The sequence below is a fragment of the Chiloscyllium plagiosum genome, unplaced genomic scaffold (genome assembly GCF_037043375.1).
Source record: "Chiloscyllium plagiosum isolate Xiang-an unplaced genomic scaffold, Cpla_swu_hap1 HiC_scaffold_7, whole genome shotgun sequence".
Taxonomy (NCBI): Eukaryota; Metazoa; Chordata; class Chondrichthyes; order Orectolobiformes; family Hemiscylliidae; genus Chiloscyllium; species Chiloscyllium plagiosum.
Window position 1 is genome coordinate 56,658,869 of NW_028270145.1, and position 112,106 is coordinate 56,770,974.

Below are 112,106 nucleotides of genomic sequence, written 5' to 3' on the forward strand. Positions count from 1 at the left end.
CAACAACCTCCATATACATCGTATCATCTGTTGTCATTTCCGCCACCTCCAAACGGACCCCACCACCAGGGATATATTTCCCTCCCCTCCCCTATCAGTGTTCCGAAAAGACCACTCCCTCCGTGACTCCCTCGTCAGGTCCACACCCCCCACCAACCCAACCTCCACTCCCGGCACCTTCCCCTGCAACCGCAAGAAATGCAAAACGTACGGCCACACCTCCCCCTTACTTCCCTCCAAGACCCCAAGGGATCCTTCCATATCCGCCACAAGTTCATCTGCACCTCCACACACATCATTTACTGCATCCGCTCACCCGATGTGGCCTCCTCTATATTGGGGAGACAGGCCGCCTACTTGCGGAACATTTCAGAGAACACCTCTGGGACACCCAGACCAACCAACCCAACCACCCCGTGGCTAACACTTCAACTCCCCCTCCCACTCCACCTAGGACTTGCAGGTTCTTGGACTCCTCCATCGCCAGACCATAGCGACACGACGGCTGGAGGAAGAGCGCCTCATCTTCCGCCTAGCAATCCTCCAACCACAAGGGATGAACTCAGACTTCTCCAGTTTCCTCATTTCCCCTCCCCCCACCTTGTCTCAGTCCCAACCCTTGAACTCAGCACTATATTCCTAACCTGCAATCTTCTTCCTGACCTCTCTGCCCCCACCCCCACTCCAGCCTATCACCCTCACCTTAACCTCCTTCCACCTATCGCATTTCCAACGCCCCTCCCCCAAGTCCCTCCTTCCTACCTTTTATCTTAGCCTGCTTGGCACACTTTCCTCATTCCTGAAGAAGGGCTCATGCCCGAAACGTCGATTCTCCTGCTCCTTGGATGCTGCCTGACCTGCTGCGCATTTCCAGCAACACATTTTCAGCTCTGATCTCCAGCATCTGCAGTCCTCACTTTCTCCTAGATAGAGGGACAGGCAGTATTGAGTAGGCAGAGATGTTGCAGAAGGACTTAGGTTAGGAGGGGGGGCAAAAAAGTGGCAGTTGGAATACAACATGGGAAAGAGTGAGGATATACACTTTGGTGGGAAGAATAGAAGCATAGACATTTCCAAATAGGGAGAAAATTCAGAAATCTGAAGTGCAAAGTAACTTGGGAGTCCTAGTTAAGGACTCTCTTAAGGGAAACTTGCAGGTTGTGTCAGTAGTTGGGAAGGCATATACAATATGAGCATTTGTTTTGAGAAGACTAGAATATACAAGCAGGGATGTAGTCTGAGGTGTAATAAGGCTCTGGTCAGACCACATTAAGAGTTTTGTGAGCAATTTTGGGTCCTATACCTCAGGAAGGATGTATTGGCCCTGCAGTGGGTCCAAAGAACATTCACGAGAATGATCCCAGGAATAAAATGCTTAACATATGAGGAACATTTGAGGACTTTGATACTCGATGGAATTTAGAAGGATGGGCAGGGATCGAATTCAATCTTACAGAATACTGAATGGTCAGGACAGTGATGTTGTAAAGACATTTCTATTAGCAGGAGAGTCTAGGACCTGAGGGCACAGCTTTAGAATAAAGGGAAGACACTTCAGAACAAAAATTAGGAAAAATTTCTTCAGCAAGAGTGGTGAATCTTTGAAACTCCTTGCCACAGAAGGCTGTGGAGGCCAGGTCACTGAGTATATTTAAGACAAAAATAGATAGGGTCTTGATTGTCAAGGGGATCTAAGGTTACAAGGGGAAAGCAGGACAATGGGGTGGAGAAACTTATCAGCCATGATCGAATGGCGGAGCAGACTCAATGGACCGAATGGGCCAATTTCTGCTCCAATGTCTTATAGTCTTGCGATGAATGAAGAGCACCAAGTGACTCTGAGTGAATGTTCATATTAGAGTGATCATATCATAAGGTTTAGATTAGCATTGGAGAAGAGTGAGGAACAATCCAATTTGAACTAGGGCTAATTTCAGTGCAACAGAAAGGGATCTAACCTCGGTGAAATGCAACCAAACAATCTCAGCAAATGTTTTAACAGAACAATGGGTGATCATTAAGAAGACGTTTCAGGTTCAGGATAGGTACATTCAAATAGGTTGAAAAAGAAAGTGAACGAAAGTCAGGGCTTCTTAGATGATGAAAGGTTTGATGGAAATAAATATGCAAATAAAGCCTTCATGCAAGAATCTCAGGGGAACGTAGCACGAACAGCCAAGTTTCTGGTATTGAGACTGGCTCTAATGCAATGAGGAGTACGTCGGCTTCCAAGAGATCAACTGTGTTAGGGGAGGTGCAGAGAGACGTTTCAGTGGCCAGCAGCGAAAAATCAGAATGGTGTGTTGCTTCCCTGGTGCCAGGATCAAGGATGTCTCAGAGAGGGTGCAGAATGTTCTCAAGGGGGAGACGGGCCAGCAAGAGGTCATTGTCCACATCGGAACCAACGACATATGAAGAGAAAAGGTTGAGATTCTGAAGGGAGGTTACAGAGAGTTAGGCAGGAATTTAAAAAGGAGGTCCTCGAGAGTAGTAATATCTGGATTACTCCCGGTGCCATGAGCTAGTGAGGGCAGGAATAGGAGGATAGAGTAGATGAATGCATGGCTGAGGAGCTGGTGTATGGGAGAAGGATTCACATTTTTGGATCACTGGAATCTCTTTAGGAGTAGAAGTGACCTGTACAAGAAGGACAGATTGCACCTAAATTGGAAGGGGATTAATATACTGGCAGGGAGATTGGCTAGAGCTGCTCGGGAGGATTTAAACTAGTAAGATGGGGACCCAGGGAGTCAAACAGTCAGGGCAGGCAGGGACAAGGTAGGACTAATAAATTAAACTGCATTTATTTAAATGCAAGGGAAGGCAGATGAACTCAGGACATGGTTAGGAATATGGGACTGGGATATCATAGCAATTACAGGAACATGGCTCAGGGATGGGCAGGACTAGCAGCTTAATCTTCCAGGATACAAATGCTACAGGAAGGATAGAAAGGGAGGCAAGAGAGAAGGGGAGATGGCGTTTTTGATAAGGGATAGCATTACAGCTGTACTGAGGGAGGATACTCCCAGAAATACATCCAGGCAAGTTATTTGGGTGGAACTGAGAAATAAGAAAGGGATAATCACCTTATTTGGATTGTATTATAGAGGCCCTAATAGTGTGCAGGAAATTGAGAAACAAATTTGTAAGAAGATTGCAGTTATCTGTAAGAATAATAAGGTGGTTATGGTAGGGGATTTTAATTTTCCAAACATAGACATAAATGTTAAGGGTTTGGATGGAGAGGAATTTGTTAAGTGTGTACAAGAAATTTTTCTGATTCAGTAGGTGGATGTACCTACCAGAAAAGGTGCAAAACTTGACCTACACTTGGAAAATAAGGCAGGATAGGTGACTGAGGTGTCAGTGGGGGAGCACTTTGGGGGCCAGCGACCATAATTCTATTAGATTTAAAATAATGATGGAAAACGATAGACCAGATTCAGAAGTTGAAGTTCTAAATTGGAGGAAGGCTAATTTTGACAAGATTAGGCAAGAACTTTCAAAAGCTGATTGGGGGCAAATGTTCGCAGGTAAAGGGACTGTTGGAAAATGGGAAGCCTTCAGAAATGAGATAACGAGAATCCAGAGAAAGTATATTCCTGTTCGGGTGAAAGGAAAGGCGAAGAAATTACCTCAGATTACAACAGGATCTTGATCAGATGGATTAATGGGCTAAGAAGTGGCAGATGGAGTTTAATTCAGATAAATGCAAGGTGCTACATTTTGGGAAAGCAAATCTTAGCAGGACTTATACACTTAATGGTAAGGTCCTAGGGAGTGTTGCTGAAGAAAGAGACCTTGGAGTGCAGGTTCATAGCTCCTTGAAAGTGGAATCGCAGGTAGATAGGATAGTGAAGAAGGTATTTGGTATGCTTTCCTTTATTGGTTGGGAGGTCATGTTGCAGCTATACAGGACGTTGGTTAGACCACTATTGGAATATTGCATGCAGTTCTGGTCTCCTTCGTATTAGAAAGATGTTGTGAAACTTGAAAGGGTTCAGAAAAGATTTACAAGGATGTTTCCAGGGTTGGAGCATTTGAGCTAGAGGGAGAGGCTGAACAGGCTGAGGTTTTTTTCCCCTGGAGTGTTAGAGGCTGAGGGGTGACCTTATAGAGGTTTACCAAAATTATGAGGGGCATGCTTAGGATAAATAGACAAAATCTTTTCCCTGGGGTCAGGGAGTCCAGAACTAGAGGGCATAGGTTTAAGGTGAGAGGGGAATGATATAAGAGAGACCTAAGGGGCAACTTTTTCATGCAGAGGGTGGTACGTGTATAGAATGAGCTGCCATTAGAACTGGTGGAGGCTGGGACAATTGCAACATTTAAGAGGCATTGAATAGGTATTTGAATAGGAAGGGTTTGGAGGGATGTGGGCTGGGCGCTGGCAGGTGGGACTAAATTGGATTGGGATATCTGGTCGGCATGGACACATTGGACCGAAAGGTCTGTTTCCGTGCTGTACATCTCTATGACTCTATAATCAAGTGCAAAGGATTGAGATATATAGTGAAGAAGAAAATATGACTGGTAAAAAGAGAATTAGAATAGAATGGCAGCTAATGTGAAAGGGAGCTCCAAATTATTTTGGGGGAAGGAAGCAATAAGAGGTCAGAAAGAGCCTACTAGGGTTTTAAGAGGATGATATATGATTGGCAGCATAGCGTGACGTTGTAAAATTTGAGAAATTTGTATCAGCGTATACTAAGGAAAAAGATATTGACAGCAAAGTTCCCAGCAAAAATTTTCAATAAAAAGTGTTTATCTGCATTCTATTTCTTCTATGGAAGTCTGTGCACTAAGACTTCAGCAGTCAGTTTGTTTCCTCCGTACCAACACATATCGTGGTGAATCTGGTAATGTTGCGGAGCTGTGCCAAAAGAGAAAATTGGGACTATATTAGTTTTCACACATCACAATCCAACTCAATCCTACACAAACCCATGTCTAAATTGTCGTTGGATCCTCTGAAAATGTTATAAAAGAAATTTACAATGACTTTCCTCTTGAAATGATAAAGAAAAACTTGCTGCCCCACTCTCAGAACATTAGAATTAACCAACCAGGGAGCAATCATTAGTTCAAGAGAATCTTTGGCTCAGTTCAATGAGAAAGTAATTAACAATTTCAAGAACTGAGTATTGCATTCCACAGACAGCAGCCTCAGGTCTGGTAGCTTGCTATTCTTGCGCTCTCAGACTATTATAAACCGTGCCGTTTTCTGGCAACCGCAGGCAAGCCGTCTGTCAACGTTAGTTCTCCCATGAAATGGGATCCTCTGCACTCTCACTAAAATTATTCACATTAGACATGTATTGAAATCCGGTCCGGTCCTCATGACGGGATTATGCCCGAAACGTCGATTCTCCTGCTCCTCGGATGCTGCCTGACCTGCTGTACTTTTCCAGCACCACACTCTCCACTCTGATCTCCAGCATCTGCAGACCTCACTTTCTACCGGTTATCCTGATATCAGCTTAAGAAATACAATCTTATTGAAGATAACAATGGACATGATAGACTGGCAGATTATTGTTAAATAAATTAGAGTTGCGAAACATTTGAAATTTCAATGAATTGGTATCTATTGAGATACACTGCAATATCTTTACAACTTTAGGGATTGTAATGTAGTCCAACAATTACACTGCTCCTTCAAAATGTAGGTAAAGTGCTAAAGGCCTACAAGTTACCAATGCATAAATATTGCTAGACATTGATACTCATGTACTGGTATTTAAAACAGCTTTGAACTGATAACCTCGATTTGATAAGTGATTAAAATTTCATTCCAGGTTTGCAGAGTGTAATGATGGGCGATACAAGTAGCTCCCTTAGTTGGGCGAGCGCAATTGGTTTAACCGGAATACCAATTCCATCAAAAATGCTTTTGTAATTATCAATAATATTTTCAAACTATAGTTAGCAATACACACACTACTGTTTGCAATAGCAAAGGTCGCAGTATTGTCTGTAGTTGATGAAATGTAATTAAAATGCGAGACGATTCGCTATCAAAATTTATTATTCCATTGAATGTAAGGACTAATGTATTAAAATTGAATTACAATCTCCACTTCAGTGTTGTCTATGTACCATATTGTTTAAAATACTGCAAGAGTATTTTTCTATATTAATTTACTCCTCCCCAATGCCCAACACTCGTGAGTTCCAGCGTCTCAATTTCTTATGTTTAATTTTCCGATATCAGTTTGTTCCCGTTTCAATGCATCAACGATGGTTTACATTCTGTGTAAAGCGACAAATCTGTTAGAATTTCCCGAACTTCCCAATTTCCTCAATTAAAATTTATATACTTAAATATTTTCTCATTTGTTTTCTGCCAGTGAATTCCATAGTCTTTGCTTCAGTGTCTCGCCGCGAGATAATTGTAATAGTTGTGCAGCGAAACATGTAAATATAGCATTTGTGTAATGGAATTGTTCATTTGCAAATTCAAAGTTTGCATCATGGACCTATCCGATTCTATTTCTTGAAATCTGAGTGGTGTGGCAATTTACTCCTTATCTGATTATTATTTTCCTGTTAATTTCAATTTGAAAAAGTCAACATGAAATAATAATTATATTCCTCAGTAAAACAAACATAGACTGGCAATACCATGTTGCGAAGTCTTTGTATAAATTTGGGATAATAACAGGTGTCACGACTGGAACTTTCGCTATCCATCTTGTCTTGGTTTATTCCTTTGTCACATGGTCATTAATCCTGCCTTTTCATGCCTCTTCAATCATGTAGGTGTGTGGGATGGAGTGTTGTTAATGGCGGGAGGAAGGGGGATTGTAATAGTCTGTATGTAGTCATACAGCCTGCTTTTCGTTTGCTGCCGATTTGGGAAACATTTTCTTATGTCTGCTACAACGTATTACACCATGTCTTGCGCAAATCGTCGAATGAAATTGTATTTCTCATCTAACTCATCTTGGTAACAGTTTCTATTGCGGCCTTCTATACCAGTGTGCCACATGCTTCCCATTATAACTGAGTTCGAAATCCACTGTTAGACAGCCCCTCCCGCTACTAGCCATTGCCGCCTTTCTCATTTCTTCCCAATGTCACCCTCTCACTCTGCTATTCGCGCTCGATTCTTCGTCACTTCATTGCAATTGAAATTCTGACGAAATTATTCTTACCACTCTAATTTTTCCTTCGTGTCTAAGCCCGCCCCTCCTTTCACGCTGTTTAAAACATAACGCCCTGCTTTAAAAAGTCGTAATTTGCCGTCAACAAGTTCACAACTCAGAATGTGTCCTTACATTTTTTTGTCCTTAAGCTGAAAGTGGAAAGAAGTCGAATAAAGAGACTCCAGCAGACCTGGACTGTAGGTGTCTTTTCATGAGGCACCTCACTATCGGTTTGACGAGCTGCGACGCCCTCTGCTGCTCAGTCTTGCTCACTGTTTACTACAGTTCCCGAAAACAATGGTCACAAAGCAATTGCAAACCAACCTACAATGTCCGGCATTTAATTTTTAATGACACCTCAAATGGACATGGACATGGGTGGGGGGGAATGTAAAAAAGACTTACTTTATTTTTAACTCTAACTGGTTATGTGTGAAATGGAGTGGATGTACGTTGATCGAGAGCTTCCTTAAGAAGTAAGATTCGCGCCTCCAACAAAGAATCGATTTAACAGAATCATAGTTTGAAATCTGTGTTGTAAAGTCTGCCATTTAGGTTCCTTTCGTGTCAGAAATTCTGGAATCCGCAGCTAAAAAGTAAATCTATTGTTAGATACTCCAACCTTGCTGAGTTGCACCTGCTCTCCATGATCAGAATTCAGAAACAAGGACTGAAACCCTGAAGGCACCAAGCGGTACCTGCTGAAAAGTCACGTCACTCCAGAAGAACGGTAGCGGGCGGTAGGTTTCTGCAGACAAAGCAACCTGGTCAATCTTGTCATGAGACATTTTGGAGTAGAGGAGGTGATGTGTGAGTCATTCGCGCGTCGTGTCAGAGAAACGGACGATTCACACTTTTAAAACAGCAAATCAAACGTACTTCTGAAAAAAAAAGGTCATGCTGAACGGAATTTTTGTACTCTATTTATATTCAGACGTCGTTTCCCTTGGAGTATTAAAAGCGCCCTTCATGCTGACAAAAACTTGCATGTAAGGATCTAATTTAGTTGTCGGGAGTCAGATGGTCGAGTCTGCTACCTGGGCGTCTACACAAGACGGTAAGGTCCTCGTCATCGTTCACCTGAAACATACCATTTTATTAGAGATTACCTTCTTCTGTACCAGTCATTTTGATCATGTTCACTGCCAACTTTCCCGTGCCCCTGTGCATTCATGGAATTATAGTTTTAGAAGTTTAAAATCCCAGCGGGTAAGTGAAACCGGTCTTAGAAAAAAAATGGAAACGTCCGACAGCATTGAACTTGAATGTGAAGCACATTGTGTCCCGATGCCATCGAGTGGTCCAAACATTGTCAGTGTGAATTACATCTTAAGTAATCACTGTATGGAAGCTCGCTTGTACTAAGAATTTTGCTCTATTTCTGGATGGATTGTTGCAATTTTAATTATATATAATTGTGTTATCAAAGGGGATTTGTGCTTTGCGTCATATCAGTTCTTTTCATTTAATGATTTCCAACCCAAAGGCTCTCACTGACTAGTACACTCCTTATTTTGTAGTTTGGTCAAATCGTTTTGGACAATATAAGAATCACACTCAGTGTAACAATGCTGTCTGGTCCTGGGCACTGCGGCTGGTTAATTCATCAATATTTTTTGCATAAACTGATAAAAATTGACAATGACCATTACTCCATTGTTGACTGACAATTGTTGTAATCTATGTGGGGGAGATGGCACTGCCCTACTGAAACGCTTACCGTTCAAATGCATATTGTAGGTTGCCTAGCGGTGAAGCAAAGGCAACAGAAATTATTCCAGTCGATGCAGTTCATGTGATCTTTGGTCTGCGTTAGAACTGGTAAACAGGTTGTTTGATATCTTTCCACCTTTACCCATTGCTGTTTGCGATTACGCGAGACATGCCGGTGCCAGCGCGATCCACCTTCCATCAGAGCACGACAGCGCCCTGAATGCTAATAAAGTGAAATGTTTGAAAACGCACGACCGTCCTCAAAGCCCACTGTTCTCACACACGCAAGCACACAGACACGCGGGCTTAAAGCATAACTAACAAGGCTGTCTTGTTATTCTTTTCCTTACAGAAGCCAGTGTCCTTACGTTGAAAAGACAGGATTCGAAGGAAGACGTCAGCCCCAGTTAATCGAGGACCTCGCGTCTGTCAGAACCGATGGCATCTTCTGCTCCTTCATCTTCGAGCGCGAGTCAAGACTCCAACTCAACAAATTTACGGCCGGCGGACAGAAGCACAAGTAAGCGATTGCCGCCTCATTTTTTAGACAACAAACGACGATGACTGTACAAGCTAATGGTTATTCTGCGGACAGAAAGTACTCCAAGGAAAATAATAGATGAATTAAAGTGCACGCTAACTACTGCTAAGCGGTGTTAAATCACCAGTGCCGTTACCTAGTTAAAACGTATCACAATGGGGTCCTTTAGCGTGCCAGACCTGTTAAAGTGCTGATAGTTTACTCAATTGTATTTTTTTCTTTGTTTACAACAGCTGGAAGCTGCAATTCTTTTCACACCCGTGGAAATAAGCCTACAGCTGTATGTAAAATAAGTCTTTTAAGCAATAATTTCATCGCGGTTTAGCAATTTATGAAATGCACTTCGCTCATTATCGCAACAAACACTTTTAGTGCAGAGGCTGAGTGCACATGTAATTATAGGAGAAAGCGAAGGCGCCTGATGCCGCTAATTGTAGCTCTTATGAACTCGCTAATAGCTGCGACGGTACAGAGCGAACCAAAGAGAGCTATTTAACTGGCACGGATGAGAATGGCGCTGATGGATCTAATCAGCTTACTACACTGCCTCAACAATTTTGACATCAGGTACAAAAAAAATAGTCGAAGACATAATCGACACTGACAAAGAAAAACTTATCAGAAATAAAGACGGGCATTCCGATCATTACACGTGTAATGTCTCTGCCCTCAAGGCGTTCAGACGCTTCCAGGCGCAATTATTCTTTCCATCTGCCAAGACGGACAGGCTAACCGAGAATGCGTTTTTATTTCTGACAGTCCATTTTCAAACTTTAGAATCATGAAATTGATACTGCCCCACTTTGATTACTTCAATGTCTTAATGCTTTCTTACACATACATGTATATGTTGATGTGTGTATATTACGCATATAACATATACATGCATTAAAATGATGTAGTCGTGAAATTCACACGTTCGTGCTTGTCCTTGGGAAAACGATTGTGTAGGAATAACTCCGGCACACGGTTTATGATTTAGCCCAATTTAATTCGACTTGGCAAAGCCAGATTTGAAAGGGAATGTACAATGTAAAGCATATAAATGTGTTTTACAACTCAATTAATAGGGAAGTAAGTTAATAAATGCTCATTTTGATGTAGCAAATTTAATAGTCAGTAAATATGAGCGTACACGGCGTGTATTTTTGTGCTTTCGCCTGTAATTGTGTTTCATATTTGTCCGAGCCCTACATCATTAGTTCATGGCGTGTTTGATCTCCTAGTCACTGACCTGAGGCGCATTTGTCTGTCAGTTTTTTTTTGCGCGTAAGTGTCATAAAGAGGCTTTACCCAGACTCAAAAATCGACAAAAAGGACAGAGATTGGGTATGCAGCTGTCCTTACCTCGCTAAAAAAGAAACAATGACGGAAAATCAGCTGCACAGCTTCGACTTTTGCACTGCCCAGAATATCAAAAATAACATTTTTTCGTAACTAATCCCAGATTTGGAACATGAATCGTAATGATTAGTCAACATAGATAAAGGGATAACCTTCTCTCGAGGATATACTCACGACGTCTAAGGGTGTAACCAACTGAAATTTGTAATTAGCATTTTTCTTTGGATAATACGATCTAAATATACCTTCCACCAAATTAAATCCTTATTTTCAAAGATTCTTCCCATTCCAATCTCTAAAAAGTTGACAAGTACCTTAACATACTGTAAATTTCTCCAAGAATGATTTCTATAATATATCTACCTCACGTGCCTTGGAATTTTAACATTTCAAACATTTAAAAAATTCTCCTTTTTTTGAATAGGAGGCTATTGCACAGGCTTTATGACGCTATTAGTGTTTATTCGAACCACAAACCGGGCTGTAGATCTGTCAGACCAGGCAGAGACGTCCAAATTGCTGTTTCATTCAACCGTTAAGATTAAGCAAAACATATACCCTTGTACTGCACTTTCGATATTATTAATTAACATAAACGATACGAACGTGTGCTTACTGTAGGCAAACCACATGGACGACATTTTGTGTAGGAATTGAAGTGTCTCGTGTTTATAAAGGTCGTCACTCAATATATTTCATTCTCGAGTGTATAATGGACACAATGATCCCTGTAATTCACGACGCAGAACTGATCAGAAGCCTAATTGCCGTATGAATTGGTTAGATTACGAAATAAACAGTTGCAGAAATCATTAATATGCAAAAATGAGTGCAATCCTGCTTTAATATATAAATATGGATGGATATTTGTAAAAACGATTGATGTGAAATGCTGAGACTCGTGTAAACCAGTACAATATTTACTGGTTGACTTCCAGCCAAGCAGATCCGAGCTTAGTCAAATACCATTTTTCAGCTAATTAATTTCTGGGACACTCTTCCGACCTCATTTCACGCCAGTTTGTTTTAAGCTTCCAATTTCCCAAAAGTGTGCCAACATTTATTAGGTATTCAATCTTCGGACGAACTGATTATTCTATTTGGAATTTAAAGAAGCATTCAAAAAGGAGAATAAACAGAATACCAGAGAATACTTGCACTGTATTAATACTAGAGCCACCGTCATTAAGTATTCAAGTGTGTCAATCCCTGGCTGCAATAGTGCAGGAATTTCTGACTGCTTCATGTGGAGTTTGGATTTTCATCTATTAGAAAACATTATCAGGTCTCCCGCGTAATATTAATTACTGCATTTCAGGAAGATGTTGCGTTTCGGAGGACACCTCGGATACTATGCAAATACACTGTTCAAATTTCCTTTCCTTGGGTTTTAGAAGTTTTATGAGCGCGATTTATTATTTTATGTGTATAGTTATCTGAATAGAAGTGTAATGCAGTCACGGAACGTACTTAAATGGTTAGATATAGAGACTCTACAAGAGGATACACTCTGTGGGTGTGTGTTCACCGTTTTTTCATTGTTCCCGTTCCAGCTTATGACACTTGGTGTGGAGTTGCTCACGGATGTACAAGAAAACTTGGTCTGAAGATCTGCGGTATGTTCTTCCATATTTTAGATTAAAATGTACCGGTCTATAAAACGTAATTGATTAATCTAGAAATCTATCGGGACAAGCCGATACACGTGCAAAGCAACCTGATTCCGCCCAGCATGGGTCAATCCCCTAACTTGCTTCAATGGTCATCTTTAATGTTACACCAATGTCTTTATTATAAAAATAATTCATTATAAAATCAGCGGATCGCCAATGTTTCTCACTTTTTAAAAGTATATAATACAATGGCATAACTGGTGAATTCTTTAAGATGTATTATAGATAGAATACGCGATGAGGAATATCTAATGCAGCAACTAACTTGTCCTAACTTTGCTCTAGTTTTCAATATTATATACGTATCGTATAAGGAAGCCACCAACACGAAATGACATGGAGAGCTGATAATTATTTTACATGCATGTATTGGTGGGCAACGGCGTTGTCTACGGTAGATTAGAATGGAAATGCTAAAATAACTTTTTGAGCAAATGTCATTGGAAACAGAGGCAGTTCTTTACACGGCTGATTCAATGCAACAATTTATTTCGCGCTTTTCACACTCTGTGGGCGTTCCAAAAGGCATGGCAACCGATGGGGTTTTTTAGTGACTTAACTGTAAATATACTCATTTGTGGCTTATAGACAAATACCTCAAGAGTTAGTCCTGATGAAGGGCTTTTGACCGAAATGTCGATTTTCCTGCTCCTCAGATGCTGTCTGACCTGCTGTGCTTTTCCAGCTCCACTCTAACCTAGACCCTAATTTCCACTGCAGTCCTCACTTTTGTTTTCCATGAAAACATGTTTGGTGGTGCTGGTTACAGACAAAAATCCCTGCTTTTTAAAAGAATTTGGTTTGGGATCTTTTCGGATCAACTTGCACTCCTTTTAATGTCTGATCATGGGGGGGGGGGGGGGGGGGAATGAGGGAATGTAGCACTTTCTAGGTACTGCACTCAAATGTCTGCTAAGGCTATCGAGTCCCGGGTCAAATATGCTAGTTAATACTGCAACCGATTTAATAGGTTTGTCAAGAATTTAAAAGCATGATCATATACAATAGAAATTTCGGAAAAATGGGTAAAATACCTTTAACAAGACAAAGCTGAGCAGCGAGATGAATGATAACTTTGGTCATCTCACATTGATAACTTTGTGAGTCAAACGCCTTTCGTTTTAAGATTCACTTACTTTTTCTTGCTGCACCAAGTGAAATACCGAAAAAATATAGTTTTAGGTGAAATGTGGGTTGACTTCTGCCCCTGAATGATATGAACGAGATTCTCTTCATTCATTCTATTTGTTTTTTTATTACAGAGATCTGGTTCAAAGAGGAATAGGTTTATTAACTAATTAGGTCTGACGCCATAAATAATCATGTCTTCTGTCTTACATTGCAATCCAGTTGCTTTGTGGTGGACTGCGAAGACATGGATTAATGCTTTTGAATCCCCTTCCGTAAAAAAAACTCAGGTGGTTTTAAAAAGTCACTTCAGTCGCTCGTTGGCTCCTCCTACTGGATGGGACAAGTTTAAAACTTGCAACTTGAGGAAGTTTTGGAACTTAGGTATCAGCTAAAGGTTAAAAAAAAACTCAAAATGGTGCGATTTAAAACACTGGTTATTAAAATAAAGCCTTACTGAACTTTGTAATAAGTGCTATGAATCCCGTAGAGTTCGCATTCCGACCCGGAGCAAGTGTTACTTTACGGAGTGAGCATTTAAGAATTTCTTAAATCACTGTAACTGCTAGATAATTCCAAATTACCAATTCCACGCATTCCTATTTTTTCACAGAAAACAACAGTATTTTACAACAATTATATACGAGACATATGCGACTATGCTGCTTTCGTAATCCAACTGTCTCCACTGACAAAAGACTCAGTTTTCGATCTAAACACTATTGGATTAGATACTCCTGTCAATTTGAAAACATTTCATCCGCCTCGATTTCGGAGCTTTGCTAAGTGTGACTTTGTGCTAACCAATGACGATAGTTTTACAGTGGGAAGGAGATGTTGTTTTAACCATGAACAAATCTCAACAAACCCGAAAATGAATTGTAAACACCTTGATGAATCTCGTGCAATTAATTCCTAAGCAGTAAATTTAACCATGATCTGACTATGGGGAAATCGGATTGCTTTCACTGGTAACAATTAAACTCGATCTAGATTGCGTTTCCTTATATTATTTCTTTAACAACTCAAGGTCTGGGGTATCGGCTATCTGTTGAACCCTGGGAAATTCTCCCAATTAAACGTCACAGATCTTAGCCCCCGCTCAGTTCTGAACGTTTCTTTGCTGGCATCATTCCATTATCCTGCGTGCGATGTTATTGAGCTATCTATTTGGAATTTCAATTTTCCTGACCAGGTTTTCAGATTTAACTGTTGCTGTTCCACCCCAAAATCACAGGTGTAATTCCAGGGGTACTTATCGCCCAATCTTCCATGATAACTACACATTCTTAATGGCTCCAGATTCTAGAAACACAGACAGAAGAGGGTCCTTTGGCCCATCGCGTCTGCACCGGTAAAACTGACTCTGAATCTACACTATTCCCACTCCCCAGCACTTGGCCTATTGCTTTGAATCGTATGACACTCAATTTCTCATCTAAGCACTTTGTAAAAGGTGTGAGGGTTCCCTCCCAGGCAGTACATTCCAGATCCGCCCCCACCCACACCCGGTCCGTGACTCTATTACCCTCACATCCCCTGTTGACCTGTCTTTCACCTTAGAGTTATACCCCCTCATTATTGACCCATCATCTAGGGGGAACAGCTACTTTCTACTCACCCTGTCCATGCCCCTCATATTCTGACACATCTCTATCAGGTTGCTCCTCAACCTTCTTTGCTCCAAAGAGAACAATCTGAGTTTATCCAGCTTCATAACTGAAATGTTCAATCCCAGGCAACATCCTGCTGAATCTCCTCTACATCCTCTCCAATGCAGTCATGTCCTTCTTATAATGTGGTGACCAGAAATGCACACAGTACTACAGCTGTGGCCTAACTAAAGTTTTGTACAGCTCCCACATGACCTCCCGACTCTTTTATAATCGATGCCCCACTGATATCGGCAAGGGTCCCATGTGCATTCTTAACCGGCCTATTAACGTATCCTGCTGCCCTCAGGGATCTATGGACAATCGTCCCAAGACCCCTTTGTTCCACTGAGCCTCTTAGAGACTTGTCATTCATCATTCTTAATATTTATGGTACAATCGGCGTGAAAACATAATTAATTCTTCGGTATCCCTTAATTGCAAAAACAAAGCGTTGACCGTTTTGGGCTGATGCATGAAATCTATTTTGTTGATCCCACAATTTCCCTTGACACTCCATTTCAGCGGCACCAAATGCACTATTACTTTATTGTGTAAAATTTGCACCCGAGAACGAAACATTTTACTCATGAGCAAAATGAATTCGGCCACTAAACGGCTTACTGATGGCACAGAATAACGGTGAAGGGGGTCTGGCTCTGGGAGTAAGGACTGTGAAAGGAACCTCACAGACTGCTCCATCTGGCGGCAGGATATGGCGTTACTTCAGCAGTTTCGAACTACAGGTAAATAACAAGTTGGATCTCCACCAGCTCCAAACTTTGCATTGCAAGTCTGGAATATACACGTGAGCAGATCACTCAGTATGTTTTGAGTGAGTTAATCCAGTCGCTGCGGAAGGGAAGTAGATTTTTGTTGTTTTGTGGCCCACATCCAATGATGCCAGTTCAGAAAATAATTTTGTATCCTCTCGGACATTAAATTGCGAAAAGGAGCTGCTGGTTTTTAATGCGCTGCCTTGGATCAGGTTCTTACAAAGGCCATGTAGACAGAGTTAAGGTTTCACAAGATGCCCCCGTTATGCTGTTAAATGGCGAAAACTCTTATAAATATTTAAATGTGAAATATTCTATTTACTGAGATAATCACTCTTCCAGATCAGTGATCACTGTTTCGGGGACGGGATGCATTAAATGTTACGAACAGAAATGAAATGTTATTGCCGAGAAGAATGAAAAAAGGTGCTTTTATTCGGTATCGTGGGTTTGCAGCCCCTCACTTCTTATCTGGCCAAGCACCGCCTTCCCCCAGGGAACAGATTAATGGAAAGCTTATTAAAAATCTATTCGTCACCTTGCTGTTTTCTGAGATAGCGCCATCAGCAAGCACGACCTCTGCAAATTACTACATAAATGCAGTCTAGCCTGGACAACCTACGAAGAGCAGCAATGGTTCGCGTAGGGTTACTTGTTAGGTTAATATTTCTCAACAAAAGGCTGGCACCTTTAAGTCAAATGATTTCTATAAAATATGGCCTTTCTTTAAAAAAAACACAGAAAAATAGCCAAGGCTGGTGAACGCTGTGTGAATCGTTACATGTGGGAAACATACAGCTCACATAAACGACATTTGAAATTCTGCACGCATGTTCCAAAGGATTGACTTGCAATTACCTCGCGAACATTATTAGCCCTCACCAGCAGAGAAAAGGCGAGCATGTTTACAAAGGAAACAATTCTCCTTGCTCGTCAGCCGAACGTTTCACACGAGAAATACTTTATTCACGTTGGTGACTGGTCAAATGCCAGCGGTTCAAAGCCGAATAGCTTCTGCCGGACTCGCTGAATACGAGCCCGGGGTTGAGTGAGAACAGCACTCATTCTGATTCAGCGAGGTCTGATCAAAACCGGGCCAGAGGCAAAGATGGAACCAAAAAAAATTTCCTGGCGATAGCCCGGCATTCCCACCGTTTTGACAACGGTTGAAGTTGCCCAATTTGAAATAATTTTGATACAATGTTAATCACTCTTGAAGTTCAGATTAAAGACTTTATTTGAGCAGGGCTAAGACTGTAATGATCTTTGTGGCTGGAACTAGTAATTGTAGCGAAAATTATCTCTAACTCTAATGGAACTATATCAGCTATTCAGTCGTGCAATGATCTAGATAGGAAATGAATCTCGAGATGTCGAGATTTACATTAGATATAGTTAGCACGTTTCAGTAAGCTTTCATCCATCATTACTCCCTTCATTTTGATAGATTGGAAACTTTAGCCGGAGGCTTTTTCCGACTCGTGTATTTCTTTCTTCCAGAGACTGCTTCTGGCCGTCCAATGTGTCGGGTTTACTTAGCAAGAATTTACCAGTACACTAAATAACGAATATTTGTTTTTGCATGGTTGGTTTTGTGCTGACGACATCGTGACCGCACCCTCCCACAGGCAAATACTCATAAATTCTCTGTTGGGGGTCACAGCGCATCTCTAATAAGCAAAATCTTCTCACTTGCTACACATTATCCGACTAGCATTCCTTGTAAACGACACGACAACAACACAATATGTTTGGAAGCGGAAAGAGACCATTTCTGACCGGTCTTTCTTGCAACAACATAGGTTTTTTGCAAAGGACCAACAGCATCGAGGATAAAAGCAGGAGCGTAAATTCTATGAAAGACCGTCAGTCCTCCAGGAATCTGAATACCAGCGAAAACAGCGAAAGGGACTCGATATTCAGGCGCACGGAGACGGATTTTTCCAATCTCTACGCCAGAGGTAAGTTCTGAATAATAGAGAATGACTTTGGCGAAAGCTTGCAAAAGAATCGTGTACAATGGAAACGGACTATTATTCAATCCCTGGGGCAGCATGCTTACATTGCTCAATGTATTCTATGAATCTCTAGTTATTTGACATGTTACCATATTTGTAGAAAAAGGTAAGAAAAGGATGCTGCCAAACCTGCTGAGTCAATCCAGCAGTTTCTGTGTGTTTTATTTCAGATCTTCAGCATCCGCAGTTCTTTGTTTTATTGTTCCGAAAATCTAGTTCCGTTGAGAGCTATTTCTGAAATTTGTGTTTGTTGAGTGCGTTACTCTTTAACACTGGATGGCGTCACTGCATTTTAAAATGTTTGTACTTTTAACAGTGGAATGGATTTTGTTCTTGAATGAACGGTACAGTGTGCAGCACTCCGCCGGTTTGTATGTTTCATTGAACCAATGAACATCGCAATGTTGCTTTCATGCTGTATATCGTAAACTACGTGTAACATCTGTTCGTTCTCAGACTTGTTACCAGCAAAAAATGGAGAAGAGCAGACCACCCAATTCCTTTTGGAAGTGGTCGACATTCTCCTCAATTACATCAAGAAAACTTTCGATAGGTCCACGAAAGTACTTGACTTCCATCATCCCCATCAGCTCCTGGAGGGAATAGAAGGTTTCAACCTGGAGCTTTCAGACAATCCTGAATCTCTAGAGCAGATTTTGGTGGACTGCAGGGACACACTCAAATATGGCGTTCGTACAGGTAAAGTTCACAATCTCACTTACAACATCCTTCAAGGTTAAAACCACGTTTTTGTTCACAAGTTGCCAAAAATCTCAATTTCTTTATATCAGTTTTTTTTTTGCCTTTTCCTGGTTGAATAGAAAATGCCCACTGTTTCTTACAAAATGTAGAATAAGAGGTTTATGGCTGTGCTGTATGGACCATTTTGAATTCCTCATGGGCCGGCGTTGCTATTGACTGGTATTTCACATATCGTGTTCTGGGTGATGGGAGTGAGGTTTATTCTATTCCAGACATAGATCTTAACATAGTTCCATCATCTGAAAATGCAACCTATACATCTACGTTGTCAAATGGATGAACATACAATGTGTGCAAATTGGGAACTGTTAGGGTGTTCTGTTTCAATTCCAGTAGCTCTTAATTTATCGCAAATCGGTGGAACAGAAAGGTTATAGCCTGGGTGTCAGTGAGATAAGTACCTTGCTGCTGAAGTTTGCCATAACTTACTGACCTACTTAGCTCCAAGGAGCAGAGTCAATCTCGTGTGTCGAGACGTGATTAATTTCTAGTTGTTGACTACGGCATGACTTTTTTTATACCACCAGATCTAAAGACAGTAGGAACAATAAAACTGGCTAGAATATAATACGATACTTTATTTCCTACCGACTGAATAGAAGTCATTTGTGAAATCAGGACTGAATAGCAGAAATCATTGTAATCCTTTCCATAAGCAGCCTTGGTCAAATTAGATACGGCCATGCACGATATTCATATCAAACATTTCACCTTCATTTTCATCTAATTTTGGGCGACGATCGTGATCAAATCGAAAGGCAATTATTTTTCTCTGAGTGTCTGCTCTAGATGTTGTCAATTCATTTAAAACATGAACTTATGGAGAACACGTTCAAATCTGGCCATTCCGCCTACTCGCAGCCAGTAGTGAGTGTCCCCTCAGCTTCTGGCTTTATTGTATTTTCGGGCAGTTCTCAGTCACCGTTCTTCGGCTGGTGAATAATTGGTTATTCACAGATCCCCGTTGACATAATCCCGTACAGTTGCATCCTCCTCATTCCGGAACTCATCTCGTTGTAATTAATTTAACGCAGTCAACCGTTTGACTGATCATAACAGGGAGGTGATGCACACATGCCGTTGCCAGGATCCTGGTCTAAAAGATGCCGTAAAGAAGGTACCATCGAGCTCGGTGGGGTTCTCGATGTCTAACCAGGTCGGATAAGATCTTACGGCCAAATTTCGATTTCAGTTTTCAGCTAGTCGCTTCTGAAAGCGGCATCTAATGCAACTCTGACAGTAGCTGCCACCGGAATTGAAGTGCTACCGCTTAAAAAAAACATAAAATTCCTGTTCTGCACACAACCAGGGCCACAGTCATGATACAGGACCTATTAGTTACTACTGCGAATATAAATACATGCATAACATTGAGTAGTTACCCAGACGGAAGATGCAAACATCGGATGCCATAGTGTGTGAGATCCTCAAACTGACGGTGTGCCTCATCTTGTGGAATATTACACCCCTCCCCCCATTTCTACACACTTAAGGAGAGCAATGTCGATATTGATTTGGATTAAAATGAGGCTCCTACACAAAGTGTATTCCTGTGTCCCTGATCCTGGAAGATTTGGTGCTGTCATTCAGAGCTAGTGACAGAAAGGAATGATATTGTGTGCTGGCCCTGTTTCATGCGCCGTGCTATTGTTTCCTGACAATTCCCCATCTCCAATCCAGCATTTCCAAATTATCTGAAGAAAGGAAAACGCTGTTCTCGTCGGTCTTCACAAGACTGGCTACTAAATAGATCCCTCCCTCGGTTTATCATTTTTACGTAGAGCATAAACACAGTCAGTGCATTTCACCCCTTCTGATCAAGGGTCAGTGGACGCTGTTTTCTCTCCTCAGATGCTGCTAGACTTGCTGAGTTTTTTTTCGGCAATTTTTGATCTTGTTTCTGATTTCCAACATCCGCAGTTCTTTGTTTGCTCGGTGTGTTTCAAACTGCGAATAGTTCCCGTCACTTTCCCCCCACATACTACAAGTCCCCGTTGCACATTAGCTCCAACACATAACACTCCAACAAACGCAATCCGTCCAGTATCAACCGAACGGACCGAATTAATTCTTTATAACCATCATTTGTGCTAAACGATTATGCTACAAATGAAGCTTCATGTATATTGGCAGGAAAACCACGATTTTTACCCTCGTTTCCCCATACTTGATATTGATAAATACTGCAAGAACTGTATTTTAAAGTGAAACGTTATCATTTAATCTTGAGTTGGAGAGGGCTGACGTATTGCCAGTGCATTGAAATTTATACTTTTCAAGTTCTTAATGTGTATTTATATTTCTAAGCAAATGCGATCAGTCTCAGAGCTGAATAGTTGTTTTTACAGATTGTTTAACGAGGACTTTGTCAACATTGTGTCCCAGTCCAGGTTTCTCGGTGAAACTCGGAGCTGGCTGCCGTAGTCTGTTGATTCGTGTAATTAAAGCCCAATGAACGAAATGTGCGTTTAATGAAAAGCCATCTTCGAAAATAATTTAATGCAAAAACAGATGTTTTCATTGTACACTGAGCCATTGACCTAGAAATGCAGGAGTCCTGTCAATCAAAATAGAAAGAGCTAATGGGAAGGTTCAGAATTTGACTTTGTCCACACCTTTTCCTTTCTGCTGGAATGTGGATTCTCACTCAGCACAGCGCTGATTTGATCAGTTATTCTGTTTGAACAAACCTTTCACCAACGCACTCTTAAGTAAAGCGCAAGATTGAACGTGAATGTGACAGGCACAATGGTTTGCAGTGACCATTTCCCAGTAATCGCGAGTGGCTGAGTTTCTGACTATCCGCTCGAGTTTTCAATACTTTGTAGGCTGTCCTGGATTCGAGACTCAGCCGTCGTCTTCGCCAGGTCCCCTTGTTCGGACAAAGAAAGACCGAGCTTGATTCCAGATTCTTAAAACATTTCATTAGCGTGTAACGTTCACCAAACACGACATGCTGCTAGTGTAACGGAGTGGCTAATTGCCGGAAATACTTTTTAAATCAATTAATGTTTTATTCCTGAACGGATTTCAAAAGTATACCTTTCATTTAGCATATTGTAAAAAAAATCGTGACATTTAGTGAGTCATTTAGAAAACCTGTTCACTGTTAAGGGGTACAACAGAGAACAGCCACTCCAGAACCCAGATAAGGGCAATCCCAACAAAAATATCAACTGGTCTCTCAGATCAGTTAAACACAGTCGCTTCCCTTTGGCGAGGTAGCCGCTTCCGATCCTCGCCAACTCATCCCCAAGTTTCAGATTTGGGAAGTTTACAAAACTGACGCTTTTGTGCGCGAATAAAGTGAACATGTCAGCGAGACTGAAGAGAGAGCGTACATTTACCGCACCTAAAGCGCTAGATGTATATTTACCCCGAGCGACCTTTTGGAATGAATGCTTCCCGCTCGTAAATGTCTGTCCAGATGCAGAAATACCGGGTGAATTGATGTCGATTTCACTGCAGGTCATTTCTGTATAAACGCAATGTATGAGTGTTACCCCAGGTTAGCGAGAAGCAATCAGTTCCAGGCATAAACTTAGATCCAATAGAAAATGGACTGAAACATTTGAACGGATTAGACGCTGGGGTCTGCACCTTTTGATGCTTCATTGTTTTTTTTCCCTTCCCGCAGGGCACCCTCGCTTCTTCAACCAACTCTCATCTGGTCTTGACATTATCGGCTTGGCTGGAGAGTGGCTCACGTCAACAGCTAACACTAACATGTAAGTTCGAGAATGCACTTCATTCCACTTTATTATTAAGGACAGCATCACAAAGGAAAATGCATCCGATTCGGACATGTCTCCGTGAGAATTTTTCACAGCTCATCAGATTTGAATGAGGTTACCCAGAGGGATTTGAAGCCACCCAGTCCTCCTCTATAGTGGCGCAGACTGCCCAAGGGCAATCTTCCTGGGCACATGATTAACTTCAACATAAAATTCTCATATCATTTAGAAATTGGAAATAACCCAGCACCAGAGTTTAGAAGTGCAATGACGAATTTGTAGCTGTTTATTTACTTCGTACACCAGAGAGCGCTCTCGGGCAGGTTGCTGGTCCACAGAGTGAAACTGGCAGAAAACAAAGCATTCTACGAAAAATAGTCCTTTTAAGCAAATGCAATGACAGGGTATGTAAAATATGTACAACACGATAAGGTAAGTGCAAAGTATTGACGTTATCTGTTGTCACATATGAACACGCCTCGAATATTAACCCAAACAAACAGGATTAGACAGAATCCCAAGTCCCTCAGTACAGCGGTCATTGCATTAGTGTAACAGAATAAATCACACATATTTGTAAAAACTTCAATACTTAAAGACACATTACGACATTAGGACAAGTTGGAATGAAGAGCAAACGTAATATCGATATGCCTGAAAGTTGTTTGTGCTGAGAGTTATCGAATGCATTCAGAGTATGGGGGGGGGGGGGGGGGGTAGAACGACGCCGAGCAGCCAGGATCCACGAGTCTGGAGCATAATTGTTAAATCAGCCTCTCTGACAGTGAAGTGAGTCTGATCCTCACTGAAATGTAGTAGCATGGGAGCTCTGTGAAGGTGAGTTTTGAAATATCCACAAAGCTCCGTTCTCTCAGCATTCCATTGAATTGTTTGAAGGTTCTCATGGGGCACAGCATTTCTCCCCGGTGCTATAAAAATACAACATCTCACGGAGCCCTTCCATTTCCGGGCTGCTGGCTTTGTGTGCTGCAAGCGCTCCAATCCCAATGGCCTATTTTAAACCCTACATCCCGTGTGACATGAAAAAAAGACTATTATTCTCTTGGAACTTTATTCACCTCTACACTGACTTTATCCCCTTCACCTCTAATATTTTTCTTCATAGGTCTGATATTTCTTACGCTGATATTTGTCAATGTCATTGGTCCTTTAAATTCCATTTTACTTAAACTGACTTCTGCTGTCCATGTCCATTCAACAGGTTCTTTTTTTTTTACTTTGCTCATCTCCATTGATACCTTGTCTCCCAATGCAATTGATATTTTCTCAGTATGTATTCTCACAGAACAGAATATTTTACTGCATATTCTCCCCTACTTAAGTATTGTGGCACTGTGGCTCAGTGGTTAGCACTGCTACCTCACAGTGCCAGGGACCCCTGTTCAATTCCAGCCCCGGGTGACTGTCTGTGTGGAGTTTGCACATTCTCCCCATGTCTGTGTGAGTTTGCTCTGGTTTCATCCCACAATCCAAAGCTGTGCATGTCAGGTGAATTGGCCATGCTAAATTGCCCATAGTGTTAGGTACAATAGTCAGGGGTAAATGTTGGGGAATTGTTCTGGGTGGGTCTCTCTTGGAGAATGCTTGTAGGGCCGAAGGGCTTCTTTCCATACTAGAGGGAATGTAATCTCCACTAAGTCAGTGTCTTTAGTCCTCTTTTTGTGGTTTTTATGAGGACTGCATTTGCTGGCATGCAGGAGCATGCACAGTTATAGGAATGTTGACATCAGCAGACATATGCTTTTTATGTACAGCCCTATACCATTTTCTCTAGAACATTTAGGCACTTACAGTCATAGAGTCATACAGCAGAGAAACGTACCTTTTGGTCCAACATATTTGTGTTGACCAGACATCCCAATCTGACCTCATTCTATTTGCCAGCATTTGGCCTATGTCCCTGTAAACCCTTCCTATCCATATGCTCTTCCAAATGCCCTTTTAAATGTTGTAATTGTACCCACCTCCAGCACTTCCTCTGGCAGCTCATTCTGCATGACTTGAATCTTGGAATTCTCAATGTTTCCAAGATTCTTTATGGCTCTTTTATGTGTATTTTTAAAAGCCTCATATAAACCTATATTTTTGACCATGCTTTTGGTCTCCTCTCATGTCTTTAATTGTTAGGAAACTGCTCATCATGCATTAGGCAACTCAGGATGTTTTATTATATTATAGTGCTACAGAAATGAAAGTGTTACTGTCTTGGCAGTATTGACTCAAATCACTGTACATTAAGGCACCTACCAATCCATTCTTTGAAAGAATTAGGCTAACGTGATCAGATTTTCTTCTCAAGGTGTACACTGCATTTTTCATTCACATCTGCAGTGGATATCTTTAAAGGCTGAGTATTTTCCTCTCTTTGGCTATTTGGTAATCATCATTTATAATTACATTTGACATTTATTGATTGCCATGGATTACAGAAACAAAACTGCCCTTGGGGGATCATCACCTAGATAATTTTATGTGACTGATTGTTTTTGGATCTTTGCAATCCAGTTCAATATTCTTAATTATCTTTGCTGGCTGCTTGTCTATATTTATTCTGTTCAGTGAATGGTCTGTGAGTTCAAATAACAGGCATTCCACATTATTTACAATGACATGTTTACAAATGATATATCATGGTGTTGAACCTTTTTTAAAATAAAATTAATTGGATTTTGCTAGATAAATGGCAGTTATACCTATATTTCATAGTTAGGAGAAAGTATTGCATTGTCATCTAAATATTTGTACCTGAGAATAATTTTGATCTATTACTTATAAATGAATGACTTGCAACCTTTCATCAAAAGCATTATGATTAAAAATGAGATGGTAACTCAGAAGTGTAGTCACACATGATACTTTATCTCACAGGTTTACATATGAAATAGCACCAGTTTTTGTCCTAATGGAACAAATCACACTGAAGAAAATGCGAGAGATAATTGGTTGGCCCAACGGGGATGGTGATGGAATCTTTTCACCTGGTAGGTAGTATTATCCATTTAGTTCAGTAGGATTTTCAATCTATAACCATGTAACCACACAAAATTGGTTCTTCTGTCAAGCCAGTGAAAGCAAACATGCAATTTCAGGTTCAGCAAAAAAATCCAACTTGAAAATTATTTTTCAGTTTTCGTATCCTTACTTGTATGATGCTGTTATGCATCAGCAAAATGACAATTCAATATAAATATTTAATTAAGAAATGCACGTGAATATAAACAGGAACTCTAAATTTAATAGCCTAGGCAACATGTTGTAAATTAAAGCTTTGGATATCACTCTCTTCCATTGAAATAGATTTTTTTGCAATTTTTAAAACTGTCTCTCCTATAGAGATCCAATAAAAATTATCTGGATTTTTAATATTGAATGACAGAAGCTCAATATCATGAAAACTTTGTTCTTTTATGCCACTAATATTATTTTGTTTTTCTGATGTCATTACTAGGATGTGTTCAGCATCAACACAAATATGTTGTTTCACATTGATTTCCTGAGACTGTAGGATACCCTCAGAAATAATAGCTAAATAAGTGTCAGAAAATGTATCTTCTCTGTTGTGAGACAGTTTGAAAACCTTATTTGCTCTTAGACTTGCCTACTTTCCAGTTTAAAGTTAATCATGCTATTATTCCATTGTGAATGTAGGACAGTGCTGTGTGCAGGTAGCACTAATTGCTCTATTGAAAAGAATGCTTTTCAACAGGGGTACATTTCAAACTAATCCACAACTATAACCATTAAATTCTGAAAATCCATTCAGATGAAAAGTAAATATTTAAAAATTAAAAGTGAAATCTAGAAAATCTAGCTTCACAAAAAAATTTGATTCCTGTGTCCCATTTGTATTTGATTTTGCATTTCAACTAATTGCATTTCAACTAACTTCAGGCTTTTGTCCTGGCCTAAGAGAGATTATGGCTATAAACACAGAAATCAGTTGTCAACAATAACTGTACCTTTCCATATGAAGGAAAATAGACAGGATTTTTAGCAGGTACTGTAACAGAAATCATTGAGCTGCTAGTATATATTGAATTTATGGTTTCAAGCAGCAACTTTTGGAACATTTTTGAAAAGGTAAACTTGTAAAAGTACTCCTGCTAAATTTATTTCTTTTTAGGAGGGGCTATATCAAATATGTATAGCATAATGGCAGCTCGTTACAAGTATTTCCCAGATGTTAAAGCCAAAGGGATGATAGCAGCTCCTAAACTGATTCTGTTCACATCAGAAAATGTAAGTTGTGTGATTCTTCAGATTTATTATTGATTATTTATTTCTTCAAGTTTACACGTATTTTCTAATATTAGTAATTTTGAACATATATGTTTTTTACAGAGTCATTATTCAATAAAGAAGGCTGGGGCTGCCCTTGGTTTTGGAACAGACAATGTGATTTTATTAAAATGCGATGAAAGGTAAAATTCAGTATAAAGCCGCAGAGTTCATTTCAAATGTACACATGTTAATGATCTGAAAATTATGATGCTATTATCTGCTGATTTTCCAACCATGAAAATTATAAATTTTATACTTTTTTTTCTATAATGATTACAGAGGAAAAATAATGCCATCAGATCTGGAAGCAAAAATTATTGAAGTTAAGCAAAAGGTATGTGTCCATGTTTAATTCCAATGATCTAGGTGACTGTAACTTACATTAGAAGAGATTGTGTTTTGTTATTGTTAACGCAATTTCTAATGCCCAATTATTTATTATAGAAACCCTTGGTCTGGATTTAAAATGTTGTTCACTGGTATATCAAAAAAACTTCCATGTCTTTACAGGGTTATATTCCAATTTATGTTAATGCAACTGCAGGAAATACAGTATATGGTGCATTTGACCCCATTGAAGAAATTGCCGATATATGTGCTAAGTATAATCTCTGGCTCCATGTTGATGTAAGTTATATTTTTCCATTTTAACTCTATCATTCATCTATCATATTAATGGAAAAACTGTACCAGTAATCATGTTTTCACTTATTTGCAGGCTGCATGGGGAGGTGGACTTCTGATGTCCAGAAAGCATCGCCATAAACTGAATGGTGTTGAACGGTAAATGCTGCACTCTTTAAGAATATGTATTGGTTGACTATTGTAATACTTATGGCATCCATCTATAGTTGAACATATTCCTGGAGCGTTCACCTTGATTTCCCACCTCCAACTGCCCCATCTAGTAAAACAGCCTCTTAGCTCAACTCCAGTACTTTCATCACCAATAAATACCAGTAAATGTTTACAGAAAATGAAAAGTTCACAATTTTCTTTACTAGCCCTATTATTTTTGGACTGCATATTTACAACAATATGCAGGAGAGTAATCATTAAATCTTTAAAACCCTAGAATAATCATGGGGAGTTAACAACCCTTGTGGAAAAAGTAAAAATAAAAATGTTTCATTTTTTTTGTAAATGGCTCTCTGCTTTCTGCCCATGTGAGAATTCTTTCAAATTTCCTTTTCTTTGTTCTCTGTTCTTTTCTGTGTTTCTCTTTATGTTTGTCATTTCTGTATCCACTTCACATAAAACAAAGAAACCAACTAATCAACTAACTAAACATAAACATCACATTTACACTTATGTGAGGAATAAGAGAATGGTCAAAGAAAGAGTAGGCCCGATCAGGGATAGCATAGGGAATTTGTGTGTGGAGTCTGAGGAGGTAGGGGAAGCCCTAAATGAGTTTTTTGCTTCTGTCTTTACGAAAGAAATGAACTTTGTAGTGAATGAAACCTTTGAAGAGCAGGTGTGCATGCTGGAATGGATAGAGATAGAGGAAGCTGATCTGCTGAAAATTTTGTCAAACATTAAGGTTGACAAGTTGCCAGGCCCGAACCAGATTTGTCCTCGGCTGCTTTGGGAAACGAGAAATGCAATTGCTTCGCCACTTGCGAAGATCTTTGCATCCTCGCTCTCCACTGGAGTCGTACCTGAGGACTGGAGAAAGACAAATGTAATTCCTCTCTTCAAGAAAGGAAATAGGGAAATCCCCGGCAATTACAGACCAGTAAGTCTCACGTCTGTCATCTGCAAGGTGTTAGAAAGGATTCTGAGGGATAGGATTTATGACCATCTGGAAGAGCATGGCTTGATTAAATGCAGTCAACACGGCTTTGTGAGGGGCAGATCATGCCTCACAAACCTTATCGAGTTCTTTGAGGATGTGACTAGAAACGTTGGTGAGGGTCGAGCTGTGGATGTCGTGTATATGGACTTCAGCAAGGCATTTGATAAGATTCCCCATGGTAGGCTCATTCAGAAGATCAGGAGGAATGGAATACAGGGGAACTTAGCTGTCTGGATACAGAATTGGCTGGCCAACAGAAGACAACAAGTGGTAGTAGAAGGAAAATATTCTGCCTGGAAGTCTGTGGTGAGTGGTGTTCCACAGGGCTCTGTCCTTGGGCCTCTACTGTTTGTAATTTTTATTAATGACTTGGATGAGGGGATTGAAGGATGGGTCAGCAAGTTTGCAGACGACACAAAGGTTGGAGGTGTCGTTGACAGTATAGAGGGCTGTTGTAGGCTGCAGCGGGACATTGACAGGATGCAGAGATGGCCTGAGAGGTTGCAGATGGAGTTCAACCTGGATAAATCGACCATGACCCCACCACCCCCATCACCAAACCATCATCTCCCAGACCATACAGAACCTCATCACCTCAGGAGATCTCCCACCCACAGCTTCCAAACTCAGTCCGGGAACCCCGCACTGCCCGGTTCTACCTTCTTCCCAAGATCCACAAGCTTGACCACCCTGACTGACCCATAGTCTCAGCATGCTCCTGCCCCACTGAACTCATCTCTACCTACCTCGATACTGTCCTATCCCCCCCAGTCCAGGAACTCCCCACATATGTTCAAGACACCACCCACGTCCTCCACCTCCTCCAAGACTTCCGTTTCCCCGGCCCCCAACGCCTCATCTTCACCATGGATATCCAATCCCTCTACACCTCCAACCGCCATGACCAGGGCCTCCAAGCCCTCCAATTTTTCCTCTCCCGACATCCCCAACAGTACCCTTCCACCGACACTCTCATTCGTTGGCCAAACTCGTCCTCACCCTTAACAATTTCTCCTTCGAATCCTCCCACTTCCTCCAGACCAAAGGGGTAGCCATGGGCACCCATATGGGCCCCAGCTATGCCTGTCTCTTTGTTGGCTACATAGAACAGTCGATCTTCCGTAATTACACCGGCACCACTCCCCACCTCTTCTTCCGCTACATTGATGACTGCATTGGCGCCACCTCATGCTCCCACGAGGAGGTTGAGCAATTCATCAACTTCACCAACACATTCCACCCCGACCTTAAATTTACCTGGACCATCTCTGACACCTCCCTCCCCTTCCTGGACCTCTCCATCTCCATTAATGACGACCGACTTGACACTGACATTTTTTACAAACCCACCGACTCCCACAGCTACCTGGATTACACCTCTTCCCACCCTACCTCTTGCAAAAATGCCATCCCGTATTCCCAATTCCTCCTCCTCTGCTGTATCTGCTCCCAGGAGGACTAGTTCCACCACAGAACACACCAGATGGCCTCCTTCTTTAGAGACCGCAATTTCCCTTCCCACGTGGTTAAAGATGCCTTCAATGCATCTCGTCCACATCCCGCACCTCCGCCCTCAGACCCCACCCCTCCAACCATAATAAGGACAGAATGCCCCTGGTGCTCACCTTCTACCCTACCAATCTTCGCATAAACCAAATCATCCGCCGACATTTCCGCCACCTCCAAAAAGACCCCACCACCAGGGATATATTTCCCTCCCCACTCCTTTCCGCCTTCCACAAAGACAGTTCCCTCCGTGACTACCTGGTCAGGTCCACGTCCCCCTACAACCCACCCTCCCATCCTGGCATCTTCCCCTGCCACCACAGGAACTGCAAAACCTGCACCCACACCTTCTTCTTCACCTCCATCCAAGGCCCTAAAGGAGCCTTCCACATCCATCAAAGTTTTACCTGCACATACACCAATATCATTTATTGTATCCGCTGCTCCCGATGAAGTCTCCTCTACATTGGGGAGACTGGACGCCTCCTAGCAGAGCGCTTTAGGGAACATCTCCGGGACACCCGCACCAATCAACCAAACAGCCCTGTGGCCTAACATTTCAACTCCACCTCCCACTCTGCCGAGGACATGGAGGTCCTGGGCCTCCTTCACCGCCGCTCCCTCACCACCAGACGCCTGGAGGAAAAACACCTCATCTTCCGCCTCGGAACACTTCAACCCCAGAGCATCAATGTGGACTTCAACAGTTTCCTCATTTCCCCTTCCCCCACCTCATCCTAGTTCCAAACTTCCAGCTCAGCACTATTCCCATGACTTGTCCTACCTGCCTAACTTCTTTTCCACCTATCCACTCCACCCTCCCCCCGCCCCGACCTATCACCTTCATCCCCTTCCCCACTCTCCTATTGTACTCTATGCTACTTTCTCCCCACCTCCACCCTCCTCTAGCTTATCTCTCCACCCTTCAGGCTCTCTCCCTTTATTCCTGATGAAGGGCTTTTGCCCAAAACGTCGATTTTGCTACTCCTCGGATGCTGCCTGAACTGCTGTGCCCTTCCAGCATCACTAATCCAGAATCTGGTTTCCAGCATCTGCAGTCATTGTTTTTACCTAAATGCGAGGTGATGCGTTTTGGAAGGTCGAATTTGAAAGCTGAGTACAGGATTAAGGATAGGATTCTTGGCAGTGTGGAGGAACAGAGGGATCTTAGTGTGCAGGTACATAGATCCCTTAAAATGGCCACCCAAGTGGACAGGGTTGTTAAGAAAGCATATGGTGTTTTGGCTTTCATTAACAGGGGGATTGAGTTTAAGAGTCGTGAGATCTTGTTACAACTCTATAAAACTTTGGTTAGGCCACACTTGGAATACTGCGTCCAGTTCTGGTCGCCCTATTATAGAAAAGATGTGGATGCTTTGGAAAGGGTTCAGAGGAGGTTTATCAGGATGCCGTCTGGACTGGAGGGCTTATCTTATGAAGAGAGGTTGACTGAGCTCGGACTTTTTTCATTGGAGAAAAGGAGGAGGAGAGGGGTCCTAATTGAGGTATACAAGATAATGAGAGGCATAGATGGAGACTATTTTCCAGGGCAGAAATGACTAACATGAGGGGTCATAGTTTTAAACTGGTTGGAGGAAAGTATAGAGGGGATGTCAGAGGCGGGTTCTTTACACAGAGAGTTGTGAGAGCATGGAATGCGTTGCCAGCAGCAGTTGTGGAAGCAAGGTCATTGGGGACATTTAAGAGACTGCTGGACATGCATATGGTCACAGAAATTTGCGGATGCATACATGAGGATCAGTGGTCGGCACAACATCGTGGGCTGAAGGGCCTGTTCTGTGCTGTACAGTTCTATGTTCTATGTTCTATCTTGGGTTGAATGGCTGCTCTCTGAGTCGCAAATTTTCTCTGGCCCAATGAGTTACAACATATTGAAAAGAAAGCAAATAGTTGGTTCATCTGTTAAACCAATGTGATAAATGATATTGGTTATACCTCATTTAAAAGGAAAAAATAGTTTTGACCATACATTGATGACACCAATTTCAAATATAGCAAAAAAACAAAAAGAGCTAGAGAAACTCAGCAGATCTGGCAGACTCTGTGGAGAGAGAAGCAGAGTCAATGTTTCATGACTCTTCAGAATTCTCAGCTCTCAGACTTAGTTCTGAAGAAGTTAAATCTGTTTCTCTTTTCACAGATGCTGTCAGATCTACTGAGTTTCTCCAGCATTTTTGATTTTATTTTAGATTTCCAATAACCACAGTGTTTCATTCTATTTTTAAACATAGCTCTTTCCAGATCAGGTTATACTGTATTGATTGATCTTTACTAAGCACCTAACCATTAATACCATCATGCTGTATGGACCAATTAAAATGATAGCAAATAATGCTGAACTTGTTTGATCATGCTTTAAGCATATGTGACATAATTACAGAATGACTTTTCTTCAAGGGCCAATTCAGTCACTTGGAATCCCCACAAGATGATGGGAGTTTTGTTGCAGTGTTCAGCAATTCTTGTCCGAGAAAAGGTATCTACTTGAATTATTTTTCATAATGTAGATATTATGAGCTTTCTTTGAGTTGAATTGTTACAACATAGTAAGGATGGTTTAGCTTCTTTTACAACACAATTCTGCACATGTATTCAGTTCTAAAACAAACATTATTAACTATTTTGGCAAATGGTATGAATTGCAAAAATTGTCATTTACGTTTCACTCTAACTTTCTTTAAGAGGACCTTTGTCTCGTCATCCAGAAGTAACATAATTCTAAATCTTATGAAGGGGAATATTTGTAATAAATTAAGTATCATACATCTCCTTCTATTTCTATGTCTGTTCAAAACTCCTATGGCTGAACCCCTATGAGAAAATCTTTTGTGCAACATTTTCAAGTTCTGTTCTTGTGGCCTGAAGGTGGGGCACTGCCTTAATTTGAGTGGAACTTTGTATGACAGAGGTAACTCCCCACTGTTTCACTAACTCACCTTTCACTGATGGGCATGGTTTTGTATAATAACCTACCCGTGGATAAGAATCATAAATTTCAATCCAGTTAAGTTTTTGGTCTCAGATTTCTCAACATTTTTTAGAGTTTTAGATTAAAATTTATCTCTAGACCCATAATATTCAGACACATGCTCAGAAGCTTTACATATTTACCTGGGTTAATACTTAGTAGATTGGATGATCCAGTTGATTGGTCTAGTTTTGCACTAGAATTTGGATTTGAAACCAGCCCAAGCTGATGAATGTCCCTTCCAGGCTAGTAATACCCCTAGGGAACTGAGTTTGAAAATAGAATCACAGCACAAAACACCAAAAATAAAATTTCATATGGATATTGTTCTGATGTTGATATGGAGCCAATTTTCATCTACTTCAGACATTAACTACAACAAACTTGTTCGTATTTGGTAAACACATTGTACACTGAATGTTCTTTCATTCACCTTTTGAGCACTGAAAAAATGTAACAATAACTGTGATTTTGGAAAAGGTTTGTAGCTCAGGTTGTGGATCAGGTAGTAAGTTTGCTCGCTGAGCTGGTAGATGTGTCCTCAGACATTTTGTCACCATGCTAGGTAGCATAACCAGTGAGCCTCTGATGAAGCGCTAGTGTCTTTCCACTCCTGGCAATTCTAAACCTCTCATCTTTGCTTCTTATCATTTACTTTTGACTTATTTCCATATCAGTCATGCGCAATATTTGTTCAAGATTGTGGGCACTCTTGTCTTTTTCACCTGTCGCAATGATAGTCAAGTTCCAATCAAGATTCAGGTTATGGTTTATACGATATGCTTTCATCATGGTTCAAACTCCAAAACATAACATAGAAGGTCTTTCTTTTGCCCACTATGTTTAGATTCAGGATCAAAGTCTGAAGTAGATTTGTGGCAAACAAGTGAATGAGTTAAAAATATAAAGAGATACAACTTTCATTGACAGCTGTTTATTAATACACAAAGGTGAGAGATTACTTAATGCTAAGCACTTACTTTGCCTACATCTTTTAAACAGGTACTTGGATTAAGAAGCTGATATTGGGTGAACTTAGTAGTATTAGGTATGAACATACAAAATTTGGCTGATTGCAAGTAATCCTACAGGGTTATTTCACCTTTCTAAAGACAGATTGTTCATCAGCTAACTCATGGGAAAACAGTGAAGTTTGAGACAAAAACTGATGAATGGCATTATGTGGAGTTTAGGTGTTTGCCTCGTGGGGTCCGGGCCAATGCACCTCAAACTAGTGAAACCACAGTTTGTTGGAAAATGGTACAAAGCCAGGACAGTGGTGGAAATATGGCAGTGGATTCCATGCTCTCTGTCTACCTTTCTACCATCTACTTGCCTGTCTCTGAACAATCTGAAAGTTTACAGTGGGAGTAAAGAGAGGAACAACTAATGGCCACTCAAGGACTGCAGGCCACCACTACCTTCAGTGGGGGAGGCCCACACCATTTGTAAAACCCAGTAGTTTTAGTTGCACACACTGATGTCAGGTAAGTGGGAGGACTTCTTTTGCAGGTCTTTTGGGCCCATCAAAGTCACTTCTACCCTCTGCTTAGCCTCTTGAAATTGGCCTACCTCCACCCGTTTCACCAATGTTTGAGATCTTTACACCAAATAACCTTTTGCCTTCATAGTCACAAGAAAACCACTGACATGTACATTCCCTTTCCTAGATCAGCAGTGTCACACATTCTCTTTAGTAGCGAGGCATTGGTAGATCATAACATTAAGCCTTTCCTCAATCCAGCAGGTACTGAAAAGACATGCATTGGTGTTTGATTGTCTTCTATTTTAATGGTAGACTATGAATATACCAATCCTACTAAGAATCTGACTCTTAAACCAGCAATAACTTTATTTAAGCAAAACAAATAAATTGAAAATTAACAACCTGATATAGCAAATTATACACTTTGATATTATCCTTGATATACAATACAATAAATAATCCTTCCACTTTATCTCCAAATGTAAAGCATAAAACAAGTTCACTTGACAATGAAGTTCAATCTGACCCATAAGGTAGCACAGATTTAAGATACACAGTTCCTCTGTTACTACATTTCAGTGCCTTCCTCAAATACTTATCAAATAGCAATCACACAAAGTAGCTAGGATTCAACTTAGGCTTTTGGTTCAATTGATTTAATTGTTAAGATGGAGGATCCAGAAGAGTAATTCTCTTCAGACAGTGTTTCTGCTGAATGATTATGGCAGAATGTATGTACTAAAAATCTGTGCAGAGGTACTTTAAATGACCGATTTCCATTATATATAGAAAATTGAGTGACTAATTATAATAATTCAGAATGTCTATGTACTCAATAGATATCCACAGATGAATGCACCAGATGGCTGCTATGTGCTGTATAGTTTAAGTTACGCCAGTCAATTAGAAATTAGTGAATAATTATATTTCTACCACAGAAAAAGAGAGCATTGGATGCAACTAAATTTGTAAATTTACCATTTCTGTACCTCTTGGTCTTTGTCCCAATTATAAGAAGTATAATCGAAAGAAATTATCAGAGAAGTTCTGACCATTTTAGTATGTTTGACTTTTTACAAATGCAATATATTTAGGTAAGATTTTAACTTATGAACAGTGTGAGGTGGGGTGAAAATTCATTCGGAGTTTAATTTAGATATTTGTGTGATTATTAAACACTGTACATGATTTTTTTTCTAGCCTCAACTGTCAGAATTGCTTTTTTTCTGGTTTCTCCTTACAAGCACCTCCTGCATTGGAAACAATCAACCAAAGCAGTAGAGGAATTACTTCAAAAAAATACAAAAGGTTTTTTTTAATTCACAAAACTATTTGACTCAGCTCCAACATATGAAGCAATGGGCCAGATTTTGCTCTCACTAGTGAACAAATGACCTGTTCATCTTGTTTATGTTTGCTCGCAGATTTTCTAAGGGGCTTTGCACTGAACTATCCTGTACATGAAAGAACCAAAATGACACTACACTGTCTGCAGGAAATCTAGGACCTGTATGTAACAGGATAAGCAATTGTGCATCTCCTTAACTAATCAGGATTGAAGAATCATCAAGTGTTAGAATCATACAGCATGGAAAAAGACCCTTCGGTCCCACAGTTGCACGCTGACCAGACATCCCAATCTGACCTAATCCCATTAGCCAGCATTCTGAATTATTATAATTAGTCACTCAATTTTTTATTTATATCCATCTGGATGCCTTTAAATACTGTAATTGCACCCACCTCCACCACTTCCTCTGGCAGCTTGTTCCATACACACACCACATGAGGAATTTATCCTTCAGGTCCTTTTTAAATTTTTCCCCTGTTACCTTAAACTTCTGCCCTCTAGTCCTTAATAAGCAATGCAGAGTCTGAACCAGGATGTCTCTGCTAGAATATTCAATTCAATGTCACATTAGGTGTTCAAATTGAATGAAGAGCAGGAAAGGGAAGTTGGATTAAGGAATTGAGGTAGGAGAGATAGTAAAAAAAAGTAATTTAATTTTTGTTATTTGTTAAACTCCAATTTAGCTCTGAAGGAATGAGACTCCATATCTGTAAGAGTTAATTTACAATTCCAAAGAAGCTATTTGGTATAACTTAAAACTTATTATGCATTTAAAAAAATAAAGTTTTCAGGACTGGATAAACCCTAACGTTTTCTGGAATATTTAGCAGGCATATAATTACAAGTGTATGAGGTGATCTAAATAGATTTTCAGATTCATTGCCTAGGTTACTCAGCCTTGTCGGGAAACCCTGCTTCAGGCTGTACGTTGCTGATACCTTGTTTGTAACTTCGTTAGTATGGAACATTTTCTATTCAACCTGTGCAGAGATATTATTATACACCTCTGGGGAAGGTGGGAATTGAACCCAGACGTAGGAACACTACCACTGCACCACAAGAATCCCATTAGTTTGAGAGTTAGTTATTTTAATGTGTATCAGGTATGGATCACTTGGCATCTGTCTTGGCTCTAAAAACAGAAGAATATGGTTTCAAGTTCCATTCCAGAACATAAGTATTTCAGAAAAAAGTACAATATTGAAGAGAAGCTGCATTGTTGTTTGGATTTAACATTAGACCAATGTTGTGGCTAAGTAGAGAAGATCCCAGCTGCATTATTTCAAATGGCAGGGTATTAGCCTTGATATCAGGACCAATGTTTATTTTTCAATCAACAATCCAAAAAAAGATAATACGTGAAAAGATGTTAATAGATTGTAAATCAGCTACATTTCTTATATTGCAGCAGTGACTAATTTAAAAAATGACTTCAAAATGACTTAAGACTTCCTATGGCCATATAAGGCCCTATGGAAATTCTTATCAATCTTTATTTCCATACTACTGTGATCCATTCCCCAACTTGCACTCTCTGTAATCCTAAGATCATCCAAATGCTATTGCCTTATGTTTGAACGTGCACCCATGATCTCTGTGCTCACTGATTTTCATTAGTTCCTGATCAGGCATTGCTTTGAAATAAAAAAAAACGTTCTTTATAATCAAAGCATTCCGAGGTCTTGCTCCTTCCCTTCTCTGTAATTTGGCCCAGCCCGACAACCCTCCAAGGTCTCTACTTTCCTCTAATTCGGCCATGTCTGCTTCCCTGATTCAATTGCTCCAGTATTGGTGGCTGAGCTTCCAGCTGTGTAGGCCAATGCACTGAGCTTTCCTCCTCAATACTGTCTCCTCCTCTCTCTTCATTTACGTGATTCTTCATAATCTAATTTTTGCACCAGGTTTTTGGCTACTTATTCTAATACCTTCTTACATGACTTTGTGTCCAATTTTGCAAAGTACTTTCAGATGTTTTGCTACTTTAGAAGTACCTTACAAAGGGATCAAAGGATATTGTGGGAAAGTGGGAACAAAATACTGAGTTGGATGATAAACCATGATCATATTGAATGGTTTACCAGACTCAAAGGGCCAAATGGCCTACTCCTGCTCCTATTTTCTATATTTCTATATTTCTAAACAAAAGTCAAAGCTGAGCAAGTCTCATCATCCAGAGTTGAATTGAAGAGGGTGCAAATTAATTAGACATGCAGCCCTACTATAATATTAAGGAAACACCCATCTTTCTGGTATCATATTGATTGCCCGCCTGTATCCCCTGCTCTGCCTCCAGTCAAAGTGAAAGAGGACTGATTGGAGATGGGTTGGATTTGGATTCAAACTTTAACCTCCCACTTGAAATAAACCTGCCTGCTTCTTTGTTGTTAAAGTTCTCCTTGTGTTTTACATGAGGATTCTTCAATCTGATTGGTTGAAGAATCTTACCAGTACTAAGTTGTGCATGCCATCAATATCCTGTAGGGGGGGCATCACAAAAAGTATGATGCCCAATGACAGAGAGTTGTCGCCCAAATCCCATGGAATTTCAAGGACCAAGCATCGTACTTTTGCCACTGATTATAAAATATAGGCCATTGCATTTGGTTCAAAGTATAAGTTTACATTTGTAGCCAAAGTTATAATTTTGTTTTAATGCAGAGTAGCAATGAATCTGGAAGGTAAATCAAAATCAAACTGACAAGTAACTTAATAAACTTTTGATGTCTGTTTCAACTCACAATTTCCAGATTGGTTGTATTTCCTGTGAAAGTTCTAATCTTACTTCTAATTGTTTTTAAACATTTCAACCAAAGTGATAGTTACACAACTCTTTACATGAAGTTACAAATTAGCTGTTTGGCATGAAAGTACAAGCATAATGGAACCTTTGATTATTCTGATGCTCCTAGGCCCAACAGTAGAATATTGGGATTTAGGTAAGGGTCAAATTGGGTCCTGGTCCCAGTCAACTGACAGTAATTCTCCCTCAATTGGCCAGTTGATGGCCAGGGGGGCTTTTTAACAATGAATTAAGAAGAGTAAACAGGATCTATAATAGGTTCTCCAACATGAATGGAACTGCAGCCACTACTGTAGTTTAGGGACAGAGCTGATGCCTTTGTTGTGAGGCATCCTTTCAGCAACTTGAAAAACAAATTGAATTAGGACATGGCCACAAGATCCACCATTGTGGATGGGATATCCATTCAGAAAGTGGCTCCTACTAGGCACAAGAGGTGAGCTTCCAAAACTATCTGGAGCACTGGTCTGGTCAAGGACCTGCTGGAAGATAGCCCTTCTAACTCTGATCCTACTTCCAAGAACATGGTAAATTAGCAAGCCTGACGGCGAAGTGAGTTAATATGCCAGCCTGACAATGGGGTGAAAATTCTGCTCTAAGTAAAAATAAACTCAGATTAAAGTGCTAAAATTGGTAGGCTAAATTTAATGTGTGGAGTTATTATGGCTGTTAAAATCTAATTAAGGTCTAAATTGAAAGTATCAAGTCATGGTAAACGGTATTACCACTGGGAATAAGAACTGACTGTTAGAGCTAGTGTTAGCAATAATAATGCTGAAAAGAGTGGAAAATACATTTTTGATGGGGTAGAAATGGCTGGCTGATTAAAACGTGGTTCTTCATGCAAAGAAATTAACAGCACTCAGGGCAGAATTCTCTTCTCAGCAGGACTAGCGAGAGAAAAATCAGGCAGTCAGCACTCTCACTGTTACCCTGCCATGAGATGCCACTTCTATGATTTCCCACTAGAACTGAGATCAGGAGTATAATACATTCATGCAAATAATTGTGGTCATTTTATAATTAGATGCAAATGATGATAATGCACAATTTCTGTCACTTGCACATTACTAATGCTAAGAACTAGGAATGCTGTGCACACATCCTATCCTAAGGTTGCAATGGGCTGCAAAGATGATTTCAAGCTTCTGTAGCAAATTTGTCCAGTGCTACATTAGTGATAGTGCGAGGTAAGGCAAAAACTTTAAAATAAAAGTTATTTTAAGTTTTGACACTTTTGGTGACTTTGCCAGCTGTGCACGGTATTGTGTTTCTGCACCTTTCAGATGTTTCAGCTATGCTAGACTCCGTCAAATTCATTCAAATGGTCCTGACCCTGAGAAACTGGCTACGGTCAGAGATGGCAGTGGTGTGAGAGGGCTATGGTCTACCCAAGTTATAAGCCATTGTTTCCAAGAAGAAATTCCATCTGCACATTCTTAAAACACCCAGGAAGGTGATAGCTTTACATGACTGTATTGCAATGCAGGAAGCTGTAGGACAGGAAATGGGTTGAATTGGGTTTTTTTGGAAAATGTAATGACTGCTGTGTGGTTTTTCTGCTGAAACAGCAAAGCTAAAAATAGAAGTAGTATTAGAATTTTATAAACTTTCAATAAGGTATCTGTAACTAAATGAACTGTTCATTTTTTTGTTACCTGAAAAATAAAGCGAAAAGTTAAGCATGAAATTGACAGATAGTAAAATCTACAATATATTATAATTAAACATGGGAAATTAAAACCACATTCTATTTGCCAAAAATCTTAGCTTAGACTTACTGCTGGAAATACGAAAGAGAGCTGGTAGATGTATTCAAATGAAAATGACAGGACTTTGTCACATTATTTCAGCTCTCGAATATCAGATGGTATTAGAACTCCACAATATGACAGGCAGTATGATCACAGCAGTAAATCTAGCCTGTGAAATTTAATGCATGCCTCATGTGAGTGTCATAATTATTTTACTTTAGCCATCATACTTTAGATGTCATGCTTCATTATATTTTCTGATTAATTGTAAAAATGCCACCAGAAGTCTGATAGCTTTTAAAAATTATTTTCAGGAAATGAACATCAATGCCTGCCATTTATTGCCCATCCGTATTTGACCTGAGAATCTTTTCCTGAAACAGTTGGTGTACCAGTTTGATTCAAATGTGTGCGCTGCTATAGGTCGTTAAGAATGAAACATGTTGGTATATGACTGGAGTCACAGGGAGGGGAGACAAATTTCCTTTTCTTAACTGAGCCAATTGAGACTTTAGGCCCAATGCCCATTATGGACACACTTCCCCATCCCAAATTTAGATTTTAAAATCCAGTTTCTCTTTTCAAACTGCTATGCAGTGATACGAAATCTTGTAGATTATTAGTCCAGTAACATAACCACTCAGCTATTGTACTTATGTTAAAACATTTGCAGATAATTTCTGTACGTAACCCACATTTATTCCTGAAACACTTCCCCGTCACACTTTGTCGAAAACCTCTTTACTATCACAAAGCAATGTTTTGTGTAATAAATTAAAAGCAATGCCACGGGAAATATGCTACAGCATATTGTGCAAAGCAAAGATTTACTGTGTCCCTCTAACCTTGTAGCATTCTAACAAGTTTGTCTTTGGCTACTTGCTACCCTTAAACCATAGTTTCTATATTTATCTCCCTTTCAATCCTTTTTACAGGGCATCTTGTATCAAATTGAGGTGCTACTTAATCTTGTTTCATAATTTTTGCTGCTAATATTGTGATTCCCGCTACCAAACCTTTTCAGCTGGAAGCACAGCTCTGATTCCATTGTTAGTCCTGCTGTCCCAAGTTAGACTTTAGCTCCAATGTCCCACACTCCAAGCTATTCTCCCACCACTTTCTAAATTACAAGCACTATGTTCTAAGCATGAATGGGGATTAGCTTTGAGTTGTTTAAATTCATTCAGCACTGTAAGAAATAATTTCTCTTTTAAAAGAATTCAACTAAAAGCAGAAAAAAACCCAAAGGACTGTGGATGCTTAAATCAGAAACAAAAGCAGAAATTGCTGGAAAAGCTCAGCAGGTCTGGCAGCAACTGAGAAGAGAAATCAGAGTTAGCATTTCAGGTCCACAGAATTGGACATGAAACATTAACTCTGATTTCTCTTAAATGGTTCAGGTCTAGTTCTGTGGAAGGGTCACGGGATCTGAAACGCTAACTCTGATTTCTCTTCTCAAATGCTGCCAGACCTGCTGAGCTTTCCCAGCAACTTCTGTTTTTGTGTCAACTAAAAGCAATTTCCTCATCATAACTGATTGCAACCATTTTAGCTCTCCTTCTCCCCCTCTCCAAAACCACAGGAGTAATTGGTAGATGATTAGATGTTTGAAAAAAAAGACAATGCCCAATTGCTGGTTTAGCTTTGTCTCCCAAGATGAATCTTAACTCACTGGTCTATAGTTTCCAAGATTTTACTTCAATCCTCCTTCAGCATGAGGACATAAGAGTTAGGAGGAGGAGGAAGCCATTGGCTCCTTGGAACAGCTCTGCCATTCAATGAGATAATAGCTGATTTGCTTGAGGTCTTATCTCCACTTCCCTGCCTGTCCCCTGCTGCTTTTGACTGACTTGTCAATCAAACTTTGTGTAACAGCCTTAAATATATTCAATGACCCAACCTCAACTGCTTATGAAAAAGAGTATTCCAAAGGCTAACAACCCTCAAAGTAGAAATTCTCTTCAATTCCATCTTAAATGGGAATCACCTTATTTTTAAACTGTGCCCCATGGTTCTACACCATTACAAGGAAAATTTTTCTCGTCACCTATGCAGACAAGCCCATCAGAATTTTATATATATATCAATAAGGTCATCGAATATTTTTCTAAATTTCAATGAGTATGGGTGCAATCTGTTCAATCTTTCCTCATAAAACAAGCCCCTCATCCCAGGAATTGGCCTAATGAACCTTCTCTGAGCTGTTTCCAAGTCAAATATACCCCTCCGTGAGTAGGGTGACCAAAGATGCACCAAGTACACTCTATGTATGATTTCATCAATGTCTAGTACAGCAGTAATAAGACTTCCCTCCTTTTATATATTATCACTCTTCCAATAAAGGCTAATGTTCCGTTTACCTTCCTAATTATTTGCCGTGCACACATACTGACATTTTGTGATTGGTGTATAAGGATATCTGCACACACTGCATTGATGCATTTTATAGTGGTTTTACATTTAAATTATGTTCTGTTTTTCTATTCTTCCTATTAAAATGAATAACCTCTTTGTTTTCCCACATTATACTCCATCTGCCAAATTTTTGGCCACTCATTTAACCTATCCATGCCCTTTGGAAAACTCTTTGGATTCTCAAACCAGTCAGCAATATTGGCAACAATAAATTCAATCCCTTCATTTCAATCATAAATATAGTTTGTAAATAATTGAAACCCCAGCACTGATTCCTGTGACACTCCATTAGTTACAGTTTGTCATGGTGAAAATGACTGACTCTCTGTTTCCTATTAGGTAGCTAGTCCTCCACCCACGCTATTATTTAGTCTCCATTACCATAAGGTCTTATCTTATGTAATAACGCTTTTTCAGCACATTATCAAATTCCATTAGGAAATCCGAATGCACTGTCTACTCCTTGTCCTTTGTCCGGTCTGATTTCTATATTGTTAATGGACTCTAATAAACTTGTCAAATAATATTTCTCTTCCACAACTGACATTGATTCTGCCTGATTTCTTTCTAAAAAAGGCTATCCCAGTTGCCATTTCCCAGTCATCAGGACTACTCAGGACACAGCAGGCTATTTTTGTTATCTCAGTGTGCCACGTACTTCCAACCATTTTTTCACTCTCCAGGAAAAACTTAAATCTGAATTTGATGTCCTCTTTGCCTTGAAATTCATTAATTTGGCGAATGCCATTTCCTTTGAGAGCTGCAAACAATCTATCTGAGTTTAATACTTGTTTGTTTCTTGAGGTAAAGATTGAATATCCTTTCTTAATCTGTCCAATTCTTCAGTCATATCCTTGTTATTATTTATAATCTTATTGCATCACAATTATTGGTGTTAATTGTTCTATAACTTAACTGTAATTCCTAATATCAGCAAACTTTTATGAACTTGATTATTTTGAATGTTTTCTGCAACTCTGCTTTCTGAGATCATTTCAGCAAGCCAAACACCGTTATTTTGTAAACCATAAGTGCTTCTGAACTTAATTGTTCCAGAAAGTAAATACTTAGACTTCCAAGCCAAATGGACAAGGCAGCATTGAAGGTAAGGAGGTTGATGATAGGAGACAGTGAGGTCTGCAGATGCTGGAGGTCAGAGTTGAGATTGTGTTGCTGGAAAAGCACAGCAGGTCAGGCAGCAACCGAGGAGCAGGAAAATTGACGTTTTGGGCCAGAGGTCTTCATCAGGAATGAGGATAACGATAGCCAGAGTGGGCAAGGAACGACAGAGTATACAAGCATTAAGAGAAAAGAGCAATTAGGTTTAAAAGGAGAAAAATAATAACAAACCAAACCTAATGGTTCTTATTTAAATGTGCATAGCATTCGAAACAAAATAAATGAAATAATGGCACAAAGAGATTGTGGATATAATCTGTAATAATTGCAGAGATATATTTGCAAGGTGACCAAAGCTGGGAACTCAAATTTAGTGGCATTTGAATTTTCAAAAGGATTTGCAGGAAGGAAATGGTGGTGGAGTAACCTTATTAATGCAAAGATGGAATAAGTACAATAGCGAATCATGACCTATGATCATATTAGGTAGAATGCAAATGGTTGGCAGTAAGAAATAACAACAGGAAGAACAAACTGGTGGGAGTAATTTGTAAGTTCCTGAAAAGCAACTGTTTTAGAAAAGAGAATAAATCATGATTTAACAAGAGGAAGTAGAAAAGACACTACGTTAATCATATGTGACTTTAATCATCATCTTGCAAAGACAGTCTTAAGGAAGAGTTCATAGATTGTATTCAGGACAGTTTCCTAGAAAAATATATTGAAGCTATTTTGGATCTTGTAATATGTAACGAGGCAGGTTTAATAAATCGCCTCAGAGTTAGAGATCCCCCGAGGAACAGTGACCATGGCATGGTTGATTTCAACATACAGCATGAGAGTGAGAAACTTGGATTGTAAACAACTGTACTAAAATTAAATAAGTGTAATTACATAGGATAAGGGCGGAGTTGGATGAAGTGAAATGGGAAAGGAATTAACAGAAAAGCGAAACAATGTCAGACATTTAAGAATATAATTCCTGACTCACAACAAAGATATATCCTAGTGACATGCAAAAATTGTCAGAAGGGGTAAACTGATCACAGTTAACCAAAGAAGTTAAGAATAGTATCAAACTGAAGAAAATACAAACGATGTGGCAAAAATTAGTGGTAAACCAAAGGATTGGGAAACTTCTTAAAACCAACAAAAGATGGACAAAAAAAAATTAAAGAGGGAGACCACAAGGGCAAACTTGCAAATAACTTATAAATAGAAAGAGCTTCTTTAAAATATATATAAATGGCTAAGTGAACATAGACCCTTTATAGAAGGAGGCTGGGGAAATAATAGTGGGGAAATAGGAAATGGCAGAAGAGCCGAATAAATGCATAATATCTGTCTTCACGATACTAGCCATTAATAGCACTCCAAACATATTAAATTATCAAGGGTTTAAATGTCGGGGTAGAGTGACAAAGTAATCAAGAATGATAACTACCTCTAAAGAAAAAGTGCTAGGGAATCTAATGGGCTGAAGAACAATAATTTCCCTGGATATGATGGGATGCATCCTTGGATTTTAAAGGAAGTAACTACAGAAATAATGGATGCATTGGTAGTAATTTTCCAAGAATCCTTAGATTCTGGACAAGTCTCAGAGGGTTAGATTGCCCATGTATTAAACTTATTCAAAAAGGGTGACACAAGCATAGGTAACTATAGTCATTGTGAAAATGTTAGCATCAATTATAAAGGAAGTATTAGTAAAACATTTAGAAATGCACAATCTAATTAAACAGGCTTAGCATGGCTTCATGAAGTCTGACAAGTTTATTACAGTTCTTTGAAGGAGTAGCAAGTAGGATAACTAAAGGGGAACCTGTAGGTATAATATATTTGGATTTGTGAAAACATTCAATAAGGTACCACACATTAAACTATTAAATAAGATGAGTCCATGTTATTTGGGGTAGTACAATAAAATGGATAGGAGATCGGCTAACTAGTAGAATACAGAATTGGATAAATAGGGACACTTCAGGATAGCAATGGATAACTATTGGAATCCCACAGCAATTAGTGCCGGGGCCACATTATTTACAATACTTATTAATGAATTGGATTGTGGAACTGAATGTAATATCATTAAGTTTGCATGTGACACAAATGGCCAGTAGTCAGGTTTATGCAAAATGTCTTGACAAGGATATAAACAGATTGAGTCAGTAGGCAAAAGCTTGGCAGATGGAATATATTGTGGAAAAAATTGAGGTTATGCAATTTGGCAGGATGAATATAAGAGCTGAATACTATTTAAATGGGGAAAGATAGCAGACAGCTGCAGCACAGTTCGATTTGGTGGTTCTTATGCATCAATCACAAAATGTTAGCATTCAGGTCCGACAAGTAATAGGGAAAATCAATGGAATGTTGACTTTTACTTCAAAGGGAATTGAGTATAAACATACAGAAGTCTTACTAAAACTATCCAAGGCACCTGGAATACTGTGAAATGTTTTGGTCCCTATACCTAAGGCAACATATACACACATTGTAGGCAGTCCAGGAAAGGTTCACAAGATTAATTCCAGGTACAGAGGGCTTTATGTATGAGGACTGATTGAGTGGGTTGAATCTGTACCCAGTGGAGTTTAGAAGAATGAGAGGAGTCCTCATTGAAATTTTAAGATACTAAGGAACTTGATGGGGTAAATGTAAGATATTGTTTTCCCCTTATGGGACAATCTAGGACCTGAGGGCATGATCTCAGTTGGGAGTTGCCCATTTAAGAAAAGGATAAGGAAGAGTTTCTTCTCTCATAGAGTAGTGCATCAGCGGAATTTGTTACTGCAGAGAGCTCTCTAGGCTGGGTGATTGAGTATATTCATGGCTGAGGTAACCAGATTTTTAATCAGTAAGGGAATTGATAGCTTTGTGAATAAGGTAGGAAAGTGGAGTTGAGGATTATCAGATCAACCATGATTTCATTATATGAGGGAGAAGACTTGATGGACCAAATGGCTGCCTGCTGCCCTTACATCTTGTGGTATTTTGGTCTAGAACAGTGTTGAACAGCAAAGTCTCTTATTTCATAAGGAAGCTCTCAACTGGTAATAATGACCTTGGTCTTGTTTGTTTCCACAATTTCTCTGAATAGTCTGCCTTTGGAAGGCTATGTTCATCAATGGAAGTAATGAGTGAGAAGAGATGAAGATGAATGGGGATCCTGTAGATGTAATATGTCAGTACTTCCAGAAGGCCTTTGATAAGGTGCCGCACAAAGGTTAATTCATAAGGTTGGATCATATAGGATTGGGGAAATTTGTTAGCTTGGATAGATGACTGGCTGATGGACAAAGACAGAGAGTCAGCATAAAGGTTTTTTTTCTAGTTGGCAAGAAGTAACTAGTGGGGTGCCGCAAGGTTCAGCACAGTGGCTCAGTGATTAAAACTGCTGCCTCACAGCACTAGGGACTTGGATTCGATTCCAGCCTTGGGTGACTGTCTGTGTAGAGTTTGCATTTTTTCCCCTTGTCTGCATGGGTTTCCTCCAGTTGCTCGGGTTTCCTCCCAAAGTCCTTGATGTGCTAAATTGCCCATAATGTCCAGGGATCTGTGGGCTAGGTGGATTAGCCATGGAATTTGCAAGGTTACAGGGATAGGATATGGGTCTGGGTGGTTTTGATGGGCCAAACGGCCTGCATCCACACTGGAGGGATTCTGTGATTCTGTGATGACTTGGAAACAGGGATAGAGGCTCTATAGCTAAATTTGTGGATGACACAAAATAAGCAGTGAGAAAATAAGAACCTTACAACTGGATGTAGATATGTTAGGAGAGTTGGCCAAAAGGTGACAGATGGAGTTTAACGTGGATAAGTGTGAGATCATGTATTTTGTTCGGAAAAATGAGAAGGCAATCTATTATCGAAATGGGGAGAGACTTCGAAATGCTGTGATGCAGAGGGATCTGAGTATCTCATTCATGAGTCACAGAAAGCATGCAGGTACAGTAGATGATGAAGAAAGTCAATAGAACATTGCCTTTAATAGCTAAAAGAATAGAATATAGAGATAACAAAGTATTGTTGCAGCTAGGAGAAAGTGAGGACTGCAGATGCTGGAGATATTGTTGCCGCTATACAAGAGACCGAACTTGGAGTAATGTGCACAGGTTTGGTCCCCTTATAATTTGAAAAGATGTAGTGGCATTGAAGGCAGTTCAGAGGAGGTTCACTCGATTGATCCCAGAGATGAAGGGTTTGTCATATGAAGAGTGATTGAACAGTTTAGGCCTATGCTCTCAGGAATTTAGAAGAATGAGGGGAGATCAAATTGAGATAGTCAAGATGATAAAAGAAATGGATAAAATAGACATGTAGTGAATGCTTCCTCTTGTGGGAAATTCTGGTACGAGAGGTCATAGTCTTAGGATAAGTGGTAGCAAATTTAAAACAGAGTTGAGGAGAAACTACTTCTTCCAAAGGGTTGTGAATCTGTGGAATTTGCTAACCCAAAGTATGCTGGATACTGGGGCAGTGAGTAACTTTATGGAGGAATTAGACAGATTTTTAATTGCTAACGGGTTGAAGAGAAATGGAGAGAAGGCAGGAAAATGGGGGCAAAGAGCATATCAGCCATGATCAAATGGTGGAGTAGACTTGATGGGCCAAATAGTGGGCGGCAGGGTGGCACAGTGGTTAGCACTGCTGCCTCACAGCACCAGAGACCCGGGTTCAATACCCGCCTCAGGCAACTGTGTGGAGTTTGCGCATTCTTCCTGTGTCTGCGCGGGTTTCCTCCGGGTGCTCTGGTTTCCTCCCACAGTCCAAAAATGTGCAGGTTAGGTGAATTGGCTGTGCTAAATTGCCCACAGTGTTAGGTGAAGGGGTAAATGCAGGGAGGTGGATTGCTGTTTGGAGGGTCGGTGTGGACTTGTTGGGCTGAAGGGCCTGTTTCCACACTGTAAGTAATCTAATCTGAACTTATGAACATATCAACTGGAGATAATTATAATGAATGAAGAGAAACAATAGTGGTTATGTTATCCAAATGATCCTGATCTAGATAGTTTGTCACGTGTCCCTTAATAGTCTGAGTGCATCCTATGTTTTACCTGTTTTACTATTATTCCTCTTAATATTTTTAAACTTCCTAATTTCTTCAATCTAACTTAAAAAAGAATCCTAAATGCATAGCATTCTGAATGATTACCTTTTTGTTATGGTAACATGGAGTAAGATAAGTTATTTTTTGTTCACAGGGTATTCTCCAAGGCTGCAATCAGATGTGTGCGGGCTATTTGTTCCAGCAAGATAAACAGTACGATGTTTCCTATGATACAGGAGATAAAGCAATACAGTGCGGCCGTCATGTGGACATTTTCAAGTTTTGGTTGATGTGGAAGGCGAAGGTACAGTAACCTGGGCTGAAGTCTTTTATTACCAGCTTGACATATTACATATACCTGGTTGTCTGACTTTATGGAAAAAGTGAGGACTGCAGATGCTGGAGATCAGAGCTGAAAATGTGTTGCTGGAAAAGCGCAGCAGGTCAGGCAGCATCCAAGGACCAGGAGAATCGACATTTCGGGCATGAGCCCTTCTTCAGGAATGAGGAAAGTGTGCCAAGCAGGCTAAGATAAAAGGTCGGGAGGAGGGACTTGGGGGAGGGGCGTTGGAAATGCGATAGGTGGAAGGAGGTTAAGGTGAGGGTGATAAGGTGAGGGTGATAGGCTGGAGTGGGGGTGGGGCGGAGAGGTCAGGAAGAAGATTGCAGGTTAGGAAGGTGGTGCTGAGTTCGAGGGTTGGGACTGAGACAAGGTGGGGGGAGGGGAAATGAGGAAACTGGAGAAATCTGAGTTCATCCCTTGTGGTTGGAGGGTTCCTGGGCGGAAGATGAGGCGCTCTTCCTCCAGCCGTCGTGTTGCTATGGTCTGGCGATGGAGGAGTCCAAGGACCTGCATGTCCTTGGTGGAGTGGGACGGGGAGTTGAAGTGTTGAGCCAAGGGGTGGTTGGGTTGGTTGGTCCGGGTGTCCCAGAGGGGTTCTCTGAAACGTTCCGCAAGTGGGCGGCCTGTCTCCCCACTATAGAGGAGGCCACATCAGGTGCAGCGGATGCAGTAAATGATGTGTGTGGAGGTGCAGGTGAATTTGTGGCGGATATGGAAGGATCCCTTGGGGCCTTGGAGGGAAGTAAAGGGGGAGGTGTGGGCGCAAGTTTTGCATTTCTTGCGGTTGCAGGGGAAGGTGCCGGGGGTGGAGGTTGGGATGGTTGGGGGTGTGGACCTTAAAAGGAAGTCACGGAGGGAGTGGTCTTTTCGGAATGCTGATAGGAGAGGGGAGGGAAATATATCCTTGGTGGTGGGGTCCGTTTGGAGGTGGCGGAAATGACGACGGATGATACGATGTATATGGAGGTTGGTGGGGTGGTAGGTGAGGACCAGTGGGCTCCGTCCTGGACAGAACCCCACTGGTCCTTGCCTACCACCCCACCAACCTGCATATACATCGTGTCATCCGTCGTCATTTCTGCCACCTCCAAACGGACCCCACCACCAGCGATATATTTCCCTCCCCTCACCTATCAGCATTCCGAAAAGACCACTCCCTCCGTGACTCCCTTGTCAGGTCCACACCTCCCACCAACCCAACCTCCACTCCCGGCACCTTCCCCTGCAACCGCAAGAAATGCAAAACTTGCGCCCACATCTCCCCCCTTACTTCCCTCCAAGGCCCCAAGGGATCCTTCCATATCCACCACAAATTCACCTGCACCTCCACACACATCATTTACTGCATCCGCTGCACCCGATGTGCCTCCTCTATGTTGGGGAGACAGGCCGCCCACTTGCGGAACGTTTCAGAGAACACCTCTGGGACACCCGGACCAACCAATCCAACCACCCCGTGGCTCAACACTTCAACTCCCCCTCCCACTCCACCAAGGACATGCAGGTCCTTGGACTCCTCCATCGCCAGACCATAGCAACACGACGGCTGGAGGAAGAGCGCCTCATCTTCCGCCTAGGAACCCTCCAACCACAAGGGATGAACTCAGATTTCTCCAGTTTCCTCATTTCCCCTCCCCCCACCTTGTCTCAGTCCCAACCCTCAAACTCAGCACCACCTTCCTAACCTGCAATCTTTTTCCTGACCTCTCCGCCTCCACCCCCACTCTGGCCTATCACCCTCACCTTAACCTCCTTCCACCTATAGCATTTCTAACGCCCCTCCCCCAAGTCCCTCCTCCCGACCTTTTATCTTAGCCTGCTGGACACACTTTCCTCATTCCTGAAGAAGGGCTCATGCCCGAAACGTCGATTCTCCTGCTCCTTGGACGCTGCCTGACCTGCTGCGCTTTTCCAGCAACACATTTTCTGTCTGACTTTATGGTTGGGTGGATAGTTTGAACTAAAACTGAAAAGAGAAAGCCAAAATCCCAATATGGAACAAATGAGAGGTTAGATAAATGAAACAGATGTAACTTACTGAACTACACCAAGACAAACTATGAAGGATAGGAATTCTGGGTCTGTGCTTGTGAATTCAGAAATGTCCATGGATCTGTTTGAAGAGATTTGGACTGGGGAACACTGGTTAGAATTTCTAACCCCTGAAGTTTTGGCTATAATTAGAGGCAGATTTCTGTTTAGAACCATTAAGTTTTAAATTATTTTGAATACATATTGCCACGTTTCCTAAATTTGAGCTTGTGATTTTAGTTTCAGTTATGGTTAAAAGTGAGCTATGCATTAACTTGGGTCATATGTTGTTTGCAGGTATATTTTTTTTCTTATTAAAATGTCAATATCACCATTGAATGGTGCTTCTGTAAAGACTGCCAGTACCACACAGAACCTTCTGGAAAATCATCTCTTACAGGTTTGCAGCATAGTATCAGAAGAGGTTGCCTTGGCAACAAATGTGATCTAGTTACAGCACTGCAGAACATTAGAAATATTTGCTATAGTGGAATTGACTATCTGATGGTTATGTGCACAAGTACCAGAAATTGCTTCCTGCACCTTGACTGTGAAATTAAAGCTGGGGTACATCACCCTTAATGTATATGACTATGAAGATCTGAATATTTAATCATTAAACAGCTACTAGTACAAATTTTAAAATAATGTCATTACAATTTTTAAAAAATATAAATCTGCATGATTTGTTTTAGAATCCCAATTGCCTTAAAAATCTTTATAGTAATCCACAGTCTCAATTTAAACAATCAGGAGAGTGTAAAAGATTTACTTCAAAGTTTTGTGATGATTTCCAGATAGAAAATATGGAGCCTGTATTCTTCTGAGCTTCTCTGATCAAGAGTGGGGGCAGATGAACCATGTGCCAAAAACAGGAGAGAAAACATAAAGGTTTACAGCAACCATAACTGTCACAAACTCTGGGACCTCTGCCCACTGTTCAAAAGAGTTAATTGCTTTTCAAAATCTCGACTACAGAGAGAGGTGGAAAGGAGTTATTGTATTGAGAGGCCGGTCCAACAGTTTTGTAATGGTGGGAACAAGTGGTTAGGAACGTTAATAAATAGACAGATGTAAAGTTTTCACAATAAAGGGAACAGAGCTGCTTGGAATTGGTCTTTGTAAGAGGGTAGGTTTCAGGGCATAGACATCCTGGAATAGTGCGAAATTAGTAAAAAGAAGTATTAGAGTGTGGAGGCACTGGGCTGAGTGTGGCAGATACAAGTGTATTGTGAAAGCATTGCTGGGTGTGGAAGTATTTAATGGATGTTAAGGTGGAATAGCAGAGACAGTTCTGGAACAAGAAGCATGAGGTACTGGTCACAAGATGCAGAGGTATTTGGGATGGGAGTTGAAGTATCCAGAAAAACTGATGAGAGAAATTTAGAGCATGGAAAGTACCATGCAAGTAACTCTGTTAGATTTGTTTGAATCAGAATGAAAAGGCTATAGGATCCTTTAGTGACAGAATTCTCAAAAGTGCAAAGGGCTTTAGATTGATCACATGCTCTATTTACCATTAAATACAATACATTTCAAGAAAATGTATAATTTCCTCAACATGCAGTTACAATGTAATGTCCCATACCACATCATGCATTTAAATGTTCATTTTATTTTGTGTCATTTTGTTAAGAATAGAACTATTCAAATATAGAAAGCAAATATGTACCTGGCTGCTGGTGATAAATTCCTGTTAGCTACAACTGATGCTAGCTGTGTGGTTCTCCAGCAATCCAGTAAAACCAAGATACAATACAACTTTTTTGGATACCAGAAATGAGCACGTTGTTCAAATATGAAAAGCAGGTTTAAAGTGTCTCAGTAGCTCTGGTGGCTAAGGCATTAGGGAGTTGAACAATAATTTAGGTTGAGAGCTGAATGCTGCAAAATTTTCCTTTGGAAAGGGGGCTTATATAGTATAAAAGCGAGGTAACAGAAAGCAATGAGGGAGGAGTGAATACTACCAGAAGGAACAAAAAGTTGCTGAAGAGAATCCTTAGCTCATCCAGAGCCATCATAGTTGGAACATCTTTCTTCAGAGTGTCGGCCTTCTCAACTTCATGAACATTGCACTTCAACCTCGAATCCACAACATTCACAATCTCCTGGGCAACCATTTAAACAAATGCAACACACTGATTACATTTAACAAGGCATTTATTTTTGCAGCTATAAACAGTTACAAGACCATTGAAAGAAACATGTGAACTTCAGCAGCTTAGGTTATTTCTTGTCCTCAATTATTATAGTATCTGATCATTGTGGTTGTCTTGGTGCCGCTGTCTAATTTTCTCCTAAGTTCAACATGCGATTTTCAGTTTCTTGTGATTGTGATGTCCTATCCCGGTATACAAATTCTGGGAAGAAGTAGATGAGTGTTGCATCTCCAGAGTGTTTAGTAGGAAGCTTCTCTCACCAGATAAGGGAATTGGCCTGTTACATAGAACATAGAACATAGAAGAATACAGCGCAGTACAGGCCCTTCGGCCCTCGATGTTGCGCCGATCCAAGCCCACCTAACCTACACTAGCCCACTATCCTCCATATGCCTATCCAATGCCCGCTTAAATGCCCATAATGAGGGAGAGTCCACCACTGCTACTGGCAGGGCATTCCATGAACTCACGACTCGCTGAGTAAAGAACCTACCCCTAACATCTGTCCTATACCTACCCCCCCTTAATTTAAAGCTATGCCCCCTTGTAATAGCTGACTCCATACGTGGAAAAAGATTCTCACTGTCGACCCTATCTAAACCCCTAATCATCTTGTACACCTCTATCAAGTCACCCCTAAACCTTCTTTTCTCCAATGAAAACAACCCTAAGTGCCTCAGCCTTTCCTCATACGATCTTCCTACCATACCAGGCAACATCCTGGTAAACCTCCTCTGCACCCGTTCCAGTGCCTCCACATCCTTCCTATAGTATGGCAACCAAAACTGCACACAATACTCCAGATGTGTCCGCACCAGAGTCTTATACAACTGCAACATGACCTCAGGACTCCGGAACTCAATTCCTCTACCAATAAAAGCCAGTACGCCATATGCCTTCTTCACCGCACTATTTACCTGGGTGGCAACTTTCAAAGATCTGTGTACATGGACACCAAGATCCCTCTGCTCATCCACACTACCAAGTATCCGACCATTAGCCCAGTACCCCATCTGTTGACCTGTTATTATGCATAACAGAGTGATCTGGTGAGCACTTTTCTGTAGGATTCATACTGGACATTGGCTTTCCAAAGAGAGTGATTGGTACCAATAAGACTTGTTGTTCTCCCCAACTGTTTGCCGATTCAGTCCAAACCAGGAAATTTAGTCTTGTCAAGAGAATCTGCATGGAAAGACAAGGTGCTCTTCCTGCTGTCTGAATTGGGGTTGTTCCCTGTTTTGCTGTTGGAAGCTGCTGGGTGGCTTGTATTGGAGTAAGACCATGTGGCGTTGCACTTACCAAGTTCCTGCAGTTGGCCAGATGCTGTACAGGAAGAGAGTTTTTTTTTCCTACAGCTGTTTGGGGGGTAATGCTCTGCAGGTTTTAAAAGTCAAATCTGGATCCACTAATTCTTCTGTTAAGGCTGACATCACCTATCCTCTGTTTAGCAGCATAAAGTTTAGCTTATCCCACAATTACCCCCTCCCTCATTCTTTTAGTCAGGAATGCTTTGCACCTGGTAAAGATCGCACTTCCACAACCTGGAAATAGAGGAGTCGGATTGACCACCTCTCTCATTTCCTTTCTTTGTAATATTGCATCCAGATGTGAACAAAAAGCAGAAAAGTTAACATAGCAGAAGCAGTTAACTGTTTGCAGTGAGGTTCACAATGCTTTCCAGCAAAAAAATGGCAGAGTAACAGAATTGTGAACCTCCACCTAGCATGTCCCTTCTTACCTCCATTTCTGCTTTGCCTTGAGTATGAGTGCACCTATTCAGAGGCCTGATATTGTCTGAAACACTATCCATGAGTGCTCAGCAATGGAATATCTCAGCAATAGGGTAACTGCAACTAAGGTATTAGCAGGAGAGAATAAAATCATAATGCCAGATGTTGCTACCAAGGCAGAAAAACTGTCAGCTGCACGTGAAAGATGAGAGTATATAGGTGGCTGTGGATGGTAGCAAACACGAAGGGCAAAATCTTATCAGACTCAGACTGACATGGGCTATGATGAGATGATTGGTAGAACAACTGGGGTATTTGTGAGGCCTATAGAGTCATAGAGATGTACAGCAGGGAAACAGACCCTTCAGCCCAACCCGTCCATGCCGACCAGCTATCCCAACCCAATCTAGTCCCACTTGCCAGCACATGGCCCATATCCCTCCAAACCCTTTCTATTCATGCACCCATCCAGATTCCTTTTAAATGTTGCAAAATGTTGTACTAGCCTCCCCCACTTCCTCCGGCAGCTCATTCCATACACGTACCACCCTCTGCATGAAAAAGTTGCCCCTTAGGTCTCTCATATCTTTCCCCTCTCACCCTAAACCTTTGCCCTCTTATTCTGGATTCCACCACCCCAGGGAAGAGTGTTTGTCTATTTATCCTATCCATGCCCCTCATGATGTTATAAACCTCTATAAGGTCACTCCTCCGCTTCCGATACTCCAGGGAAAACAGCCTCAGCCTATTCAACCTCTCCCTATAGCTCAAATCCTCCAACCCTGGCAACATCCTTGTAAATCTTTTCTGAACCCTTTCAAGTTTCACAACATCCCCGAGACCAGATTTGCACGCAATATTCCAAATGTGGCCGAACCAATGTCTTGTACAGCTGCAACATGACCTCTCAACCCTGTACTCAATACTCTGACCAATAAAGGAATGCATATCAAGCGCCTTCTTCACTATCCTATCTATCTGCGACTCCACTTTCAAGGAGTAATGAACCTGAACTCTAAGGTCTCTTTGTTCAGCAACACTGCCTAGGACCTTACCATTAAGTGTATAAGTCCTGCTAAGATTTGCATCTTGAAGTCAAATTCATCTCACTGTATCTTGCATGCTTTTCTCAAGTGGCATAACAAAATTCACTAGACAGTGGTGATTTCCCAAATGATGTTCACTGTTGCATATTAAATGCCTTCCTAAAAACCCAACTTGCCATGGTTTGCAATCTTGCTAAACATGCCATGGAAACTACCTATGGGGAAAATTCAACTTTGAATCCAGAGCGGTTTCTTTGTACTTTCACCTCGTGCTTGTTCAAAAAGACCTCCCTGTTGGACAATGGACATCAACATCTCTGGCATGCTCCATGGGTTTGGCCACATGCACGTCATTTCCACTGATATTAGCATCCAACATGTCCCAGCCTCTACAACCCTCTTGGTACATTTCTGAACCACTTATAGGTGCTGTTGCTCTTCACTGTTGCATCTTTGATTGCACTGATAGTTGTCATTGTAATACTCCAGAAGAACGCTGTGTGCTCAGTGACATGGACCCAGCACATGGACTGGACCAGACTGCATCCTCTGGCTGTTTACTTGCTCTCATAAAGCTCTTTCACTCTGAGCCTTTCTGGATGCTCACAGCACCCACGCATTGCTTGCCTTAACTTTTTACATATTGTCCCTTCAGTATCAGGGATACCAGGTTCAACTTACTCTTGATTTGCCTCGGTAGTGCAGACATCTAGCCAGGAAGCTTGCCATGTTGTCACCAGGCCTCAGTCTAGTCAAGGTGAATAGCCTTCCCTAAAGGGATCCCAACACAGTTAAGTTAAAGGCAGCCTCCAATATCAATCCAGGTTCTGTTGAGGGCTGTCAGACTGAGGATCCTCTGCTAATAAGGGGTGAGGAGCATGACAACTGTCTTGAGCCTTTCTACCCTGTGGTTGATGATTTATGTTCTTGGAATGAGAGAGAGGCAGATATTACAGGAGACAAAAGTGGGTGGACCAACAATTACTTTTAGTGCAGGTGGAGAGTGTAGGCAGTATAGAGGGTTTGCAGGGCTAGTGATATCAGAGGTTGGGATTCACTTAGTGATTGAGGGAAGGTGTTGCAGATGGTAGTGAAAAAGTGGTGGAGCATGAGCTAATTCAACTTCTTCCTATATTGCTGGGCATTTCTGAGACTGCTCTGATCCAGGTAGTCTCTGCTGTTGGTCCTGAGGGATAAGGAAGTCCCACCTTTAAACCAGGCCCTCCAGGGTGATGCCCACAAAGCGGGACACCAATTTTCCCTTGGTTTGCGGTGTCGATGGCAAAATGTCAGGAACTGTGCATGGCAGCTCTGGCTTTATAGAATGTGTCTGGATGCACAATGACCTGGAGCAAGGAATGATAGCTAATTCTGGTATCTCCAGTAAGCAACACGTTAGTCCAGGAATGGCTTATAGTAAGATGGGGCAATATTGCACGTGATACTCAGCATAAGGGCTGAAATGCCAATTAATGTGGTAGGTTTGTTAAGAAATGGCAAGAAAACTCTTTTGGCCTGGTGATGAGAATCATTCCACCAAATCCAGTGCAACTTTCTCTTAGTCAGATCGCCTTAAGATTCAGCCCCTAGGATTTTATGAAAGTCCCATAGCTCTTTTTTACTGCAATTTGTTCATCAACCAACACACTGACTGTTCTAAATGAACAGTCTAGCCCTAATGCCTTAAAAACCATAAAAATCAGTAATTATTGGAAATGAATGTGTCTGTTTTGAGGAATGCAAGACCTGTCAGACTCTATGTTATTTGCAAGTTGTACATTTGTTTTTCCAGGAATTGCAAAACAATAATCCCTTTATATCAAATCTGCACCTCTGAAAATTGTGTGCAGGTTGTTATGTTATAACACGCATTTCATCAATATGAATTCACTGTAACGCGACTGACAAGTTGGGGATGCTGTTTCTACAGTGCAAACTTTTAAAACTGTGTTAGCTGAAACGCGATTACATTACCAACATTTTAAGCCCTGTTTCTAAAGCGTGATTTTTCTATAATGCAGGGTTGCACAAGAATGCAATCGTTGTGTTATAGAAGAACTGACTGTAGTAGCAGTTGTATATCACCTGTCCAGCATGTTTCACCAGGTGCATCCATTCCAGGTTGCCTTGTTCAGGAAATATCAAGCCATTATCCTAAAGAAGAGGACTCAGCTAAATCTGAATTTGTGAACAAGTGAATCTTACACTTGGCAGAGTGTAAATGCCACAAACCGACAATAGTTTCTTTCTACAGAATCCACTCTATTTGGGCAGTGCGGAGGAGCGAAAACTGTCCTTCATTGCTAATGGGAGGGTAGAGAATTTATTTCATGCCATACAGAATCTGATGTTTGTGATCTGAGGCTCATCTGAAATTGAGTCAAGGGTCAATTTCTGGGCAATTTTTATGGAGACAGCACAGGAAGAGGTGGTGAGGCTACCTACTCAAATGGCAGGTGAACCATATGAGTTATTATACGATGCATAAGGTCTTCGGTCAGAGGCCAACTGGGATTTTCCTGCTTTGTTCATGATTGCGACAGTACTTTCACACCAAGTCAACAATGTACCCAGCTAAATGTTTCAGTGCATTTGGATCATGTTGCCAGTGAAAAAATGTAGTAATCAGATAATTGCAAGTAAAGAAAATGCACTGCTTCTAGTGAATCTTGTGTAAGTTTGTGTGGCTCAATCATATTGAGTTATCCTGTGTTGCAGTATGCAGTTGGTAACAGTGAACTGCTTTATATCTTCTCTATTTGACTTCCATTGCTTTGAGTTGGGCAAGATGGGCTGCTGACTAGTTATCACTGATTCTACACTATTAGACAAAGATCTACTTCTTAAAGTCGTGATCCTATTTTTGTGGCTCCTTTCAACTTTATGGGTTTAGCTGGTGGCAGGTGAAATGTAGATTTCTGTGTTAAAAAGAAACTTAGTAGAAGACTTGGAATGTGAGGGACTTTTTGAGGTCTGTCTTGGGGTGGAGAAACAGACATAGGCAGGTGTGAAGTGATTTTATTTTGAGACTTTATTAAGCCCAGTTGATCTTTGTAGTTAAAGTTGTACAGAGAGAACATGAGAAAAAGGTTAATCATCTTCTGAAAACTTTTGCATTAAGGTTAGCTAGCATTGTGGTTTGTCAAAAGATTGGACAAAGCATGAATGACCCTAGCTTTTCCTTACTTTTCCTTATAATTTGGTTGATGCTGCAGGTGAAGTCCTTTCACAACAGATGCTACCGGCTTTCACAGGTTTGCTCATATCCAAACAAGACACACCTTATCACTGCTACTTCAAACTCGAACAGGCATTTGTATGGAGTATTAAAATGACCAGCTTGATATTGGCAAGTGCTAACACAATACAGTAATAATAATGCAATAAGTTCTAACATAAACTACTGTGCACTTTCCTCTCTCCTAAACTCATAATGGGAAAATTTATTCTGATACTGCAAGCTTCTGATGGAGTATCTGAAATTTCCAGTTTGAACTTTGAGTTCTTGTCATTGCAGGATTATATTTATGAGACTCTGTTTAATTATTCATTGTTTTTAAGAAGTCTTGTTAATGTTCTTCATTCACAATTTGCAATGCATTGTGAATTCATAATGCAATTTGTGCATTAATACTTTTGATGATACAATGATACAAAACAACAAGCAGAGCAAATTGCATATTTCCACTCTTTGTGAAGTTTTTTTCTTCCATTAACCATCCACCAATTCCATTTGTTGTGATTATTATCACTGAATGATACACTAAAAGCTTGAACTATGGATGCGAGATCTCCTAGCAAAACTTCAAAGTAGATGTTATTTCTTTTAATCTCATCAGTTATCCGGATTGAATCCACATCAATAAACAGCATTATTTTACATTGGCCACAAAGACACCTATTCCACACATTATTGATCAATAACTTTATTCCATATTCATCCATCCAGTCATTGTATTGGACATGCACAATATCTCCTGTGGGGGCTTGATTTTCCACATGGATTTACATTTGAAAATATTCAAAGGATTTAATTTGTTCTGAGGACCATCCAGGTTAGTACCAATGTGAGTCTTGTCCTGTGGTTTGCACAAGAATTGTTTTGAATCTTTCTACTTCACAGTTTGATTGCTGGGGAAACTGAAATTCTTAGATATTTCATCCACGTTGCTGATGTGGCATAACTTTTGTCACTGTGTGGTAATTTATTACTGGAAACGAGTTATTTTGGCATCATGAGCCTTTGATAGCTTCTGATCAATCCTGGTCTTCTGTCATAAAGTGACTGTACCAACTAGTTGTTGCTCTGAAATCTTTGCTTGACTCAGTGTTGGATTTAACGCAGGTATATACACTTTGGCTTATGGTGATGATATAACCATTTGGGCATTTTCAAGGATCCATTCTGATACATGCTTCTTAGGATCAGGCCAGTGACTGGTCCCTGTTTTCATGATGTATTTGAGCTTAGGAATTTTCAGGGCATGTTCCACCTTCTTCCATTCTGGCACCTGTTTTTCACTCATACCAAATTCCCTCACTGCAGCTATTTGAAGAGTTTGCAATGTTACAACTTCTGGCTTGAAACCAGCTTTATATTTCATTCCTCCTTAGGAAGCTCATTTTTCTTAATTACTTGCCACATAGTGTTTGCTCAGAATGGGCACGTCTTAAACTCCTGTATTTCATCATAACACAACCGTGCTAGTTTTCAATCCCATGAGCCCTGTTATAAGACAAGTAAAATATGCAATTGTGGTTTAAAGAATACTTTGAGGCTGACTACTAGCATGAAATTCAACATCATGGCTGAAATTCAGGGGGAACTGACTGATTGCCCAAGGTTTTCAGAAAATATGATTATTTCATGCCTGGAGAAATGGCTTTCTAGTGTATCAAGTTGACGTATATGCCACAATCTGTAGTGGACTACCTAACTAGGACTTCTGCCTGAAATTGGTGGGAACGACAAGGAGGTCAATGAGTGGAGATTGTTGTTAAAGACATGAGAGAACATTCCTTTGTAGTAAAATCATCAATGGAGCTGGAATAGGGATGAGATGATCATGCTTGGGAAGGATGGGGCATTGAGGCATAATGTTTTGCAAGGCTTGGAGAGTGTTCCTGTGGCTTCCTGTCTGAGAAAGAAATCATGCAAAAATAAAATATTTCATCATACCTCGACTTCTGTTGATAGTTGGTAGCAATTTTCATTGGGGGAGATCCAGCATTTGGCATGATTGATGATTGAAATCATGAAGGGTATTAAGTTATGTGATCTGATCCTAAGTTTAAAAATGAAAGAATCTCTGCCTCTGGCGAACAGTAAAACTCTGCGCCTCCAAAATAGCAGTTCAAATACAAACGCACGAATACATTGATAACAGAAAGAGAAACCCCAGCCTACCATTTTAATTATGTTCAACAGATAGGTTTAAAGTTGCAGACAAATTTAGGAATGATACAAAATGTGGGTTTGTTTCATCTAGTAATTGTGCATTATCAATGTTTGTGATTGGGAAAATAACAAAAGCTCATTCCTATTGAAGTTTTCATGACCTATGCTCATGAAAAACTCTTTATTTTTGGAGTGATTGCCTCCTTGTTTAGTTTGTCCTTACTGTAGTGCAAATACACAAAATATTAACATTTTTAATTTTCCTAGCATTTGAGTGTCAATTACCTGCTTAGATCTTGTGGAAGCAATGTTTTACATTACCACAGAAGAAATGGCTCATCAAAGTCAGAGTTTTAATGAAACTTACCTGTTCTTTGCGACTGTAATAGGACTACTTGAAATCGGGACTTCTTTTTATAACTTTGTTTGGATGGATGCCAGTTAATCTCCTAATCTACTGAACAGCCCCTAGAACTCCTCCAGTTCCTGTGGTTCCAGATCCTTGAATTATCAATTTTAATGCACTTTGCAAGCAACTGGATCTCAAAATTTCCCATCGTTTCCCTCGAAACTCTGAACATTTTTTTCAACAAACTGTCAGAAGGGAAAAAGTGAGGACTGCAGATGCTGAAGACCAGAGCTTAAAAATGTGTTGCTGGAAAAGCGCAGCAGGTCGGGCAGCATTCTTCAGGATTTCTAAAGAAGGGCTTATGCCTGAAACGTCGATTCTCCTGTTCCTTGGATGCTGCCTGACCTGCTGCGCTTTTCCAGCAACACATTTTTAAGCTTCAACAAACTGTCCTCAATTATACCTGCAATGCAAGTCTCCATTACTAGTTTGAACAGTGAATACAAAGGCTTCATTTTACTTTTTCATTTCTGAAATTAAATATATCTGTTCATCTATCTCCGTTTGCTATCCTTTCATCCAATAACTTCTGCCCATTGCCAGCTTCCTGTTTTATTTTTGATTGAGCTGCTATCTCACCTACATTCCTTTCTTCTTCTTCTATCGTTTCATACCCTCTTACTGAGTTTAATTCATCCCTTAAGGTCACTATCTCTTTCATTGGTTCCCCCCTCATCTAACCCCTTTTCTCCCTCCAGCCCTGTGTCCACTTAGTGCAAATGGGAACTATCAGATCTACTGCAATATATTTCTTTATATATAAATAATTTGTTGGTTCATAGGTGAATCTATCCTAAACTTGTAAACATAGCAATCCATTAAAAAAAAATCATTTCAAGTGCTTCACTATACTGTCCACTTTACATATATAAAATATTTGGCTCCTTTGAAGCATTATTACTGGTAATGGAATGTTGTTGTAATTTAAAAGCACTTGCTTCATGTATACTGGATCATTAAAAAAGATTGAGTTAATATTTAATTGTTTTGCTGTACATTTCCTTGTAGGGCACAGTAGGATTCGAAAACCAAATTAACAAGTGCCTGGATCTGGCAATGTACCTCTACAACAAAATTAGAAAGAGGGATGGATATCAAATGGTATTCGATGCAGAAGTAAGTGTATATTCAATTGCTTTCCTCCCCTTCCTTTTTTAAACTGCCAGTAGCTACTGCCTTCCTCCTCATTTTCTTTAATGATAAGTAGTTACTCTTGTCCCCCACAATTTCTATTCTATAAGCAATGGTCCTGTTTCGATACTTGGCCTTAGCCTTGTGGCATTTTCTTCTTCAATTCTTCCAATTTCGGAAAATAGGCCCTGTGCCTTGGCTTTTATGTCTAAAGCCTCCAGAGTCTTTCGATATTTCTGTGATCAACCAATAGAGGCTCTTCAAAGGATTGCACCATGCACATTTAGAAAGAACGTAACTCTGATAAGCTCATTCTCTTTCAGTTTAATATTGCTATTGAAATTTTAGGCTCAGTGTGTTTATACTGGCATACTTGCAGTTGCTATAAACAAATATTAAAGCAAGAGTTTTTCTTCAGTTTATCATTGTTTATTTCTCTTACAGCCGGAGCACACTAATGTTTGTTTCTGGTACATTCCACCAAGTTTCCGAAATATGCCGGATTGTGAGGAGAGAAAGGAAAAACTTGGCAAGGTAGAATTCTGAAAATTTTTCCAAGTTTTAAGACTTGATGTATAAAAATATTCATTTCAGGCAGTAATTCTTTAAAATAGACATTTTTAATGTTTACAAATAAAATGTTTGTTTGTCAACTTAATTCACATTTTCATGTTCAAGTGTCAGTATGCTTGTTATAACCCTGAGTGTTATCCCTATTACTGTCCCCTACCAATGCATGTCTATTTTTTGAACAAGGCTCCGGTGCAGGGGCTGACAATGAGGCTTTGTTTGTCTTTTTCATGGTGATGGTGGTAATACCATCAGTTACATATCCTTCCAGCTGAAAAAAAAATCAAAAGCTGACCAAAAGTCTTATTATAAGTGTAATTAATATTGGACAAGTCAATGCCTCAGGTGAATACTTGTCCTGACCCCACTGCCTCTTCAGTATTAGCCCTTAATCACACTCATAATAAAATCATTAAGTTTAGACAACGAATTTACAAAGAATAAAGATGTGTTCAAATTTATGAATGCTAATCTTTCAATGCAATAACTAAGGAAAACCTATTTCTAGTTATGGGAAATCTTTTATTCCCAACTGTACTTCCCTAGTGTACCCTGGAAGAGCTAAAGATCTTTTACATTTGAAATTTGGAATTTAGTGTCAAAGTAATTGGATTATCATCATCCATTAAAATAACAGATAGAGATGTGTCAAAGAAAATTATCATCAACAGTCATTCTTATCACTCTTTGGAATCTATCAGAAGAGTTATTTCTTTCCCTATGAAATAAAACTGTTGGAATTCAAACTATAAAGCTCAAATTAAAAAGTGCAAAAGAAGAAGATTCCAGGAACAGTCGCAAGGAGGTGAATTGTGTTCTAATTAATTACCTCTCGTCTCTAGGTGGCTATTACATGCTTATTATTTATTAATGTTAATCTTCTCAATTCCCCATGGACATTAACTGCTTTAATCCCATTGGCATGGGCTGGTTTGCTGGTTTCTCCATGTTTACAGAAGGGACTTTAACTGTGTGCATAAATAAACATAAAACAGCTATTACAAGACGTAACACATTTTAGCTCATGCAGACAAACCAAAAACATTCAGCAGAATGTGCAACCACCTTCAGCAATAAAACACTAAATTTGGGAACATTCCTGTAATGTGTTTTAATTAGATAAAGCTCATCATCATTCCTTTCCACTGTTTTGGAAGTTGGATGAATATCGGGTGGAAGATAAAGCAGTCCAATTTGAAACTAAGGTCCCAAGTCAAAACCAAGGGAACTTCACTGGTATGAGGAGTCAATTGTCTCTGATAGACTGGGTAACATCATTAAAAAGCATAACAGAGGACAGCCAATTGCTAATGTTTAAGCAACAAACATACATGTTGCAACAATTATGGGAAACATGGCCAAAGCATTGCTAACAAAAGAAATTAAGGATGATGTTAGGTTCAAGGAGCAACAATATAAAGTTGCTACAAAAAGTACCAAGCCTGGTGTGTAGGAGCAAGTTAGAATTCAGTATAGGAGAACCAAGTAGTTGACTAAGAGGGTAAAAGAAGACAAGTAACAGCAGACTTTAAAAGTATCTTTAAGTATGTAAAAAGAAAGACGTTAGTTGGGTCCTTTTTAATCTGAAATAACCATCTGGGATAATTGTTAAAAGAGAAAAATGAAATGGAAAAGCTATTAAACAGCTATAATTATAAAAGCTATAAAAAATAGTTATTATTATAAAATCATGAGGGGCATGGATAGGGTGAATAGCCAAGGTCTTTTCCGAGGGTGGGAAATTCAAAATTAAAAGGCATAGGCTTAAGGTGAGAGAGGAAAGATTTAAAAAGGACCTGAGGGATAACTTTTTCACGCAGAGGGTGGTGGATGTATGGAATGAGCTGCCAGAGGAAGTGGTAGGGATGGGTACAATTACAACATTTAAAATGTATCCGGATGAGTATATAAATAGGAAGTGTTTAGAGGGATATGGACCAAATCCTGGTAAATGGGACTATGTCAGATTGGGATGTCTGGTTGGTGTGGACGAGTTGGATTGAAGGGTCTGTTTATGTCCTAACCAAGGGAGGAGTACTGGAAATAATATACTAGTTAACCTAACATCAGTAGTAGGAAAAGTGCTGAAATCCATTAGAAATTATGTGATAAAAGAACATCTAGAAAATATCCACAGGATTGCATAACATCAGCTTAAACTTATGAATAGGAAATCTTGTTTGACAAACAACTAGAGTTTTTTGAGGATATAACTAGTAGAATGAATAGAAAAGAACCAGTGGATATGGTGTATTTGGGTTTTCAGAAATGTTTTGACAAAACTCCGCTTAAGAGTTTAGTGTGCAAACTCAAAGCATATGGTTTTATCGTAATACACTGCCATGGATTGAGAATTGATTATGAGGCAAGAAACAATGTAGAGTGGAAGATAGTGACAATTAGGTTAGGACAGGAATAATAGTTTTGCACCTAGTTATTTACAATATGTATCAGCACTTTGGGATGAAGAAATTAAGTTTGATATTTCCAAGTTTGCTGTTGACAGAAAGCTAGAGGGGAGTCTGGGTGGTGAACAGGATGGATTTAGGTAACTTGAGGGAATAGGCAAACACATGCCTGATGCAGTATAATTTGATTAATTGTAAAATTGTCCACTTTGGTAGATAAACAAAATGGCAATGTATTACTTTGATGGTTATAGATTAGAAACTGTTGACTTTACGAAGGGACCAGGTGTCCTTGTACATTGGTCACTGCAAGCAGATGTACCAGCAGTTATGAAGGGAAATGGTTTGTTGGCCTTCATTGCAAAAGGGTTTGTTTACAGGAACACGGAAGTCTTTCTGCAATTGTAGATGGCCTTGGTGATGTTCACCTGAAGTATTGTGTGCAGTTTTGGTCTCTTTACTTAAGAAAATACATACTTGCCATAGAGAGAGTGCAGTGAATGTTCACCTGAAATGTCAGGTTTCTTGGTATGAGGAGGGATGAGATCAACTGGCTTTTATTCACTGGTGTTTAGAAGAATGAGAGGGGATCTCTATGAAATGTATGAAGTTCTGACAGTCATAGGGTCATACAGCACAGAAACAGACCCATCAGTCCAACTTCTCCATGCCAACCAGGTATCTTAAACTGAACTAGTCCCATTTGCCTGAGTTTTGCTCATGTCTCTCTAAACCTTTCGTATTCATGTACCTGTCCAAATATCTTTTAAATGTTGTAATTGTACCCACCTCTACCACTTCTGCTAGCAGCTCAGTCCATACACGCACCATTCTTTGTGTGAAAAAAAGTGCCCCTTAGGTCCTTTTTAAATCTTCCCCCGCTCACCTTAAACCTATGCCTCTAGATTTGGACTGTCTTACCCTTGGGAAAAGACCTTGGCTATTCACCTTATCCATGCCCCTCATGATTTCATAAACCTCTATAAGGTCACCCCTCAGCCTCCAACACTCCAGGGGAAAAAGTCCCAACCTATTATGCCTCTTCCTATAGCTCAAACCCACCAACCCCAGCATTACCCTTGTAAATGTTTTCTGTACCCATTCCAGTTTAACAACATCCTTCCTATAGCAGGGCGACCAGAACTATGTGCAGTATTCCAAAAGTGGTCTCACCAATGTACAGCCACAACCTGACATTGCAACTCTTAAACAAAAGGGCTAGACAGACTGTATGCTGGGAATGATGTTTCTTTGGCCAGGGTGGAAGATCCAGAACAAGGGATCGCTGTCTCAGGATATGTGGACTGAAATGAAGAGAAATGTCTCCACTCAGAGGGTGGTAATGCTGTGGAATTCTTTTTACAGAGAAGACTATGGAGGACAGGTCACTGAATATAGTTAAGAAAGAAATAGATTTCTAGAGGCTAAAGGTTTCTGAGCGTCTGCGGAGAGAGAGGGAGCATGGTGTTGAGGTAAAGGATTAGCCATGATGGTGTTGAATGGTGGTATAGTCTGGATAGGCTGAATAGTCTACTGCTGCTCCTATGTTATATTAACAAGCTCCAGGTTTGACAGGATTAATTATTAAAAATTAGAAATACAAAATCCCCAGGAGCATGGCTACCCTAGTTTTTATTCAGGTGGGTTTACAGCAAAGTTTTGAGTACCTTACTTTTGAGGAGGAAAGGTAAGTACTTAAATATGTTAAAGAGCTTGTACCTCATTGTGATCTGACCCTGTAAACTTTGACTTTCCTTTAATCTGACCCCTGACTGTGCTCTGACCCACTTTCTGTGTTCTAACTCCATCTGATTCTCATAGTCTGATCCCCACTCATTCAGGTTTTATACTATGATCTGGCACACTTTATCACCAAGATCTAATGCTACCATAATCTGACTTGCCTATGATCTGACTGTCATACAATATTGCACAGTCATGGTCTGGCACTCTGCAATCAGACAAACTTCCAATAATCAGACTTTCCCAGCGCTGCCCCTCTGTGATCTCATTCTTGTTTGTGAACTTGCCCTTGCTGTGATTCTATCCCAAGAACCCATTGCTACAATTTCATCTCCCACCCCGATAATCTAATACTCCATGATTAGATGGCAAATTCCCTTGATTTCTCTCCCATTCACTCCTTCCCCTCCTGTCCTTAGCTGCAACCTTCTATTGCTTGTCAGTAATTGCCAATCTCTCAGTCAGAATAAAATGGGTTCCCTACTTTAGCAGCTTTCCAAGCCAACAAGTGTCAGTCCACTCCACTCTCACTGTTCCATACACATATGGAACCTAACTGTTCTGCAAATTGAATTATCATGATTAGGCTAAAGTAAATCTTCATAGAAAACAACTGCTGAACAAACGGCCTTTCCTTTTAGAAACTGTATTTGAATCAAAGCATCTATAAAAATGATTCTCAGAAACTATTATCTTACATTAAAATCTTGCTCCATTGTGCTTAAATGACACCAACTGTTGAATAATTTAAATGTGTTTCAGTTATTTCTCAAACTTACACTTGAACAGCTGCTAATCATACATCTTACTGACCTGATTGTTTCCTACTGATAATATCCAGTTGCGATGAAAAATCCCTTTTAGGAGTGAAATATAATGATGCAAATGAAGAACCAGTGCATTGCACCATTGTGTCACCTTGAAGTATGTGCAAGTATTTTCCATATGTGTAAAATTATGTGTTCCATATCATTTACAGATCATTTTATAAGTGTTTTGATTTTGTGGTGCAAAACAAGATTGTATATTAAAAACTTTCACAGTGAACAGTTTGCAGATCATTAACAAATTATTTGAAAGAAAATTAAAATCCAAAATTGTTTGTGACATTGTCTGCAAATACAGTGAAAAAATATTCTTGCTTATTTTTGCCTTTGTGTCTTACCATTTCCCTTTGGAATTATTCAGCATCTATTGGTGGATAGCTTTTCATTTATGCTTCTTTTGAACAACATTCTCCATCAAGAAAACTTTAAGAACCATTGTCCCCTTTTTTTGTACCAGATTGCACCAAAAATAAAAGCACAGATGATGGAATGTGGCACTACGATGGTTGGATATCAGCCTCAAGGAGATAAAGCGAACTTCTTTCGCATGGTCATCTCAAACCCAGCTGCAACAAAATCTGACATTGACTTCCTCATTGATGAGATAGAACGACTGGGGCAGGATTTGTAACACGTTAACTTGATTTATTTACCATTTCCATTAATGTTTTCTCCTGAAACTGGTTACAATGTACAACAAATCTGTTTTGTTTAAAGATCTGTGCAACACATTGCAGTACTGTCAGGCAATCTGTAAACCCATTCTTTAGCCAGTGAATATTTATTAGAAGTAATTATTTAAGAGATTCAAACTCTAAATACATATTATACTTATAAGTGCGCCTCAGCATGTATGTTTCTTTGAAAGAGCTCAGCAATCTCTGATCTGTGAGTACTGTGGACAATGTGCAGTGAATTTAACCCATAGAGGTACATGTAATTCTATAATTGTAGACTTACGTAGACTGTGCAGAAACCTTTCTCGTAGCTATACTGTGTATTGGTGCTTTTTGTCACAATGTAAAATTATTGAGTGTGAGCACCACATTTTATTCTGGGTACGTTGCCCCCTTAGTTGTGATTCTGGGGTAAGAGTTGCATAATTCTGTGACAGATGTAACTAAATGTCTTTCTAGAAAAGTATTCATTTTGTGTAGATTGTGTACATTAATGTTAACTGACTTTTTGTGAACAGAAATAAATGTAATAGTTTTACAGTAACAGAACTGTTTAAAAATGTAGGTATATTACAGAATATTTGCTTATTTATATCCAGAAATTTACTGTCTTACAGAGGTGTCTAGTATTTTCTTCAATTTGTATGTATTGTATCTTTATTTATATACTATCAAAGGAGTTCTAAATGATGTTTATGGTATTTTAGTGTATATGTGAGCCAAAGAATACAGCAAAATAATAGTGGCAATAGTATTTCTATTTAGTCTGGACAATTATGCAGCCTTTAAAGTGACAAGTGAAATATATTGCTACACTTATTGAACATTATATATATATCTGTAAACCAAGATTTTACGTAAAAATTGTAAAAGCCTTCACTGGATTTTCTTGGATTTTCAGATATTTCAACTAGATATGCTGATTGCATACAGTTAGTCTGTTTAGTGTAGGAATTTTTTAAGACAGAAGTCCAAAAGTGAAAATATGTTTATGGTTGTAGCTCAACAAAGACCTACAAATAGTACCCAGGGAGAAAGGCTGTTGCAGCATCATAAAACCTTGTCCTTAATCTGAGTTCAATGGGTGGGACGGACCAGCAAGACCTATTGTGGTTGAAAGCAATTTTAGCATTTTACTTAGTTGAAAAGTTTGTACAAATGTGGTATATTTCAAAGTATTATTTCCAAAGAAGTTGATTCAAGCTTTTAATTTATGGTGTTCTGTTGGGCAAGAGCAATCTTGGTGATTTTAATCTGGATGTAAATTTGAATGAGTTTGGGCTAGTTTGAGTTAATCGATTCCTAATAACTGAACTGAAGATAGCTTACTTGTCACTAAGAGCTAATTTTCAATTCAAAAGCTGATACATGTGTTTTTGAAACAGCGTTATCTGTATACAACGAATCTTCTACCTACCCATGGTGTAGAATAAAGAAAATAAAGTGGAAAAACATTGTCAGATATTGCCACAACAGATTTGGTGTTTTATTATATACTACAGTAAAACATTATTGCAAAAATGGATTAGTTTGAGGAAATGATTAGTTACTTTGCAACATGGACTGACATCTCAGACTCCAACCTTTTGTTTTGCTTTCACAGTCAAGAAAGATAAAAGGAATGTTGAAAGTCATTTCTTATCCTCAAATTATAGGAATAAAACTGAGGTGAGTATACTAAAACTCTACACATTTCAGACCATAGATTTGGAGGTTTATAATGGTATTTACATAAGCGAATTTACCTTAAATTAAGAAAATATCATGCTTTAATGGTTTTGTGTTGAATCACAACAATGTTCTCTTAAAGCTTTAGTGCAGTACAGCAGATGAGTATTGCAGTTTTATGAATTTATGAACAAGGAGTACAGTAGGCCTTGTACCCCGCCAAGCCTTGCTCTGTCACTTAGTAAGATCATGGAGATTCGCATGATCCTCCCCCAACTCCTGATAACCTTATATTCCTCTACCGACCAAGAATCTTTCCACCTCAGCCTTAACAATCAAAACTTCTGCTTTGACCACCTTTTTCATAAAGAGAATTCCATAGACACTAATTTCTATGAGAGAAAAGTTGTCATCTCATCCCTGATTTGAATGGGTGACTTCTTATTTTTAAACAGTGACCCCTAGTTCTAGATTCTCCCATAAGAGGAAAGATCTTCTCCACCTGCAACTTGTCATAACCGTTTCAGATCTGTTACTTTTCTAAACACCAGCAGGTACAAACTTAGCCTGTCTACCCTGTTCTCACATGAAAACCAGCCAATTCCAGATATCAATCTGGTAAACTTTTCCTGAACCACTTCCAACACAATTACACTCTTCCGTAAGTAAGGTGACCAGACCTGTATACAGTACTCCAGAAGTGGTCTCACCAGTGCCCTGTATAACTGCAGCACAATCTTATACTTCTGTATTCAATTATCCTTGCAATAGATTATTCCATTAGCTTTCCAAATTAATTGCAGTACTTGTAGAGTAGCCTTTTGCAATTTACATACTAGACCACCGGCAAACTTTTGCAGCTCAAGAGCTCTGCAATTTCACTGTTCAGACAACAAGTTTCTTCTTGTACTCTTCCTTCCAAAATAGGCAATTTCACATTTTCCCACAACTCCCTCCATTTGTCTGATCTTTGCCTGCCTGTCCTAATATCCCTATTACAATTTAGCTTCCTACCTATCTTTGTGTCTTAGCAAATTTGGCAAACATACCTTCTGGGAGAAAGTGAGGCCTGCAGAATGCTGGAGATCAGAGCTGAAAATGTGTTGCTGGAAAAGCCTGAAGAAGGCTCATGTACGAAACGTCGATTCTCCTGCTCCTTGGATGTTGCCTGACCTGCTGCGCTTTTCCAGCAACACATTTTCAACCATACCTTCTGCCCCATCAAATCATTTGCATAAATTGTAAACAGTTGAGATCTGAATACTGAAGCATAGCACTTGTTGCATTTTGCCAAGCTGAAAAAAAGACCAATTTATTCCTACTCTTGTTTCCTTTTTGTAAGCCAATCATCAATCTAAGCCAATACCCTACTGATACACTAAGCTTTCATTTTCTGAATAACGTTTGATGTGATACATTATTAAATGCCTCTGAAAGTCTAAGTACAGTACATTCATTGGTTCCCCTTTATCAGCAGCACAGCACCTATTGCTCTCTCAAGCCAATAGGGGGTGGCACAGTGACTCAGTGTTTAGCACTGCTTCCTCACAATGCCAGGGACCTGGGTTCAATTCCAGCCTTGGGTGACTGGCTGTGTGGTGTTTGCACTTTCTCTCCATGTCCGTGTGGGCTTCTTCCAGGTGCTCTGGTTTTATCCCACAATCCAGAAAAGTGCAAGTTAGGCGGTTTGGCTATGGGAAATGCAGGGTTACAGGGTTAGGAAAGGGGAGTGAGTCTGGGTGCAATGCTCTGTGGATAGTCGGTGTGGACTTGTTGGGCCGAATGATCTGTTTCCATACTGTAGGGATTCTATGAATCCAATAGATTGATTAAACTTGATTTTCCCTTCAAACCATGTTGTCCCTGTGTCATTAGCTTGATCTTAACTAAGTACCGCTGCACCTTCTTTCATAATTACTATTAACATTTTCTCCATGTCAGATGTTAAACTAACTGGCCTATAGTTTCCAGTTTTTTGTCTCCTTATTTGAATATTTACATTTGCTATCTTTCAATATAATGGGACCTTCCCTGAATCAAAAGAGTTGTGGGAAGTTAAAACCAATGCATCAACCAATTTTCTAGCCACTATACTCTCGGAGGAAGTCAATCAGGACCCTGGTACATGTCACCCTGCAGCTCCAATAATTTACTCATGAGCACTTCTCTAGTGATTGTAACTTTCCTGAGTTCCTTCCTCCCTTCCACCTCCTATTTTATAATTGCTTTTTGTATCCTGTAATGAAGGCTGATGAAAACACTGTTCAATTCATCTGCTATCTTTTTATTTTCCATCTCCAAACTCACTTTCCACAGGACCAATATTCACTTTCACTGTTCTCTTTTAAATCGCTCAGGAAACTAAGTCAAGAGCATATATAATCGTGAAAAAAGTAGGTAGCATGTCAGAAGTTTGGATGGAATATAAAAAGCAAGAATGATTTAAAACATTATAGTATGAGTGAAAGTTAACTAGAAATGTAAAAACAGTTCTTATTCTGCTGTATCTTCTGACCTGCCACCTGTCATTTCACAATTATATGCTTTTGATTTAAGTTTGAAACGACATTTAAATTTTTTACTTATCTATAAGTAGTATGTCTATCCCATAGAATTTTTCCTACTTATTGGAATCTCTCTATTCTTTGTATTTGAAATATCCCCTTAATTATCTGCCACTGCATCTCTATTGACTTATAGTTTAACCAAATTTGCCAATAATTCACTTCATGTTCTTCTCCATGATCTCCTAGATTCTCATCCTTCCTAAATGTTTTCTACCCTTCAAGAGTCAGGTATCAAACCTGGTCATCCTGCGGCCACGTGATTGTAATGACTACCAGACCATACTTAATTAATTGTTTTCGCACTCGCAGTCATTAGTTTTGTTTTGAATGTTATGTGCATTCAGATATTGAGTTTTTTGTTTTATTCTTTGATACCCCATAGACTTATTTACTGGTTTGCTCTCAGAATTGTACTTTCTCTTTTTTCCTGTTTTAATACTATTCTCTTTTGCCTTGTCTCTACTGTTTAATATTTTAATTGCAGTTTTTCATATTTGATTCCTTGCCCACCCCATTTAATTAAAAAACCTCTCAACTTCCTAGTAATCCAGTCGGAAAGAATACTGGGCCCAGCATGGTTCACATGGACACCATCCCACTTTCCCCAGTGTTGGTGCCCGTACTCCATGAAACAAAACCTACTTGTTCTGTACCAGTCTTTAAGCCATGTATTCATCTCTCTAAGTTGATTTGCCCTATGAATATTTGCACATGATTTAGGTAATAATCCAGAAATTGTTACATTTGGTGTTCTGTTTCTTAATCCAGCACTTAGCTGCACATATTGACTATGAGAAGCATCAGCCCTCATCCCACCCATGTTATTGGTGACTACATTGAAATGACAACTGTATGTTCCTCCTCCTACTGCAAGTTCCTCTCCAGACATGAGCAGATGTCCCGAGCCCTAGCACAGGGACACAATACAGCTCTTTGCTGCAGAAAAGTTGTCAATCTTTTGACAACACCTTCCCTACCACCATTACATTATTATTTGCTCCCCTCACTTGAATGCCATAGTTAGTTAGCTCATCCATCTTGCAGCTCTCAATCTCATCCTGACAAGACAAAAGAACTCATAGATGTTGAATAATTTCAAAGGCTGAGGCTCCTGTGCTGCTGCCCTTTGCACTTGTTGTCTGCCTCACTTGTACCAATGGGATAGTGTCCATGTGAACTACGCTGGAGTCAGTATCCTTTCCTATTGGATAACTAGGAGCTGGAAGGTTTTTTTCAACTAAATAGGAAGGGCAAGGGATCAAACACAAGTAAGTTAGAAGTAAGGCAAAAGAGCAAGGTATTAATACAGGAAATGATAAACCACAACAGGAGAGGAGAGAAAGGACAATTCTAAGAGTAAACCAATAGTCCAGAAGGTTTTAAACTAATAAATAAGTCTAGTAGTCACATCCTATTGTCTGTGAACACTGGCCAAGTCAGAAGAATCTACCCAACTGGTGCGATTGCTTCCTGGTACAAGGAATCCAAGAAACATTACCCTTTCTAATGCATTGTAGTCTCTGTATTTCAGCCTCCACTCATAAACTCTGAGCTTAAGTTGCTTGAAATGTAAGCACTTGCCAAAGGTGGGTTTATCCTGTTGGGCGACACGGTGGCACAGTGGTTAGCACTGCTGCCTCACAGCGCCAGAGACCTGGGTTCAATTCCCGACTAAGGTGACTGACTGTGTGGAATTTGCACGTTCTGCCCGTGTCTGCGTGGGTTTCCTCCGGGTGCTCTGGTTTCCTCCCACAGTACAAAGATGTGCAGGTCAGGTGAATTGGCCATGCTAAATTGCCTGTAGTGTTAGGCAAAGGGGTAAATGTAGGGGAATGGGTGGGTTGCAGGTCAGTGTGGACTTGTTGGGCTGAAGGGCCTGTTTCCACACTGTAAGTAATCTAATCTAATCTAAAAAAAACAGTACCCAGGAGCACCCATGCTGAGCTATGACACATTATCCATTCTGCCATTCCTAAGGTGTTTGAATTGATTACTCAATGATTTGATTCACATGTTTAGATTTGCTTTTATATATTTCATTCACCTTTCCACCAGCTTCTATACAATTTTGGACCTTACAATTTGAATAAACCACAGTCATTTACCAGGTACTCACCTGTTAACCAGCTTTCTTCTGCGGCAAAGAGTCAATTCTTGGAAACTGGAAATGTTAAGCAAAGCAAAAACAAAGGATCATGTCTTTCCTTTCCTCCCTTAACTTCCTTTATCACCCAGCTCCAGTATTCTATTTTATGTCAGATTTAGTTCTGTGAAATAGTGCATTGTAAATAGTGTGTAACTATAATTGTAAACATGTCATAATGAATTATATTATATCTGTAATACCACAATGGCCTGAAACTGTGTCAGACAGCAAAATTGTGATCTAAGACTTTTAAAGTACACTTTTAACATTCCAAAGCACTTTCACTGTGTCATGTATAAAATATTTCTGCACATCTGATGTAAAACGAGAACTGTTCAGATTTTCAATATTTTTGGAATAAATTTATTCTTGTATTCTGTTACAGAAATTCTAGCACTTGATAAAAGTTACAATTCTATCAAACGTCTGCCATGAAAGAATGTACTTCTGTGCTTTACATAAATATTTTTGCTTTGTATCTTAACAAGAAGATGTAGTTTGTTATATGATAGCAATAGATACAAGCTGTATAGTTAGTTAGACATAATTACTATGAATATTAGGAGCCAAGGAAGAAATGTCTCAACCTCCCTGACACCTCATTCTCCAACCAAGACAATACAACATCAGATTAATGCAGTCTCCAACATTAACACCTTCCGAAATAAAAACGGAAATTGCTGAAAAAGCTCAGCAGGCCTGGCAGCATCTGTGGAGAGAAATCAGAGTTAACATTTTAGGTCAAGGGACCCTTTCTTCAGTACGTCTTCAGAACACTTTATACAATGTTATCTTCAATAACTGCTTCTGTTCTTTGAGGAAATTAGGAAATCTAAATGAGAACATTATATGGTACTATATGTCCTTAACTACTGGAAATTATGACAACTTAGAAGAAGGAGAGATGGGTTTTTGTAAGACACTCTTGTCACATACACCTCTTGTGCAGCACCACCATTAGTCTCTGGTCATTCACTGGATGAAATCTTGTGCCTTTCCCATACTGAATATGTTAGCAGACAGTATTCATTTGGGTTGGAACGGAATGGGTGGAGACCGTGCCATCTTCTCACCTCCACCCTGAGGAAGTCCAAGGTGGGAAAGCTCTTGGACAGCAACCTCACCATGTTACTTTGCTGCCCTTGCTTCTGGCACTTCTCACCCTGCTCCCACTCCATGACTTCCCTCTCCCAGCATCACTAATCTCGGGTCCAGGACAGCAATGATCCTAGAAATGTATTGGTGGCTACCACCACTTTCCCAGTGGTACTGGGTGTTTAATAGAGGTGCAGCACTCTAATTGGAAGGCAGCTCTAGGTGTATAGGACCACTGCTCTATTGGGCCCTTGATTCCAGGGGAAGATGTTGTCAAATGCCTGAGTGGAAAACATGCAGTGGGTCTTCACAAAGACAGGCTACACAGGGTTTTCACCAATTTACGGCCAAGGTTCCTGCTTCTTTCACATGATTCCACCTGCCGGTATGTGCTGCGCAGTCATTGTTGAGGATGCACCAACTGTATATGTAGTTGTACTGCCTCTGACGGTTACCAGAATGTTTCAGCTCACAACAATGGTGGCACAGATCAAACTCAGCCTGAAAAGAACACTTTTCTCACTGCCTCCCAATTGTCCTGCTCTCAAGCCCTCACTGCCTCACTCTCTGCCCTGTCACCACTCAGCTTGCTATTCCTACAGCCACCTCCTTTGCCACCCCTTTTGCTGCTCTTCCCACCTCCTGCTGACTGCCCTGCAGCCCATTATTTCATCACCTTTCTTGCTTCCTCACTCATCATCCCTCTCACTGCCCTGTTCGTCATCCCACTTCCAACCCTTCACCATTGTTCTCTCCAATCCACTTGCCAACCTTCTTACTGCCCTGTTCCAAACTGTTTGCTGGCTGGATTAACACCATGTTTGCCAAATGTCTCCTGAACCCTTTGTGGCTTGGTTACAGTACATGAGGTGGTAAGATTGTTGGCAAAAGGTCAGGATCAAGTGGCAAGGAAATGTTGAGCGAAGTGGTGAGTGTTGGGCAGCAAGGGAGCTGGCCAGTCTGGTGGGAGTATGGGGTTGATTGTAGGGTGGTATTGGAGGTGGCATGGAGCCAGCAAGAGGCAGTGAGCATTTGGGAGCAGGGCATCTAATAAGACAGTGAGGTGTGAAGAGCAGAGCAGTGAGGAATGGAATGCAAGCAGGAGGTGCCAGGGTAAACAAGCAGTTGGCAGGGTGCAGGGAAGGGTTGAGAACAGGACAGTGAGGCAGTGGGAAGCAAGGGTTCTGTGGACAATGGGTACACAACAGTGATGTCAGAGGAGCCACATCTATGCCAGCGGATGGAGTAGGTGCTGAGCTCCTGTTGCCAGGAGTTACAACGTCCATGAATTATATATTAAAAATGGTAGTCATGTAAAGTTCCAACAGTGAAGCAGTATTTGAACTATTCCTGCATTACAACAGTGACTGAGTTTTACATTTCACTGGCTGTAAAGTACATTGGGTTCTCCATGAGGTTGTGAAATAGAATTTAGAAATACAAGCTGTTTCTTTCTCTTTCTTACATTTATTGGAATCACAAGATGTACTGTATTTAAAGGCATCCTTTTCCTTGTGAAATCAAAGCTATTATGAACAAAACCTACATTTTATTTTTCTGTGTTGGCAGTAATACAGCCAAATTCCAAAATTAAATAGAATACATGGAATGCTCACTATGTTTCACATCTTCCGAATGGCTATGTTTAAGCAAACCAAACCACTGTTCCAGGTCTTGTTTCAAAGTAGTTATACAATCAATCAAAGTTCAAAGAAAAAGTGGCAAATAGATCTTTACTTAACAGCAGCTGAACTGAAATCAATCCACAATAAATTAATTTATCCGTTTAGAAAGAATCATTTTAATTTGTTGGAATGTGAAGTTATTTTGGTTCCTTGGTATTCAATCCATGTCTATCATGATGTCACAGAGTCTTTAGTATTTTTTGCTAAATGTGGAACGTTTATCCTCAGGAACTTATTTGATGAAAGGCCATTACCATTGGTGTAGTCAAGCAAGCATTTTAACAGTGTCTACAAGATAATGATTCATAACTGTTGGCTGTATTGTTATCATAATTACATTTTGACACCTGCAGTAACTAGAAATAATATTTTTCTCTGATAAATACTTTATTCAATAATTTTTAAAACATCCTGGCCTACCCCTCAGAGAAAACATTCTTTTTCCGCCAAATCTTACAAACCTAGTTATCAGTGAAAGTATTACTAATCTATCACTTTCGGCTTAGTTTTTAAAGAAAAACCTCAATTTTAATGTAACGTTTAAATTTTAATGTAATGTTTAAAATAATAAAAATCTAAAAGCCTCTATCGAATGAATCATCCCTGCTAGTTCTGCCATTTTTCAGGTTGCTGTGGATCTTCCACATGTTCAAATGATCCTAACAAGTAGTGCTTGTAGTTCCATGGCTTAGCCTTGTTACAGTTTGTTCCCCGTGCTGTTTTGTTGTCAGTTGCTGTGATGCTTTAACAGTTGCTCAACTATCTGTTTCGAGGTCTTCCCACTGGTCTGTCCTGCTGCTGAGTCATCCAAACATTGTTACAATCTGTTGCATGGATGGAATGAGGATGGACTGTTGGAGTCTAAGGTCGTTCCAAGGTAACTGTCTATTCACATTCTAATAACTATGTACACTTCAGTCTAGCATGAGATCTACACAGTACTCTCCTCAGAATCCCTCCAACATTATATTATGATCTATTATATCGCTACAGCCATAGCTTCCTATTTACATGTTTGAGTGCTAACCTTTTACTCTACAATTCCCATTTCTATAACTTCACCCAAGTCTGCTCCTTCCTCAGCTCATCTGCTGTTAAACCTCTCATCCATGTCTGTGTTACCTCTAGACTTGACTATTCCAATTCACACCAGACTGGCCTCCTAACTCGCACCAATTCTATTCTACCTGTCACCCCTGCAGGTGACACTTACATTTTAATATTCCCATTGGCCCAGATATTATGGTCTCCAAATAAGCAGAACTAGACTGACTATGCAACATTGGCTGAGAAGTTTAAACTTCCAATTACCCAGCTTCTGAAACCCACTGAGAAAACTCCCAACTCTGAGTCAGAGCCAGAAACTTTGCTCGGTTCTAACTGATTTACTTTAGAATGTAGAACATAGAACATGGAATATTGGAGTGCAGTATAGGCCTTTCGGTCCTCGATGTTGTGCTGACCTGTGGAACCAATCTGAAGCCCATCCAACCTACACTATTCCATTCTCATCCATATGCCTATCCAATGATTTTTAAATACCCTTAAAGTTGGCGGGTCTACTACTGATGCAGGCAGTGTGTTCCATTCCCCTACTACTCTCTGAGTAAAGAAACTACCTCTGACATCTCTCATACATCTATCACCTCTCAATTTAAAGCTACGTCCCCTCTTGCTTTAATAGGACTGCATCTGACAGGGTGGATCCTGCAACAGAAGTCAGGCCCAGAAAACGGTGCAAGGGTAAGAAGGTAACAATTTCCTGTTCTGAGGAAGAATCATTGACCCAGAATGTTAAAACTGATTTCTTTCCGCAGAAGCTGCCTGGCCTGCTGTGCTTTTCTGGCAATTTATGTTTTTATCTCTAATTTACAGCATCCACAGTTCTTTCACTTTTTAACAATTATCAACAATGGCCCCAGTCATTCAATCTGAATTAGAATGCCTATTTCCCAAGTTGTGGGTCATTGCTGCTTTCAAATCTTTCCACAGCCCTCCCCATCTCTGTAATCTCTTTCTGCCCAACAATCTTTCAAGATGCATTGGCTCCTCTAATTCCACACGGTTCAGCGTCAACTATAATTGCTCTAATATTAGTGGCTGTGCTTTCAACAGTCAGGGTCATAAGGTTTTGATTTTCTCCCTAAACATCTCCTCCTCACTGCCTCCCTTTCCTTTTCTAAGGTACTCCTTAAACTTATCATTTTGACCAAGCTTTTGGTCACCTGGTCTAATATCTCCTTACGTGCTTAGTATCGAATTTTACTTTCGAACTTTTCCACAAATGTCCTTGGTATATTTGATTGTATGAAAAGTGTAATATAAAAAGAGGTTGTTGGTGTTGTATGGACAGAATCAGATGCCCTGGCAACCCTGCAGGCAATTTGAAGGGAATTGTGGGGAGGAATCCATTGCAGTGGAAGTTTAAGCTTTACTGCTGAGTGCTGGAGGTTCCTCTGGCTCTATTTTGCTTCTTTGCTGGAAATAAAATTCAAGAAACCTGACATCATCCAGCGCAAAGTAGCCAGTGTGTTCAGCAACCCATGCACCATCTTAAATATTTACTCGCTCTATTACTGAAGCTCAGTAACAATTCACCAAGGCTCCTTAAAGAGCACCTTCTGAGGTTATGATGTCTTTTGAGCAACTGAGCCACAAATACGGGTTGCCCAGCAGAGATCTTTTCCGTTTTTTTCAGGTTAGGGATTTCATCCTGAAGAAGACAATGCTTCACACTAAGCCCTATAAGCCCGATACAGAGAGGTTGTTGCTACGCTCCACAAGCATCCTTTTGGTTAGTGCCCTCTATAGCCTGCTGGGTGGCAGGGCCTGGCAGGATATTAACCAGTTATGTGAGGTCTGGAAGCAAGAGTTAGGAGTGGCGATCTCTTCTGAAACATGGGAGAACATATGGGAGAATACTCGAAAGATCTCAATCTGTAATAGGACATGCTACGCAGTTAAAAGTTCTGCACAGGGCTCATCTGGCACCAGACCCTCTGGCGAAGTTTAAAAAAGGGGCATCTTCAGTGTGCCCCAAATGTAAAATAAGTGTAGGTACTCTGACCCATTGCTTCTGGACATGCCACAGGCTCCGTGTTTATTGGAGCACTGTGGTGGGAGAGATAGGGAGGATATTGAGGACTGAAGTCAAAGTAGACCCGATATCTCTTCTCTTAGGTCTACCGAATTTACCATCTTTAGACGGGCATGGGAAGAAACTATTGAATATTCTTGCACACTGTGCATGGAAGAATATTCTGATGAATTAGGTGTCTGAGAACCCGCCATAGTTGCTGGGATGGCAGAAATGAATTATGGAGCACATTCCTTTGGACTTTTTTTACAAACATGGTACACCACACAACAGACCATTTTTATAAGACATGGCAGCCCTACTTGAGTTATTTGGAAATAGATTAATCAGTTATCTTAACTAGGACGTTTGTTTAACCAGGATGGTTAGATTTGTCAAGGCCTGGGCCCTGGAGGGGGTCTCCTGAGTTAATACGGGTATGTATACAATGCTCCCGTTCCTTTGTTTGGGAGCTTTGTACCGAGCATAACTGTTCTGTATTTTGTTGTTTTTTTGTTTTTTTTTTTGCTTTTCTTTCCGTTTTTTTGGTGTTGCTTTGCACAGTGTTAGGGTTTGTTTTGTATTAGAGGGTAGGTTAATAGTTAGGAGACAGTAGTTGTTTTGTAATTTGTGTTTTTTTTCTTTTTATTATACTGATATTTGTTATTCTTTGTATTTCTCAATAATTTTATATGTTTGTGAAGTTAAAAAAATTAGCTAATAAATATATTTACAGAAAAAAAAGCACCTTCTGAAACCATGATCTCTGCTATCTGGTTGGACAAGGATATCAGATGCGTGGGAACACCACTACATGTTCTCCTCCAAGCCAGTCATCATCCTAACTTGGAAATATATCACTGTTCCTTTAGTGTCACTGGGTCAAGATTCTGGAACTCCCTCCCTAACAACATTGTAGGTATATCTACGCCCAAGGAAATGCAGTGGTCAAAAATAAACTCACCATCATCTTCTGAAGGGCATTAGGATTGGGTGATAAATGCTGACCTTGCCATTGCTGATTACATCCCATGAACAAGTGAAAAAACAATATCAAATTTAGGATGCTGATATTTTCAGCATTGGTGTGTAAAGTTAAAAGAAAGAGTCTACTGGTCTTAGGCATGTGCATTTAATGTCTATTCAAGATAATCATAGAATCTCTATAGTGCAAAAGCAGGCCATCAAGTCTGTACTGACCCTCCAAAGAGCATCCCACCCAGACCCTGCACCCCTAACCTTGTTCTTTGTAATCTTGCATTTCCCATGATTAATCCACTACGCCTTCACATCCCTGGACACTATGGGCAATTTTGCAAGGCCAATCCACCTAACCTACACATTTTTGGACTGTGGGAGGAAACCCACACAGACACAGGGAGAATAATGCAAATTCCAAACAGACAGTTCCCCAAGAGTAGAATCAAATCCAAGTCCCAGAAGCTGTGAGGTTGCAGTGCTAATCACTGAGCCACCATGCTGCCTTATGTGAATGATTGGCTTCTAGTGACGCCAGGGGAATGAGTAACATGGGTGATATATGGATTAGTGGTGCTGGAAGAGCACAGCAGTTCAGGCAGCATCCGAGGAGCAGTAAAATCAACGTTTCGGGCAAAAGCCCTTCATCAGGAATAAAGGGGCTACATGGGTGTGCCCATTCAGTCACCAAAGGCAGAGAGGGTTACATGTCCTGTCAGAAATTCTTCCTTTCCTTCAGTTTCTTAACCGCTTTTGCAACTCTTGTCACATGACAATTAGTCATTTTGACCTATTACAACTGAAAGCAGCAGACAGCAGTGTGTTCAGAATTGCAGACAGTTTTGAAGAGCGTGATCAATTATAGTAAGAGGTAGTCTGAAACAACTTCCAGTTCAGATAATTACGAACCATTTGTGTTTTGTTCTCAAGGCTTGCAATCTAATTTTAAGAACTTAATTGTTGGTCCTGTTATGTACTAACTTGTTATTCATTGTGTGCACACATTTTGTGAAATGCTTCACATTGTCAATGTAGAAAGGTTATTCAGCTGAGCTGAATTTCTGCATGATTATATAACTAATTTGGAAGCAGGTGGTTGAGACTTTCGAAATAATTGAAATACAATAAACCTTTCATCGACAGGCTGTGCTCCTCATATAAACCATCTGTGGTAATAATATGCTATCTATATTCAGAATAGAATTCTGGGTAGGTGACAATATAACTAAAATAAGATACTGTAGAATTTCAGTCTATTTTCATTGAGGATGGTAGACCAATGCAAAAGGAATAGTGCCAAGTATATTCCTATTTCCATTTTTCCATCTCCAGCAAAATTAAGTGATTAGTCTTCCAGTTACTGTTGATTGGTTTTGAAAATCATTCAGTACTGCAGTTTTCTTCTTGCATCAATCATGATTAGGCCGCTCAGGTTTTTAAAAATGTTTTTTTTCCCTTGAACTTGTGTCAAAAAATTGGATCGTATATTTGCTATTATTTCTCAAGACAAAACGTGTTTTAAGTGCTGGTAATGGGCACACTTCCAGTTTAGTAGCAAAACCATTTTGGAAGGACATTTGAACGAATAAATTGACAAAGTATAACAATAAACAGATTTGATCTGCATCATCAGCTGTATTCTAAGCGCCTCTTTCCCCCACGGAGCTGTATATTGTGTCTGTAAGTGTCAGTGTATTATGCAAGTGAATGATGGGGTGCTGTATGTGGCTGCTGCTTATTGGTATGGAACAAAGATGAAGCGCTTTCTGCACCAAGTTGGGAAATAAGCTACATTTGCAGCTATATCCTTTCCACTTTTAAGTTTTACTTGGAATGCATCTTTAGAGCTGGAATCTCTGAATTTAGAGGTGGAACAGGAAGACGCTATTCCGCCCATCAAGTCTGCACTTTGATTCAATAAGATAATTGGCTGAACTGATTGTGGCCTTAACTCCACTTTCCTCCTTGCCCCCTTGCTGACTCCTTTGCTGATCAAAAGACTGTCTAATTCAGCCTTGAACATATTCAATGAGGCAACCTCAGCTCCTTTCCGTGGAAAAGAATTTCAAAGACAAGTGACACTCTGATAAGAGAAATTCCTCTTCGTTGTCACCTAAAATGGGAATTCCTGTACTTTTGAATTATGTGTTCTAGTTGGAGGAAACATCTTCCCAGCAAGTACTCCATCATAATCCCTCAGAATCTTATATGTTTCAGAATCTTTATATCTCAGACTCCTATATGTAGGTTAAACAGCTTTGACAAAGGGTCAGTGAGATTCGAAACGTCAGCTCTTTTCTCTCCTTACAGATGCTGCCAGACCTGCTGAGATTTTCCAGTATTTTCTTTTTTGGTCTCCTATATATGGTGTTTCTAGAGCTGTTTTCAGGACTCAGCTTAATTGGGACATCTTCATGGTTCAATGATTTCTAAAGTCTCAACTAAATTTTTTTTGTTAAATTTTGTACATGAGATATAAACATTGCTGGCTATTCCAGCATTTATTGTCTATCCTAATTGCTCTTGAATTTAGAATCCCTACAATGTGAAAACAGTACCTACGGCCCAACAAGTCCAACCAAAGAGTATCCCGTCCAAACCCATTCCCCAACATTTACCCCTGACTAATACATATCCCTGAACACTATGGGCAACTTAGCATGGCCAATTCACCTAACCTGCACATCTTTAGATTGTGGGAGGAAACTGGAGCACCTGGAGGAAACCTACGTAGACACCGGGAGAATGTGCAATCTCCACACAGACAGTCACCCAAGGCTGGAGTCAAACCCAGATCCCTGGTGCTGTGAGGCAGCAGTGCTCACCACTGAGCCACCCTACTACCCCACTGTCTTGAGAAGGTGGTGGTGGTATCTTCTTGAACTGCTCTTGTCCATAGTGGGTAGGTTTTTATGAGAATGTTATCACTGCAAGTGCACTTTCATACCTGTGGGAATTATAACAATTCCCCCTAGCTCACTGCTGTTGGATTAAAGTCTCAGAACTGCCTTCCTAACATAGTGTCTTAGAAGATGAAAACAAAGTAGAACGATGAAAATTTTCAAGAAGGGGATGAAAATGGTCAGGGCTAAAGCTGATTAAAACACACCTCAGTATTAGTGGAATTGAAATTTGGCATTCTCAAGAGGTGAGTCACAGGGAAACACAATTTCAAGGCTGGAGGAGATTACAGAAATGGGCTGTGACAAGATCATGAAGGGATTTGAAAACAAAGCTGAGGACTTTAGTGTCAAGTTTTGTGTAACTAGTAGGAAGGGTAATGAATGAATGGGATTTTGGGCCAGTTTGGAAATGGGGAGCATAGTTTTGAATGCTCAGGTTTATGGAGGCAAAATATGAGAAGCCAACCAGATGTACATCAGAATTGTCAGGTCTAGAATTACCAAAGTTACACGTGAGGGGTTTTAGCAGCGGTGAGCTGGAGCAGGGCAAAGTCAGGCAGTGTTACAGATATGCAAATAGGCTATCTTCATGACAATTGAATGCAGGTATTGGTGGCTAAGGCCTGGAGTTTGTGGTTGGAACTAAAGACAATGGTTTCAGACTTCCCAATATTGAATTGGAGAAACTGTTTACTCATCTGGTACCAAATGTTAGATAAATAGCTAAATAAATAGCTCAACAATTTCAAAGCAATGGAAGTGTTGAAAGAGGCAGTGATGAGTATTATCAATGTAAAAGTGAAAAACAGTGCTCGATTCTTAGGTTATATCACCAATGGACAGCATGCACATGAGCTTTAGGAAGAACCCAAAGAATAAGGGCTTGGGAAACACCAATTAGAAGACAAGTCATTGTAGGTGATATTATGACTGCAGTAAGGTAAGAATGGAGCAAGTGAGAGCAGTCCGTCCAGTTGCATGACAATGAAGAGGATTGGAGGATGGGGTTTGCTGTATCATAAGCTGTAGATGAATTGAGGAGGGTGAGGAGAAATAGTTTTAAGTTTGTTTACAGTTGCATGGAGTGTTATTTGTGATTTTGATAAGAGCTGTTTGGGTAGGGGTGGAAATCTGATTGAAGTGATTTGAACAAATATGTGTGGTAACAACACAAGGAAAGGTGGAGATGGAGCATCATTTTGTTTAAGGACACAGCAATCACAAATAATGACAGAGTGGTGAAGAATCTTTGAGCCTTCGACCCTGTCCCAGTGCTTACCTATCATACTACATAGCTGCAGCCTCATCCAAAATAACATGTATACCTCTAGGAGAAACAAAAAGATATTGAAAAACTCATGCTCATTTTGGAAAAATTAATCTGGGAAATTCCTCTGCAAACCATCATAGAACCTAACCTTACAATATCTATCTTTTGTAAGATTTGATCTCCAACCCAGACTGAGACAGGTCCAGCTCTTGGGTGAAGGAATTTGATGAGCATGTGTTCATTATATCAAGTTGACAGTTTATTACAGAAGTTCAGTATTCTCCAGGAGATGAACAGCATCCTGTCATCTAAATCTAACTATGTGCAACTTAAATTTGAGAAAATGCCTAGATTTTTCTCTGAATTCACACTGGAGAGGCAGAAAATACCTTTCTGCTGGCTCTCCAAATTGCAACAGTGACTACTCTTAACAAATGAATATAACTGGCTATGTGATATTTGGGGATTCCCTGCGGTCATTAAGGACATAATGGTGGCTCAGTGGTTAACAGTGCTACTGCATGGTGCCCAAAACCCCGGTTTGATTCCAGCCTTGGGTGACTGTCTGTGTGGAGTTTGCACATTCTCCCCGTGTCTGCATGGGTTTCCTCCGGGTGCTCTGGTTTCCTCCCTCAGTTCAAAGGTGTGCAAGTTAGGTGAATTGACCATGCTAAATTGCCCAAAATGTATAGGGATGTGTAGGTTAGGTGCATTAGTCAACAGTAAATGTAGAGTAATAGGGTAGGGGAATGGGTCTGGGTGGGTTACTCTTTGGAGGATTGATGTGGACTTGTTGAGCCAAGTGACCTGTTTCCATACTGTAGGGATTCTATTAGAAATAAAAATCTCTCTTTTATTTTCTTATACATATTCTGCCAGCTGCAGTATTGATTATACATACATCTAGAATTGAAATACAGGTAATTAATGTAATCTGTTTTCTATCTTAGACTGTTCAATTTTCCTTCTTTTATGAGGTTGAGTGAAACATAAATAGCATATTTTCATATTGTGGCTTGCAATAGGTAAGACCTCCTAGAGTTGTTTTAGAAAGACTATACTATTTAGTAATATTTTGCCACATATGTTGCTCACTTAGTCGCATTTTTATCTCTAAGTTGTAAAGTTCCAGGTTCAAGTTCCATCCAAGGGATTTGCTACAATGATTTATATTGACAAACTAGTAGACATTTGAGAAAATACTCTATTGTTGGAGGTGCCATCTTTTTAGATGAAATTCAAAACTGATGTACCATCTGCCTGCTTGGGGTGATGTAGATGATCCTACGTCACTATTTTGAAGAAGGGTAGGGAAGTTATTCCTCTTGTCTTGGTCAATATTTGTCCTTCAATCAACATCACATAAAGAAAATCATCATATTGTGATTTGTAGAAGTTTACTGTGTGCAAACTAGCTTCTGTTTTTCCAACATTACAATAATAACTACATTTCAAAAATTCTTAATTGGCTGAAAATCAGTGAAGTGACCATGAGATGTCTGGTGATTGTGAAAAGTGGTATTTAACTGAAAGTCTTTCCTTTACAGCTTCTGAAAATCTTAGACCCTCGGTCATTGCAGAGCATGCACCTTGAACCATTGCTGTTACACTTTCAGGTGCAGTTCAGGTTCTGTCTTTCCTCATGCATTTTTATTCCACTTCTGCATTTCAGGTTAGATATTTTGAATCAACTTGTTCAGATGGGTTTCGTTGTCTGTGAAATATTCTGTAGTTTGACCAATTTATTACTCAGAAAATGCATTTACTGAGGTGCTGAAGCTGTATGAGACAAACAAAGAATTGCAGTTCAAACTCAGATTTATTAAAGCACTCGCAGATTAAAGAAAACAACTCTTACACAAATTAAGTAACTTTTCCCAAACCAGGCTGACTGCCTGAAACACATATACGATGAGCTCTGGTGAATTTGATTGGGCTTCTGGATCCAGTTTTCTAAGCTCTGTTGACAGGTCACTCAGGGTCCTTTTTATTTGAAGGTTGGTCTCATGTGGATTCTTTACTGTATGAGTCTTCACTGAGGGAATGGCTGCCAAGTGTCCCTTTTATCCCCTCTTTCTCAGCCCTTCTGGAATGTTCCCTGATTTGGCCAATAGGTTCACAGGACAGGAGAGACAGTACCCAATGAGGTTAGATCAGATCATCTGAGGTACACCCATCCCCTTGCCAAGATATTATTACTCCATGGTGCCAAGGTGTCTAGCTGAAACTGACAAATGCACGTACATGATGTCTCTTCCTATTGTTTAGTCTCAGTAACTCTTCACAAATTTCAGGTCATAATGAATCTCCTATTGTTAATGTGCAATACATAGAGTCATAGAGTCATACAGCACGGAAACAGACCCTTCAGTCCAACTTGTCCATGCTGACTAAGTTTCACAAACTAAACTAGTCTCATTTACCTGTGTTTGGCCCAAATCCCTCTAAACTTTCCTATTCATATAACTGTCCAAATGTCTTTTAAATGTTGTAACTATAGCTATGTCTACCACTTCCTCTGGCAGTTTATTCCACATACGAACCACCCTCTGTGTGAAAAAGTTGCCCCTCGGGTCTCTTTTAAACCTTTCTGCTCTCACTTTAAAAATATGCCCTCTAGATTTGAATTTCCCTCGGTAAAATACTTTTGCTATTCACCTGATCTATATCCCTCATGATTTTATAAACCTCTACAAGATCACCCCCCAACCTCCTGCATTCCATTGAAGAAGTCACAACCTATCCAGCCTCTCCTTTTAAATCAAACTCTCCAGTCCTGGGAAATCTTTGAAAATCTTTTTTGAATCTTCTCCAATGTAATAATATCCTTTCTATAGCAGGGTGACCGAACCCATCTTTTGAGGTTCCTATTTCAGATTTCCAGGATCTGCAGAATTTTATATTTTAATCTCATCATCTTTATAGTTGTGGATAAAGCTGACACCATCAACTGGATTTTCCTGATGTTGATAAAATAGTGGAATGACACTTGCACTTATGCACATGATCTCTTCATCACTGATTTAACCCATTCAATGCTTCCTGATAACATAAGCCCTTCATCCCGAGACATCGAGTGAACCTTCTGTGACCTGTTCGTAGAGCAATTATATCAAAACAGGAGACTGAAACTCCAGGCATGGTCTCAGCAGCACGTTAAAGCTGCAGTAAAAATACCTTTCTTTTGTATTCCCTGGATCTTGCAGTAAATAAAAATATTCCATTTGCCTTCCTTGCTGAGCTTGCAAGCTAACTTTTTATTATTCATGTATGAGGACACCTAGGTGTCTACACTGCTGTGTTTTGTAATCTTCCTCCATTTAAAAAAGAATATTGCTTTTAATCTTCCTGCTGATATGGGCAAGTTCACATTTAGCTACATTTGCATGTATTTTTTCACCTTTGTTCTTTCTTGGGATGTGGACTTCTCTAGCAAATACAGCATGGCAGATTTCCTTCCCTAATAGGCATTAGTGAACAAGATGGATTTTAATTGATGGTAGATTTATGGTCACAATTACCAAGACCAGTTTTCCATTCTAGATTTAATATTTGAACTTTAATTTCACCAGCTGTCATTGTAAGATTTGTATCCATGATTCCAGAATATTAGCCCTGGCTCCATGGATTTTTACTCCAATAACATTATTACATATGGCCACCTGACCATAAACTTCAGCTGCCACATTTTTGGCCACTCACTTAACCTGTCTGAATCTGAAATAACTCTTCAGAAGCTGCATCACATCACCAATCACCCTTTTATTTACAAATCTTTTAACGATAGCACTATCTCTCACTGAGTCAGTCATTCATGATCCCAAGATCGCTAACATTTACCCTTTAATGTCAGCTAGAGCTCCCTGATTGGACCAGGTTAACAGCCCCAATCAGGGAACTCATAGCTCGCTGGCCTCCATACAATTATTACACTATTCATTTGCAGACTCCTTACCTTTAGTCAAAAGCAAAAACAGAAATTGCTGGAAAAACTTCCAATGAAGGGTCACTGGACACAAAATGTTAACTCTGCTTTCTCTCCGCAGGTGCTGCCTGATCTGCTGAGTTTCTCCAGCAATTTCTGATTTTGTTTCTGATTTCCAGTATCCACAGTTATTTTTCTCCCTATCTTTACTGTTTATATTGGTGTAATTAGCAAACGTGTGCAGCAAATATTCAGTCCCTACATCCAAATCATTGATATGAATTGTAGAACCCAAATACGATCAATTTTTCCCTAGTCTCTATTTCATGTTAACCAACTGTTTTATAAGATTCTGAAGGAGTTAATATTCATGTTACATTAACTCCACCTGTTTTTACTGGTGTTACACACAGCCTGTCTAAGGAGTTCTTTTCTAGTTTTCAGAGGGAGCAGATGTGCCAGCTCCTAAGGTTATTGTCATTCTGCCTGGCCAAGTGTAGTTGTTATCATGGCATAAACCTTCTTGTTATCTAAGAACAGTGCCTCTTCTATTGATTTTTTTATGATGATATATCCTCTACTACTAATCAGTAGATAAGGTCAAGACAAACCAAATTTGAAGAAGGATTGGTAGCAATGAACCACCTCAAACAACTATTACCTGGTACTACATACTGGTAAAAGTGGCAAACATTACACGATGCCAGGAGTGATCATCTGAGAAAGTACCGCACTAAGACATCTGGATGAGTACATAATAGGAAGTGTTTAGAGGGATATGTACTAAATGCTGGCAAATAGGATTAGATTAATTTAGGATATCTGATTGTCATGGATGAATTGGACCATAGAGTCTGTTTCCGTGCTGTACATCTCTATGACTCCATAACCAATCCTTTACTGTGCACATATGTTGCCCACTACCCACCTTGTGACTTATCTTGTGCAGCAATCTTTGTCTTTTGAGAATCTAAAAAACACCACCTCTACCAGTTCTCCAGGTCAAATGTAGATTTTACCAAATCAAAAACTGTATTCGGTTAGTTAAGCATTACCTTTCACAAAGTCATGTTGGCTCTGCCTGATCCAATCATGATTTTCTAATATCCTGCTACAAACTCCTAAATAATTAGTTCTCACACCTCCCCAGTAAAAATTGTGGAGATTATTCACAGATCTCTGAAGTCGGCAGAGCACATGAATCGAATAGTTAACAAGACATATGGGACACTTGCTTTCATCAGTCGTAGGATAGTGTACACGAGCAAAGAAGTAATATTGGAGTTGTACAGAGTGTTGATCAGGCCACAGCTGGAGTACTGTGTGCAGTTCTGGTCACCTCACTATAGGAAGGATGTGATAGCACAAGAGGGGTAAAGAGGAAGTTCACTGGGATGTTGCCTGGGATGGAGAAATTGAGCTTTAAGGAGAGGCAAAATAGACTTGAATTGTTTTCTTTAGAGGAGAAAGGACTGAAAGGGTACATAGTTGAGGTGTATAATGTTGTGAGGAATATGTTCAGGGTGAATAGAGAGCAGCTGTTCCACTTGGTTGATCGGTCAATCATCAGGGAACATAGTTTCAGGTAAGGGACAGAGAGGGTTTGGGAAACCTTTTCACTCAGCGGGTGGTGGGAATCTGGAATGCATTGCCTGGCAAGGTAGTGGCAGTCGGAAGCCTCACAATCTTTAAAAAATATTTGGATAAGCACTTCAAATATCATCACATTCAAGGATACGGGACAAGTGCAGGAATTGGAATTAGCACACCTTTAGTGATAGTTAAGTTAGTGCAGACTCAATGGGTCAAAGGGCCATTTCTGCACTGTATGAATCTCTGAATTTAAGTGATAGATGTTAGACCAATTGGTCTATAGCTTCCTGTTTCCTGCTCTCTTCTTTCTTGGATGAAGGTATCACATTTTCTAATACCTAATCCACTGCAATCCTTGTAGAATCTCCAAAAACATTTTTGGAAGAATATAACCAATGCATTTACTGTCTGTGCAGGTACATCTTTTAAGATGCAAAGGTACAAGACACAAGTCAGGTCTGACAGTTTCCTGGCACCCTTTTTCCTGATGATTGTGGTTGTTTTGAGTTGATTCTTCCCTATCACTAATTTTTGATTATCTTTGGGAATTTTTCTAAGCCTTCTACCATGAAGACAGACACAAAATTCTTGTCAAATACCTCCTCCTAATTGTAATATCTTCTGCTATTAACAGTTTTACTCCATCCACTTGAATGGCTTCTTCTACCACTGTTTCCTGATCAGTTAGTTCACGCTGCAGATCCCTACTCATCCAAACAAGCTGAACAAATCTCTAAAGAGCAAGGACTGAAGCTCTGGCACTCCCATCTCCTGGATCCTTATCTGCCTCACTGACAGTGAAAACCATCTGTCCTTGGCCACAGACCAAATCAGAAGACCCTATCCTCAGAGTTGTGCTTATCTCTGAAACAAAGTGTCCAGGTAACTTACCTACTGCCTGACGTATGGCAATTTCTGTAGCTTTTCCTTCAGCTCAATGACATTGAGACAAAGCTGCTTGATATGCAGACAAGTGCTTAGGGTCTATTAAGTTGGTAAGTTGTGTTATGTTCATTGTAGAACATGTTCCTAACACTGTTTCAGACACTAACCCTTTCAAATCCTTTGTATTAAATAGTCATCCCTCGGTTCTAGGAATCTGAGGGTGCTGTACTGGCAGCAGCCATGGCCTCATCCATGGAGCTGTTGAGTTCTAAAGCTGTTGGCCTCTAATTGGTTAGCAACTCTAAACAGTATCATCTGATTGGAAGGAGCCTCCCAATATCCTCTTAACTCCCTAATAGAGAGTGGGCCATCCTTCTAAGAGTGAGCATGGCTGTCACAGCATTCCTTCAAGATTAGAGGATGCTGTAAAAGCACAGCAGGTCAGGCAGCATCCGAGGAGCAGGAAAATCAACGTTCCAGGCAGGAGCCCTTCATCAGGAATGAGGCTGGAAACCTGGAGGTGAAGAGATAAATGGGAGGGGGTGGAGCTGAGGAGAAGGTAGTTGAGAGTGTAATAAAGATGGAGAAAGGAGTAAAGGTGATGGGTCGGAGAGGAGGGTGGAGCGGATAGGTGGGAAGGAGGATTGACAGATGGGACAGGTCATGAGGGTGGTGCTGTGCTAGAAATTTGGAACTGGGGCAAGGTGGGGGGAGGGGAAATGAGAAAACTGGTGAAGTCCACATTGATGCTCTGGGGTTGAAGGGTTCAGAGGCAGAAGATAAGACGTTCTTCATCCAGGTGTCAGGTGGTGAGGGAGTCACGGTGGAGGAGGCCCAGGACTTGCTTGCCCTCAGCAGAGTGGGAGGGGGAGTTGAAATGTTTGGCCATGGGGCGGTGGGGTTGATTGGTGCGGGTATCCCGGAGATGTTCCCTGAAACGCTCTCTGAGAAGGCATCCCAGTCTTCCCAATGTAAAGGAGACCACATCGGGAGCAACAGATGCAATAAATGACATTTGTGGAAGTGCAGGTTAAACTTTGATAAATGTGGAAGGCTCCTTTGGGGCCTTGGATGGAGGTGAGGGGGGTGGTGTGGGCGCAGGTTTTGCAATTCCTGCAGTGGCAGAGTAAGGTACCAGGAGGGGAGGGTGGGTTGTTGGTGGGTGTGAACCTGACCAGGTCATCACAGAGGGAACAGTCTTTGTGAAAAGCAGATGGGGTGGGAAGGGAAATATATCTCTGGTGGTGGGGTCCGTTTGTAGGTGGCGGGAATGTCAGCGGATGATGCGGTTTATGCAGAGGTTGGTGGGTTGGAAGGCGAGGACCAGGAGGGTTCTGTCCTTGTTGCGGTTGGAGGGGTGGGGTTTGAAAGCAGAGATGCAGGATGTGGCGTTGGAGGGCATCTTCAACCACGTGGGAGGGGAAATTACGGTCTTTAAAGAAGGAGGCCATTTGGTATGTTCTGTGGTGGAACGAGTCCTTCTGGGAGCAGATACGGCAGAGGTGGAGGAATTAGGAATATGGGATAGCATTATTGCAGGAGGTAGGGTGGGAGGAGGTGTAATCCAGATAGCTGTGGGAGTTGGTGGGTTTGTAAAAAATGTTGGTTTTTATCACATGAGCCATAACTTGTCTCACAAATCTTATGTGGCATTAAATCAAATGCCTTCTGAAAGTCAATGTACACCACTCTAACAGATTACTCTCACTGAGCATCACTGTACATCTTTAAAAAATAATTCTTGCAAGTTTTCCCTTAGAAATCCAGGTTGGCTTTTCTCTTCTCCCAACCCTAACTATTTTCCATGCGACTATTAATTTGATATTGAATAATTGCTTCTGAAACTTCCCTATTACTGATGTTAAACTGACCATTTTGTAATTGCTTGGCTTATTCTTAAAAAATGTGTTTGAACAATATGCAATTAATTTGACTCGAATACTGTCCTGCTTTAGTTACAGTCACCTTATATCATGGTAGGAAACTATAGATCAGAAGGTTAATAAGGTAAGGTCATATTGTTTTGTAGATTTATTGTCATTGCATCCTATTTGCTTCAGGAACTTCACACCATTGTTTGTTTTCACCGGTTTGGAAAGAACTTCCAGGAGAGTACCAAGATATTCTGCAAGTTCTTTTCATTTTTATTTTGATTTATATCCAGAAATGCTCTTATACACAACTGAACATTTTTCCCCCATTACCAAACCACCTGTTTTTTCACTAATTAGTCACCCATCAATACATCTCCTGTGTTTTCCAACTGACTAATTTACATACAAACTCCGCTAAGGGCGAATCCTTTTCAAATTACCACTAAAAATGTTAAATGGGTGCTAAAGATCAATATACAAACTCCTAGGTTTAGTGGAGTCTTGTGGTGCAGTGGTAGTGCACCTACCTCTGAGCTATGGGAGCTTCTGGATGACTGTGTGATCTAGGGCCAAGACCTCGACAGTGTATCTGTAGCTGCAGGCACTTCAGGTCAATGTTACTGCAAGCACATGAGGGAGGGGAGAGGAACCTGCACACTTTATTCCAAGAGATGGTCATCCCATTTAGGACAGCAGCCAGTGAGAGGAGGGTGTGAAGCAGGTAAGGGGAACCAGAGGGCAAGAGCACAGAAGCCCAAGTCTTTGCAATCGCCCAACATGTTTGAGGTTTCTCCAGTTTATTTGGATGATAGTGGCAGCTGCAGAGTGGATAAGCTAACTGATCTTGGAACCATGGAACCATGGAAGTTATTCAAGCAGAGGGAGCAAAACATAATGTAATGATGGTAGGGGGGCAACATAGAGTGGAGGATTGATACTGTTTCTCTGCAGTAAAGAGCACAAGTACAGACAGCTGTGTTGGCTGTCCAGAGTTTGGGAAAACTACTCCAGGCTGAAAAGGAACTTGCACTGGGGTGGGCGGATCCAATTGTTGTGGTCCAAGCTGATATCAACAATATAGGTAAAACTAGGAAAGAGAGTTCTCCAAAGGGAATATGAGAAGTTAGATGCTAAATTGAAAAGCAGAATCTTGCAAGTAATTGTAGTGATTGTAACGAGGTTAATCTTTTGGACCTCATAGAATATGAGTTCCCTGATTGGGGCTGTTAACCTGGTCCAATAAGAGAGCCCTGGCTGACAGATATAAACAGGAATGTCAGAGATTCTGTTCACTTTGAGAGCTGGCTCTGAGGAAGCCGTACCAGTATCAATTACTGTGTAGATAAAGATTGACTTGGTAATGGGATTCCAGCCTCCATGGAGTTATTTCAAAGGCGATAACAGAAAACCAAAGCTCCTGAAGAAATTCATTCTCAACAGATGTCTTTAAGTTCGGGTAAGCATATCTGGCATCATGCCATTTTTGAGCAGCTTGAAGCATTCAATCCTTCTGTTGAAGATTGGGCCCGGTATGTGGAAAGATTGCATATTTTTTCTGGGCAAATGACATTGTGGCAGATGAAAAGCACCAAGTAGTTCACCAGACAGCTTGTGGACCCACAGTTATTTTAGTTATTAGGAGCCTAATGTTTCCTGAGGCGCCAGGTACTAAAATCTCTCAAGAGTTGATGGATTTAGCTAAGGAATATTGCAAACCCAAGCCTTCTCTAATTCTGAGATGCTATCATTTTTATTTGGCAATTTGAGAACAAAGGGAATCCATGTCTGGATTTTTGATGAGGTTAAGATGGCTGGCAGATGTATGTGACTTTGATTTAACCCTTAATGAGATGCTGAGAGACTATTTGGTATGTGAGATTAATGATGTGATTATACAAAAGTGCCTAATAGCTGAAGCCCAACTGAACTCCGAACAAACATTACAACTGGCTCTGTCATTAGAAAATGCAGCAAGTGAAGCATATGAATGACAGAATATGGACACCCTCACCAGGCCAACTAAGCTTGGGAGACACCATTTGGATGAAGGCAATTGTATAGCCCCACTCAGAACATATCCTGAACAGAGGGACTCGAGGTCAGCCCACAGCAAAACGCCAAAACAAAGCCAAACCTCGTCCATGCAGTTAACATTGTCTTCAGGATCCGGCAGGCAGACTGTTTTAGTTGCTGTCAGCATGCGGACTTGAGACAGCAAAAGAGTCCAAATTTACCTGAATTGAGCAAGAGAATTCATAGGCTGGTATCTAGGAGAGTGCACACATTGGAAAGCAATATCTGAATCAGAACCAATCAAAATAGACATCTGGTTTAAACGGTCACCCAGTTCTAATGGAAGTTGTTACCAGCACAGTTGTATCAGTGATTACAGGACCAGTCTCTGACAAAATGTACTCTGGTCTCCAACCCTTAAGTTTGCCTAAGACCTCAGCTGGACTGAGAACCTATATCGAGGAACCTTTACAAACTATGGATATTACTTCAGTTTTGTTCTTGTATGAGAAGCAGCTAGTTCAGTTACTACAATTTTATTAATTGTAGTAAAAGGCTTGAGACCAAGCCTGATGTGGCAAAATTTTTTGAGAAAAATTCATCTTCAGGTTGTAAGTTTGCTTGCTGAGCTGGAAGGCTTGTTTTCAGACATTTCTTCATCATGCTAGATAACATCATTGGTGAGCTTCCAGTGAAGTACTGGTGATATGTTCCATTTTCTATTTATGTATCTTGGTCTCTTAAGGTAGGTGAGCTCTGAGAAAAAGAACCAAAAATGATATCATCCACTTAAGAGACCAAGACACATAAATAGAAAGCAGGATATAACATCAGCACTTCACCAGACGCTCACTGATGATGTTACCTAGTATGGTGACAAAATGACTGAAAACAAACCTTCCAGCTCAGTGAGAAAACTTACAACCTGAACCTCAACCTGAGCTACAAATCTTCTCAAATATCACAAGATTCACCTTGATTGCCTCAACATTTTTTGGTAAGAAAATGGTTGCCATTTTCTAAGGCTTAATTAAATACCCACTTTGCATGTTAACCAGGAAACAATTCCACGGTTCTGCAAGGCCTCCCCAGTGCCATTTGCCTATGTACAAACAGTGGGGCAGAAATCAGAAGGCTGTGAAGGAATCATGGAACCACTCCAGTTTGTGGAATGGGCAGCACCGGTCACTCTGACTGTGGAGCCTGACAGTTTGCCTTTGTGGGATATCAGACAAATAGTAAACTGCTTCCTGCAGCTGGATAAATACTTGATCCTTTGCATTGAGGATAACAGCAGGGAAACAGAGTCTGGTGGCACCCAGAAAGAAGAACAGGCTGGAGTAGAGGAGGCGGCAGCCAGCGGAGAGACACAGCAGCTGATCCTAGCTCTAGCTGGGCAGATGGAAGCAATGGAGGAGGAGGTAATCGAGCAGGCAGAGGAGTGGATACCTGTTAAAAACAGGAAGAGAAAATCCGGCCAGGCCCCCAAAGCCTCCCAGCAAAGGGGGAAAAGACAGCTGCACGAGGGAGGGACGGACAGCTCTTCGGATGGGGAAGAAGGGCGCAAAGAACGTCATCACCACCAGAAGAAGAGACAGAGTGCCGTAGATAAAGAGGAGGGCATTTCCTCCCAACCAGGAAACAACAGACCCCCTGAAGTCCACCCTCCACCCAATGAGAACCAGGGGGTACCCACTGTCCCACAACTACAGGTAACTGAGAGCTGTGATCCTCTGACAGTCCCATTGTCATACACAGAACTGGATGGTGCGGACCCTTGCCTTGGCTCAATGACTCCAGAGCGGGTAAATGACCCCAGTGAGGAGCTGGATAGCTACCTCAGCCCAGCGAAGGTCCAGCAGTTCGTGCTCACCATGGGGATGTAGACAGCTACCCCAGAGACAGGACAGTCAAATGGACAATGGTAACCCCATAAACTGCGGGTTAAAGAAGTTTCCTTTGCTATCGTATAACAGGGCACACACTCAGTAGGTGGGTTCCGCTGAAGCCACAGCTAAATAATAAGAGACTGGATGGTTAATAAAGGGAACTGTAAATAGGATAACTGTAAATTCGAGTAATTCAATCTGTTCTTTACGACATGCAATGTATATATTTATGAACGACATGACAAATTGTACAAGTACCAAAGATTTATTTCTATGAATAAAGTATATTTTGAAATAAAAAAAAAGATTTATACGAATAGCTGGCAGTGGGCTGTCCTTCACAAAGATAGACGTAAGCTATGTTTCCTGCAATTGCAGTTAGATGAGGACTCTGAGAAGTATGCTATAATTAATATCCATAAGGATTTGTACCAATATATCAGACTGCCATTTGGGGTATCACCAGCCTGTACCATTTTGTCAACTGATGATGGAGAACATTTATATGGATGCCATGCTAGCGACTGGGATGACCAATAAAGAACAGTTAGAGAACATGGACATAGATCTTAGATGTTTCTCCAAGGTGTGGGTACACCTTAGAAGGGAAAATGTGTTTTCCAGGCATCCTTAGTGACCTATTTGGGGTACAGAGTCGACAAGACCAGTTTACATCCATTGGACAATAAAGTGATGGTGATCAAAGTTGCCTCAGCTCCCTCACATGTAGCAGAGCTTTGGTCTTTCCTTGGATTGGTGAATTATTATGGAAAATGCATACATAACCTGGCCTCCACCCTTGCAGCCTTATATATGCTGTTGAAAAAGGGTCAGCCTTGGAAATGGTCTCGTAGCCAAGACATAGCCTTTAGGGAAATAAAAATGCAGCTATCATCGTCAAAGATGTTGGAACACTTATCCCAAGTGAGAGCTGGAGCTGTCACGTGGTGCCTCTCTGTACGGTTTGCAGGGTAGTGTTGGCTCACTGGTGGCCCAATGGACAGGAGCACCCAATAGCATAAGCTCCCAGACTTCGGCTGATGCAGAATGCAAATACTCCCAGATAGACAAGGATGGTTTGACTGTCATCTTTGATGTGAGAAGGTTCCACTACTACATTTACAGACATACATTTGTTATAGTAACAGATCATAAACCCTTGCTAGGACTACTCAAAGAGGTCAAGGGGCCACTTGTAGCATCAACACAAATTCAGCTGTGAGTTCTCATTCCAAATGCATACAATTACAAATCAGAACACTATCTGGGAGGCCAAGTAGCAAATGCAGATGTCTTGAGTCACCTCCCGTTGGGAGATACATCACCGGTGGTGCTGCCACTGAAACAGTCCATCCTGATTTTAAACTTTCTGGACACCTTTCTAGTCACCGCTGACAACATCAGACTGTGGGCACAAAAAGATCCTGTCCTCACAAAACTGAAACAACTGGTGGTGATGGGAGAAACCACAGGACCGTCAATACCAGGAAGGAAACCATTCCAGTCCCAGCAAGACCAGATTATTTTATTATAGGGAGCAAGAGTCATTTTTCCAAGCAAAGGTGCTAGTTAAACTCCACCAGGGGTGTCCAAAATGAAGATGTTGGCAAGAAGTTATGTCTGGTGGGCAGGATTGGATGCAGTCACAACCACATTGGTTGGGCAGTGCCCAGAGTGCCAACAAGGACAAAAATTACCAGCTCCCGCACATTCGTGGAAATGGCTAGGTAAACCCTAGACTCAGTTACATGTTGACTATGCCAGCCTTATTAAGTGCTCAATGTGTTCTTAGCCATTTTAGATGCCCATTCCAAGTAGTTGGATATGCATTGAGTTCATTCATCAAACATTGGGATAGTGATAGAAAAGTTCTGAGCATCTTTTGCAATACACTGGCTCCTGGAATTGTTGGTCACAGAAAATGAGTCATCATTTACCTGCACGGAATTCAAGTATTTCCTAAAGCCGAGTGGCAAGGAGCATAAAAGAACAACTCCATATCATCCTTTTTCCCAATGATGTGGCAGAAAGAACAGTCCAAACATTGAAGGCAGGCTTAAAGTTACAGCTTCCAGCCTCACTCGATACCAAACTGTCCTGGTTTCTGTTTGATTACAGGGCCACTCCTCACACAACTACAAGGATAGCTCCAGCAGAGTTGGAGATGACTCACACCAGGTTAAATCTGATCTTCCCGGATCTGAGGGGGAGGGTGAAATGGCATCAGGAATGCCAATGCCAGACATGAGACTGCTGTAAATGAGGGAGACAGTTTACTTCAGGGGACCAAGTTTGGGGTCAAAATCACGGGAATGGCTCTGCATGGGTAACAGGTGCAGTTGACGTACAATGTTCAGGTAGATGAGACAATCCTGAACAAGCATGTGGACCACATGAAAACTGCCAGCTCAAAAACATGGCAGGAGCAATGTATACCTGGCCCATTCAAACAGCTGGAAAGACAGAAGCAGTGGGTTCTCCACGTCTATCTAGCGTCAAAGAAACCTCAGAGTCTGAGGTGGACATGGGGGCTGTTGCAGCCTCAACACCTTTACCATCTGAAGAAGAGGGTGAATTTCTTCCGAGACTTTCTAGGCAAAAGAGGTGGCCTACAATCCAGTACATGCTGCCTGTATCTGAGGCTGAGTTACAGGAACTGGACCCAATGCAAAAATGTCCCAGGAGAGGCTACAAGAAAAAAAAAGGCCCATATCCCTAGATGTAGGTAAAGAGAGGGATGTAGTGATTGTAATGAAGTTAGCCAGGTGGATCTCATAGGATATGAGTTCCCAATTTGGGGCTGTTAATCCGGTCCAGTCAGGGAAGTCATGACTGACAGATATAAACAAGAATGTCAGAGGTTCTGTCCACTCTGAAAAACTGGACCACTGTCAGGTACTATGCACATGCAAATAAAGGTTGACTTGGTGACACAATACCAGCCTCTGTGGAGTTATTTCAATAATAATCTCTGGACTTCTGCAAATTGCCATAGGGCAAATAAGATTAGAGAGCTGAATTCAAGGCTCAAAGTCTAATATGGGAGAAAAATTGGAGGTGAAGTGGACAGCGAAGAAGGTTACCTCAGATTACAATGGGATTTTGATCAGATGGGCTAATGGGCTGAGAAGTAGCAGAGGAGTTTAATTTAGATAAATGTGAGGTACCACATTTTGGAAAAGCAAATCTTAGCAGGACTTATAGACTTAATGGTAAGGTCCTAGGGAGTTTTGCGGAACAAAGAGATTTTAGAGTGCAGTGAAAGTGGAGTCACAGGTAGATAGGATAGTGAAGAAGGCTTTTGGTATGCATTCCTTTATTGGTCAAAGTATTGAGTACAGGAGTTGGGACGTCATGTTGCGACTGTACAGGGCATTGGTTAGGCCACTGTTGGAAAATTGCATGCAATTCTGGTCTCCTTTCTATCGGAAAGATGTTGTGAAACTTGAAAGGGTTCAGAAAAGATTTACAAGGATGTTGCCAGAGTTGGAGGATTTGAGCTATAGGGAGAGGTTAAATAGGCTTGGGCTGTTTTCCCTGGACTGTTGGAGGCTGAGGGGTGACTTTATAGAGGTTTATAAAATCATGAGGGGCGTGGATAGGATAAATAGACAAAGTATCTTCCCTGGGGTTGGGGAGTCTAGAACTAGAGGGCATAAGTTTAGGGTGAGAGGGGAAAGATATAAAAGAGACCTGAGGGGCAATGTTTTCACGCAGGGGGTGGTACATGTATGGAATGAGCTGCCAGAGGAAGTGGTGGAGGCTGGTGCAATTGCAACATTTAAAAGGCATCTGGATGGGTATATGAATAGGAAGGGTTTGGAGGGATATGGGCCAGGTGCTGGCAGATGGGACTAGATTGGGTTGGGATATCTGGTCAGCATGGATGGGTTGGACCGAAGGGTCTGTTTCCATGCTGTACATCTCTATGACTAAGTGGGTTCTGTTTTGTGTGGTACTGTCACCAGTACTGTGGAAATTGAATCTATTCCATTGAGACAGTCTATACAGTCACATATTTGGGCTGTTGTTCTTGTATTTGCATAACCAAACAGAAGACGAGGGATCAAGCTGAGATAGATGTAGCAAATAAAAGGATAAAGCTGAAGCATTAGAGCAAAATAGTAACATGGAAACAATGTTCAGAGAATAGAAGGAAATGAATAGTGAGGAAAGGAACTAAGATACATCAATAGTCAAGATTAGATGCTACAAAGATAACAAAAAGACAAAACCAAAGCTCTGAATCTGGATGTATGTAGAATTGACGATATGGTATATGAATTGATGCACATTGTAGTGAATAAATATGACCTGAAAGTCACACAAAGAAATGTGTATGCTGAACATTAGGATAATGTCCTGAAAACGACTGGGACTGAAATCCTGTCAGAGAAATGAGCAGAACTTCTTCAATGTGGGCATGCCCAGAAGAGAAGTGGCAGTGAATTAAATACTAAATAAAAACCGAAAAAACTGCGGATGCTAAATAAAAACAAAAATGGAAATTGCTGAAAAGCTTAGCAGGTCTGACAGCATCTGTGAAGAGAAATCAGAGTTAATGTTTCAGGTCAGGTGACCCTTCCTCAACTGGAATTTAAGAGCGTAAAAGGCAGATTGATTGAAGCATATAAGATCTTGAGGAGTCTTGATAGGTCGGATGTGGAGAGGATGTTTCTTCATGTCAGGGAATTTAGAACTAGGAATCACTGTTTTAAGTAACGTGTCACTCATTCATGACAGAAATGAGGAGAATTATTTTCTTACAGAAGGTCATGAATCTTTGGAAATCTTTTCTCTCTTCCTAAAATGATGGTTGAAGTACAGTCTTTGAATGTTTTTAAGGAAGAAATAGATAAATTATTGTGAAATAGTATCAGATGTATGCATGAATGTGGTGTAATCATGTTCTTATTGAATAGCAGAGAAGTCTCAAGGGACCGAGTGGCATGTCCCTGCAGCTAATTCAGATATTTGCATGAGAATACAAAGTCTGCAGATTCCAACGTATGTTGGTCATGAAGTTCACCACAAGTCCTTTCAAGTCTCAGCAGCATGCTAAGCATTTACTGCTGCCAATTGACTTCTGTGGAGCAGAAAATTAGCTTTTAAAAGTTTGAAATCTCATTCTTTCAGGATTAAAGAGTTGGAAATTTTCAAACTGAACTTTTAACATTTTTTTGTTTCTTTCTCTTGTATTCTCTCTAATTATCAATCTTTCTTCCCCTTTTGTTATTAATCTTTTATACCTGATTTAGAGGCATAAAGTCATAAAGCATGGAAACAGTCCACAGGGACCAGACATCCCAATTTGACCTAGTTTCACTTGCCAGCATTTGGCCCATATCCCTCTAAGCCCTTCCTATTCATTTACCCATCAAGATGGCTTTTAAATGTTGCAGTACCAACCTCCACCACTTCCTCTGGCAGTTTGTTCTACACCTGCACCTACCCTCTTTAAGGTCCATTTTTAATTTGGCACTGACTTCACCTGCTTCTCAGTACTTGTTGTGTTGGTTGGTTCTGAAGTTACAGTCGTTGACTCAGGTTTCAGTTGACTTATTTCCCTTGTTGCAACATTATCAGCCATATTCTCAGTAAATTGTTACCCAATATTTGGAAAACTTAAAAGGCAAGTGCAGGTCTTACAATCGACAGCTGCAGTTAGATTCCCTTGTACTGTGATATGGAGGCTATAATCTTTGAGAAATGTATTGCATTTAGAAACTGGAGTATCTGGGGCAATCTTCTGTGGGTTTTGACCAGAATGTAAGTACGAAGTGGAGATGAGTTATTTGTGGTCATTGGGTTTTCTCTGAAATACAGGTTTTATGCTATTCAAAATTATTTTAATTTTACTGGAGATGGATATCCGGTTTTGTAGTGAAAATGGTAAAACCACATACCAAAGGCAAGAACTTGAGCAAATTTCAAATGTTAAGTTCAGTAGTTGAATAAGACTCCACGTGTCTGCTGCACTGTCCTTTTAGATGGTAGTGGTCATGGGTTTGGAAGGTGCAGTGTAAGGAATCTTGGTGAAGTCCTGATGAGAATAATTCAATGTAAAAAAGGGGAAAATAAGGTAAGCTGCTTTCATCAATTTAATTTGTGAATAGAGGCTCACTGACTTAAGTTTTTATAATTTCATATCTGATTTAGTTAATAATTGGCAAATATTTTATTTCTGGATCTAATTATTAAATTGGTTTCAAGGTTGTATGACAGAGCTTGTTACTTCCACTGGAATGTGTTATTTCACCATTTGACCAGTCTGAAGAACTATTGACAGTGACTTAAGAATAAAGATAGAGATTTTGTGAATCTCCACAAATGAAACACAGCTATTCCGGTCAAGTTAACTGAACCACAATAAAAGCTGCTGAAATTTGAATAATGCAGAATAATGAATGCTGTGGATCTTTAGCATATTTTTTTTTAACTAGCCTGAACTTCAATGTAATATAAAGGAATGGAAGCTATCAATTGTCTTGAAACCAACCCTAATCATAGATCTTTAAGCAGAACTGTTTCTGGGTTGTACATATTTTTTTTTGAAGTTCTTTCCTTGCCTAAAGCTATTTGCCAACTTTCCCATGCTTTGCGGTTTTCGCTGTTATGAGTTATTTGAACAAGATTTTGATCTAAGACATTTTTAGTGAAACTTTTAATTTGAATATATGTTGCACATGCTTGAGTACACATTAGGTCCCTCAAAGCTTGGATAACCTGTTTTGTAGTGTTAATGAATCTTTAATATTCATTTCTCAACTTATTGAAGTGACTGTGCAAAATATTTTTCCTTATGCTTTTTAAATGCTGGACCAGCTAAGCCACCACATAATGTTTTTTTTAAGCAAAATGAACTTACAAAACTTGTTTAAACATGGGTGAAATTTTTTCCGTCGCAAGAAAGCAAGAAGAATAGTGGGTGGAGATTGAATGAGCGGGAAAAAGTCACACTCTTGCCGTAATGCTAAACATCCGCACTTACTTTCAGATATCTCAAAAAGCAGTTGACCTCCCCAACTGCTGGTATTGAGAAGCTTCTCTACATGCACGAGTATCTCATTAAAAGCACAGTTACGTTGAGGGAATTCAATCTTCCCAATTAAATTCTGCTCAATCTAGAAGGCTGTTGCTTCAGATACCAACCACATCTAACTGTTGGATTCCTGCTGACTGTCCCTTCCATTTGGAGTTTGGGGTAAGTGCTTACTTGGTTGTCCTTATGGCAATATGGCTTTAAGCCATCATTCCATTCAGCGTTGTTGCATTCAGTTGCAGTTGTAATCTTTCCAAGTACATTTAAAGTGACAAAATGCTGAAAGTAGGCCTGAAAGCTCAAATGGTTAAGGGGAGATCAGCTTTTCTTTGGTAGGTCACCAGTGTACACAGCAAAAGAGAGAAATGATCAGTGAGGTAAGGATTGCTCACTATCTGTCCAGTGATGGAACATTGTGTTTGGGGATGAACTACTATCTATGCAGTGGTGAGCCATTGTCTGTGCACAACAGTTCTGTCCTATGCTAAGGAGTTTGGGCCATGGCTGGAAAGGGAGAGTCAAACGAAGCTAGATGTCCAAGGTACAAGCCTTCTATAGAAAGCTGATGTATAGAATGTATTTGATGGCATTTGGTCATTTTGTTATTCACTACGGGAACTGAGCATCACTGGCTGGCCAGCATTCTTTACCTCTCCCGTGGTTGCTCTTCAAAATGTGGTGAGCTGCCTTCTTCAATCGCTGCAGTCATATGCTTTCAATAGATCCACAATGCTACTATGAAGGGATTTCCAAGATTTTTACCCAGAGAGAGTAAAGGAATGACCAGCTATTTCAAAAACAGGATGCTGAGTGACTTGGATGGAAACTTACTGGCAGTAATGTTCCCATGTATCTGCTGCACTGTCCTTTGGGATGGTGTTAGTCATGAGTTTGAAAGGTGCAGTGTCAGGAGTCTTGGTGAATTTACGCAGTATATCTTGTAGATAATACACACTGTTGCTACTGAGTGTCGGTGGTGGAGAGAGTGGAGGTTTGAGGATATGGTGCCAATCAAGCAGGCTGCTTGTCCTGGATTGTGTCAAGCTTAAGTGGTGTTGGGGCTGCACCCACCCAGGCAAGTGTGGAACATGCCATCATACTCCTGATTTGAGTCTTGTAGATGGTGGAGAGGGTGGTGCTTACATGATGGCCATTACCTGACATTACTGGAAGAAGTGGTAGAGATGGGTGAAATTGCAATATTTAAAAGATATTTGGTTAGATACATGAATATGAAAGGTTTTGGGGCATATCAGCTGAACATAGGCAATTGGGACTAATTCAATTTAGGGAACCTGGTCATCATGGATGAGTTGGGTTGAAGGGCCAGTTTCCGTGCTCTGTGCCTCTATGTCTCTATGACTCTATGAGAGGCTTTGGGAGGTGACTTACTGCAGGATTCCTAGCCTCTGACCTGTTTTTGTAACCACAGTATTTATATGGGTTGTCCAGACCAGTTTCTGGTCAATGTTAACTTTTAGACTGTTGTTTGTGGGGAATTCAGTAATGGTAATGCCATTGAGCATTAATGGGGAGTAGGTGGATTGTCTCTTATTGGAGATAGCCATTACCTGACATTTTTCAAAACGTGTGGTGCTGGAAAAACACAGCCGGTCAGGCAGTATCCGAGATGGAGAGTCAACATTTCGAGCAGAAACTCTTCATTGGATGTGCTTTTCCAGCACCACACCTTTTGACTCTGATCTCCAGTATCTGCAGTCCTCACTTTCTCCTCGTTGATTATTACCTGATATTTGTATGGCAAGAATGTTACTTGCCAATTTTCAGTCCAAGCTTGGATATTGGTCAGGTCTTGTGAATTTGGATATGAACTGCTTCAGTATCTGAGCAGTTGTGAATGGTGTTGAACATTGTGCAATCATCAGAGAATATTGCTACTTATAACCTTATGATGGAGGGAAGGTCATTGATGGAGCAGTTGAAGATGACTGAGCCTAAGACACCACCCTGAAGAAAATTGTAGAAATATCCTGGACCTAAGATGCCTGACCTCCAATACCTATCTCCCTATGTGTCAGATATAACTCCAACCAGAGGAGAGTTTCCCTCTAATTCCCATTGACTCCTGTTTTGCTAGTGTTCCCTGATGTTACTTTTAGTCAAATGTAACCTTAATATTAAGAGCAGTTGCTTTCACCTCAGCTCTGCAATTCAACTCATTTGTCTATGTTTGAATCAAGACTATAATGAGATCATGAGCTGAGTGGCCCTGGTGGAACCCAAACTGTTCATCACTGAGCAGGCTATTGCTGAGCAGGTACTATTTAATAACACTGTTGATGATGCCTTCCATCATTTCACTGATGATCAAGAGTAGACTGGTGGGGTGGTAATTGGCTGAATTGGATTTGTCCTTGTTTTTGTGTAGAGGATATTGCTGGGCAATTTTTCACTTTGCCAGTGTTGTAGCTGTACTGAAACAGCTTGGCTCGGGGAGCAGCAAGTTCTGCTGTACTTCACTAGAATATTATCAGGACACATAAATTTTGCAGTATCCAGTGTCTCCAATCATTTCTTGATATTATGTACAGCGCATTGAATTGGCTGAATACTGGAAGATGGATGTTCGACTTGGCATTTCCGGCTGCTGATGTCTTGAATGGTTCAGCCTTATCTTTTGTAGTGATGTGCTCCCTCATCATTGAGGATTGGGGTATTTGTGGAGCCTCCTTCATGATTTGATATGGCAAGACTGCAGAGTGTAGATCTGTGAAGTCATTTAGCTCTGTTTATCACTTGCTGCTAGGCTGTTTGGCATGCAAGTAGCCATGTTTTGCAGCTTCACGATGAGACACACTTAATTTTTGAGTATGCATGGTATTGCTCCTGAAATGCCCTCCCGTACTCTTCATTGAATCAGGGTTGATCCTCTATTGTCATGGGAATAGTAGAATGCGGGATATGCCAGATCATAATTTTGTAGATTGTACTGGAGTTTGATCTTACTACTGCTAATGGCCCACAGCACCTCAAGAATATCCAGTTTTGAATTGCTAGACCTCTTTGCAGTCTATCCATTTAGCATGATGATAGTGCCATCTGATGTAATTCTCAATGTGAAGGCTCCTCACTGGTTAGAGACATATCTGGCACATATGAAAATGGCTGTGGTTGTCAGTCATCCTAGCACCAGGACACCTCTGCAGGAGCTCTGCAAGCTGTACCATCTTCAGCTGCTTCATCAATGACCTTCCCTCCAACAGAAGATTGAAAGTGGGGATGTTACAGGCAATGGGAAATGAGACAGTGGCATTAGGGGTCTCGGTGATGCTTTAATTTTGAGGTTTCAAGCCATTGGTAGAGGACAACTTGCTCCTATTCCAATTGTAGAGCACATCGATAGAGTGCAATGTTCAGGAGAACAACTGTGCTAAGTGACTTGCAATGGGTGGGGTAAGTGAGCCGACTTGTCAGGGGGGGCTGTATTTGAAACCAGCCACTGGGCCTTCACATGGGAACAACACTATATTGTAACACATTTTCTTGGCAACACAGGCATACAGAGTGCCCACCTCTGACCATCCAGCAGCATTGACCATCTGGGTTACACCTTCCTATCAATGTCATTGCTGGGGAGCCTGCACAAATGTATACGCCTGCACATAACTGTGAGTGATAAGGTGGTAGGGTAGGTGGGGTTATGGTGTTGGAGTGAGCCAATGCCATGAATGTAAGAATTAATCATACTACGATTGCTGATTCCTCAAGGCATCTTCATAATGAGGCATTAATTAATTATAATTCATTTCACAATTCCAGATCTAGTAAAGTCTGCTCTCTGGTTGGCTCTGTTGTGGGGAAAATCACCAGCCTCGGAGTCAGAGTCGGGGTTCAACAACAGAGTTTACTGTACAAGGAAATATCGGGGCTCCGGGGAGAGAAAGACACCACAGCATAGTGGTCAGCTGCAAGTCTTCTCTCAACCCGGAGCACATGTCAAGATACTTTCATACATTTTGTGATATAATAGGTCAGTGATGAGGTTATTATCTCTGTAACATAGCTTGTTTGGTGTAAACATTGCAGAATGTTTCGGTGCTGTCATTGTCAGTTCCAGTGCAGCCTTTGTTAATTTCCACATTGTCATTGTCAGTTTCAATGCAGACATTGTCAGTTTCAATGTCTGTGCGGAAGTCTATTGCTGTGGTAATGGGCGCTAATCGCTCTTCCTGAGAAGGACAATTACTGCATCCCTGGCTATTTGCACTTTGTATTGATTCCATATCAAACAGTTAGTATATGCGGGCAGTATACGCTACGCATGTGTATTCTCTCCCCCAACCGCCTTAAACTAATCAACTGAGAATGTGAATGCATTGTGCTGGCATTCTGGTGGCCCCAGGTGGTATTTGTGTTTGCTCTGCTGTCTTTCTCCATATTGTGGGCCATTTTGTGTGTCCATGTGTGCCTAGTGTCACCCTGCCTGTGCCATCTCCCACTTCAGCTCTAGAATGATTTTTTCGAAGAAACTGTCCTGAAAACAGTCCATGAATTCCTCATCTAGGATATCTTTGCATTTCAGATTCTTTAAACCTATATGTTAATTAAAATCCTCTCTGAATATTGCCAAACTTTTTGTCCAACTCACAATTCCTGTTCCCTTACACTTCTTCCTGTTGAGTGGTTACTATCAGGAAGTTTGTACGAAGGGGTTTATACACCACTCGCATGGAATTGTTACTCTAGATTCACTTTGAGAAGGTATTTTATGGAAATTCCACAAGAGACATGTCGAGGTCACCATGTATAGTACCGCAGCATGGTCAAAAGTGTCATGGCCTGAGATCTTTGAGGATCTCATCACCAGGAGAAAGTGGAGACTGCAGATGCTGGAGATCAACGTCAAAAAGTGAGGCGCTCAAAAAGCACAGCAGGTCAGACAGCATCCAAGAAGCAGGAGAATCAATGCTTTGGGCTTAAGCCCTTCATCAGAAATGTGGATCTCATCACCAATTTCAAGATCTGTAGCATCCAAAGACCAGATCAATGAGAGACTTTGATGCTGTAGACTTGCAGCAAGTAAAGGCCTGTCGAGGTGGTCTTTCAGTATGGTATCCAAGCCATGTATCTTGGATGATCCAGGCAGGAGTGAGAACTGCCTGGTCACACATTGTCTTGCTATTCCTCTCATGCCCCTGAATAAGTAAAGAACTGAAAAGCTTTTGATGGCCCATGAAACCTTATCCTGTGCCCTGACAGAAGTGGCAATCTCTAACACACCTGATACCATATGTCAACTCTAAAGTGGAATATTTCACCCTCTGTTTTTGTTTTGCAGTCCTCAAAATGATTCAGCTATGTTAAAAAATTATTCGAAATTTAAGAACTTGAATTCCTCTTCATATTTTGAACTCATCAGCTGAAATTTGGTTTTTCAATCAATTTGCTGTTTGGCCACCTTTCACAGAGCAACCCTGCAATCTCTCATTGAATGGTGGCATCTCTTATGGAATCAGAAAAGAGAATCCAGTTGAAATTCTCAAATTTGCAAAGGGATGTTATGGTCATGGATTTATCACCTGATATATTAACGTGCAGTTAGGTGTAGAGTGAATCTTTCTTGTGTTTATCCCAGGGATTGACAATGAAATTTCACAGTGTTATTATCTGATTACATAAGAGAAAATGCTGGAAAATCTCAGCAGGTATGGCAGCATCTGTAAGGAGAGAAAAGAGCTGACATTTTGAGTCTAACTGACTAAAGGGTCAGTAGACTCGAAACGTCAGCTCTTTTCTCTCCTTACAGATGCTGCCATACCTGCTGAGATTTTCCAGCATTTTCTCTTTTGGTTTCAGATTCCAGCATCCACAGCAATTTGCTTTTATTATCTGATTAGTTTACAAGTGGCTATTATGCCAGGAGATTGGTAACTTAATCATCAAGGATGATGGGACCAAGATGTTGTGACTAAAGATTTTTGTGATTCCATACTA

General features: G+C 40.5%; 1 protein-coding gene across 3 annotated transcripts; it reads left to right on the forward strand.

Moving 5' to 3' along the window:
• The first annotated feature begins 7,616 nt into the window (after positions 1-7,616).
• On the forward strand, positions 7,617-71,004 carry LOC122551587 (glutamate decarboxylase 1). 3 transcript variants are annotated; one of them, XM_043693707.2, is made up of 17 exons: positions 7,617-8,208; positions 9,217-9,384; positions 12,303-12,365; positions 17,781-17,939; positions 18,453-18,695; positions 22,396-22,486; positions 25,382-25,494; positions 26,637-26,752; positions 26,855-26,934; positions 27,074-27,128; positions 27,305-27,421; positions 27,513-27,577; positions 32,517-32,595; positions 49,222-49,371; positions 63,195-63,302; positions 63,762-63,851; positions 69,323-71,004. In XM_043693707.2, exons 2-17 carry the CDS (start codon positions 9,303-9,305, stop codon positions 69,494-69,496), a joined length of 1,785 nt encoding a protein of 594 aa, XP_043549642.1. In that variant the 5' UTR covers positions 7,617-8,208; positions 9,217-9,302; the 3' UTR covers positions 69,497-71,004. The 3 variants fall into 3 exon arrangements, with proteins under 3 accessions (XP_043549642.1, XP_043549644.1, XP_043549646.1); XM_043693709.2 differs by lacking the exon at positions 7,617-8,208 and adding an exon at positions 8,768-8,972; XM_043693711.2 differs by lacking the exons at positions 7,617-8,208; positions 9,217-9,384; positions 12,303-12,365 and adding an exon at positions 15,903-15,948.
• Positions 71,005-112,106: the final 41,102 nt, after the last annotated feature.

What these genes read in the sequence shown, in the direction of transcription:
- LOC122551587 (XM_043693707.2), top strand. Translation starts at nt 9,303, where the DNA reads ATGGCATCTTCTGCTCCTTCATCTTCGAGCGCGAGTCAAGACTCCAAC. An exon ending in CAAATATGGCGTTCGTACAG is followed by an intron (nt 18,696 to 22,395) that starts GTAAAGTTCACA and finishes CCCTTCCCGCAG; the next exon opens with GGCACCCTCGCTTCTTCAAC. An exon ending in AAACTGAATGGTGTTGAACG is followed by an intron (nt 27,578 to 32,516) that starts GTAAATGCTGCA and finishes CTTTTCTTCAAG; the next exon opens with GGCCAATTCAGTCACTTGGA.